General features: G+C 38.0%; 3 protein-coding genes across 3 annotated transcripts; all 3 read left to right on the top strand.

Moving 5' to 3' along the window:
- The first annotated feature begins 8,323 nt into the window (after positions 1 to 8,323).
- LOC139720112 (Rieske domain-containing protein-like) lies at positions 8,324 to 11,686 on the top strand. Its single transcript, XM_071631482.1, has 3 exons — positions 8,324 to 8,471; positions 9,727 to 9,906; positions 11,394 to 11,686. Exons 1-3 carry the CDS (start codon positions 8,324 to 8,326, stop codon positions 11,624 to 11,626), a joined length of 561 nt encoding a protein of 186 aa, XP_071487583.1. The 3' UTR covers positions 11,627 to 11,686.
- Positions 11,687 to 17,160: 5,474 nt separating this feature from the next.
- On the top strand, positions 17,161 to 29,758 carry LOC139720111 (ER membrane protein complex subunit 10-like). The gene is made up of 7 exons (XM_071631481.1): positions 17,161 to 17,295; positions 23,007 to 23,091; positions 24,849 to 24,964; positions 25,588 to 25,692; positions 26,713 to 26,897; positions 27,469 to 27,565; positions 29,388 to 29,758. The coding sequence occupies exons 1-7, from the start codon at positions 17,206 to 17,208 to the stop codon at positions 29,454 to 29,456; spliced, it is 747 nt and encodes a 248-aa protein (XP_071487582.1). The 5' UTR covers positions 17,161 to 17,205; the 3' UTR covers positions 29,457 to 29,758.
- Positions 29,759 to 45,552: 15,794 nt separating this feature from the next.
- LOC139720130 (CD151 antigen-like) lies at positions 45,553 to 60,408 on the top strand. The gene is made up of 7 exons (XM_071631501.1): positions 45,553 to 45,675; positions 46,648 to 46,845; positions 50,788 to 50,862; positions 52,580 to 52,678; positions 54,557 to 54,751; positions 58,825 to 58,908; positions 60,361 to 60,408. Exons 1-7 carry the CDS (start codon positions 45,553 to 45,555, stop codon positions 60,406 to 60,408), a joined length of 822 nt encoding a protein of 273 aa, XP_071487602.1.
- Positions 60,409 to 121,896: the final 61,488 nt, after the last annotated feature.

Here is a 121,896-nt window from a genome sequence, read left to right as displayed (position 1 = left end):
CATGGTCTACTCAGTTTGTAGAGAGAGTGCAACTCGACCTCTGTTTTTAGCTTTTGGCCCCCCGGTTATGACTCGGTCTCGGCGAGCAATATGTGCGCGCGACGCGCGAGCGAGGGTGGAGAGTTTTTCCCCCTGTGGCCTCCGACGGTATAGGGAGCTTTTTCAATTTTTAGCTCCAATGTTGCGATCAGGGCCCTGTTGCATAAAACCCTTACCGCAGGACTTACCGCTCCTTTCTAGCGGTAAGTCTTCAAATTAGCGGTAAATTTTATAATCCTTGATGCTGATTGGCTGTGATGCCAAATTTTGACGGTAGTTACCATTGAAATTCAATGGTAAGTTTTAGGCAACGGGCCCTATGCAGGTGCATACTTAAATGACTATTTTTTTACTTATTTTGAAAGACAAAAGGGAAATATACCTTCATTTGCAACTATCACTTTAATCTTTTGAGCTATGCTCATTATTATAGGCCCAAAGTTGCAGACTTCGCCCTATGCGTCAGAAAAAGAGGTGTCATGCGTGAGATCATGAGATGGCCCCTAAATTCTTGAGTCTCACGCAGAATGCGTGAGACTTGGTAGCTCTAGACCCCGTACAGTGAGCGGGGCTGGGCCGAGCCGCGGCCGAGCCGGGCAAATTTGTCCGTTTACACTGCAGGGCTCGGCCGCGCTTTTAATTCAAACCTTTTAATATTTTTGTCGTAGTGGCGCTCTGCTTGTAGACAAACGCAATTTGGTATAGTCTGGTTTTCATACCCTTTGCCTACTGGATTCCGTGGCGACTACTTACTCTATAGGTATAGTCTCTTTGGTTTACACTGAGAAAAGGCCGGGCTCGGCCGCAGCTCGGCTGCGGCAGAGCCAGATCCCGTTTACAGTGCGGGGCTGGGCCGAGCCCCGCAATGTTGTCCGTTTACTGCCGGGCTCGGCCGCGCTTTTGATTCAAACCTTTCAATATTTTGTCGTAGTGGCGCTCTGCTTGTAATCAAACGCAATTTCGTATTGTCTGGTTTTCAGACCCTTTGCCAACTGATTTCCGTGGCGACGCATTTGCCGAAAGAAAAAAAAAATCCTTTGCAGGACAAAACCACCTTAAACTATACTAGTTTTCGACCTGGGGCGTTGAGGGGGTTAATATCCAGAATAGCGAAACAGTACTGGCAGAGGGTTTGGAAGCCACTAACTAAAATTGGCCGCGCATTTGGCCCAGTTTGCGTTTACACTGAGAAAAGGCCGGGCTCGGCCGCGCCGGCTCGGCTGCGGCCGAGCCAGACCCCGTTTACAGTGCGGGGCTGGGCCGAGCCGCGGCCGAGCCCAGCCTCAATTGCGAGGCCGAGTCCCGCAATTTTGTCCGTTTACTGCCGGGCTCAGCCGCGCTTTTGATTCAAACCTTTCAATATTTTGTCGCAGTGGCGCTCTGCTTGTAATCAAACGCAATTTGGTATTCCTCTGGTTTTCAGACCCTTTACCAACTGAATTCCGTGGCGACGAAGTCGCCGTTCGGGCAAACGCCCGGTTGCCGAAGGGAAAAAAAAAAAATCCTTTGCAGGACAAAACCACCCTAGTTTTCGACGTTGAGGGGGTTAATATCCTGAATAGCGAAATAGTACAGGCAGAGGGTTTGGAAGCCAGACTAAAATTGGCCGCGCATTTGGCCCAGTTTGCGTTTAAACTGAGAAAAGGCCGGGCTCGGCCGCGGCCGAGACCACCTCCACAGCGAGGCCAAATGTGAGGCCAATTTTGGCCCCGCATTTGGCCTTTTGCGCGTTTACACTGAAGCGGGGCTGGGCCGAGCCGCGGCCGAGACGCGGCCGAGCCTCGCACTGTAAACGGGGTCCTAGACCACCTCCAGAGCGTGGCCAAATGCGAGGCCAATTTTGGCCTCGCATTTGGCCTTTTGCGCGTTTACACCAGAGCTACCAAGTCTCGCGCATTCTGCGTGAGACTCAAGCATTTAGGGTCTGTCTCACGATCTCACGCATGGCACCCATTTTTCTCACGCATCTGGTGAAGTCTGCAATTTGGGCCGAAAATAAGGAGCATAGCTCAAAGGATTAAAGTGATAGTTGCAATTGAAGGTATATTTCCCATTTGCCTTTCAAAATTAGTAAAAAATAGTCACTTAAGTATGCACCAGATCGCATCATTAAGAGCTAATAATTTTTAAAAAGCACCCTAGCATGGGAGGGGACACCCCCCCCCCCCCCCCCCCCCCTCGTTCGCGTACGCATGTTCGCGAGCGCCGAGATGCCGAGTCATAAAAATCTCACTCATAAAAGTTTTTTGAACTTGGCATCTCTGTTACACTGAAATGAAGGTGGGCTCGGCCGCGGACCAGCCGCAGCTCAGCCTCGCACTGTAAACGGGGTCAAGGAATGTCTCCAGCGTATTTCAGCATAAGGCTGGATAGAGCTTCATTATAATTGTCATAAAAATGACATATGAGGGCGCCCTACACGCTGCTAATTCAGTGCCGTATATCACTATACGGCACTGTGCTAATCATGGCTGGGTAGTTAACTGCATAAACTAAGCCAATTTTACTTTGCGAAAAGCATCAGGAAACAAACAAAACAACAACGACAACAACAACAAAGCATTTGCAAAGCGTCTGTAGGCCTGTATTATAATTATTGTAATAATAATAAGTATTCATGTAGGTCCTATAACCCCTAAAAGGTACTTACCAGGGTTCCATGACATTTGCTCCTGCGACAATTACTCCCATGATATATCTGCATGCTAAGCCAAACGTAAATTCAACCCATACCCATAACCCTAACCCTAATCCTAATTCTCACATCAAACTGAACCTAAAACCCTATCACAACCCTAACCCTAACCCTAAGTCCTTAGAGAAAATAAGACCGGAGCAATTGTCGCAGGAGCAAATGTCGTGTCACCACTTACCAGACCACTGGACCCACCTCGGAACAACGAGATTTTATTAAAGAATTTGGCAAGCAATAGTAATTAAAGGGGATGGCTATAGTAACTGATCAGTGGGAATCAGTGGGAATGCTGGGGGATGATTGTTCCAATCATTGTGGTATTCATTCAAGAGTACATGTATCTATTGTTGGGGGAAATTTATTTCCTTCAAAATGGTCTCATATTCAAGTTATGTACAGTGTAATGTTTCCAGGTTAGCATGCCTGTACAGTGACGGGGCGATTAAATTGCGCATTACCTGAATATGAGACGGAAGCTAATAATTTTCACACAACAATAGATAATATTATCTATTTTTGTGTGAAAATGAATCCCACAAGGATTTGAATCCCCCGCATTGGGACTGGAATCCCCCCCGCATTCCCACTGATTCCCACTAATCAGTCACTAGCCATCCTCTTTAATTGAAAACAATAAATTGCTCATTAATACATTCAATGCAGAATAATTGAATACTGCCTTCCCCAAGTATAAACTAACGCGACATTCTGATCATGGGTTCTGCAAATTTAATTCGTTGTTTGAAAAATCCATAAATCTCATAGCTACATCGGATAATAATCTTTGCGTTTGGTCGCTTTGAAGTTGAGTAATGGGGGAAAAAGATATCGAAAGGCAGTTTGCCCGTGAACTGTGTTGCGCATCGCCTCCGCTATACGTTTTCAAAAGTGTAAGAGCAGTTTATATTGATTTCTTGTGCCATTTCTGGGTGTCATCAGAAAAAAAGATAACAAAATAAAAAATGGGCCTTCAGGGACTCTATCTGATTTCACTTCAGCAAAAATGTGCTGTTACCCTCGCTCCCACTTCAAGGATTCGAGGCTTGCCTTGCCTAACAACTGATAGGCCATTAGTGAATTCCTGCTCAAGGAACTGAGTATATGAATATAAGAACGACCCAAGTCCATGGAAGACCATTTCGAGTAAAAAACAAAAACAAAACAAAAAAAAAAAACAAAACAAAAAAAAACCCCTTCATATCTTGTTTATTTGTCCAATAATAATCTATTTAACTGTGATGGGAAGGCAACATTGTATATACAAATTAGAACATTATTATGACAATTAACATTTACATTAATTGTGGAGAGGCCATTTTGTGTGGTGAACTTGGGTCGTTCTTTGATCCATATGGACTTGGGTCGTTCTTTGAATCATGTACATGATACATGTATTCTGCTACGGAGATGAGAGAAGGATGAGAGAGGGCGCTATAATATGAATGTATGAATGACCCAAGTCCTTCATTCTTACATTAATATATGATTTAACTCATTCATTTCAGGCACTCCCGGGGGCAATTATAGGATTTATCATTTATACACAAGATAAGTCCATGCATAAGCTACAATTTCCCATGTCAAACTGAATTTGGCCAAAAATTGGACCTGGGTCGATCTTAACATTCAGGTCTTCAACTTGATATTATAAGCCAGTTTAAAGATAGCTCACGTGCACTTTCTTTCTTTTTTCTCAGTATCATAGGCTAATATAGGCACTTACTTTGTTTTCAAAATGGCTTGTCCTACTGAACAATTCATATTCAAAATAAAGAACGAACTTGCCTAATTATAGCCCAGGACTGATGACTACAAAAGTCTTATGGACCATTTCTGTTTAAAATGTATGGATGTTTCTTTCATAAATAAGAGCCTAATAGCGGAGCATTTCATTTTGGTGATTTACCTGCTCCCTCCCACCAGGCAGGAATTCAAAATAGGGCCTATTATAGTTGTTGCTAGGTAGGCATGCTTAGCGACTGGCAAGGTTTCTGGTTGTTGAAGGCCAACTTTACATAAGATCTGAATACAGACACTTTCAAAAATCACCAAAATTTCACCGCATTTGGTCACTTAACTCACCATCTGGCAACACTGGGGTCTTGTATGTGCTTTAATAGTGTCGTACTCATGGAATGTCGATAACTTGTGGGCTGCATGGATAATGATTCGTGGGTATCAAACTCGTGACGCTCGCATGCGCGTCCCAGACACAGTCCGAATCAGCAGAGAGAAGCTCCGGCCATGCAGACTTCACACACAATCCGCCCGGTATACATCGATATGGCCTCAAATTCAATCCAGGGGAAATGACTTAGGCCTATATTCTGTCATTCCTTGCTCTATTTTTTTTTTCATAAAATGCACACTTTTTCCAGCTTTCTTCCTTTCTTTTGTCAGAGATACTTTCATGGGTAATTTTCCAGACACACACACGCATCGGCATATATATACCTACCCCCAAACACGCGTAATTGTTTGTGTTTCATTGTAGGCCCTTTTATATTTTGCCTTTATATACTTATAATATACCGGTACTTTAATATATGTTTTGTACTTTACATTTATTGGTTGGCTCTCAGTCTCACTTCATTTATTCCTATCTTTCTTTCTCCCCCCCCCCCGTTTTTTTTTTTTTGAGGGGGGGGGGGGGGCACATCCTTGTACTAAAGGTTTAGGGCTCGCTGTTTGTTCACCTCCCCCCTGCACTCATGTTGTTGCTCTCTCACTCTTTTCCAATTCTTTTTCAATTCTTAATCCTTCTGTTGTTCCTTATCATGTTTGATGTTGCCTCCCTATTCGTCTTTATCCTTCGCAGTCTGCCCAATCATGATCCTTGGGCTCATCACTGGCCCATCTCTGCTTTTTGTGTGTTCACCGCCTGCTTTAATCCCTCTTCCTAATACCTGTTTGGGTCCCTCCGCCTTTGACTTTTAATCTGCCTTTTCATTTTCATTGTTCTATGTCCCTAACACTCTTCAAACGGTGCTTGTTGTGTGTAGTCCATTATCTGGGATTGCAGCTTTCCCTACATGGTTGTCGTTTTGCCTCTGGCGAAAATTCTGCAAGGGTGGAAAGCTCAGGCTCCCTGTAACAAAGTTGCTGTTTTCTAAACGTGTTGCAGATAAAATCCTTTCTTCTCATCCGTTGATGTCGTTGGCCGTTGAGATACGCCTACGTCACAATATGAAATATAAACGTCAAGCCCCATTTCATTGTGACGTATAAAACGTCACAATGAAATGGCGCTTACTAAACTGTATTACTGCACCGCTCAGATGCGCCTATAATACGTCACAGTGGCTCAGATAAGTACGCCTATACGTCACAGTATGAAATAAGGCGCCATTGTATCGTGACGTAATCCACCATACTACTTATTGTAATACACGTACCTTACAATAATGAATCCTATGGGGTGTTGCAAGAAAGTCGAGTTGCAATTAATTGCAACTTTCTTGCAACAACCCCTTATAGATATCTACCTAATTTCTGCTTAACATTAAAGGACAAGTTCACCTTCATAGACATGTGGGTTGAGTGAATGCAGCAATATATAGTAGAAGACATTAGTGAGAGTTTGAGCAAAAGCGGACAATCCGTTCAAAAGTTATGAATTTTTGAAGTTTCTGCTCAGTCACAGCTAGATGAAAAGACTCCTATAGTTTGTGATGTCACTTGAGGGTATGCCTGCTTTACCTCTGGGTTAGCGTTCATGCTCCCTTATCATAATTATGATAGTCTATAGTACTCATACTTAGGCACTCGTTATAAACTTGATTATGCTCGTTATACTTGTGTACTAGTATGCTATTTTTTAATCAGTTCTTTTTCTTTTACTTTTTCTTTCTATTTTCATTTTCTTCTTCTGCCCTTTTTACCTTGCTATTTTAGCTCTCATATAGTTTTATACTATCAGTTTGTGTCATATCTCCATTGCAATTACTCACATTATTATTTTTCCCCTGGAACCCGCGAGATACGAGCTTATTTGCTTTCGCGGTTCCTTCATATAATTTCACATACTATGTGGGGCTTGTTATAGAGAATTGTCTTTTATGTACATACGCTGACAATTTCTATTCATGACCCATTTTATATTATATTTTGTGTCTTGCTTGCTTCAAGTGTTATTCATTTTTTTTTTTTTTTGGGGGGGGGGGGCTTAGTAAATAACATGACAACATAATATAGATGTCAGGTGAAATATTGTACAAATATAAATGTGTTGGAACTGTTCACTGTGCCTCGAGTGTAAGACCGGGGCAGTTTCAGTAACAAAAAAAAAAAGAAAAGAAAAGAAAAAAAAAAAACCATTTGACCATTCTGACGACTGTCGTCATCAATCTATACAAAGTAATATGCCTAATAGATGGTGAGTAGGCCCTGTAGTCGGCATTTTTTAGATTGTAATGTATAGAAAATTAAAGAGAAAAATAAAGATAAACCACTTCATAGATTTGGATCCAGTTCTAGTTGCAACATATAAGTTCCCTTTTTTTAGCAATTCATTTCCTCAAGCTGTCTGCGTTGTCTTTGGGTTTCATGAGTGCGTTTGCTGCCGTTTTTCTCAAGACATACTTTTATACCAGGTAGGTGGGAAGAGTCTTCCCACCTCCCTGTTTATACCTAGCTCATATACGTTGACTTGAAGAGTACTGCTTAGATTTGAAATATGGATTAAAACGGAATTATCATATACTACAGTGCATGATGAGATGGTTACCCTGTGTAATTTGTTCACTTCAGATGCGAACAAGAGGTGAGACGCTGAAGAAGAAGAAGAAGAAGAAGAAGAAGAAGAAGAAGAAGAAGAAGAAGAAGAAGAAGAAGAAGAAGAAGAAGAAGAAGAAGAAGAAGTAAAATATGTACATGGCTGTGACCGTGCCCGGAGTTTTCAAAGAGGATCACTTCCTGCGTCTCTGATGCGGTTGAATGAGTTCAACAGAATTACTGTATTGTATGTCGTCTACGAGTAGGCGGATCTCTTTAACAGTCAGCAGCTAAATGTTTGTCTGTTGTTATGGAGACAGATCCCCTAATGTCGGATCAACGCCCTTTCGCCTTTGTCCCTCGAGTGTCGCGTGGTGCGTTCAAGTTGCTAAACCTTGAGGACAAAACAAACTTCCCTTTTGCAAGAAGAGGTTAATCCCTTGTGAAATTGAACTTGTAGGATTGGCTGGTACATTTTCTTCATTCAGTCAACCAAGGTCAGCTCTTATAAAAACTCGATTGAAGTATACTTCTAAATATAGTTACCCTTATACCTTCTTGTCGGCATGTCTCAAGTTGACGTCAAGGAATCAATCTTTCATACATTGAAGAAATTTTCGTAACTGCTAGCCAAGGACAACTTGCTTTGCTTAAAAATCAGGACAATTTTTTGCAAGAACTTGCTTTATTGAGAGAAAAATAAACTAAAAGGAACACAGAGAAGAGACCCCTAAAAGATAAGAAAAGAAAAGAAAAGAAACAGGAGGTGAAAAGCGTTCTGTTGCTATTGCAAATTCTTTCCACCAGCCGTTTTGTGTAAATTGTATTTTATCCACCATTGGAATATAATACACAAGATACAGTTGTTTGTACAAAATGCCTGGACAGCTAAGCACGTCGCCACAGGCGCGATTTATTGAGGAACTCATCGACATTGGTACGTGTGTGGACCAAGAAAAACGGCGTTTCATGAGCGAAAGCAACGGAGTTTTGTATTTTCGTGTGGAGACCGTGAAATTCGAAGGTAAGAATGGCGCCTTTTGTCGTGCTACTGTTGCATATTTCACGAATTTTAAGCATTGATTGCACGTTCTCTTGTAAAGTTGTGATTCAGTGACTCTGTAGTAATGCTCAGTCCGACCGCCTTATTCTTGCGTCAGTAACTCGAACGAAGTGCAATTCACAAGTGGGAAATTGGAGCGAGCCGTGGACGCGTGGTGTTTTTCTGCTTTTCGGTCTGCATCTATCTAGATCTACTTCTACAAAAAAATCACAGTCACCCAATGCTAGCGAATAGTAAGGAAACAAGAAGAAAAAGAAATGAATAAAATCTTCATTTAATTTACAGTTTATACACTGTAAAATTATTCGTCTTACTCTTACATAAGTTTACTTTGCCATTCACTATCAGTATCGCTCAGGTCAGAGTCAGTTGCTAGTTGTGTCCTACTCTACAGTGTCTACACTAGTAGTACTAGTAGTAGTAGGACCTGTCACCCTGCGTTCGATGACTAGACTCTAGAACCTCTTCCTAGTTCTTAATTTTAGATTAGTATCTTAAAATAGTAATACATACTTTGTGGAGAACATTCATTCGATTAAAAATCTATAGACTATGGTGAGCTTGCACAGTAAAAATGTCACTTGAATTTGTTGCCGAGAATTCCACGCATGTGATACAAGTCAACAATCTGTAGTGTAGGTGCACCCCTTAAAAAGAATCTGTGGTATTTTCTGCCACAGTGAAGTGAAATTAAGGTGAAAATGAGATTTTTTTCTTTTTTTTTAAGAATGAAGATCCATGATATTTAATCAAAAAGTGCTCAATGAGTAGTACATGTACTATAGTAGGTCCAATCATATATTTTGAATCAACAGTTTCCAGCATCACAAACAAGGACTCCTTTAAAGCAGCAACCCTACAATACATCCAGGAGCAAAGCAACTAGACCCCACACTTCTCTCTCCGCGCAATTTAACACCAGCGCACCCCCTGTCCGGTTGCGGTATGTAAGGGGCGTTGGACAGTACACATGAAGAAGAAGAAGAATGAAAATGTGAATGAACCAACGCAGCAGAATACTGTAAATCAGTGAGAAATCTCAGTGTGAGACAGTGACTACGTTGTACCTCTAAACATCTACAACCTGTATTTACACTTCAGTATTGAATTAAACAGATGTGAAACGTGCAGCTTGATTAAAATGGTCGGCAAATGATATGAATCACGATGTATTGATAATTGTAACCTTTTTCTTCTGTCCGTATCCCTCACTCAGAGCTCTACGATTGGTCCAACCCAGAGCAGAAATGGAAAAGTCATCAGGTTAGCGGACGTCAGCTGAGGCGGTCCAACAGCATGCCGACGGGGAGTTTAGTCAGCCTCAATGAGGACAACATTGCCCTCTTCCGCTATGGGGAGCTGCTCTTTGCCGTGGGGGAGAAATGTCCACATTTAGGTGAGCGCAAGCAGAAAGTGCATTTTATGAGATCAAAATGAGTGATTCTTAGTCACTGCTGATTAGCAGAAAAGAGTATGTGCATTTGTAATACAATGTGTAGTTATGATTACTATAGGTATAGATAATTGCCATCAAGTAGTACTTACTCTTGTGAATTATTAAAGGGATGGTATATTATTGGGTGAGGTGAGAATTCAGCTTTCAGCTTTTGCAAGATACATCTTAGAAACCACTTCATGAAATGTTGAAAAGCATACTATTCTTGGAGGAATTCAAAGTTTATTTGATGAAAATCAATCTTAAAGGCAGCCGATCGCCATCCCTAATGGTACGTAAGCTCCGAACGACCGAAGTTTGTGCATGCAATTGCGCAATGCTACCACTGAGACAAGTGTGTGTGTGTGTGTGTGCGTGTGTGTATGCATCATACACAAACATTGTCACCGCGAGCTGCGGTGATTGGAGGAGAGAGGCCAGAAGACGCTGCGGCGTGTGTGTGTGTGTGTGTTTGTGTGTGTGCGTGTGTGTGTACGCATCATACACAAATATTGTCACCGCGAGCTGTGGTGATTGGAGGAGAGAGGCCAGAAGACGCGTGGCTCTTTCGGCCTCTCTTCATGTGCATGCGCACTGAGAGTGTTCGTCCATTCGGAAGCTCTCGTGGCTCGCTGGGACAGCCATTTTGGGTTAGGAGATAAGCACAGGGAGCTCTCTTGTAGCCTACCGTATTTTCGCTGACCCACTGAGCCAGCGCTATTCTCATTCGGGGGTCACTACATTTGATACAGAATGGGGGAGGCAGCGTGTTGCGTTCGTCTCCGTGCCGCACAAACCACTCGCCACGACTGAGTGTCTTTAAAGTGGCTGAGATATGCAAAAACAAAGTAAATCAAAGTGATCCCAATGTTTACAGGTGGGTCCTCCTTTTATTAGGATTGCTCCATTTTTAATATCTCATCTATCTTAAAACCAGTTTTCATCAAATAAACTTTGAATTTGTCTAGAATTATAATTATGCTCTTTCATATTTCATAAAAAGATTTCTCTTCTCAAAAAAAAAAAAAAAAATCATCGTCAAAAAACATTGGGAACCTCAAGCCCCATCTCAACCAAAGCTGTACCATCCCTTTTAATAAGCCTTTAGGGGAAAGCGTCTGCTAATGGGTGTCAAAGAAACATTCACGACCCTTTGTATATTGCCAAAATTGAAGGATTGCCCGACATTATGTGTACCAATTTGTTTCTTGCCCAATAATCTATCTATCCATCTTTCCATCTTTCCTTCTATTGATGCCTTTCTCTTTTTTCTTCCACTTTCTGTTATCATACCAGGAGGCCCTTTGCATCTTGCCAAAATTGAAGGATTGCCTGACATTATGTGTGCCAATTTTTTTTGCCTAATAATCTCTATCTATCCATCCATCTTTCCATCTTTCCTTCTGTTGATCCCTTCTTCTTTCTTCCATTTTTGTTTATCATGCCAGGAGGCCCTTTGCATCTTGGTGATATTGAGGTATTGCCTGACATGTCCATCTGTGTCAAGTGTCCATGGCATAAGTGGTGCATTGACCTGACCTCCGGTGAGGTCAAACTGCCAGAAGGTCGCAAGGAGAAGAGCAGTACGACCTATCCAACCAAGATTGACGAGGAGGGTCACATATTCGTCGGTTTCAGGAATTTCAGTGGCAAGTACTTTAGTGGTGATGCAGACTTCTGAGCTGTGCTCAGACAGGTGTCTAAGTGCCATGGGAAACAGAGTTTTAATCTCATCTATTTTTTATTCCGTACATATAGTATAAATAGTATTTATTGATCACTTAGGACAGCTCTCAGAAAGTTTTTAGAGATTTTATGAGCTCTTCTAAAAGGTATTTTCAAGATAATGGAAATTTTTATAACAAAACTGGTAAACAGTTGGTTAGTTTTAACTTTATGAGTAAGAATCCGATTTCAGGAGGTCATTGAAATCTTGGAATTTAAGTTATAATTCCCTTTTCTTAACACTTATTCTTTTTTACAGAGGGTGTGCTTACATTCCAGATGCTTGCTTTGCATTTGATCTTATGATGTTTGTTCAAGCTGAAAATTTTTACTTTTTTTTTCCAAAATGAAACAACCTTATATCTGATTTCATGTAAGTCTTGATATGTAGAGACATTTATAGATATACCGGTATTTAGATATTTATATAGTTTTTCCTACTAGATGAAAGCCACCATTATTGCCTAATACATAGAAATATGTACTTTCCATTTTTTAAATGTAGATGGTTGTAGAATATTAACGGTAATTGTATTTCGCTTATGAAATCTATTTTGTTTACGTTAACAAAGAACAAAGAACCAGCTCAAGATTGTGCTGGAAGTAGATTGTATTTAATACTTGCATACCTTCACAGCTGGGTTTTTGCTATCATTACCAGATTAACCTTTATTCATGGTTTACAAATTTACAAACGGTTACAAGAGATCTTTGAGCACAGTTAAAGATTAAAATTTTTGCTTAAATGTAAATTGTGTTTTTCGGTTCCTACTCTGTCCAGGTTGACAACAGTGCAAAATAGAAATTGCCAATATTTTGTCCAACTTTGTCCACATTAATATATAACAAAAGTAATAATACGTAGATAGTCTGTGAACTTACAAAGACATAAAATTAGTCGTACAGGACCGAGCATGAAAAAGTTCCTGAAGAAAGTGACTGCTGGATGTGTTTAATAGACAGAGGGCTGCTCTGCTCCGAGTCTTTGGCTTCTCTGTCGGGGAGATTTTTGTATATGGCAAGTGACCGCTATATGCAGGTAGCCACAAAGGCAGGTTCAACTGTATTACAATATACTTGTAGTATGTATGCAAACCACTGACACGTGAAAGTCCAAATGTGGCCGTCAGAGAAAAGTGTATGCCTACGTGTACACTGTATGTTGCAAGAGAATGCCAAACTTGTTTTATTTATTTTTTTCACTCCTGATGAAACTAATGAAAAGAAAGAAACTACCCTGTACTGTCAATGTGAACAGTTACATACGGCTGAAAAAGATTGAAATGTATGTGAACCTTGTATGTTAAAGGATTGTGTATGCCAAGTGAAAGAATTGATAGGAAAATGCACACTGTCTCATGACTGGGAAAGATTTGACAAATGAGGTTAAGTATCAATGTGAATTGTATCATTTTCCCCCCATGTATCGTTACCATTTTTTTTTCCATTTTTTTTTGGAACTCAAGACAATGTATGTGTGAATATTGCACATAATGCAAGGCTGGTAGGTAATGAGAGTAGCAATGTATGTTTTGCACTTCCCAGTCCTTTGGGATTGTAAAATTAAAGGACACTAAATCGGGAAATAGTGTTATTTTTTACAAATATTTATCACCACACTGTATTTTTTTGTATGATGTAGTGCTGTGGAATGTTGCAAGATGAATTGAAAGAGCTTTTTTTTTTGTAAATAAGATAAAACTATCGTACCAAGTGCCTTATTTTCTAACTGGTGGCTTGATACCTATTTTTGTACATATACTCTATCAAGATGATTGTGCTGTATACTATACATGTATGTTGATGTTTTATGTGTGCTTTGTTTTTGTTTTTATGTGATGTCGGTTTGAGTTACGGTGTTGCTAGCCTCTGGATTTTACAAGAAAAGCTGTTTTTGCGCAACTTAAATGACAATGCGAATAAGACTCTATTCAGATCACATGAAATTTGGTATACATTGTATTGGTGCAGTAGGTGCGACTAGGTTACAGTGTATGTGTGATGGTTCATCATATATTTGCTCTTTCATTCTGCAGCTCAGAAATTTGGCTGTTGTGGAGACCTTGTTATTCTTTGTCTTTTTTTAAGCAGCATTATTAAGCACAAACATATCTCTACTTCGTGAGAAAGGAGTAAACTCCTTTTGCCATCAAACTCTGAAATTTTACTAATATGGTTGATTTCAATATATTTTAGAATTTGGAACCACATCAATGGATACAGACATTGATCAAATCATTTTTCAGGATTAGGGATTTCACTCTGAGTACTGTAGATATTACACATGACACTCGTGCTACAAGAGGCAACATTGTGGCATGTTGCTAATTTTGTGCATGTCGCTAATTTTGTGCATGTCAATTGACCTGTGAAATTGACCATGGCAAAATAATGTTGCAGCGATCTGTTGAGATGTATACATATTGCCCATAACTTTTGACTAGATACCTGTATGAATTCATTCATTTGTGCCTGCACCAAGTTAATACATTCTAGATGAGAAAGAATCTTCTGGCGGACTGTTAGTCCAAGTGAGTCATGGCACTTTTCAATCACAATTTCAGAATGCTTCACTTGTACAGGGTCTGTAGCTTAATCTTAACCCATTGAAGACTAGTCTTGAGTATACTTGGGCAGGTGTCTATAACTGAGAAAAAAAAAATGAAAGGATTTTATACAAGACTTGGTGATAGCCAGAAAACCTTGCCATGTAGGAAAAAAGGCTTGAAAATTTGATTCATTTTAAACTGTAAAGGAAGGTAGTCCATTTGACTGATTTACTTTCTGTCTTTGGATATACACCGTATTGCAACTAAGTGAGAATTTCATTTAATAGCGATTAATGTATTGTGGTACAGTGCTATTTCTTTTTTCAACTAGTCAAGAGAAAATAGGTGTCCAGAGTCCTTTCACTTTGCCATATTATACCATCTTTTAAATGTGACTTTTGACCAAACTTTGGAAATCACAATAAGCACAAAGAAAAAAAATGGAATGAAGAATCAGAGCAAATCGAGCTCCACTGTATTTAAATGTAAAATTTTACTGTTTAATGTACTGTACATGGAGTCACAGTGTGTTGATCAAGTCACTGATTCAAAGTTTGCCAATTTGCTCACAATGTTAGTGTGCCTTCTTTGCTGATTAGTGCAGACATTTGACAGCTATCCTCAATTGTAAATGAATGGAGATTATATAATCCCTGTAATCCCTATGAAGTCAGTCAGCATGGCCTTTTTATAGGACTGAGGTACTGTAAATATGGAAATTTTTGTGGTACATTAAACTTTCATGTATTTTGCGCGCTACTTTGGGCTAGCACAACTTCTACAACCCAGGAAAATATCTTCACAATTGTTTTTTTTCTGCAGATTTTGAATGGGATGACAATTGCACAGTGCAAATTTAAGAACCCGCTAACTAACATGTTTTTGAGCGGCTCAGCACACACACAAGAAAAACAACAAACAATCACCCTCAGGATATTAACATTTACAGTGCATTACTATGCCAGAGATTACTTGCTAATTTTACAGCTACATGTACAACTGTATATTAAATCTGCTTGGATTACTGAATGTTAATTCAATAGAAAAGCTTTGCAAGTTAAGCGAAAGTGCCTTGGCAGACAAAAGGTTAAACAATGTACATTAATTACAAATGTGTGTCTCCCTTTCATTTTTTCCAGACTGTCCGTGTAATACATCATTGTTTTCAGTGAGATGAGTGTACAATCACCTTTGTATATTTATTGATGTAAAAAAAGAGCAAGCAAATGAAAAAAAAAAATGCATATTGAGTAAAAGTGCATAATGCATTCAATAATGTTGAGTCAATGTGTAATACTTGAAAAGTTTCATGTGTGTGCATGCATTGTTGCTGATCATTCAAAAAATATGTCATAACAATAACAGTGCACACTGCTTTTAGTAACCATGTCTTTTTCATCTCTCTCTCTCTCTCTCTCTCTCTATATATATATATATATATACATATGTGATATATATGTATACATATTGAGTAAGTTGTCGTGTTGGTGTGATGATATCAAAGTTAAAACTGAAACTAAGTTCATGTATTCACAAACAGTTTATTTCGCCACAAATTTTTGAGCATATATATATATATATATATATATATATATATATGTGTCTGTGTCTGTGTGTTTGTGTATGTGGGTATGTGTGTTTTGGGAGGGTGTGTGGTTATGTCTGGAGTCCATTATTACAATGTGAATGATTTTATGTGAAAATGTTGAAGTGATTTAACCTGGTGCTACATAGCTTTTTTCCTATTTCTTTTTAAACCACTTTCCTAGTGGGGCAAGCAGATTGTCAAATTATTACAGAACACATGCCAGAACATGAATTTTACTTGCCCAAAAAGGAAGTCCAAAAATATAAGAAGATGATATAGAAAATCACTTGTAAGTCAGGGGCTTAATATAACACCATCATTTGAATATTAAAGCAGCACACCTTGATTCACACACTTAAAACACATTAGAGTAATAAACTTCTTTCAATCAAGCACTGGTGTTGCATTACCTTTGGGCTTCTTCACATAAGTGTTGGAAAGTTGCTGAATTAATGAAATTGAAGTGTCATGCATAGCATCACAGGTTTTTGCTTGCCCAATTCAGGCAAGCATTATTTTGTTATAATTTTTCCAAAACACTTGCCCAACTTTGATTTTCACTTGCCGTGGGTAATAGGCAAGTGCTGATGTATAGCACCTTGAATTAATACGTAACAGTCAAAATGTTACATCATAACCCAGAGCAAAAGAGATGGAGCATATATTTGAAACACATGGATTATTGAAAATGCACAAAGATTAATGGAACACTCAGCGAAAGATTGTGGGAATATGAGACGATTCATTGCAAAATTAAACAATTACGAGTTTGTTACACCTGCCTTCCTCTCTCTCTCTCTTGTTATTGCTGTTTTGCAGCAATTTGTATCGAATGTGATTATGTAGCAGTACTATACCATGATAGTGTGCTTGGAAACTTTAACTTCACAAAACCTCTTTTCTCAGACAGTAGAGCTTAGCTGAGAGTACCGGTACAACCCACACCCAGTAGTCATTACTTAGCTTCTTCATAAAACATAGAGAACATTTACTATAACACTTTATAGGAATTTAGTGCTAATTTGTACTTTTTATTGAGAATTAACTTTCTGAAACTCTCCAGATTGTACATTTTCAAAAATTACCGGTATAACATACAAATGGTACCAGGGCATACATAATTATGAACGCTTGAGGGCGTAAAATTGAAATAGCGCAGTGACACCGGAGCACCGGAGTTTACTGTGCTCATTCAAATATTTATCACGGAAATATTTCGTGCATTCAAGTACACGCGTTCGGCATTGTGCTGGAAAACGTATACAGTATATTTTTCTGTCGCGCTTTCGTTACACGTGATTTCTGTGATGTGCATGCGCTTACAATGCAGGTAGATACTGTACTAGTCTGTGTATTGTTCGTCTGAGACCGGTGTCTTGATACATGTCCTAGATAAAAATGGCATCAATTAAAGGCATGGCGGTGATAATCTACCGACTTTGCCTTGTCGGTCTCACATTCATCTCAATGGCTAGCAGCTCTCGAAAGGTAAGCAAACCTATGGGTGAAATCACTGTGGGCAAAATCGTTCAAATTCGCTTAGATTTCTGTCGAGTGACTGTGAGCGGATTCCATCAGGAGCTGGCCTGTATAGCACGGCTCCTCCAACGCCTGTCGGCTCCCGTCGCCTGCGCTTGCCTAGTCTAGCTTCTGGACTCTTTTTACTCGTAGCCGTGATTGTACGCGACAAGCCGTATGAGGGCGTGACACCCGAGGATTGCGATACCCGAGAAAAAAGAGTCCAGTAAAATACTTTCGCCGGGTCGAGCAGGGTCAAGAGTTCACGCTAAAGTAGTCATGAATATTCATGACTCGCAGTCAATCAGACAGTTTTACTAGTTAATGAGAATACCAGCTGATCACACTCCCGCTGGTAGTGTGTGGTAGTGCTGCCCACCTCCACTACACCATGGAGCTACTAGCTCCATGACTACACTACAGCATTGTCCACCAAAATAGGGGGTTTTGTTCTGAAGTTGAGCCCACTACTTCGACCGCCAGCTCATCATACTGCACTATGTAGGCCTACGTGCTTTCTTTATGCATGATGAGAGACAAGCTGCCCATTCCATGATTTCACGAAGTCATCATATATACAAAGTCTTTACATAAAATCAAGGAAATTCCAAAGACTCTCACAATTATGTAGCTATTTATGTATTAAAGAGAAGTATAGTCTGTGTGTCTTATGAGAGAGAAGTCTTTTCATGAAACGTAGCCTCCATCCAAATAGGGGAGGTGTATTAAGTGTATATACCACGATTTATAATACAATGAAAAAAAAATGTTTCATTGGACATTATACTACCATAGGCTTATTGCAGATTACAGACTTTATTTTAGATTGATTCCTCCGAGAATAACAGAATGACATCGGTAAAAGGGTCAATCCCACTATATCTGCTAAAATATGTGATCTTCATATACATGACTTCTGATCCCGTGTCACAGAAGTCATATTTTTGGTAAAGCTACTCTAGCAAAGATATTAAAAACCAGACCCCCCCCCCCCCTCAAAAAAAATATTATTATTATTATCATTACGAAATATCAAATGTAGGAACCAGATTCAAATAGCCGATCGTGCCCAAATAATTTTTTGTCTTTAAAAGCCTGATTGTAGATAGGAATTAAAAAATTGTCATGGTCAACAAAGGCAAGTGAAATTCATTGGATTGCGCCTGCGGGTAGGATAACGAAGAGGTTCGTGTTTTTGTTATTGTTTTTTTTTATATATATATAGATAGATCGAGTCATATACAGACGGATTTCACTGACGAATTCCATAAGGTATTTTAAGATTCAACGAAACATAATACCCTGCCATGAGATTTCTCCTCAAGGATTATGGCAGCCTTATAGCTCAACTGCAAGGAACTCCTCCCATATCTCACTATAGAACACATTAAAGTAACTTTATTATCTCATTTCCATGGAAAAGTGCAGGTGAGAAACGTATACGTTACGAAAACTCACTCCCTGGTCAACATAACTCGCAGGAGTCATCCAATTATAAACTCAAACGCTCAAGGGAATTCATTCAACAACTTTCATATATAGTCAAACTACTTCATCTAAACGTAAAAGCAACATTATTCCTTTCGTCCTTTTACCAAAACACTTGTGGCTTGCCTTTAAAACAGATTATGCTGATAGTGCAGCTATATATTCGTGGGAAATATGGTGCTGGTTAAAATGGTGCGTTCTTCCACAGGTTCTTTATTCAGAAAGCTATGTCTGTTATTCGGAAGGTTCGCTTATTCGAAAATAAACTATTGCTCACTATTTTTTTTTCTGATAATGAAACAATGTTCATTAGACAAAACTTAAAAGAAGGGTTTGTAGTTATGTACTTGTAATTAATAGCACACTTAACCATCACAACAATACCCATCGTTATTATCACACGGCATGGGCTGATACGTGGCGATAACAATATGCCAATTCTTTCAATTTTATCAACTGAATGGATTTAGAAGTAACAGGAGGGTTACACACATCTATTTCCATAAAAAGGTGTTAGTGCTAACCTATAGCAGTAAAGAAAAACAAAGCAAAAGGAACTAACCTTGATCGAAGGATGATAATACAGCATGACATTGTAATGATGAGAAGCAGAATGCTTCACAGACGCAGGTACACAGTGACTTAAATTGTCTTATGACTTTGAAAGCGAACACTTTTTTAAAGGGTTCTCACCAATGTGAATGCAGGAGGGAATACAGGTCATTCTCATTGATAGTTGATACACACACACAAAAAAAAAAAAACAAAACAAATGGGGGCAAAATTGAATAAGATACGACTATAGCAATTTACCTCCCGCAAAACCATACTGTTGAAAAGACATGCATTTTACTTCTCTTTTTTAATGGGAGTGGACTTTCTCTTGTCTGTGTGGTTGAAGATCACCTATTGGAAATCAATACCCAGAAGTAAATGGTTTAGCAAATATTTACACATCACAGATGATATAACTTTCGAGCCCAGCTATTAGTAAAATTGCATTTATATGCATTGAACATCTGTAGTATAAAAATTGATGATGCGCAGTGTGGGGCACGACATATTGCAATTTGTCTTAACGGTAACGTATACTATTATGTTTCATTGGAAATACCAGATATATTTTCTCCTTTTAATCATGCTGTTAATGAACATCTTTAATCATCGTCCAACAATGAAGGATTAAAAATCTAGGGCAGCTAGATAAACTTTATAGGAGTCCATACCATGTTGTTATCATGTAAATACGTATTGTTCTGAGGGGTGAACCCCGGAGACTGTGGTATCATAAAGTTTAAATGAATAATCAATAAATTTATTTTGCACTTCGATATATTCATAAGCAAGTGTCGATCTATGCCCTTCAGCATGGTGTTGTGGAGTTTGCCTGTTTATCAAGGAGGCTCTCTCGCCTTCTCGATGATTATAGTTTACCTCCTGATGGTTACATGGCATCATCATTATAATGCAAGGTGAATATCAGAATTGAATAATATCCGCTGGGATTGTTAAATGCTGAATAATTCTGGAGTCAGAAATGTCTTATTTCTGTTTACAGTTTGTTTTTCTGGAGGTTCATTTTCAGGGTTTTATTGTAACGATGGTTCGGTAATCCAAAACGAAATAAGGTTCGTTTAAAATACTAAAGGATTGGTCTTCCGAATGTTTGTTTGTATAGCCCCTAAAAGAAAAATTAAGAAAAAAAGTTTGCAATCCCGTAGGTTCGTTAATTTAGAACGATATTGGTTAGTAATTCCGAATGTTTGTTATAAGACAAAGTATGCAATTTTTCCATTTGTGGATTTACGAACCTTGTTTCATTTGTTTGTTTGTTTGTTTGTTTGATGTTTGCTTGTTTGTTTGTTTGTTTTTTTGTTTTTGGGGGGCTATCAAACCTTCAAAATGATAAAGTTTCTCTTATTTTCAGATCAACGAACCTTCGGAAAAACAATGCCTATTCAATTTTTGGATAAATAGCGTGTAGGTTTAATAATTGCCCCGTGAATTCTGCATCAAACATGTGATATCTTTATCTTCTTTTGGTAAATTAGGTCTGAAGAAAATACCAGCTTACTTGTTTTTTTAATCAAAACTGATAAAATACTATTCCTTGTGAAGCTCAACGCGGTAAACCTTTTATGCTCGCGTAATCAAAGCGTGTTTTTGTATTCTAACCTGTTATATTTTATAACACATAAAGCTTTGATGGCTACATATTTCATCAATGAAATCACTTATTACTAGTATATTCATCGTCAGAGCCACACTCAGAAAGATTTGTGGATGTTTTTATTTGAAATTGCGTGGTATTTAGGCCTGTGCTGATAGTATTGTGGTTCATGTGTTGTGAATTATTGTTCTCCAGACATAGAAATTCAATTGTAAACCTACTTTATACGTTTAGACCTATACTTGGCTAAAAAAAAGGGGGATTCCAGAAGTTCAAGGCATCATCTTATAGGATTGTCCCACAAGTACAACATACAGTCGACTGCAGTCGTAGTATACCCAGTCAATTTGCATATAATATCATGAACAATTTGATATTTAGACTCAGTGCCTCGATCTTCAAAGTGTTTATGGATTCACTCGGACACAGTGCAGCCGACTGAAATACCTCTCTCTTACCAAATCCTGCTGCACAAACAAGATCGCAAAATCAAGAACATTTCTAATTATGATACGAACAGTCATGGCTACTGTTGGGCCCTATTTTTTTTTTTTTTTTTGTACAAAGTTGAAAAAAAAAAACATTAGAGAGAAACCACTGGATTCTGTACTAGAGATAAACGATCGTAGATCGCCATTCGTTTTTAGCTCCATGGCCAAATCATGGAGCTACAACTAAACACTTATATTGGGTAAGTTACATAATTATGCAATGCATGCATGCAGTACTCCATCCGCCCATAGTGAGAAGATCTGCAGGGTGTTGGGAAAAAGCAGGGAGGTGAGAGGCCTCCCTGGAGACAGGTACTGAACTGTGTAATACCTATAACAGTCGGTGACTAGTCTAATCCAAATTCAGCAGTAAATTCAGTATCATGTGTTCGTATTAGGCCTACTGTGAAGAAAAAGGTACTGTATCTTTTCTGCAGAAGAATCGAATACTCTGAAACCAATTTGTGACCTATATGAATCTACATGTCATTAATATAGATCACATACGAAATCAGATTTACTTACGAATTTACGAATTCCATTTACTGAGACTGGCTCAACAGACTACTACCATTCTCGGTGGGCGGGACCACAGAACTCTAGAGTTCTGTGGGCGGGACCTGTCAGAGCGAATGATTTATCGCGTTCAGTCAAAATCCGATCGGAAAGTCGTAAAACTGAAACTTTCTTCCCGGACCCTTTTTCGACCACAGTCTCTCGATTATCGCAATCAGAAAATTTGCGCCCTCTCTTGGTCGCACCAAGGAAAAGGGGACGGAGCCCAGACTAGCGCTTGCCTGGCCGGTAGTGATGAGGGCCCGCCCCAGCGCCCGGTGCCCTTTTTACACGATCCCATAATTACCGGTTATTATGCAGTCATTCAGTAAATTAACTATGCTGTCCTGTTGCTTGTGACAGTCAATCCTTGACGAGTTAGATTTGATGTAAATGATTAGATGTATAGATATCTAGATAAATATCTGGTGTATTTAGGACTGTGGTTAATCTTACAATAATCAAGCGATAATCATTGATAATCGTATGACCAAAAAGAGGTTGCTGAAACCAGTGAAGGTAATTATACACAGCCCCATTGGCCATACCACGCCACAAGCAAGAAAGTGCCAAACTGCATGCTGCAAGACTCGAGAGAATGATAGAGTCAAAAAGCTAAAAGGGGCCTGAGATTTCGATCCTGGCAGAATCTTTGTCAGAACAGAGGCAAAATCACAAACATGTACATAGGGAAAGCAGTCATATAATTATAGACTATACACAACAGCACAGTTTGAGGAGGGCTAGGTGTAGAGACACAGAAAAATGAAAACAAAAGGGATGGAAGGCAGGAATGCCGTGAGGGGGGGGGGGGGGGGGGCTTTACAAAAATAAAGCCTAAAAAAAAGGGGGGGTTCCCCTAGACTCGCCAAGCTGCCAAACTGAGAGACTCTCACAAATTGAAGAGGTGCTGTACAATCCAATATTACTCTCACATTGCTGTTGTTTCCATTTGTTCTTGTTTCATTTCCGTGAAGGTTGGGGAGAGTAAACTTCCCTTACATCAGGAGCAAGATGCTTTGTCGACACATTTTCTTGCCATTGAGCATTCCTTTGATCAAGGTAAGAGACACTCCTAAAAATGTGACCACCCAGCTCAAAGCCCCCCAAAGTTGCAGAGTATGAATGATTCTCTGTAATGCAGAAATAATATGTCTGGAAGACTGACTAACCTTTTAAAGTTGACATCTTACCTGGGAGAGTAATCTCATCCCTACCTATGGTCAAAATTTGGTGGTTGGAAACAAAACTGAAATTGAGATATTACTTTATTAGCAGGTTTTGTGAACTATTTTTTTTGGACAGGCGCCATTTAAACTAGGAACTTGAAAATTCATTTTGGCCTACTTTTTGTGGGTTTTGAGCCAGGCGTTCACAATGTTGTGTGAGACATTTTGGAACTTTAAAAGTTGATTGTTACATAAAATATATTGACTTTGTCCATATTCCTACTCCATTATTGATAATTTTAATACATGCATTTTTATTGAGGGTTAAGAGGTCAAAGGTTTTAATCAGCGAAAAAGAAAATATTGATGCATGTACTGTTTGTTGATAATTTCCATGGGAATTTTAGGGTCTTGGTTCGAAATTCAGGGAATAGAGGGCGGGTTGAAATATCAATGAAATATCAATGTTTTATCTGTTTGTACAGTGCTTTCGTCATATTCATATCGATAGCCAATTTCACAAATATATATATATTTATTTTGTACAATGTTGTTTCTGTTTTAATTGTAAAATGAACAATTTCAGCTAATGAGCTGCATGTTCTTTTTTATTGTCAATAAACCTTCATTGAATTTGAAATTTGAATTTGAAAGTCAGAGAAATGTCCTGTTATAAGTAATCATGATGAGCCTATGTAAGCTGTTATTTTCATTCATGAGGGTTTAATTTTTGCAAATTTTGCAAATCACTATCGAACCACAAATTTAACAGCTTGCCAAAATATCTTGAACTGACAGGCATATACAGGTAGTGCCTTTATGATAGTGTCGGTGTCAAAATCGCGAAAATAACATCATTGCAAAAATGTCTGTGACGTCCTCATTCGCAAAAATATCTGTACACGAAAATAACAGCTTATACACTAGTAGGCCTGTCAGTGGAGAGTAAGTCCATGGATATCAATCCCAATACCAATCACACACGTCACTTCATTCTTCAGCCCAGAAGGTAATCACTATCTTAAGCGTTGATTTTTCAGATTGTTTACCTGTCCATGTTTCTCAGATCCTACACGTGTATAGCCAAAGTCACATTAGTTTCCAATTTCTTAATAAATGCATAAACATTTCTTCAAAGATGATGGTGAAACACCTACAATACATGTATGTGTACAATATGTATACGTAATGTCCTTTCACGTGTGCTCCAACAATACAGTGTGTATGTTTTGATTTTTGGTCACTTAGTCTCATTCCGGTTGCCATGTAGTCTAATTCCCAGATGGTCCAACACCAGTGCAGCTCAACCCTTGGTCTGCACAAGGTTAGACCATGGATGTGGGACGAGACAAAGGCAGATTAGGCCAAATGGCAATTCACGTACACTGTATGATTCAGATCTTTATAGTACTCATAATGCACAACACCCATGTACAGCGACCAAGTGCAATATTTAATGAGTGGAATTATGTATTTTTGTTAACATTTGTCATTTAGTTATATTGAACTTTTAATTTCTTATTTGTATGTTTGTATGATATTTGGAGACTGTTACAACGATTTTTATGCCTGGAGCACATGACAGTAAATGACTTGAACTTGAACTTGAACTTGAACTCTGTGATGGTCATTCCTTTGGCATTTCAACAGGGGCAACACCAGAGTTCAGCAGTAGGGGAGTTCTCAGCTTCCGGTCTAATAAACAAGGCTATGGCATGTTTACCCAGCATGCACCACTGACAGCCGGCGAGAAGAGAAAACTAAAGGTGAGGGCCATAACGTGTCTTGCACCGGATTCAAACGTAGTAGAAAGTATAGAGTGTTATTTCAGTAGCAGATTACACTATGTTGGGGTTGGTGCAGTAGGAAATGCCATCATAATGTACAATAGCAAGCTGAAATTAAGTCAGTTCAAACAGTGCTAACACTTGTTGATTTCTTTTCAGCCTGTTAAATTGGCAACTCTGAGTTTTCCTGCTTATCTTTACATAAAAGGATCAGGTTAGATTAATTGAAGCTGCCTCACGGAGATATGTCAACTGCTACTTTTTTGCAGTATTTATGACTGTTTTTGTTGTTGAAACAATGCAGGCTTTGTGAAAAATAGTGTTATTTTACAATTGCCGCATTTCATCATGCCTCTTGCAGGAAAGGTAGATATATTGTTTATCCACCAAATATATCACAGGAAATGTAGTTATGTTTTTCCACAAAAATTACACCTTTTCAGCCCTCTGAATACTGTAGTGCTGCTTTTAATGTTGGGATCCCTGACCGCATTAGATAAAATGTACATATGAAAATTCCCAGTTGACACATAAACATCAACCTTTAGTCTTCTAAGAATTTGTTGTCGATGCTCTCAAACATTTGCTCTCACTATTTTCAGGATTTGGCTCAGCGAGGCGGCATCTACAGGGTTCGAGTGCCTACCCTTCTGGAGGAGAATGCAGAAAGTAGTTCGAAAGAATTTGTTTCAACTTTCACCAAAGCAGTGAGTGTAGAGTTCATGTCATACTGTGCAGGGTATGTAGTGTCATAACGAGTCTACTTTTTTTTCATGAATCAGGACTTCTTGACAATTCTGTGAGTGCCTACATTGGCACTTCGTGGGTACAGCAGTGGACAGAGACAAACCAGGTATTATTTACTCATTTTTGGGAAGCAAACTTTTAATACTGTTGCAATTCTTCATTGAAAATAATAATTGCATAAACTTACTCAGACATTAATGGTACTTGTACTACTAGTAGTATATGCACACACATGATGTTAACACATGAGCGATCATGTTCTTGGGCTATGCTTGTACCGGTACCATACTTGCACTCCTATGTAAACAGCTATAGGTCACTCTGGAACATAGTTAATACTTGTACTATTGCATGTTGTTAATTTTACATTGTTTAATACATCCGACTGAGAAATATAAAACTTCCACAAAACGTATTTTTGCATGTTGTTAAGTTTACAAATACATCTGACTTAGAAAATTAAAAAAAAGACCCCACATAAACCCCCCACAAAAAGTATGCAGTATATTTCCCTTTGTGAGTTTAGCAAAATTTCTTTCAAATTGCAGTTTGAATTGTGCAAAAATGATGCAGCATTATATGTTTCTTTTTTTTTTTGGCTGGGGATTCACAAAGGTGGTTTAAGATTTACAATCCATGATTATAATCTAGTCTTTGACTATCAGAACAGGCATGAACTGAAATGTAACTTGCACTATGCATGTGTCAACATACTTTCATCATTGATTGTCTGTTGGCATGTAGTTATTATTTTTTTTTTTTGCTTGCTTGGCAAGAAATCATCACAATGCAAAATATGCAAAGTATACTCAATAACTCCCTGTCTCAGGTGCACTAGTGGACTGTTATATTGCCTCCGTTTCTGGGTCTTATTCCTCCCCGCCATTAAAAAAACAAAAACAAAACAAAACAAAAACAAAAAATTGCAGATCATGAAAAATTGTTAATTCTGCCATTGTATCCACTACATTTCTGAACAGTGTGCAATACTAGAGTCCCGCCTGTCAGAAGAAATCACCATCAACGTTGACCAATCAGGGAATGTTCTAGGTGTGTCCATCGTCCCCCTGAAGGGGTCATGTGACCATGAGTCCGCGATAGAGTCAGCGTCGTTGGACTACTTCAACACCACCGTCTCGTTGTCCGTCACTGTAGCGGGCCCTGCGTGAGTATTTAATTAAAGGCTGAGTGCAAATCGACCTATGTAGTGTTTGTGTGTGCTATTTTGTGTATGCAACAGTTCAAAGTGGTTGTGTCTTTATTCAGGGTATGCAAGCGTGTGTATGTGTGTGTGTGTGTGTGTGTGTGTGTGTGTGTGTGTGTGTGTGTGTGTGTGTATGTACATGTGATTTTTGTGTACAGGTATGTGAATGATTTGGTATTTGGGTGTGTAGATGTGAGAGAGGTAGAGATAGAGTGAAGGAAATAGAGTGTTACAAATTAAAGAAAAAACATGAGCAATCAATTGTATTAAATTATCAGCATTTATAGTATTTCTGCTTTGGAAGGTCATTCACGGTTTTTAACATTGATATAAGCTTGCTTTGCTTTCTAAAACATAATGCAAAGCAACAAACTTTATTATAAATCGTGTGTGAAGTAAAATACTGTGTGAAGAGTTGAATTTTGCCCAGTGGACAATCTGTCACTTTCATGTATCCAGTATATTGGATTTAATAGAGATCTCAGAGCTCTGCTAAATATTCCATGGTAGCTCTCGCTGTGTTTGATTGCAGGCCGGAGACACAAGTGTACATTCAGAAGATGGAGGAGGAACGACTTCAGAAGGAGAAGGGCAAAGGTCAAGATAACCGTTCCTTTTTCAGCAAATATGTAAGTATTCCCTCCAATGCATCAAAGTGCCACACCATGCTATGTTCTGTGGTCACCCTCCATAGAACTTGCTACTGTACGTACCTGCATCCCTAAAAGCTCTGTTTTAGAATGCATGGCGTTGTAGATGTTTTCTTCCCAAAAAGTTTTTTTTTTTTTTTTTTTCTCCCTGTCTCTCTCGCTATCGCCAGTTAGAAGTCCTATTTCACAAAATATGTTTTGGACATTCCCTACTAGTCTTCTACACATACAGTTAAAGTGTGGTGGATTAAATACAAGTAAATCTGACATCAATTTAACTGAAATCCTTATTGTATTTCATGAAAGTGCTATTTTGTTGCCATTTTTCCTTAGTGCAAGAACAGTTTATTCAAAACAGTGTTCAAGTTTTATGCTTGATACCCTATACTGTTTTGGGTATTGTGACACCCCTGGTGATCGATGACACCATAATTTATGTTTTACAGATGTAATGCCACTTTGGGGTGCAAATTTGGTGTGCCATAACACACCATTTACATTTTATAGCCCATTTCAGGGTGATTGTACATATGGAAGGTACATGTAGCACATTTAATGTACATAGAATTATATACTGCTGGCCCCTGCATGCAACCAGACACAAAGACTGAGCATGCATGTATGACAGTACTGCTAGTCTGTACCTGCTGTACGTAATCATGTGTGGATGATGCTGTTCTGTCAGTGATACAGTGGACTTTAAAGGACAAGTTCACCTTCATAGACATGTGGATCGAGTGAATGCCTCAATATTATTAGGACACATCAGCAAGAGTTTGGGGAAAATCGGACAATCCGTTTAAAAGTTTTCAATTTTTGAAGTTCCTGCTCAGTCACTGCTGGATGAGGAGACTACTACGGCTTGTGATGTCACATGTGTGTAACAATATAAAGAAAGTATAAGGAAAATTCAAGATATTTTCACTTTTCTTGCATAATAAAAGAACACTTGACTTCCCTCTTTCAGAAGGCAAGGGGAATAATATTACCCTTATCATACATCAGTGACGAGTCGAGGAAATGTGCACCTTTTTCAAAAAATAGAATTTTGTGAAATTCTCTTTATATTGTCCTTTTATTGTTGTACGCATATGACATAATACACTCTCGTAGTCTTCTCATCCAGCAGTGACTGTGCAGATACTTTAAAAATTCATTACTTTTGAACGGATTGTCAGATTTTCCCCAAACTTTCACTGACGTGTTCTACAAATATTGCTGCATTCACTCAACCCATATGTACATATTTAAATAAAGGTGGACTTGTCCTTTAATAATTGTATAACGTAGAAGCGATGATCATTGAATGTACGCATATCATGAAAATGAACAAATTGACAAAAGTACCATATGGATTCTGTAAATGCTGTAAATCATTTCATGGCTTTCCTTTACAGGAATCATAGCCATGTTTGGATATTTCATTAGCGTGTGTTTTTAAAACCAAATCAGATAAACAAATCTCTCTGAACCTAGCAGTCCCCTTTCATAATTCCATAGATCGTGAGATGTACTGTAAATTGAGGAATGTTCCCGTGCATTTGAATTTCGCAAATTTCGCGAGAGCCAAGATTCATGAAATTAAAATGCATGTGAAAGTTCTTGTCTACACTATACGCCTTGAATGTTAGAAGGCAACTCACGAAAATTTTTTCACGAAAAAAAAAGGCCGTCGGCTCCAATTCCCCCAAAAATTGTGCCACGAAAATAGCGTGTTTTACAGTATCCCAATTTTTTATCACATTAATGGACATGATTCTTTATTATTCAAGAGCGCCCTCGCTTTTCACTTCTCCCACAGTGGATGTACATCGTGCCCGTGGTTCTCTTCGTCCTCTTGTCCAGCGGAGGAGAGCAGCAGCGAGGCTGAGGCAAGGTCATTGGATGCCGAACCTGTGAGCAATATTCCTGGAGGGAGAGTGAAAGGGTTAAAGGAAGACAAAGTTCTACTTTGGATGCAATCAGTCTCTTTGTGGTGTGCATGTGAGACCTATCACTACATTTCAAAGCACTTTATAGGTGCAAGGCCTTTCTGAGACATCATTCAATATTTTGTTGTCGTTTTGTGGTGTTTTTCTAGTTTGTGTTTATATGTGTGTTTATTTGGTTGTTGTTTTTTTTTTGGGGGGGGGTAGAACAGAAGATGGAAGGTAAAAAATGTAATTTAGTGATTGTGGCACAAATATATAAAAAGAATTGAATGTTTGTATACATACCACTCCATAAGACTTATAGTCTTATCTTCATGTGCCGTTTGTGAGAAATTCAACACAACTTTATGTTGCCCAACACAGGCAGGTGCAAAAGACGTTTACGAAAAGAAGGAAGAATTGACTGTATGGTGTCTCCGTACATATTCATTTATTTCTTATTTCTTACTTTTGTTATAAAGAAATCCCACTTTGTTATGAAGTTATGTCTATTTTTTTTTCAGTGAATTGTTAATATGTGGATGAGATATTCAGTATTTTAATAGTTGTGCTGGGAAGAATGTGTAGTGCATACTGGAGGTGCCACAGGCCTGAATTCAACTTGAGATACTTTGAAGAGTGCATCTTATACTCCGGCTATGACATAGTTCTGTCCTCTTGCCGGACGCTAGATGCAAGGCGTCCATCACAGGACAGAGGAAGGATCCGAGGATACTAAAGTATTAGTGGACAGGCAAAAGTCTGTCCTACCTCTACACTTTATCAACATTTTTAACCCTTTTTTCTGTCGATTATGGAAAATTGGTGTATGCTCATGCTGGTGAGATGCGTATGCGTGGGTTCATGCTGCAGTGCTCCCTTGAACCTTGGGTCCATTTCTTAAAACGAAATCCCTGCAAACAGCACGATCAATATGAATTCATGATATTAGTAGTCCCAGGGAACCTCATTATATCAAGAACTTAGGAATTACCTTGTTATATCAGGTTTCTCACTATATCAGGGTAGACAAACAAAGAAATAATGTATGGACTTGCATTTTACCTTGTTATAAGGAGGTTTTTCTTTTTATCCAACCTCTTTGCAATAAGGTTCCGCTATTTACATGTTTAAGCTGGAGACCTATGTCCCCTCTTCTAGCACCTTTTTTTCATCTCTATTTTTCCTTTGTTTTATTGCTATGACATTAGTCACTTCTCATGATATCAGCATATGACATGAATGTGTATATTTGGAAGAAATGGAATATTTGTGCAAACAGAAAAAAAATCATTATCCATGGGGATAATGCATTCTTCAGTGTAGGATGGTAATGCTCGTATTAGTCACACCACATGCAATACTTCAGGGACTTTTTTTTTTTTTTTTGCCTAGGAATAAATCGCAACGGGGTCTAGCTGCTATTTGTGCTGTCTTGTTTTGTCTTGAGTTATACAGAAATTGGGACATGTGATAGGGGTGCATATTAAAGAGGGTTGGTTTCAGATTTTGATATGTAAACTCATATGTGGTATACAAATGCAAATCAGTGTAGGGTTGGTCCTACATTGAGAAATGTTCAGTTGATGAATTGAATTAACAGACTTAATTGGTAGTTGTGCTTTGGACTTGTAGTCACAGGTAGTCTTGATAATGATAATCTTTAATGAAGAATGTAGCTTTCGGTCATTTCTTTTCAACTTTAGTGTTTTTTGTTTTTATGTTTTTCACTACTGTCAATGAGAAACAGTGTCCAAGGACTTCAAGGGCTTGGAGTTTATTAAGAACTATTGGATTAGGATTTATTAGATTTTGTCTTACCATTTAGGCAACTTCTCAAGTGATTCAATCTTCCTTTTTTTGAGCTGCTTACGCGCTGTGATGTGATTGCATTTCAGTGTGAAGGTGTGACAGGTTTTTTGACAATACCTAAAAGATGAATTGATTCATTATTATTTTTCAGTAGCATCTGAGTGATGCATCTATCTTGAGAACCTATTCCCTCAAGAAAAGAGAGAAAAAGAGAAACACAAAGAAACTGAATGAGAGACAGAGAGGGAGAGAGAGCAAGAAAAAAGGAAGATGTTAATCAAATGAATATTCTGTGGAAACTCAGTGTGTAAAAAATCTGATACAAGAAAATGCTCGATGTAAAAAACTCTTTACATAGATCCCAATGATACAAAATTCTTTGGTTAGAACATTTCACTACTGACTCAAGAAAGTGCATTACATCTACTATAATGATAAAAGATACTGGTCTAAAGGTTTTGCTTTTATATCAAGTTTCTAGTCAGTATTGTATTCTGAAGTCAGAAGGAGTTATATGTCCAAAGATAAAGAAACACATCATTAAATCTTGCTGCATAAAGACAGTAAATCAAAAATAAAGGACAAGAATATGCCATGACAGTGACAGTTAGATATGAGTCTGAAGACATATCAGATGCAAATGGTATTTATGAATAAATCTTTGCAGTAATGACAACCGAAGTATAGTTGTTCATATAATCTCTTTGTTGTGTGTCCTCAAACTTTATAGTTACCATCACTTTTGTGAAGGGATGGCTGTACAATAGGCGCGGATTGACTGGCAAAAAGATCAAGAAGTTTGAGATTGCGAATATTAAGATCTTGAAATTTTGCCAGTGTGACCGCAGACTTCCCGCAAAACTTCTTGCAAAATTTCTCGCAAAAGTTCCCACTCCAACTAGGGATATTTCCCTCACCCACGCTAAACTTCTCGATCTGTTTGTGGGCAGTGTCTCCGAAGCGCGAGGCTATTGTCATATGTACAGACGTGAATTGTTACGTCACAATCACTAGTCATCGGACGGTGCACTCCTTCTTCTTTCTTCCATGCGCGTACCAATGACCCAAACTTCTTGATCCAAGTCTGGCCTGTCAGTGTGACTGCACGACAAAAGATCGCAAAGACTTTGCGGTGTTATACTTCTCAATCTTTTGCTTGTCTGACCACACCTAATCTCAGATTTTTGAACCCTCACCTCTTCAATAGGAATATATGCAAGCCAAGCCAGCATTCCCACTCCTTGCTATACCCATACTACTGGGTCCATTAATGGAGACCTCCGGATGATTTTCAGATTTTTACATTTGAACAATTACTATAAATTACTTATCCTGTGTACAGAGTTTCAGAATTTTTAGTGATTGGGATGAGGAATAATAATGTATTCACAATTTATAACAAATTGCAGTGAACAAGGATGATGACATGGGCAGCCTCACCATAAGAATGCATGAGTTGGGGCTCAAGGAAACAGAACAAAAGAAGAAGGCATGCATATATATTCTACACAGGTGAACTTGCAAATCAAGCAGTATTGTAATGGAATTATACTGCTACATTTCTGAAATATGTTACTCTCTTATGTCATCAACACTATTCAGTGTAATTTGTTTAAGGTTTTTCAGAGCATTTGTTTTTCTGCTCAAGGACCACAATAAATTCCACAAATCTATACATGGAACTGTCAATTTATGTACAGCATGACGTGAAATTTTGAAAATTGTGTGGAATGCCCCAATCAAACCCGTTGAGGACGAGTCTCAAGTGTACTCAAGCAGCTGTCTATGGGAAATGCGTGCTGTAGCAAAATCAAACCGTTCTCAAAGGGTTTGATAGGCTTCTGTAGAATGTTAAGCCCACCGCACACTATACAATCCGACCAGTCGTACGACCTTAAGACCAGAAGTGTGACGTCACCAGCCTAGCCAGTTTCCAGTCGTACGACTGGGCCTTAGCGCCACTTGTAGAGATTTGACATGTTGAATTTCCATGACCGGTCGTAGACTTTCAGCCAGTCAAGATACAGTAAAATGCAAGCGTGCGCAGTACGCACATGTGCTTTGATACTCATTGGTAAAATGTACTGAAGACAGAACAGTCGTAAGCCTACTCGTAAGGTCAGGTCGAATAGTGTGCGTTGGCAGGTCGTACGACTGGGTCTTATTGTCTGAAGGTTGTATAGTCATGAGTTGCATAGTGTGCGGCGGGCTTTAGATTGTCCCGAATCATACACATTTGATCTTTGAGGTATTTTTATGTGTGTGTGTGTGTGTGTTCAGTACTTCCTTGAGGCGTGACTCATCAATCTCAGATAAGAATCAAAGATTTCACACGCACAAAAAAGTAGAAGATGACAAACGAAGAGAAGTTGACAGTGGGGGAGGAAGGAGAAGGGTTTGATGATTGGTACAGAGCTGCCAACTAGTACTGATTTTCAGTAATTTCTACTGAAATTGGACAAGAATACTGAAGGTTACAAGCAAATTACTGATTTTAGAAATCATTGTCTGTGATAAATTCTATAACACTGTTAAGGATTACTGATTTTCACTCAAAAAAGGTGCAAATTACTGATTTTCAGCCATCAAAGTACTGAAAGGCTTTTACAAAAGTTGGCAGCTCTGTTGGTAGAAGAAATAAATTTCAGTAGAAGAGAAAAGAAAGGAAAGAGTTAGAACAAGAAGATAGAACTTGCAATGTAGATAAGAGGAGAAACTCGGAAGAAAAAAAAAAAGGAAAGTGAGGAAGACGGAAAAGAATACAGCAAAGGCAAAAATGAAGAAGTCAAAGATGAGAGTATGAAGAAGGCAAAAAAGGAGGAAGAATAGAAGGAGAAGAAGGAGGATTAGAAGAAGGTTTACATTTTTATACCCCCGCCAAACGAAGTTTGAAGGGGGTATATAGGAATCAGCGGACGGTCGGGCGGTCGGTCCGTTGCAAATCTTGCGTCGCAAACTACTTCCTCAGTTTTCAACCGATTCCCATAAAACTTGGCACAGATGTGTGCCTTGGGTTGTAGATGTGCAAGACATATTTTTTGACAGTACCCAAAAGTACGTTGCCATGGTAACGGCATATTATGGGCAAAAATGGGTACAAATCTTGCGTCGCGAACTCCTCCCACAGTTTTTGATCAATTTTTATGAAATTAGGTACAGATGTTCATCTGAATATGTTAATGTGCAAGGCACATATTTCCGCAGTGGCAAAAAGTGCGTTGCCATGGTAACGGCATGTTATTGGTAAAATATAGGGCAAAATGCTTCATGGCAAAACTGCTTCATCAGTGTTCTTCCAATTCTCATGGAATTCATATTAAATGTTTGTCTAAGGATATAGGTCAGCATGACACATTTCTTGACAGTGACAAAAAGTATGTTGCCATGGTAACAGCTCACATATTATGAGCCAAAATGATGGAAAATTTTGTGTTGCAAACTACTTCCTCAGTTTTTGCCCAATTTCCATGAAACTTGGTACAGATGTGTGCCTTTGGTTGTAGATGTGCAAGACACATTTTTTGACAGTACCCGAAAGTACGTTGCCATGGTAACGGCATATTAATGGCAGAAGATCAAGGAAAGATCTTGCGGATTTAACTACTTCCTCAGTTTTTTGACCAAAGCTTATGAAATGTGGCACACACCTTGATCTTGGTGGGAAGATGTGGAAGACATATTTTTCGGACGTGTCGGAAGCTGCGTTGCCATGGTAACGGCATATAAATGGCAGAAGATCAAGGAAAGATCTTGCGGATTGAACTACTTCCTCTGTATTCGACTGAAGCTCATGAAATGTGGCACACACATTGGTCTTGGTGGGAAGATGTGCAAGACATATTTTTTGGACATGTCGGAAGCTGCGTTGCCATGGTAACGGCATGTTAATGGTGGAAGATCAAATAAAGATCTTGTGGATTGAACTACTTCCTCAGTTTTTGACAAAAGCGTATGAAATGTGGCACACACAATAGTCTTGGTGGGAAGATGTGCAAGACGTATTTTTCGGACGTGTCGGAAGCTGCGTTGCCATGGTAACGGCATTTAAATGGCAGAAGATCAAGGAAAGATCATTCCTTGGGTAAGACTGTCGTCACGGGGCGGGGGTATTAATCACCTTAAGTGATATTTCTAGTTTTGTTTTGTTTCATTCTGTTGTCATCCCCATGCATGGCTACCCAAAATGTCGGGAGAATAACTGCGGCTCGATGACTGACATGAGCGTTAATGCAGTCATTGTCTGCACGTATGTTTTTGCTTGGATGTAAAGATGGCCGCAAGAAACCAGGGGAAAACGCATGTGAGTGTGAATGAATAGGAGACCATTAACAACGGCTGTGCGCATTCTTCGGTGATTTGTGGTTATTGAGGCGGTGCTGAACAGCGAGTCCTGCTGTTCTGCAGCTGTGCCGTTACCATGACAACGAAGTACAGTTCATGTGATGGTTACAATTTCACAGCTAATATACCTTAGATATTTTTATTCTGATGACATGTGTGTTACCGCACTTCTATGAGTGTTGAAAGTGTTGGGGATTAAACTAGGAGGTGTTACAGAAGGAGTGGAAACTCTTGATAATTTATGGAGGAAACATGTTTGAGTTTTAAAGAATTTACATGAGTTGTTGATAATTCCTCTACGCTTTCATCTCATTTGTCTTCATGACGAAATTCAGGGAGAAAAAAAGGAAAAGAAAATGTTTCACGTTTCATCAAATTACAAGCTGTATTTCATTGTAAAATTTTGAATGAAATATTCAGCAATTTGTTGAGAGCAGTTCAGGAAAGAATTCAAAGCTATATTTCCATGATTGTCCTAATGTGGCATCAAAAATGGAATGAAAGTGAAATTGGGTTGTCTTATAAATTTGATTGAAAGACGATGGATAAGTGGAAAGGAGTACCAGTTCGCTGAAAGCTCAAGTTAAGAATTCTATTCATGAACCGCAGCAATGGGGCAAACAGAGTGGGAAAGGTTTTATTATACACTTTGTACTCATACATGAAATAGGGAAGCTACTGAAATCTATGATTTCGTGTTAATAGCACCAAGTAGTGATGTTTGTCAAGAGTTGTGGACTATTTGCCAAGATGGGGTTGGGAGAGGTACATGTATGGGGGGGGGGGGGGGGGGGGATGGCTCCAGCTGGGGAAGTGGGTATTACCAATGGTTAACTGGGTGAAGGGTCAATGCCACCCTCTCCAAAAGAACAAAAAAAAAAACAACAACAACAAAACAAAAACAAAAACAAAAATAAAACAGAAAAAACTCGGAGATTGCATGTATAATTCACAGCTCATATAATGGATATATCCAGGCAATACATAGGTAACTTTTCCCCCCATTATAGGTTTTATTTAAATTCCACTATGGCAACACCACCCCCCCCCCCAAAAAAAAAAAAACAACAACAACAACAAACAAACAAACGAAAAGCAAAAGCAAAACAATATAAAAACAAAAACAAAACAAAATGTGATGGTCTGTGATATTCAGAAACACCCATGGAAAAAAAAAGTTGATATTGCCAGATGAGAAGGGCTATGAAGGTTTGTATTGATGTGTAGAAGGGGAAAGATTAACTGTGAATACAAGATGACTGCTGGTGAATGAGACTTCTTGGTTGCAAACTTAATACTGTAAAAGCGGAATTGTTTGTGGTATTGAAATTTTTCACACATTTCGCGCAACCAGAAACTAGCGTGAAAATAAAAGCGCGCAGATATTTTTGCTTGCCATATTTTCCAGTAGTTGATGTCTTGATTTCACAGAATTAAAAAAGATCACAAAATTCATCTTAAGGCCACCGCACACTACACGATCAGACTGGTCTTAAAGTCTTAAGCCAAGCTGGGTCTTAAGACCAGTCGTACGACCGGACACCGCACACTATACGACCCGACTGTAAAGCGCGCGCAGTGCGCACTGCGTGCGCTTGCATTTTGCTGCATTGTGAATGGCTGAAAGCTCACGACTGGTCGTAGAAATTCAACATGTCAAATCTCTACGACTGGCGCTAAGACCCAGTCGTACGACTAGAAAATGGCAAGACTGTGACGTCACACTTCTAGTCTTAAGGTCTTAAGACCGGTGAATCGGGGCAAAATCGTGTAGTGTGGGCGGGCTTTACCCGGCCGGGGTGAAAAATTAGTAGTGCCAAAAATTTCCACTTTTAGAGTAGTGAACTTTGACAGGTGATGGGTGATTATTAGACTGATTTCCATTACCCATTGTAGACAGGTGCAGGTTAGTATGCAGTGTCTTTATAATGCAATATTTCCTGCTTAAGAAATTTGTGGTGTCTGTATGAAGCAGGTGAATACTAAAGCAAGGGTTTTTTTTATATTTTTTAGATAAAATACCATGACAAAAATGGTTGAGTGAAGCAAATTGACCATTAGTGCTGTCAGGTAGAATTGTCTAAAGTAATGTGGTATTTGATATTTCATTTGTTGATAGCAATAACATAATATGTTCTTAATAATTTGATGAAAAGAGTTAACAACAATATCAATAATGATACAGTACACCCCCCCACACTCACACACACACACAGACGTCAGACATACACTATGCTTATTCCAGATTCTTAGAGATACTCCTTTTAACCCGATGAGGACGGGTCCTGAGTATACTCGGGCTGGTGTCTATGGAAAATGTGTGTTGTAGCAAAATCAGTCCATCCTTAACGGGTTAAGGATGGAAGTGGGTTACGATTTTGACCCCTATCACAGGTTTTTAGAAGGGAAGTCAGCAAAATTAACCCTCCCTACATGACGGAAGGCTACTATGGTGAAGAGAGTCCCCAATTACTTAGGATTCTATTCGGGACCCTTACTTGTGACCCTATTTGGGACCTAATTATATCAAGACTGTTTTGGGAAAGATTTGAAACCTACCCCTACAGCTGACTCTGAGTGGGGGAGGGGGTGGGGCTAGAAATATACAGCACACAAAATCTAAATCTTGCATCACAGATTCTTTGAGTAGGTATATGGCCCTTTCTACACACTACGTGTATATACCTCATATAATCGAATATACATAAAGAATCATAGACAGTGAAGTGTACAACATAATGAAGCAAAATTGTTGTTCCCATTACAAGTATTATACAGAATAGATTCCTTATTATGTTCAAATTTAATGGAATATAATATGGTTCATAATGTACAAAAGTGAAGTTATCAAAATTAAAGTTTGTACAAGTACATATTACAAGTAGCTCATAAGTATCATGGTCCTTTACCTTTAGTGGGAAGCAAAATTTGGCATATGCTACGTTTTATAGATGATCATCAGGAATGTATCAGGGCAGTTACCACCCCTTGGCTAAATACTGGTTAGTGATAAGGTTAGAGCAAAGATTATGGTTAGGGTTAGGTTTAGGGTTAGAGTTTGGGTCAGGGTTAGGATTACGGTAGGTTCAGTATGACGATTAGGGTTAGGGTCAGGGGAAGGGTCTGGGGTAGTAGCTACATCATGTAGCCCAGGGGGTAATTGCCCTAGACCCATCTGGATGGGGTCTAGCTGTTCCCTGCCTAGATGTTCCCTGTCTAGATGTTCACTGCCTCATACTGTATTTATATGCTGACATACAAATGTCATATCCTCTTTCACACTTTGCGGTCAGGCCAATGCAGTGGTCAGAACAGTAATGACGTGTCAGTGCCCTCATAGTGACTCATGTGTTCAGACATGGATCTATTAAAACAAAGGCACTGACAGGTTAACTCATGACTGTGTGTGACAAATGACTCAGCGGGACAAATTGCGTTGTTGTCTTAGAAAGGGTCATTGCGCAGGTGATGAAGTGAAATGAAAGTCATTACCCATTTAGATTTGACTCATTTCTGAGTTAGTGTAAGATGAAGTGTGTTTCTTTTTGTAACATTGTATGATAACTGCAGTGTATATTGATAAAACCCTATAAGGTTGTTTCATTGAATGTACCTGAGCAATGTTGTGTGTAATCATGCTGTCCCTTTTAGTGAGAGCTACATGTACTTGTATACACATTATGTGGTGTGTCTTCATTACTTTTAACCATACAAAAGTCATCATACAAGGAAGAAAAATACATGTAAAGCCAACTTTGACAATATAACCTTTAAGTTTTGTTACTTTTAATTCTTTTTGAAAATGTTTTCCTTATTGCAAAACGGGGCAATTCTAAATTTTCTATTCAAAGCTTAGATTCTAACAAATTCATGTCTGCCCCCAAAAATATGAAGCCCAATAACTAAATGATCCCATAAACAAGCAAGAAATGAAAACATTCCAAACTTGATGAACAGTCTCGATTAAAACAGTTTGTCTCTAGAGCAATCTTCTAAAATCAAGGGAATTATTTCAGTCTCTATTCTTACAGTGGAAGTCAGAAAGTAAGCTTTAAAATATGGCCTACTCCAAAGTTTTGGTGTACCGTACACCATAAATTGTGGTCATTGTTATTTCAGTGTGAAAACATTTTTCAAAATGCTTCTTGGATTATTCTTCCATCACACTCTTTGTAGGAAAATTAAGTGTTAGGATATGCTGGTTTTGTGGTTGTCCTTCATCTGAAAGGCAGAGGCAAATTTAGCTCCCATTTATGCAGGAATTTTAATGTAAAGTGCGATGTAAGAGAGTGAAAAGTGTACTTTAAATAAATGTACATGACTAGTACATACAGTCAAATGCACAACAGGTGTTGAAAGGATTACAGTGGTTGCAGTCATACCATTTCTCTACAGAACTTCAAGGTTCATGATACAAATGTATATTATTCACTTCTTGAGGACAGGTGTCACAAGCATTATCATTTGATAATTTGGAATAACTCTGTGATGAATTTTTGGGAAAAAAAGAGTTACAATGTACTGCACATCTAGTTGAGCCATCATAAAAGCGGGCCCAGGTTGGTGATTAGAGAGACTCCAACATAAGCAGTGGTTGGATAGTGACGTTTGACAACGAGATCTCCTCTGGGTAAAAAGCAGCACGTCAGACATGGCTAGGAGTAGATGGAAAAGGCTGCATGCCCTGACTGGGGCCTTCCTACAACAGAGGAAATGGCTGATCAGAGAGGGACTGCTCACAGTGCTCTGCCTGTGCTAAGTAGGGGGGAAAAGAGGGAAGGAGTGGGGGGGGGGGGGGGGGGGGGGGGGGTGTGAGAAGAAGGGGGAACTCGACAATCAAGAAGAACAGCTTACACCATGAGAAGGCAGTGGCGTATGTGTTGTGCAGCGAAAACAAGGAAGTGCGCATACGCTCTACAGCGGCACAAAAGAACTCTCGGGAATGACTTTGAGAAAAGGACAGTTACACTTGGATTCATATTTGTATCGGAATACATGAACTACTAAAGAAAGGTAAGCATTTTCAATTTGTTTATTCTGGTATGAATAGTTTTCGTAATGTCTTCCTTTTGTCACTTTCTTGCTTGTATCTGTACAGAATTCATGAAGTTGCACTGTTCTATTAATACTTATAAGTGGCACTATAGCAGGAAGTTGCCAGTTGTCCATGCAGTGTTTGTGGTTGTCCCATCTTTGATCTCTGTAAGCCCTGATAGAAAAAAAGTTGAAGTCGTAGATGGAGAATGTAACATCCACAAGTTCAGTGAATTTACTGCATTTATTCACACTTGCCTGCTTGCAGATTTTTATTAGTCTCAATTAGTTTGATTTCAGAAATACGTAAAGGGCAAGTCCACCTGCATATACATAAGGATTGAGAGAATGTGGCAAGTTTAGTAGAACACATCAGTGAAAGTTTGAGGAAAATTGTACAATCCATTCAAAAGTTATGAATTTTTAAAGTTTCTGCACCTGTCACTGCTGGATGAGAAGACTATTACAGTGTATGATGTCACATGCATAGAATGATATAATGAAAATATAAAGGGAATTCCACAAAATTTTATTGTTTGAAAAAAGTGCACTTTCCCTCGACTTGCTACTGACATATGTTAGGGGTCATATTATTCCTCCTGCCTTCTGAAAGAGGTAAGTCAAATGCTGTATTATTGTGTGAGAAAAGTGAAAATATGTTGAATTTTCTTTGTATTTTCTTTATATCGTTCTACGCACGTGACATCACAAGCTATAGTAGTCTTCTCATCCAGTGATGGCGGCACCGAAACTTCAAAAAGTCATAATTTTTGAACGGATTGTTTAATTTTCCTCAAACGTTCGCTGATATGGTCTGCTGATATTGCTTCATTATCTCAATCCTTATGTATGTGAAGGTAGACTTGTCCTTTAATTACCTCTGCTTTGTAAAAATGGCATGCCCTCTTCGTGAACTGCGTGAATGTGAACAGAGGCAGAAGTTACACAACGTTTCTAGCATCAAAGCAAAATGTTGGTTTGTTCCACAAGTTTGTTGTTTCTAAACCATGGAGATATTTTGACATCTTTGCTCTTGTGAGGGTTAACGGTTAACAAATCTCTTCTTCTATATGATAAGGACTAGGGGAAGTTGAAAGATTATAAAATCATCTCTCAAATTATCAAAATGTATTTTTGTCACGAGCACATTTTGAGATATTGTTATGCTTTAGACAGAATAATAACCAAAAAAAAAAAAAGGATGTGTTTGCAAAACTTTGGAGAAGTAAGTTGTTTGAATACTGGAATGTTCGGCGATGAAATCAAAGCAGAACTACATTTGTGGAATTACTCAACAAAAGTATGGAAAGAATAAACAATTGTAGTTATTGAATTAAAGCTCAATGACATTTTCTCATTTCTTTGTCATTCAGATGAAATTCAACAAAATACACTGAGCAAAGCTGAAATGGCAAAGACTCGGAAGGAGTTTAAATGCTATTTTTGTCACAAATTAATCAAGCCTGTTAACATGCCATGAATCATGCCAGTAATACCTAAGTGAATGTACATCCCACAAGTGTTTTTCCTTTTTAGTGCAGCTATAGTATAGATGGTACAGAAGAAAATGTTTTACAATTCTCTTTGGGAATCAGTCTGAAAGGGATTGTAGGCCTTATAGTTTTGCATGTGATGGGGATTCTAGGTTTTATTTCACGATATTCATTTTTTTTGGAACATCTTTTTGACCCACCTTTTATAGGACCACTTTGTTTTACTTTGTGTTTGGATATCTCAGCTATTTCAAAACCAAATTTCATCAAATAAACATTTATTTCCTCTTCAAATAGTATGCTCTGTAACATTTTATACGCATTTAAGTGGTTTAGATATTTTACAAAAAGTTAAAGGGGCATTCCAGATGATTTTCATAATTGTAGTACATACATCAACAGCATATGGATTTGTGGAATTTATTGTGGCCCTTTAGCTGAGAAACAATACTGTAAAAAAATCTTTTAAAAACAAATTACACTGAACAATGTAGAGGACATACTCTCTAAAAAAGATCGAGTGAAAATATTCACTCTTGAAGGAGTGAATAAAAAAAAGAGTGAATTTAGAGTGAAATTGGAGTGAATTTTGAGTGAAAATGTTCATTTTCACTCATTTTGGAGTGACGTCAGGGATCACTCGAAGATTTTGGAGTGATCACTGAGGTCACTCTAAAATGAGTGAAAATGAACATTTTCACTCAAAATTCACTCCAATTTCACTCAAAATTCACTCTTTTTTTTGTATTCACTGCTTCAAGAGTGAATACTTTCACTCGATCTTTTTTACAGAGTAGGAGCCTCACATACAATGTATTTCAGAAATGAAGCAGTGCAATTCCATTACAATACAGCATCTTAACAAGTTCACTTGTGTAGAATCTGTGCTTCTTTTGCTCTGCTTCCTCGAGCTCAAACTCATACATTCTCATGGTGAGGCTGCCATGTCATCATCCTTGTTGATTACAATATAGTATAAATTTTGAAAATATTCATATTCCTCATCCCAATCATTGTAAATTCTGAAACTTTATAACTCATTCATAGTTTTTCAAATGTAAAAGTTTGAAAATCATCAAGGTCTCCTTTAGAATGTGAATCCTGATCTCAACCAATAAATATACCATCCCCTTTAAAAATGCTAACTCATTGAGTCATAGAGACCACGTTCTTGTGGCTTGTCTGTGATTTTTTTCCTTTATGACTTTCATTTTTACATTCTTTTTTTACTTTTCATTGTTAGGTAGAGTAAAAAAAAAAAACTTTTATGACTTTTACTTATAGTGAATGATTCATCAAACCTTTTGTTGTTTGTGTGCAACTATTGTTTGAGCTGCAGAGTTTTCAGAAGTATTTTTGCTGCTACATCAAAACTTTGGACTCTTTAATAATGGACAACAGAAAATCATGGAATGTAAAAACCACTGTTTAACTTTTGGGGCAGTGATTAAGATTTGTGTTTTAAATTATCACATTTAATGTATATGATATATGTAGGCCTATACTTCAGTTGTATCACAAAACACCCTACTGCACAAATATTTCACAATGAAGCTGCAAATGTAAGGAGATATTGATACAATGTGTAATTTTCTCAATAAACCATCTTGGTGATGGTTAATTCTGCAAACGGGTTTTAGTAAAACAATTGTTAACATTTAGTATGCAATGTATTTAACAATAGACCTGCTTAACATAGATGTAAATACTGGTAAGCATTTTTATGTAGGCTGTATTTTCATCCCTAACTCATTGGTTTTAGAACTGTCTTTTAAAGCATTAAAGCTTTTTTCCCACCATATCTTCAAATGCTAATCATTGCTACACAATAAATTGCTATAAATATGATGGCATCTTTCTCTGGACTGAGCATATTAAAATTGAATGTTTCCATGTCAAATATGAGTAAAAGCCATTCCATGTTACTAGGACACCAGGACCTTCAAATTTGAAGTTCAACCAGTGAAGGAAAAGGATTCAGATTTGACTAGGTATAGGTACACCTGGGCCCCGTTTTATCAAAAGATAAAATTGATTTAAAATTTCTTTACCACACAGGCTGCTACAGACTTACAGTTGAAATCAACTATATAATCAATCTTAACTCTTCATAAAACAGCTCGGCCCTGGAACAGCAATCATCACATTGCAACTGATTAACAAATTGCCCTACATCGACGTATTACGTCGATGTAGGGCAATTTGTTAATCAGTTGCAATGAAAACATCTCGACGGAAAACTTCATAAATTTGAATCATCACATTTGCCACAAAATTAAGAATAACTTGAGGACTTCCATATAATCAAAACATGATTCTAAAACATGAGGCACAACCACAGGGAATCATGAAAGTTATGCTCAGTCTAGGGGAAAGCATATTATACTGTCTTATTAAAATTGTACTTTACCAGTGATGGCCAGATGATATCATTGGCAGAATCTTGAGGAGAATTTTTTTCCTTTTTTATGGGAATATCCAAGTAATCTGAAAATCATTGTAAAATGTATGACATGTAATTATGTGTATTTAGACAATCTTTTGGCCACATATGAGTGACGACCAGGGTATTATGAATCAATAGGCCTACGTGTCAGCATGCATTGACATTGCATACATAGTTCCTTTAATATGTACAATTTATGATATGCAAAAGTGAGGAAAAAATACTTTTTAATTTTAAAAGATCTTTACAGAATAGCTGCAGAAGTGCAGTGCTACTGTTGAACATGATATCAGAGTTATTGAGGTCTGTACAGTCGAAGTATGAGATTACCTCAGATTCATGCTGTGTGTTGCATGACAGGGAGACAGTGACAAATTGTGTTGCCACAACAGGCCAGGGATCAACAACCTGTGTTGCCACAACAAGCCAGGGATCAACAACCTGTGTTGCCACAACAAGCCAGGGATAAACAACTTGTGACATCGTCAATGAAACTCTGGCTTTGCTAGTTCCCCTTCAACTAGGAAATCATCCTTCAAAAAGGAACAAGGCTATCTATGTGTACATCATCGAGGGCACTTGTTTCTGATGCGGAGTTTTCTAGTGTGCCAGCTGGATCGTAGAATTTTTGCAAGTTAAGGGAGAGTGTGGAAAACATCAGTTTGGAAGGCTTGCCTATTGATGCAGGCCCACGTCATCTCATCGCAGTCCTCCTTGCGGAATAACCTGGATAATAGACGGTGTTCTGTGTAATTCTTTCTTGTTTTGAAGCTAGGCCGAGAAGGAATTGTTTCATCCTTTGAGGCTTTACCTAGTCAGCCAAAGAAGGCATTTATATAAAGACCACCAAAGACATTCCTTGTGCCCAAACAGGTGTGCCATTTGAATATTTTTGTTTTTTTCTGTGAGGGTTAGAGAAATAGCGCCCTCATGGCTCCGAAGGAGAGACTTGTCATGGAAGAACTCATTGAGGAAGTTCCTGAGCGGAAGGAGCTATCGGACCAGGCGCTCTGCTTCCGCGGGATCATCTACTGCTTCAATGTCTTCTTTGTGGTGAGTTGGATATGGTGGTTTTTTTTGTTGTTTTCTTCCTTCATTTTTTTAAAGCTTGGTATCAATGGTCATTTTGCTTACTCTAGCAGATTGTCTCAGAATTTGTTCAGGATTTCTGTTTTGTCAAATACAGCATTACTTTGAGTGTATAATGCAAATTTTAGAATTTAGGAAGTTAAAAAATGTATTAATGATAAAGTGACGTATTTTTCTGAATACTACCAGTATGTTTTAATTGATATTCCATGATATTAGGACAGCTAATCATACCATACTATGGAGAGAATGAGATTCACACAATTGTAGTCTGTGATTTTATCTGGATACCTTGATACAAAATACATAATCAACCTGAAGTCAGCTGTAAGAGATGTCATAATTTCTTCAAAGTAAATCTTGATAGAGAAATGTTTGTGAAGTATACATACAGTATCTTTAATCTGTGTTTCCCTTTGAAGTGATTGAGCAGAATAAGATTTACAGGTACATGTATGTGGTACAGTTGTATGTGGTTGTGAGAAAACTGTTGTGTCCATACAATCATAAACTGGAAAAAATAGAGAAAAATATCAATGCATGTTTTCATCGGACCTTGTGAAATTATTGTATGTGCTAAATGCCCTTTCTAATAATGGACCCATCGTGGATCCTTGTCTGGTTAATTGAGGCACCTAAGTTGAAGGATTCAAGAAAATATAATTTCATGTATGTAAAGTTGTAGATTAATGGCATTCAATATATCAAAATACTTTCCATACAAAAAGCAATATTTTAACGGCATGTATAATGGAAACTAGATGTGCTAGTAAGCTGGTCTATTAATTGCAATACAAAAAAGTGACTTCTTTATTGTAACGTGGACTTTTAAACCTTAAGACTAACCCTCCCTGTTTTATATTCGGATTAATAATGAACCTTATTGCATTTTTGGATTTTTTTTTTAATGGACTTTTTATCCCTAATATCTTTCAGTTTACAGGTGTAGCTCTGATTGCCATTGGTGTCTGGGTTCAGTACGATCACGTCAACGAACAGATTTCACTCCTCCTTGGCAATGACCTCTTCAAGATGGCGGGAAAGGTCATCACTGGAGGCGGGGTCCTGATCATCATCGTGGCTGTGGTTGGATGCATAGGGGTCCGTCTAGAAAACAGTTGTCTTGTCCTGATTGTGAGTATGCTGCCCTCACACACTTTAACCTTTTATATGCACCACTTGCTTTTAAGAAAAGCATTTTTGTTTTTCAAAGTTAAGTACCCGTAACTTTTCATACTTATAGGGATTGTATAGTTTTGGTTGAGACCTAACTTAGGTTTCTAACATATTTTGGTGAGATAATGAGAAATATCTTATGAAATATGCAAGAGCATGTAAGTCCTAGAGGGTTTATTTGATGAAAATTGGTTTTGAAATGGCTGAAATATCCAAAATAGAGCAGTCCTAGTAAAAGGTGGAGCCCATCTTTTATTAGGATCGCTGTGTTTTACTTCGTTTGTGGATGTCTTAACAATTCCAAAACTGATTTTCGTCTAATAAATTTAGAATTCCTCTTAGAATGATGTGCTCTGTATTATTTCCTAAGTAATTTTGTGGTGTCTCTGAAAGAGTTAAAAGTCCAATAATCCTTATCTCCTCCAAAACAAAACTGTCCCTTTAAAGTACTATGGCATGTTATGCTAGAAATGCAGTGCAGCAATGCTTTAGAGAAAATTATAAGCTCTCCTGTGATGTAAGTGATCATAGATTTTACTCTAAACATTTGTGGCATTATCCTGAAAGATACACACATACATTAGGCCCCCTAGTCCACATCAAATGAAATAAGGTTTATTAATTGGAACATGAAAATAGGGAGGCTTAGTCTTAAGTTTTGAAAGTCTGTAAAATAATATCAATATCAAAATAAAAATCCTATTTCACTTTTGAACTACTTTCAAAGCCCCATTTTCATCTTTGGACTAAACTAACTTTGTTTCATTATCAGACAAGCAAACTTTTAGAATAAACGTTCTGAATAAGAAACCTTCAGAATGTCAAATTGTAACCTATACACAACATCATATGGAACTATGTGATGTGACATGTATACAATGCAGCATTCTATAGTTAACACAACAGCCAAAATAATTTCTTTTCAGTTAATCCAAAATGACCCCATAATTATATCTTGTAATTTATCTACATGTACACTATGTTATCTGTATTTGTATACCCCCCCCAAAAAAAAAAATATATATATACACTGATAGCAGATGTGTTTTCATATCAAATTATTTTACACAAAAGTTGAATATTTATGTAGGCCTACACTTTAATATGGGATACCAAAAGGTATTGGGTTTTTTTACCCCCCTCCCCCCCCCCCCCCAAAAAAAAAAAAAAAAAAAAATGAACAAACACAAAAATACAAAAATAAACACAAAGATACATGTATGGCATTCCCTCAAACAAGCACACTCACAAGCATACACACACTCACACCTGTATGCATAAACACATTTAAACACATCCTTTACAGTGCTACACACTATTAGTATGTGTTTATAAATGAATGCTATCATGTACCTGCACACTTTGCATGTAGTAGCAGCCAGTATGATTCTGTAGTTACATCCTGTTGATAAGAATGCATCATGCACAGTGTACTTTAACGTTCTGCGCAATTTTAGTGGGCCTTCTAATTTCACCTAAACTTCTACGATGCCCAAAATAGAATATTTCCTTGATGCAATCTTAGCCATTTGAGTCATGGGCCTCTTGGTGACGATCACATGCTAATCATCATGTGTCTGGAAGAAAAGTTCACTGGGAAATTTGACAGAGATTTTCCTAGCTGTCAGTAGGCCCTATGTATTGCATAGATGCCAAGTGTTATTTTTTTTCCCATTATTTTGTAATGTTTAGGGGGGTTAAAAAATTACTGGATTCATGGAAAAAATTCAATTTTTCACCACAATGTATTTAAAGTAACTGCACTAGTCATGTCTACTGCAGGGTATGTGAAAGTAATACTATTTTCATCAAAAAAACACATTTTTAGACCCAGAATAAATAATGCAAAGTACCACATTTATAGTCTTGAGTCAAGGCAGTGAAAAGTACATATTACAAAGTCTATTAAGTGAATCCAGCTATGAAATGATTTATATAATTAACAATTTGCCCTGTTTGAAACCCAAAGTTTCTTGTAATCAATGCTTTTTCAAGTGTGCCTATGGTTTCTCTATTACTTTTTAACCTGTTTTATTTTGTTTCCTTTACAAAGTAAAATGGGACTTATCTTCAAATGCACAATTATATTCCTTCCACTCATACGTAGTGTAACATAGCACTCATCCATAGTCCAATTGAAGTCTTCATTTAGATTGTGACCAAATACACTGTTTGTATAGCACATGTATGTGAATCTTTTTTTTTTTTTTGCGATACAGTTGTCAATGATTCTCAAGATAATTCTCTTAAAAAGAGCTTTTTTTATGATTCTTTCCACAAATTGGGTGTTAAAGTTATAATGTAGATTGTGACCTATCATAGCCCCTCCATTATTTGCAAGGCATGCATGGCACTGACGTATGAGTGCATTCAGTGGTAATCTATAGATTATTCACAAGCAAGATGTCATCGCATTGAATGGCATTGGGTACGTGCGATGTGCAAAGTGAATGGACACTTTCCCCGATTCGGCTTTTAGTGCAATTGACGGCAGCACTGACAGCCAATGAGTCAAACCCTCATAGGTTCCCGATGCCTCTCCACACAGGATATGACTTCAGCTTAAACTCTGTCTCTAATTTCACGTCAGTCATTTCTTGGTTCCAAGCCAATAAAGTTCAGCAACTTTTATTTGTCCTTTTTGTTTTCTTTTCTTTTTGTGACATGCTTATCGGGGCATGGGGTATTATACATGTACATGTATATGTACCGTAACTTGAATGTGTATCATACAGTATATCACACCCTGTAAACAAAATCTTAGAGCCTGTGTTTATGTGGCTCTCTTGAACACGTAATCTTTGTAGGCTCCTGGTAGTGACTGACGTAGCAGAGAGAGGAACATACAAGGGTTTTGTGTCCATTATTTGTTCACATGATTTGTGTGATAGAAATGACCCTCGAAACTGACCTTTCAGAACTCCAGTGCATTAACTGTATAGTTCATGCAGGAGTTTTGATTGTGTTTTAGTGCAGCAACATTTTGTAGAAAGCAGAGGAGACATACAACTGTGTAGTTGTGGTGTTGTAATTATTTAAAATGTGTCAAGTATATAGCTATTGAAATGACATTTTGTCTTGAGGGTATGTTCAAGCAAGGACTTCATTTTCCTTTATAACAGATGCACCAATTATTCAAAGCAAATATCACATTTTTGTATGTCTCTATGTATTAGACCTAATTGATTTCTTCCTTTAAAAAAAGATAATAATTGCTATTGCTCATACACTGAATAATGGATGTTCATTTACGTTGATGAATTGCAATTTGTCAGTCAGATGCAGTAAAAGCAACTCAATGCAAGAATCATGAATTAAAAGCATTGCATCTGTTTTTATCTTCGAGATAATGCTGCAATATAGAACAGCCCTTGAGAGAATTTAGTCATTTTGTTTTGATATCATTTTCACCACACTGTACCGTATGTCCCCCAATAACGGGATTGACCCTCCGCAATGATTTCTTTAAAGATAGTGAATCAATCTAAATACAAATTCATCATCAATTCGAAAATCTGATTGTAATTTTTTTGGGGGGGATATACTATCTCTGAGATTTGTTGGTGAATCTCTGTAATATTTGTTCCAATAGAAATATGCCATGTCGCGAGTCTTCATGATACGTAATGTACACTCTAAGAAATATAGGTTCAACTTTGCACCTGTGCCATTGTCACACTAAGAGCACCTTTACAGGTGCAACTTTGCACCTTCCAGACCACTAAGCGCCTTTAACGGTGGAATCTCTGGTCAGAAAGGTGCAAAGTTGCAAAGTTGCATAGTTCAGCCTATAATTCTCAGAATGTATAAAAATTTCAAGAATATCACAACTATAATACATTGTATTTCTTTATCCTTTTTCCCCCTTTTCTTTTTAAATCTCACAACCAAACACCACAGTACTTCTTCCTCCTTCTACTCATTTTTGTGGTGGAGTTCAGTGGTGGCATCCTTGGATTGGCCTTCTTGGCAAGTGTAAGTAACAATGCTTTCAATTTCTTGAGATAAGGGAACCTCATTTTTATCTAAAGATCAAAAAAATTTTACAATGAAAGCAGTGAAATGAAGGGCAACAGCTTGATAAAAACATGAAATGAGATATTGGTAAAGGTATAGACTAGATGATGGTGAATCAAATTCAAATTTCGCAAATACTAAAAACTCACACTTCTCATTGTCATAGCACATTAAATTCAAATTTAATTATTTGCATATTTTTCACAATGAGTTACATTCTAAATACAGGTATAAGTTAAGCACACGTTATAGTGCTTTCTCACAGACAGAAAATGAAATACCTTTATTTGAATATACTGTAAACACACAATTGTCATTATTGGAACTTGGCAATACCTAAATTATGGTTGAGATTGTACAAGCATTTGAATAGAGAAAAATGATGGGACCTACATGAAAGCAAGCTTGTTTAACTATAAACTCCATATAATCAATGGTAGTGGAATCAGGTAAGTGAATAAAATGTTTGTACCGAACTCGATAGCAATACCAAATAGAATAATAATAATAATAATAGACATTTATAGAGCGCCTTTTCCACTGGATGCAAAGCGCTAGGATGCAAAGAAAAAGAAAAGAAAAGATCACAAAATGAGTACATCTGTATTTTTCAGAAAAAACCCAAACATATGTATATATATATATGAAGAGTTTGTTGGCAAAAACCGATAAGTCCATATTTGCCAAATGGAGATATTTGCGATTAAAGGTCAAGAAAAATAAAGAGAATAATAAGAAATTTTTTGCTTCTTTTGACCATAACTTCAAAAATATACCTTTATATGTAGTGACCAATATATCATTTAAAAGGTATTATTTTGTACTTTATGACAGAGATTGTACTTCAAAATCTTAAAAAATGGACTTATCGGTTTTTGCAAACAAACCCTTCATATATATACATGTATATATATATATATATATATATATATATATATATATAAATATACAGTGTATAAATCGTAGATGCAAATAAACAGTTTTGTCAAATGCTACAAGCACATTACCCCAAGTGATTCATGATTTTTATGTCAAGCGACCCTTTTCTTACTATTACCAACCTGCATTATGCATTGCACATTTTGTATTTTCCAATTGTCCTAGTAATCTTCTGAAAAATGATAAGTTTGAATTATGTAGGTCATGGCTGTTATTAATTCTTGTAATGCGCAGTAGAGTATACTATGCTGCATAGTGTTTTTGCAATACAGATGTCCATTGTTCTTATTGTTATTAATCATAATTATCAATATTATTTCTTGCATGTATCATTAGTATTCATATAATCATGATTATCATCATCATTATCATTGCGTATCAAAATATAGGCTTGCGAATCTTTGCTATATGATTGGTTCATGAGTTCAGTAAAATCCAAATACATTGCTCAAGCCTTGTATAGTTTTGTACATATACTGGATGCATGATGGGGAAAAGAATTGAATTTTGTGAATTTCCAAGCCCACTTTATAAAATGAATTATGCACAGGCCTATTTTGTGGATCAGTGAGAATTAGATGCTCTTGTTTAACTTTGGAAACAGTCTAAAACCCACTATAAGTTCCAAAGTTAAACTCACGCATCCAATTCTCACCGATCCAATCTGTCCTGTACATCATGTGTATATTTAAGGGACCATCTGATCAGTATTTGCTCAACGAAATTACTTTTTCAGGCAGAGACAGAGCAGAATTTGACGTGGTCCCTGAGAGATAACTATGGCGCTACAGGTGGAGAGGAATACACAGCAGCCTATGACTTCATCCAGAGAAATGTATGTCACTATCTGCCCATAGAACTGTAAAACCAGAAATTTTTGCTTGCACAAAATTTTTCATGAATTTCGTGAGGAGCCAAGATTTGTAAGATTATGATGCAGACTTTAATTCTTGTGTGCACATGTCTATATGGATTGAATGCCAGTGGCAATTTGCGAAAATTGCATGTGGTGAACAAGGTGGGCGAATTCAATTTGCTTAAAAATTTCATCATGCTGTGAATATATTTCTGATTTTGCAGTAATGTCTGCTTGCTCACCAGTTTCTCTTGTCAAGGAATCAGCTGCATGGAAAAGAAATTTATTTCAAATTTAAAGGTTGTGTACAGTTCTGGTCGAGGTGAAGATTGAGCTTTTAACGTTTTGCGAGATATTCAGAAACCACTCTATGAAATGTCAAAGAGCATGCAGTTCTAAGGGGTATCAAAAGTTTATTCGATGAAAATCGGTTTGGAAATGGCTGAGATATCCAAAAACAATGTGAAACAAAGAGATCCTATTTAAAGTTGTGGCATGTCGCCTTTTATTATTAGCACTTTTTTGGATATCTCGGCCATTTGAAAACCAATTTTCATCAAATAAACGTTGAATCCTTCTTAGAATTACATGCTCTTTCATATTCCATAAGAGGCTTTTCATTATATCACTTAAGAATGTTCAAAACATGAATCCCTACCTCAACCAGTACTGTACAGTCCCTTTAACTTGTTTTCCAGAATCCCTGTTTTGGTATTGCTCTTTTTGTTGGAAAATACACTCTTAAAAGGGCTATGCTTGTAATCTTTTATTGATGCTCATAAGATACCAGGTATTCATATAAGATTGAACCTTGCTCAGAATTGAAGCAAAAGCAATTGAGGAAAAATATAGTTCCGAGAAGAGCTCAAAATTCATTTTCTGTACAGAAGATCAATGGAAACTGCGATGGTCCTATTTGTAATCAGTTAAAAAGTTAACAAACAAACTATGTAGCACACATAAACTCTAAAATGTGCGATACTGTCAACATAATTTTTGGCCAATATTTCACATTTTTATTCTTACCCAGCTGAAACTGTGTTATCACAGCATTATTTAACACATTTTTTTTTTTTTTAAAGCAAACGTGTTCATTCAAGAGCAAAAGTCGTCAGTTTCTTCAGGGCTGTGGAAACTACACGTTGTATGTTCTGCCTTTATAAAGTTTGAGATCAGTCAATTGTCAGAATGTCAATCATATTTGGTGATGTTTGTTAACTCTTTATGTGCCACGTTCGCACGTGTGGCTCAGTCGACGGCGTGCCAACTTCGCATATTCTGCTCAACAAACAAAGCCGCCAAAACCGATCGATAAATCGCTAATCCCGCGGTACAATCAAAGCGTTTCTCGCGCTTTTGTTCCTCTCACATACGGCTTGCATTCTATGTGGTGATTGACTATCAAGTGGTGTTCCCAACTAGATTTGCGTGTACATTCTAAGTTTCTGTCACTACTTTATATGCAAAAGTCATGCCTTTACAGTAATGTAGCAACTGGTTATTCAAAAGAAAAATTGAAAATAGAATTGTTATACATTGTATATAGAAGCGAAGTTTGACATTCCTCTTTAAGTTTGGTCACTATTATGTCCAGCTTAACAGAAATTTGTAGAAGTTATACAAATTGGAAAAACAGAATTCTTTCTCAAAGCATGACTTCCTTCGTGTCTCAGAATAACGTGGCACCCAGGGGATTTTCACCATGGCACATAAGGCATTAATTCATGTACTTTGCTGTTATTATTTTCATTGTAGTACTATTTTCTTATCAAGCATGTGTGTAATCATGTGATAATATGTCAAATTACACGTATGTCTCAAATCTAAGACACGTACAGTATTTCCATCACTCTGTAGTTCCGATGCTGTGGGATTGTGGGTAATGTGACACAGGCTGTGATTGAGTATCGGATGACAGCATTTTGGCTCAACCAGTCCCCCTTGCAACCAAGAAAAGTTGTCCCACCGAGCTGCTGTCGAAAGGGCGTTGACCCCGTCATCTGCCAGATGGAACGTCCTCAGAACCAGTTCAGACTGTACATGCATGATGTGGTGAGTATTGTAGATACACCAGTGTATTGTATGTGATACACCAGTGTCACTACACTACACCATGCACCTCAACACTTCAGGAAATTTACTTTGAAATGCAGATGAGAATATGTGACTATGTTTTTCCAGGAGATAAGGAGATAAGATTGCCATTAAGTTCTCTAATTTAGGCAGACAAGAATGGGATTCCTATCAAAGATCAGCAATAGGATGTATTTAAGATGAGAAAATTAAAAAAAAAAGAAGGGTAAGTTGATTTGATTAGCATGAGACAGTGAGAGAGATTGCAGAGATATTTCCATGTAATCTGTCTGTAAATGTTAGATCTAATACATGTATAATCTCCTTTTCTAATTGTCTTTTTCTTCTCTATGTGTTAGTTGTAGTGCAATGCCCTTTGAGGCATTCAGACTCAACACTCCTCCACACTACACTGCAATACACTATACCATGGTAGAAGCATGGACCCAAGCTGCACTATGTCCTAACAAAATACAATGGATACACTTTATATACTCCACTTCACCATACCACACTTACACTATGTCATGCCACACACAATTCACTACACTACACCACACTACACTGCACTACACTATACTGAGAGAAAGTGTGCACTACACAGTCAGAGCACTGCCAAATCAGCAGTATGTGAATGATACGTCTTTCAACCAGCACAGAACACTGCTTTATCCTAGATCTCACTCTATCATACAATGTAGTACTACATCATATTCAATCTTGACCCTGAGAAACAGAATACCCATAGAAAGAATCAGTTAACACTTGATTTGTTACACCAATTTCAAATTTGATTGAACCAGTTAAAAAGGCAAAGTTTTTAATGATCATTTGGAGAAGAAACTTTTTTTTTTCATGTGTAGCCAGCTTTAAAAGAAAAAATGTGAGAAAAACATTCTTGAGTGTTTAGCTTTAGTTGCAGTAGGAAATAATCTGCATGAAAGAAATTCTTATGATGAAAAGACCTGACATTTTAACCAATTTAGCAGGCATGTCGAGTTCCACTCTTCGCATAAAAATGTAACTCAGCTCCTAGTAACCATGTCTTGATTCATTGGTTAGAATGAGGCCCACTCTAATGAAAAGATCTATATTTGTGTAGAGGTTGAGGATGCATGTGAAAAAAAAAAACCAAGGAAGAAAAAAGAAAAAACCTGATGCAATGACATTACACAAATAGAGCCAGTGTGCCGGGGGAGAGAGATGAATGTTTGAACTACCGGTAAATTGGTATCTAACAGCTGATATGTGTGTACATGTTGCCAAGTCTAGGGAGGTTGACTCACAGCTCTATAATTACTAGCCACAAGATTCTTGTAGTCTACAAACTTCAGACTTTTTGTTTTTGAATTTCAGACCTCTCATTGAGGAAAGCAAAACATTGTTACCAATGTTGCCAATAGTGATGGTCCCTCAGTCTGTAGATAAACAAAATGTGTCTTCATTTTAAGTCACTTGACTGAAATATGGTGATTTCTTGCAATCTTGCCATTTGGTTTTGTGACAGTAAATAGCATTTTTGAGCAAGTCCTACTTGGTAGGTTGCCATTGCACTTTTCTCATTGTAATGTTATTTTCTATAGTTTCTGCATGAAACTTGAAATGAAGCAATGATATCCAAAACAATCTGAATTTTGTTTATAAACATGGCAAACAAACAGACAGAGCATATGTAAGTCATGTATTAGAAATTTGTGGCAGTGATATAAAGCAGTTTATGATCTTGTTTCGTTTCCCCCAATTTTGGGTGATTTATTATACCCCCGCCAAACGAAGTTTGAAGGGGGTATATAGGAATCAGCGGACGGTCGGTCGGGCGGTCGGTCGGGCGGTCGGTCGGGCGGTCGGGCGGTCGGGCGGTCGGTCGGGCGGTCGGTCCGTTGCAAATCTTGCGTCGCGAACTACTTCCTCAGTTTTCAACCGATTCCCATAAAACTTGGCACAGATGTGTGCCTTGGGTTGTAGATGTGCAAGACGTATTTTTTGACAGTACCCAAAAGTACGTTGCCATGGTAACGGCATATTATGGGCAAAAATGGGTACAAATCTTGCGTCGCGAACTACTTCCTCAGTTTTCAACCGATTCCCATAAAACTTGGCACAGATGTGTGCCTTGGGTTGTAGATGTGCAAGACGTATTTTTTGACAGTACCCAAAAGTACGTTGCCATGGTAACAGCATATTATGGGCAAAAATGGGTACAAATCTTGCGTCGCGAACTACTTCCTCAGTTTTCAACCGATTCCCATAAAACTTGGCACAGATGTGTGCATTGGGTTGTAGATGTGCAAGACGTATTTTTTGACAGTACCCAAAAGTACGTTGCCATGGTAACGGCATATTATGGGCAAAAATGGGTACAAATCTTGCGTCGCGAACTCCTCCCACAGTTTTTGATCAATTTTTATGAAATTAGGTCCAGATGTTCATCTGAATATGTTAATGTGCAAGACACATATTTCCGCAGTGGCAAAAAGTGCGTTGCCATGGTAACGGCATGTTATTGGTAAAATATAGGGCAAAATGCTTCATGGCAAAACTGCTTCATCAGTGTTCTTCCAATTCTCATGGAATTCATATTGAATGTTTGTCTTAGGATATAGGTCAGCATGACACATTTCTTGACAGTAACAAAAAGTATGTTGCCATGGTAACAGCTCACATATTATGAGCCAAAATGATGGAAAATTTTGTGTTGCAAACTACTTCCCCAGTTTTTGCCCAATTTCCATGAAACTTGGTACAGACGTGTGCCTTTGGTTGTAGATGTGCAAGACGCATTTTTCGACAGTACCCGAAAGTACGTTGCCATGGTAACGGCATATTAATGGCAGAAGATCAAGGAAAGATCTTGTGGATTTAACTACTTCCTCAGTTTTTTGACCAAAGCTTATCAAATGTTGTTTTGACCAAAGCTTATGAAATGTTGTTTGACGGGGGTATAACCAGTCGCTGTAGCGACATTTCTAGTTTTCCCCATTTCTTTTTATGATTCTCTGTTTTGGGGTCCTAAAAACATTGGGTTTTAACCCTTTGCGTGTTTGTACATTTTGCTGACTGATTATTGTTTGTTGATTTCTCTGACAAGTTGTGCAAGAATAATGAATGAATGAATTTATTCATGTACCTAAAGAAGAAAAAAAATATAAATCATATGTAAACATGATATATATGGGTTAAAACACATCAATCATAGTATATAAACATAGAAAAAATGACATTGTTTAATTGGCAAATGGGAAATTTACAATATAGCACAAGTTAAAGGCATGCTTAAATCTATTTTATGCAATTACTCCAGTAGAACATTCATGTCACAAACAAAGGAGATCCAAAAATTGAATATATTTGCTTTTTTAAAAGTATTTTAACTGTTCTTTGTCTTGATAGATCATATGTACGTCAGATGAACCCACTCTGACTTTACGATGCTATGTCGTAGGCCATTTCAGTCATTGATAATAGCGAGTCATCAATACTATGTGGGGGCGCTGTGGTATAGTGGATAAGACTCCGGACTCCCGATCGGAGGACCCGAGTTCAAATCCTGCCCAGTGCTTACGTCCTTGACAAGATGTCCCTCTCGACCCAGGTGTATAAATGTGTACCTGGCAACGCTAGGGTAATGATAATGGCAAGGCCCTCTGGTAAAGCAGTGGCAACACTGAAGAGGCTACCCTGGATGAATATAAGAGTTTATTATTATCATAATATTCCTTTCCTTTAGCAGTTAAAAAAAACAACAAAGCAAAACAAAAGGAAAAGATCTGTTCAAATAAAGAGAGGTAAGCATGCCAGTAGATGTTCTGTGATTGTTGAACAGCCCAGGGCATTAGTTAATGTTGGCCCACTGAAAGTACATAATGTAGGGCATGCGGGAATGTTGTGACATGTGAACAAAGAAGTCACCGCAGTTTCGCGTGAATCCAAATGAGTGAATATCTTGCAATAGTGGATGCCACACCCAAAATTACTAATTGCACTTGTGGTCACCAAACAGTACAGAAGTTTTGATGTTACGTGTCGTTTATTTTTGTGTCGTTGTCACGCAGGGATGTCTTACAGCAACGGAGGCTCGAGTGACAGAGTATGGTGGGGTTGTCGGTGGAGTCGCAATCTGCATTTCCATTTTGCAAGTGAGTAAATTGTTCAGTTGGGGGGCAATGTTTATATTGTTTGGAAAGTAAGTCTGGAAGGCATCAAAAAAGAAAAAAAGAAGAAGTATTGCTTCATTAATATTGTGAACACAGAATTGAGCGATTTGTGCTTTCATATAGAAAGGTATGCACATACTGAATGTTCTACATGAGATTAATTGTATACACTCATGTAGAAACAGTTGAAATTACACTCATACCAAATAGTAGAGGAATTGTGTTTTTCAAAGAGTTCATCATTGTCAAATGATAGAATGCAGAGTATGGTTACAGTGCAGTCCCCCACTCCTGTGTATGTAAATTTATTGAAGGTTTCCTCTGAAAACCTAGTAACATGCTTTCCATCAACCTGCACACACACAGTGCATTTCAATACTTGGAATCCATTTTACATGCATTAGTGGGTGCAATGTCATACCCCCATTCCACGGAGATATTCTCTCATCGGTCAGTCATTGGAATCTTAGTTTGTCGCTTCCGGCCACTGAAGTGTATTGGATCGCAGTCTGATGAATCTGACTTGTGTTGGTTGACTATCAGGTCAGTGTCAGACATGTCGGGTGGTGATCCGATGAGGATCCCGTGCGACATGTCTGACATCACCTGATACGAGACCAACCAAGTTGGACTTATCAGACTGTGATCTGATACATTTTGATGGGTGGCCGGAAGCAACAATCTTTGCATCCGATGATTGACCACTTGTCGGTGAATACAGTATGTGCATCAAAGCCTACACTCGTTGGTAACCGTCTACTGCAGTTACGATTTTTTTTTTTTTTGGTGTGTGTGTGTGTGCGTGTGTGTGTGTATATAGTACACTTAAATAGATTTCAGGGATAGTGTATGCAGTTTGTTTCAGGGATAGTGTATGCAGTTTGTTTCAGGGATTCTCAATAAGTATACATTGTGTACTGTAAAACATGATATTCACGGCATTAATTTTTTGTGAATTGAGCCGACGGCCATTTTCGCGGCATGAAATTTTTCGCGAACTGCCGCTGGCATTCAATGCATATAGTGTAGACAAGAACTTTCACATGCATTTTAATTTCGCGAATCTTGTCGCTCGCGAACATTCCTCGTTTTACAGTATATCCCAGCTGGGCCAGCCTTCCCACTCCATGGCATCCCCATGCTACTGGGCCTTTGAATCATGTCACAACTTTATACAACAAATAATGCACACATTGTTGAGGTAATCTTTAAAATTATTGCCCTTTGTCAACATAGAAAAACACTAATTATTCCGATGGTCTGAGTAACAGCCATGGTTCTACGTATGCACATGATTTATCTTATTTTTTTTTTAAATCATGGCTATAACTCGGACACCAAATATCACTGTTTATGTTGTATATCAATAAAGGTCAATTTTGTAATCAGTTGCAACAACTTTTTGATATTGTTTGTTTTCTGACTTTGTTTCAGCTCGTTGGAATGGTCTTTGCCTTCCTCTTCTTCAGGCAACTACCTTAGCTCTTCCGAGGACCACTGTCCCTCATTGCTGATACAATCCCACTGGAGTTTCAAGATCTTTGGCCCGAAAGGGTTAGCAGAGGAAAAACACCTGTCTGTCTCTCCTCCAGAAATCTGTGGTCTGAAAAAAAAACAACAACTAAATCGAGACACATTTGTCGTCTAGTAATCAATGGGGGAATGATGGAATATATTGCATTATCTCTGTGTGCAATGTTTGCCAGACGAAATCAACGGCTTTCAAATTGATCGATAGATTGCAATATGCCACAGTATGTTAAAATCAGCATAGCCATAGCTTTGGATATTCATAACATTCACATCGCAACAGAGCAATTTTCTCTACTCGCATTTCTGGCATAAATGCTTTTGTGAAAAGTTATGCATCTTTGAAAAACAGGATTTGTTTTCCCCCAAAGCACTCCTGATACATGGTAGTCTCAGAATGATGTGGCACAGTTGAGATTTTCAATGTGACACACAAAGATTTTATTGATAGCATTGAAGCAATCAAAGTGTATTCTCTTTCTCTTATCACTGAAAAGGTTATGAGCATGTATTTCATAGCAGGTGTCATTCATAAGTTGATGGTTGAATAGTTGTACCCCCCCCCCCCCCCCCACATACACACAAGCACTCCAAACAGCAAACACAATGTAACTGAACTTAATTAAGAGGAAACTCAGTATGATTAGTTCAGATAATAAAATGTGGTACCTGCTTTGACAAAACTCTTTCTCTTGGTATCAAGAAATAAAGAAATTTTCATTTCTTTATTTTTATTCTTTATGTCTTTTTTTTATGCTACTGATATGATCAAACAAAAAAATTTGGATAATGTTTCACAGTTTTCAGTTGCATGGACCTCACTATGTCTTCTTTTCCATTGACTAAGCATCACAAATACAAATTGTTTAAGTAACATGTTAATGTGAATCATGCCATGTTAAAGATTCTGCAATGCAACTTGGAAGGGAACATTGTAAACATTCCACAAATCTTGGATTGCTGGGACATGTATGTAGATTTCTTCTTTTTTTTTAGTGGGGGGGGGGGGGGAGGAGGGTCATATGCTCATTTTATGTGCAGCCATGTTCTAACAAATGTAATATGCCTGGTTTTTTTTTTTTTAATTGGGGAAGAAAAACATATGTTTAATATTTTTTTTGTTATGTATTGCTTTAATAAGACGTCTTTATAAATTGATATTAAAAAAAACATCAAAGGGTGAGTCAGTAGAAGCTATTGTAAATTTAATGCAAAGAAGAAATCAATAATGTGGATTTAGAAATTAGATTTCTTTCAGATATTAATACAACTAGATGAATCACATTTGAAATTGAAGGCCGTGTCACACCTTTCCGCGGGGCAAGCCTTGCGTGCGACTTATGAAGAACAATTTTTACCACCTGGAGGTCCCCGGAATGAGCTGCACATGACAGTACCTAGCATGTATGTCACCCGAGGTCACCCGGAGGTGTGCACGCAAATCTTTTTACCCGCAACCATGTTTAGGCCCTGTCACACCTTCCCGGGCAAGCTATGCGGGCTTGTTGCATGTAGGGATTTTCCAGCATACTGGAAATTTCTGAGGGCGAACAAGGATTTGGGCGAGTCACTGCATGTGTCTTAGGGTGCGTATATAAGATTTTTCTTCTGGCCAGAAACAGTGTTTTGAAACACTGTTTCTGGCCAAACAGTGTTTCTAGCAAGAAAAAAAATCTTATAAACGCTAACCGTGATTTGAAACAGCGTTTTGAAACACTGTTTTGAAACGTACAAAATAGTGCGTTCAAAACAGTGTTTCTGTAGAAACAGTGTTTCAAAAATCTTATAAACGCAACCGCGATCTCAAACACTGTTTAAATGACTTCACAATGCCTTGCGCGCACCCTGTTTGACCTTTTGGAGGAAAAACTGCACAGAGTGAGTTGAGCAATGGCACAGTCTGAGCAAGAGCCCCAACACGCTCGGAGAAAAAAATCTTATAAACGCTCTTCTGACGAAACTGTGATTTGAAACAGTGTTTCAAAACAGTGATTCTAGGCACGCAAAATCTTATAAACGCGGCCTCACTTGCTGGACGCGTTCTACTTAAATTCTACTTGCGGGTATACTATGTGACCTTTGTACCAGTCGCGTGGGGGCTGACAACTCAGTGAAGGAATTCCTCTGAAGGAATGGCAGAAGTCCCATGGAATGTCATTATCTTGGCTGCATACGGGGACTGCGAAGTACCTGCGTGGGAGTTGCCTGCGAAGTGCTGCCGCTAAGAACCTCCTGCTGGCGTTCTGCGTAGACCTCTCCGGACATCCCCGCGACTCACCCAGAAAAAGTTTTGGTCATGCTCAAAACTTGGCTGCGGTTAAATCAGGCTTGCGTGAGCACCTCCGGGCAACTACAGGCGAGATACGCGCTAGGTACTGTCAGGTGCGGACCAACTGCGGAGAGCTCCAGGTAGCAAATTTGTTTCCCCGCAAGTCAAGCAACAAAACTTCCCCAGATACGGTATGACAAGGCCTTGACCATGCTCAAAACTTGTTCCGAGTGAGTCGTGGGGGTACGCGCAGAACACCAGAAGGAGACCCTTACCGGTAGCACCTCGCAGGCAACTCCAACGCAGGTACTTCTCAGTACCCATAAGTCGCTCGTAACAGAAAACGGATCGGTTTCAAAACTCTCACGCAGGTCACACTGAATGCATGCAAGTAGAAGCTAAGTAGCACGCATCTAGTAGGTAAGAAACAAGTGCGAAAATTGCAAACATTCTTGTTCGCCCGCGGAAAATCTTCTACGTGCTGGAAACTACCTCCTCACCACAAGCCCGCGTAGCTTGCCTGGAAAGGTGTGACACGGCCTTAAGCTATGTGAAGTGAGTGTAAACTGTCATAATACTCGTACTCTGGGCACATGTCACCATTCTGTTAGTTTATTCGAAACCCAGTCCATTCCAATGCAAGATAGAAAGATCAACTTCTATAAGAAATAATTTTAAGAAATGGTTATCAACACTCGTTTTTTAATTAACTGATACAATGTACTGCGGTGCCTTAGAACTGCATTTTTCATTTTTAAAATTACAGTTTTGAGTTTGTTTTGTCATATATGCAAAGGGATGGATTCTACCATATGTCCTTGTTCCCCTCTTTTTTTATTGGAAACATATGATATGTGTCAAGAGATGAATGTATTAAAAGATACACTAATTAAATGAGTCTCAAGTTATTGCAAGATACACTAGTTTTAACAATGCTGGAGATATTGTATTGTAAAGCTGTATTAACGATGCTGAAATTTGTTGCCTGTATTAAAACATCCATGGTAAGACACAGAGTGTGTTTTCATTACACAAAAAGATTATGAAGTGTCATGTACATTTTACTGATGGTATGCTGTATTTAAGAGCATTAAGGTTGGCATCATACAGCTTCTTCAGCTGAACATTTAACTGTTCTGTATCTAGGGATTTAAATAGACCAGAATTCACAAGCCTTTAGTCTTGCTTTATGGAAATGTCAATTGGGATATTAGATGCATTGTATGGACAATCAAAGCTGTTCTTTTTTTTTTGTCTGTGTGTAAATACACATACATTTCTTAATGTCCCCTCCTCAAGTTTCCTCAAGACATGAAGGCTGAAACAGACACACCAGCAATATATCTCAAGAAATTTGTAATCACAAAACATTAGATGCAAATTCCAAGTTAACCGTTACAAGCTCCAGAAACTTTTGATACAAAACAGTGTATTTAAAAGTGATACACGGAGGTGTGTGGTATCAAACCTCTTTTATGATGACAGGTGCAGTGATTGCAAAGAATTCTCAAATGGTCAGTCTTCTTTAAATTACATGTAACTGCATTTGTGTTTCTTTAAAAGCGCTCTAACTATAATGTTTTCATTCATCACCAGTTTGAGCATGGTGGCAAATTGATTTTGAATGATATAAACTACACACAAGTACATTATTTGAATAATCATTTTGTAGAATTTTCAGTTGATAATAAGATGACATAAACGTATTCAATATCTTATGCTTGTACACCATTTCAGAGCAAAGTTTAATGTATAACTATTAATTAAAATTGTAACGCACTGTAAAGACTTGTATGTATGTTTTACATGTATTTTGACTGTGCAATAAAGTTTATATTAAGTGCACCTGCACACACAAAAGACTCTTTCTTCAGAGGGCGTTTGCCACAAGAAACAAATTCAGAGTAAGTGTATCTCAATTAACCCTGAGAAACCACCTTTTTTCTTTTTCTCTCCATTTGTGTATACATGTATATTATATATATGTATATATATATATATATATATGTATATATATGTATATATATGAATGAATAAATAAATATATATTATATATATTGTATATGTGTAGATAACTAATAATAAAAAAAAATATATCCAATTTATTGAACTTCGGAAACTTAAGATTGGACGGGACAAAGAACAGAGGAAATAATTATATAATATTGGATGGCCTCGAGGTTAATACAAGGAAATATTGGACGAGCTATGCACAAATATTGGACGAGTCGAAGGCGAGTCCAATATTTTGCTTAGCAAGTCCAATATTTCCTTGTATTAACCGAAATTAGGACATCCAATATTATCATTATTATCCTACAGAGGATTTTAGCAAAGAATATTTTCACTTACCCTTTCTGTCTCTGAGTGCTATTCTATAGTCTCCTACCGTACTTGATCCTGACATGGGGTATGGTACACTCTTCAGAGCGAGTTAATCCACTTCATTCCCAGATAAAACAGAGATCTATGTATTTTGATGTACAATTTTAACTAATTGATATATGAAATTTGTTTGTATAAACACAGAATTTTAGGGAAAAAAACACGATTTTTAGTTAATTCGTGATTGACCAATCACAGACGTTTTTACTTCATATTCCGGGTCATCTCGTATATATCAACCAATCACAGTGCAGTTTATGAAAAACTTTGGGGAATCCCCCTCTTGGCGTCCAATATTTTAAATATTGGTCGCCTCGGCAAAAAATATTGGTCGAGTTCAACAAACTGTCTAAGTGGGTCGGAGGTTATTAGGTGCGTCGACAAAATAACACTTGTATTTGGGCTATAAAAATCCTCTGTATGGATAATAATAAGCTATAACGGTAAAATGGGATAATTTTGATATCTGTAAAAATGTCTTGTATAGTAAAAAGTGCAGTTTTTGCATACACACTCACACACACACACACATTGCATATCAAGACTCAACATCAATCTTTTTCTTGGGATGGGGAGCATAGTGATGAATTATCAATAAAGCAATCATGTGCCTTGGTGCAAGAGACCAGAAGCCTGGTCTGCAGCGCTCTGAAAAAGTGGTATTCGTAGTATTCATGTCTATTGTTCAGGGTCATTGTAAGCACACACTCACATACACATCATGGTTCCTGTGTAAAGTTCATTTTTGTACAGAGGGCTCAAATTTGACCAAAATCTGGAACCTAACTTAATCATGGATTTAATGAAACAGATTCATGCTGTCATATTCAAATCACATCCAACAAAATTGTAGACTATTCAGCTACTACTCATATCAATGACTGTGTGATCTGATACATAGTTTTCGAACCATTCAGAATCTAAAGTGGACTTTGTTTTTTGTAACACCTAGTAACAGTGTATAATGTATACAGTGTATGTATCATATCTGCAACGTATACAATATGTATATGAAAATCACCAAAAATCAAGTCTATAACGAGTTCATGTACAGTAGGCCAACATGACAAATCACACTGGTACACTGCAAAGTGTTAGAAAATGTTGCATGGAGCGAGATGTACTAGACATTCACCACGAAAGAGCATTTTACTTCCATTACTAAAACTCTTTTAAAACAAATTCTTGGCAGTATAACTACGCCAATAGTACACTGCAAAAAGTCCTGTGTTAAATATGAAACACCGAGCTGATGTTAAATTTTCGGTGCTCATTTATGGTGTTAGATTAACACCTCCGGGTGTCATTTCAAAATATAAAATTGTTTTTTGAATAGTTTCTATAGTTACCGCACTTCTTAATTTTGAACTTCAGCAAGACGATCAAGAATTTTCCAATAAAGTGCTTGATTTTTGAAAAAATGTGTAAAAATATTTACACCACAGTAACACCAGTTGGTGTGGTCTCCTATTGAAGCTGGACGGGTATTATACCATTGACATTAACACCAGCAATATCAAAGCAACACCATGCGGTGTTATTGTTGAATTAACACCAGCGCAGTGTCAAAATTATCACCAGATACCTGGATACAGTGTCAAATTAACACCACGAAGTGCCAGGTGAACACTTTTCAACACCATCACAATACATTTAGTACACCTGTGGGTGTGGTCCTCTATTGACACTTGGTCGGCGTTAGATTTAACACCCATGGAGTTAAATCTAACACCGATGTTTTTACAGTGTACATATCGGCTGAGAACCAGAAGGGCGCACTGTAAAAACATCGGTGTTAGATCTAACACCACGGGTGTTAAATCTAACACCGATCAAACTTCAATAAAGGACCACACCCACAGGTGTAAAAAATGCACTGTGATGGTGTTGAAAAGTGTTCACCTGACACTTCGTGGTGTTAATTTGACACTGTACCTGGTGTTATTTTGACACTGTACTGGTGTTAATTCAAAAATGACACCACATGGTGTTGATTTGATATTTGTTGGTGTTAATATCAATGGTTTAACACCCGTCCAGCTTCAATAAGAGACCACACCAGCTGGTGCTACTTTGGTGTAAATTTATTTTCACATTTTTTCAAAAATTGAGTATTTTAATATAAAATTCTTGATCGTCTTGTTTAAATTAAAAATCAACAAGAAGTGCAGTTACTAAGAAACTCTTCAAAACACAGTTTAAAATTTGGAAATGACACCCGTTGGTGTTAATTTAACACCATAAATGAGCACCGAAAATTTAACACCAGCTCGGTGTTCACTATTTAACACCGGACTTTTTGCAGTGCGTTATCACAATTATTTGGGATATTGAATTATTGATATCGCGTTATGGAAATTTATTTCCTCTACATCATGGTATCAATCTTTAATTATTTTTGTTTCTAGAAAATGTTGAAAATCAAAACCACGATTGTGCTATTGTACCAGATATTTATGACAATGCTCATAAATTTACCCACTTTTGATTAAATAAGCTTTTTATTTGATAAAGATGGATTGTTTCTTTTTTATTTATGCTTAAAGGGTGTGTACAGTTCTGGTCGAGGTGAAGATTTAGCTTTTAACGTTTTGTGAGATATTCGGAAACCACTCTATGAGATGTCAAAGAGCATGCAGTTCTAAGGGGTATCAAAAGTTTATTCAATGAAAATAGGTTTTGAAATGGCTGAGATATCCAAAAACAGGGTGAAACAAAGAGATACTAATAAAGTTGGGGCATGCCGCCTTTTATCATTAGCACTTTTTGGATATCTCAGCCATTTGAAAACCAATTTTCATCAAATAAACGTTGAATCCTTCTTAAAATTACATGCTCTTTTATATTTCATTAGGGGCTTTTCATTATCTCACTTTGGAATGTTCAAAACATGAATCCCTACCTCAACCAGTACTGTACAGTCCCTTCAAAGAAATTGTATTTGGTTGAGACCTCATTTCCCTTTTCCAACATATTTAATTCAATTTCTTTCTTTCTCTTTTTTGGTGAGATGATGAAAATTAATTATGAAAGAGCTTGTAATTCCAATAGGAATTCAACGTTTATTTGATGAAAATTGGTTTTTGAAATAGCTGAGATATCCAAAATAGATCCATGGTAATGAAGGGTGGGACTCACCTTTTATTACGAGTCCTTTGTTTTACTTTGTTTTTTAGATATCTCCGCCACTCCAAAACCGATATTCATCAAATAAACTTTGAATTCCTCTTAGAATGGTGCACACACTATGCTCTGTACTATATCATGAGTGTTATCTTGGTATCTCGCAGAAAGTGAAAAGCCCAATCCTCATGTCCTCCAACACTATCTATCCCTTTAAATCTTAGAACGCGATAATGCCCTTCTGCTTTTCAGCTGACGATATTTCAACTCTTCACTCACAACCGGCATATTTCAAAACGCTTGCAAAACTACACACTAAACTTTTTTTACGCTTAATGACGTACCAAATCACGATCAAATTCTAGTGTATACAAAACAGTAGTCATGGGCATGTACACTCGGGGAGATGCAGGAGAGTTGAGCCACCCCCTCAAACTTGGTTAGAGTTAACAGATGCAGCACTTGTGCCCTCTGTTGGTAGTGCTTAACATCACTGTCATTTCAGCACAAGCAAGCAAAGGTGGTACAGTACAACAAAGACACTACTTAGTCACACACACACACAAAAAAAAAAACAGCAGAAAAATGAATTGTGGAGTTTATCTTGAGGAGAGTTTAGCAATGCAGTCTGAGGAGAGTTGTGCCACAGTTTTCATCCACAGACGCATGGGGGTTTAAGTTGCATGATTTCAACTGTAGGTCAAATTTCTATTCAGAGGTTGTAAATTGCAAGGTCTTGCAAGCAAATATCAGCAAATCCCTGATGACATGATTCACTGTGTATTTACCTTATAAGGATATTTGCTTTGCACATACGGATGTAAAAAGTGTCCACAAATTCTTGGTTAAAAATGACTACTTTTCTGCAGCAATGGCACCAGAAAATTGTTTTACTTTAATAACCAGACAGAGTAGATTTTATTTTCTCAAATGTCATGATTTTCCCCTTAATTATCTCTGAATACATTACTTGCCTGTTACAGTAATTTTTATTCATGTGCCATGGCTATCAACTATTCAGAGGTTGATATAAACTCAAGCACTCTGAAAAGGAAAATATCTGTTTGTTATATTACCAAAATCTGACTTACCCTATCATTTCTTTAGTACGTGAATAAGATAATGTTTTTTTTTTAATTTGTAAGATTCAGGTTGCAGTTGTTGTTTTTGCTTAGCTTCATTATGCGAGGGATTATACTATCTAAGACGTGGAAAGGTAATGCGTAAATATAATGAAGTCCAATTATTGCAAAATAAATAAAGCAAAACTTGACTGTAATACGAGTGATTTAATGAGGAATGTTGATAAAGTGCGTGTAATGAGTGAACCTCTTTCGGGATATTCCCATAATTTGATGTAATGTAAAACCATTTTAAGCTAGAATTAATTTCTAGATACTTGTAAGCATAATCCTTTTTTCATTTCATATCTATCTGTTAACATGATGGCTGAACTCTCAAAAAATTGGCCTATGCCTTCTCAAGGTAGCTCAACTCACACTCACACTCTCCTCACACCGCGGGAGTGTTGAACCACTTGACTTTTTATTTTCAATTTTTTTTTTTAAAGTAGGCAACAATTAAGAAAAACATTTCATAAGTACAAGACATTTTTATAGTAGTACTTCAATTAGGTAACAAACATTTGTTAAAATATTTCCAAAAATAGCACAAGTGGCTCGACTCCTGCATTTCCCCTTTATGACTTTATTCAAGCTGTCACAAATTTCGCTGTTGCGCTGCAAAGTGTTAGAAAGTGTCGTTAAGAGCAGAATGTACTTGACATTCACTACGAGAGAGCATTTCACTCCTATTTATACTAAAACTCTTTTAAAACAAATTGCTGGCAATATGTAACAACACCACTAGTACATATTTGTTACCTTTTACTTACAACTGGCATATTTCTAAACGCATGCGAAATTTCAAAAGTTGCACGCACAAAAAAAAAATGACTCCTCTCTAAATTCCTCTAATTAACAAACATTGTTCTAACTCTATACTTCCTGGTCTTTTGTGTGCAATAGACTGACTTAAAATCTTGTCAATAACTATAACTTGTCTATAATTTTGTGGTTTTTTTACGCTAAGTAATTACTGAACAACTATCAACTACTGGTGCATGGCGAGTCATGTGCACTACATCATGTACATGGCCCTATTGTAGCTGTCACAAATATCACTTATTTGTTAAAATATAACAAATATCACTTTTATACTGGAAAGAAAGTGTTGCATTGAACAAAATGTAGTCGACATGCCCCACGAAAAAGCATCTCACTCCTATTACATAAACTCTTTCAAAACGTTGGTAGTATAACTACGCCTCTATAGAACATTAAAAGTATATTAATTTTTAAACCTTCCACTCACATCTGGCATATTTCCAAACGTATGCAAAATTGCACAAGTTGCTGTAATGTTGAAAAAGTGTCTCCTTTCTGATTTTCAGCAATTGTTTTCCTTTTTTTTTCATCGCCGAGGTTAACACTTTGTTGCTGGCTTAAATCAAGGGCGACTGGCACATGTGGGTAACAGCGTGTGTTCCAGGTCGGATGTATGTTTGAGGGTTCAATGACATTTTAATCTGCGACAATTGCTGCGATGAAACCTCTAGGCGCTAAGACAAATAACAGACTCTACCCACAAATATAACGCGAACCCTAATCTAAATCTTCGCATCAAAGTAATCCTTAACCCACATCACAACCCTAACCCTAACCCTAACCCTATTACCCTAACCCTAAATCATTGGAGACGGGAGCAATTGTTGCAGGAGCAAAATAATGTCGTGTCAGCCTGTTGTAGTTTTTGATGTTTCAGGCACATGAATTCATATTCTCTAGTACATAAATTTACAACTTTAGGGCTACATTTCAATGGTGTTGTTTTAAAGCTGCACATGTACGTCTCTCAGATTAAGACATTCTATTGCTTGACAGACAATAACATAACTTAGATTAAAGAAGAAATGAATTCATATGTTGATGTTTATTGATTGATCAATACTAATTTTCTTCTTCTGTCAACCAGAGCTACTAATGCTGAATATTTACTTTCAAGTACACTGTTCCCCCACATTTCTATAAGGCAACACGTCTCACACAAACATCAGAAGCACTTATTGATAATGTATTTCTCAAATGTTCTTACGTTGACTTTTTAGTTGTACATTTTTTAGTGATATATCGGATCATCTCCTTATTTTTCCTGTCAAAGAAAAATACACTTGTTTAACCATGATCACCAAGCTGAATGTCGAATGCGCGGAAACGAAACCAATGTTAACATTAATCAATCAAAAATTCAGTTTAGCGCAGGTGCAATGATAAGATAGATGCTAATCACGAAGATGACACCAAAATGACATATAATTATGAAATTTTCATTCATATTTTCTTAAATTCTTTTGATAAAGTATACACCCCAATTGTTCGAGCAGATGTCCCATACACTTCTATACTTATAAATATGTCATATCATATTTTCACCCATCTGTATTGATAATCTCTTGTTTTCATTACTGTTTTCCTTTTAAACTCCCACAAGAAGTGCATTCTAATGAGATACACTTTATAGAAAACAACTTCAAAATTTATATAATTCTGTATAGATTCTGGTCTCATCAACTGAATAGCATTATCGTATACATTGATATTGATATCGATGAAGAATGACAAACTACATGGCCCCAGCAGAAACATCTAATGCACACACCCACACCCACACACACACACTCACACACACACACAGAACGATGCCTTATATTTTCTGCCCTTTAGCCGTTAGCCCAGTCAAGCCATGTGCTTATGTAGATGGTCGTCTCTAGCCCAATACTTTTAGAATCAAGTATTATGATTTAGACACCCACAAATGTTCTATAATGAATTTAATATAGCACTTAAGAGAATGTACTTTTCTTTTGCTCTCTTTTAATTTTGTTTCATTTCGTTTCTCTTTACGGGAACGTGGTTTCATTTTGTCTTGAAAAGCAGAATAAATGCAGACAATCAAACGCCAGAGAGAAGGTCAATTAATAACATCCGAACTATCTACTGTCTAATAGTCTCATATCAGCAATTTTGGAATAAATGACAGTGAAACCTCATATTTCACATAATCTTATCTATATCGTGGAGATGATAGCGATAGTATACTATACAATTATGTCAAAATAAAGGTATCATTATAATCAATACCATATCATTAAATCACACTGAGTACATTATTATGACCTATTCATAACTTTGAATATGAAACCAATCACATGACTTTATAATTTGTGTCATTCTTTATAAATGGTGGTTTTGCGGTGACTTGACATGGCGACAATGCAGCATTACATAGGATCATCATAAGCGATGGCCATTCTCTTCAATTTAACGACCGAATCACCTCCGAGTTCATCCGGTATTATGGGATGCAGTACGTAAGTCGGATTGTCCGAGGCGTAGTCTCTGGTGACCACCACCCCGTCATCTCGCAGCCAATACACCATGTCGTTGAATATGCTCACATCCCTCAGGTTTCTGTTGCTGGCTCCGCTGTCTATGTCAACTCCGAGTATCTTAGTCTGCCCTGGGCTCCCTGGAGGTAGGTTAGTGTAATAGGGTGTGTCTGTTTCCCTCGAGTCGCAATAGAGCAGTCTGCCAGCTGTGAGACAATTATACAAATTGCGAGAATAGGAATATTCTTTCGTAGGCGTTTGAAGATATAATGGTCACAATGTAAGTAGAGAATGAACGTGGAGATGATTTACGGTATGCTCAGAAGTTATGTGGGTACAAACATTTATCAAAATGTGAATTGTTAAATCACTGTCGTCATTGCAACCTCACAATAAACATTGATTATACTGATGAACATTCTTACATTGGTTATTCCTGTCCCTAACTCACATTTCAGAATTATTATGAAGCAGTAAAGCTGGGTTTTTGTTTCAACTGCAAATGGTAATAAAATACTGACTTTAATTTTCAGGTATGGCTATACTAAGCTTGACTTAAACAATTCATTGTACAGCTTACGCACAATTTGTGTCGATGGACAAGCCGGTGATGTATATGTTACCAGGCTTGATCAGAGGAGCACAGTCAGCTCCGTCTTGAAGGTTGTAACACTTTATTTCTTCGAAGGTTCTTTATCCGAAAATGACAAGACGGTTTAGTACTAGGGCCCTCTAAATTACGAACCTCATTTTGTATTTTGAATGAACAAACCTTTTGGATATTGAACCTCGTTTCATTTTGGGATAAACTAACCTTTAAAATAATGAATCTTCAGATCAACGAACTGCATTCAATCGATTCAATCGATTCAATCATAAGTCATAAAATCAATCGCGATCCAAAACGTATCTATTTTATATAAGTTAAGATTAATGTCAATTGCAACGTTTCACATTGAATTGACCGCAAATCTGTTCAAAGATACGATTGACTTACAAGCAATCCCAGTAATGAAAAAAAAATCGCACAGTAACTTTTAATTAGCGTGGAATTAGCATCAGTGAGCATTCTTGACAAAATGTGACCCTGCATCACACAACCTACATAAAGTCGCTAGACATGACGTTTTAGTTAAGGGCAGATTCCTAAAGAGCAGACTATAAGCTTTAAAAGGATGTATAGCGCAACTGAAATGGACTCTCCTAACCCATCTTAATATGGGAAAGGAAGGACACACTCTGGAAAAATGTGAACTGAGAAAAGAGGCTCTGAAATACAGGGTCTATCCAAGCGCTTAATCTTCACCAAACCCGCTAACTGTGCAATGAATGGGACAGAAGAAGGGATGTTAACCAACAACAATGGAGAGATTATCAGATTAGACTGAATTTATTATGTCATTATTACGCATTATGTCCATGATTAATGCCAACTTTCAAAGCAGTAGCGTTATCCCTTCAAAATTTACTAGACTTAAAAGTGAAGAGTGTGCACACGGTAATAAAGAAATGAAAAGGGGCCTCTGTTATAAAGACATACCTGACCTCACTACAACTAAAAAAAAAGAAAAAAAAAAAGTGGGAGGAAAACTGCTGGAAATGCACTTTCCCATTCTTTTTTGTTGTAGAAGAAGGGTACCTCTTTCAAAAAATTAGCATTATGAAAAATGCCAATATTGGTTTCGATGACCAGATTCACCTTTTTTGAGTCCTAACGTAAAATAAAGGGGTACAACTTTTTGAACGTTCGTTTTGTGATGCGCGATCACAAATAACAAATAGGTTATTGATAAGTAGAGGAGATATGACTCTTTACCATGAAATCGAAATCAATTTTAGTGTCACTAGGAATGTCGGTGTCCAATAAATATGAAGGTATAGAAATAAGATATATTTTTTGAAAGCAGTAGGCCTATAAACTTTAATAATGCAATTTATGTATTTTGAAAGATTGATGAACCCACCTTATATTGAGACTGGACAGGCCTATGTCACCGAATATGCTATCAAAAGAAAAAAAATATAGAACCCAGTACTTTAGACGGTCATTACATATTTCCAACTGACATGTCGTATTTTAAATGATAAAAACTTTGGTTGTATGTAAATACAATATTGAATATCTAGCACTTACTTTGAGCCTGAAATTGTCAAATATACTGCATACGTTCACAACAATAACTGTTATTAGGGCCTACTAGCCGCAACATCTCTTTAATCAATTTGTGTGTGTGTGTGTGTGTGTGTGTGTGTGTGTGTGTGTGTGTGTGTGTGTGTGTGTGTGTGTGGTTTCAATGCCAACGTTGCTGCCTCAAGGATAGCTCTCTCATCACCTACGAAATAATGCAGAGGTTTGCATGAAAACTAGTTTGGTATACGCCTACTGTATACTTCAGCGTTGAAATTGATCACTAGATTATTATATAAGTGGACTATAGGTAGCCATTAACCGGTTATAAAGATAACCTTCTTTTTTTCGTGCAGAGGCAATGAGAGTGAATCCGTGTCAACCGCTATCAAGTGTTAATTACCTGGCAACGGCATGAACACTTTACACAAAGTGACCCAACGTGAATTTTACCCATCGCCAAGATTTCAGGATATTATTCGCTGCAGCTGTGGCGTTATTATAGAACAGAGTACCAGGTTCGAGAGATCAAATCGGTAAGTGAAGTTGTTATATTTTCGCATAAATGCTTTTGGTTTGAATCCAGATTATCTATCAACTAAAAAAAAAAAGAAATGAATGGGGAATATTCCAAATGGCTATAAATGTGTAAAAAAGTCTTTCGGCAGCAAAAATACCAGTTTTGTTTGAAAAAAAAGTTTTTTTATGTCAATGCATTGAATAACGGAGGTTCTTCTCAGAGTACATCTTCGCTCTATTTTGTTTATATCTATAAAGGACAAAAAGTAACATCGCTGGTTTCCTTTTGTGCTGTTATTTCCTTTACTTACGCTATTTAATCTTTTTCAGCGATGCAAACAGGTCTCTTCAAATATTATACAGTGCATTTTTAAGCTTTAAATAGGTTCCGTGTTAATTTAGTTCATTTTGAGCTTTTTTAAAGGATTTCTTACAGCAAGCGTCTATTACACTATAGCTTGTTACATCCGTTTCTCAAAACTGGTTGATGTGCAAATAATACATACAGAGAGAGAAAGAGAGAGAGAGAGAGAGAGGATAGAGAGAGAGAGAGAGAGTTTGTTCACAAAAAGCTATAAGTCCATTTTTTGAAGATTTGGAAGTACGGTCTCTGTCGTAAAGTACTAAATACCTTTTAAATAATATATTTGTCACTACATACAAAGGTACATTTTTGAAGTTATGGTAAAAAGAAGCAAAAATTTTCTTATTATTTTCTTTATTTTCTCGACCTTTAATCGCAAATATCTCCATTTGGCAAATATGGACTTATCGGTTTTTGCTAACAAACTCTTCATATATATATATATATATATATATATGAAGAGTTTGATTGCAAAACGCAATAAATCCTTTTTTCACTGAATTGAGAAAAATAAGATTTTCTATTTCGAATATTTCTTGAAGAATGAAACCCATAATTTTTTTCTTGATTGTTGAGCTTTATGGAAGTATGAAAATCACACATTGAGCTAAAATCTAAGTATGCAAGATTTCTGGGAAAATCAATGAATTTGAACGATTCTTTTAAAATCAAAATGCAATAAATCCGTAATGTTCTTTTATTGCAAAACGCAATAAATCCAAGCTGTCAATTATGCAAGTGTATTTCTTTTTTAATTGACACTTTGGAGTTGTTTAGGGTAGCAGGTATATCAGAAGCCCACAGAAACACTCACATGCAAACACACACATACACACATGGGCACACACGCATGCATAGTGCAGATTGCAGGCATGAAGAAAGACTGAGTTTTCGGAAACATTCATTGCACTCTTTCTCTCCCATGCGCGCGCGCACACACACGAACACACGCACACACACACACAAACACACACACACATACAAACACACGAACAAGCACACACGCACAAGTGCACTCGAAGTTCTTTTGGAGAAGTTTTTTGTGGAGTCTTATTTTAAGAGGTTTTTCTTAGGCAGCTGGTAAATACATTACACACACATTTACAAAGACACGAACATGCAAACCCACACACACACACTCCCACACATACACACGCACACACACACACACACACACACACACACACACACAAACTTGCGTGCAAACAGACGTGAAATCCAAAACAAATAGCAATTCAATGCTCTTGTGTGTGAATAATAGACAAAATTTGGACGGAAGAGATTCCCGACATCCTCTACAAAATTCCTCATTTCTCCTTGACCACTGAAGCAAATCGAATGGGGGCAATGAGTTATAGTTTCATACCCTGAATTTGTATTTAGATTGATTTACTATTTTTAAAGATATCATTGCGGAGGGCCCCGTTGTAATTTTTTTTGGACATACTGTATAACATGATATTTTTTATGATTCAACTTCTGCTCTAATACAGAAAGTTGTCTTTTCGTGAAGTCAAGTAACATTTTTTAACCATAAATTTCAAATTCATCATGGCTCTGTTCTAAAATATTCAATAATGCGTATACATTCGCTGCTTTTGTTGTATAATTGCTAAGTATATGAAACCGAAAAATCGTGGATTGGGCAAAAACTAACATCAAATCTATCCGTGGTCTATGTTGTTGTTGTTTGTTTGTTTGTTTTTGTTTGTTTTGTTTGTTGGGTTTTTTTTTGCATAATATTGTATAGTAACTAGGAACTACGTTTGTCTCTTTCTGCTTTCACCACAACAACGTTTTTATCAACCTCTTTGATAGCCTAAAATTATTATTTCTATAAAAATAAAATCTTTGCTGCCGTGTTTCTTCATATTTTTAGTCCTTCCCCTTCAGTTCTGGCGATTTTCGGCAAAAGAGAGAATCAACATTTTCACGATGACGTCGACGATAGTGAAACTTGTAATCATTGTATCTTTAACAGGTATTATTTTTATATTGTGTGTACTTCTCAATTCTACATCTGCATATGTAAAAATGCATCACAAATCCAACAAAAAATCGCCAGACATAGATTTCTTAGTTAAGGGCCGATCTGAGAGAACAAGCATTGAGCTTTAGAATGACACACAGCTCATTTTAAATGGACTCCCCTAACCTATCTGAACATTGAAAAGACTGCACAGACTGTGATAAAGTGTGAACTGAGGAAAGAGGCTCTGAAGGACAGGGTCTATACCAACGGCGTAAATCCGTACTGACGAGTAGGGGGCATGATCGCCGATAGTCACCATTACCACGATTACAAGCCCATAACCGAACCGGTGCCGAACCGGACCTTGGGGAGGGGGGGGGGGGGGGTGGGGGCTTAGTGCCCCTCCCTCCCCACACACACACACTTCACACGGATCAAATTTTCCACTCTTTTGCATGAAATATAAGGTGGATAAGTCAATAAAGCAATCATCTCAGGGGCATCGTGCCGTTTTAATGATGATAGGTGGGGGAGGGACATGGAGTTGGAATATCTGTGCGAGGGAGCGGAGCGACCGAGCGGGGGGGGGGGGGGGGATGTGTGGGTATGTGTGCGGTAAGAACTTTCTGCATTTTGATGTTGTATACATGGTGCAATTTGAGGCAAGTTTTTGCGCGTTTTGTCGACTTGAAACAGTCCCACTTGTTTAAGGTAGCAATATATTTTGATGTCGATTTTTATTAAACAATTTCGTTCTGAAATGGTATCATATAAATAAACTTCTTGTACTAATTCTTACACTTAATATCATGAACACGACCGAACCGTGTGAGCGGAGCAAGCGAGGGAGGGAGGGGGTTAGGGGGTGTGGGAGGGGTGTTTCCCCTCCCACGGTGAGAACTTTTTGCATTTTGATGTTGTACATGGTGCAATTGTGATGCATGTTTGCGTGTTTTACGACTTGAAACAGTCCCACTTGTTCAAGGTAGCAGAGTATTTTGATGCAGATTACAATGAACAATTTGCCTATAAAATGGTATTATCTAAATAAACTCGTTGTATTAATTTTTATGATGAGTAATTATCATGAACGCTGTCTGCTAAGCAATTCAAACAGAAAATGCAAGCACACAGGGGTGTAGGTAAGGGGCATATTTCCTCCCACACGAAGGTGATTTTGCATTTTCATACCTGATATTCAGCGATCTGGTGCAAACTTTTGGTGCAATACTTCCAGCTCCCCTCCCCTAAACAAATTATTGAAGAAATAAATACGGCTTTTTCAGGGAAGTGTTAAAATCATGGAATTTAGCTCTTATTCCGAGTGTGCAACATCTCTGTGTATGTGCACAGTCTAGTGAGGTAGAGCTTAGGGGGGCTTTTGCGTTATTAGAATTGAAATAGAGCGAGCTGAAGCATACTTTTATTTTTGGTGAAATTCGGAAATTACTAAGTCTATAGAGGGGACCACGCAATGGGAGGGTGGCAAGATACGTCTCCTATATTCGAGGGAGATTTTTTCAGCTTTAGATCTGAAATTCAACAATCTGGTGCACACTTTCATTAGAATATCTGGAAATTTGTCAATCAGAGAATGTGGGAGGGGATAAGCCCTATTCCCCCTACCCACACGAGGGAGATTCTGTATTTTCTGATTGCATTTTTTTCTTCTTCTTTTTTTTCCCCTTCCTAAGTTAATTTCATGTCAGTTGACATTGGTTTCTTTGACTTTGTGTACGTATTTTTTGAGGGTCCCATACCCTACAAGCTTTGCTTTTTAAGTGGGACCCTCCATTTCCATTCTAATCTCTGTATTAGGTATATACCTTAGAAACGAAATTCTGTTGTTACTCGTGACCACTTGTACGTTTTCTTTGAAATTGTTATAAATTTGTTCTGTAAATGTATTGTATATATTTTTTCTGTTTATTCAATGGAAATGGAAATAAAATTGAATTGAATTGAATTGAATTGAATTTAAACGTTTTGGTGCACACATTTTGTGGCATATTTGGAAAACTGTCTATGTTCAAAGTGTAGCCAACGTCTACTTGTATGCATGGGGGCGGGGAGAGAACGGGCGAGCAGGGAGAAGGCGTGGGCGAGTGCTTTCACCACCCTTCCCGTATACGAGGGAACTTTTACCTTTTTAAAGTTGAAATTTACATATCTCGTATACGCATATTATTTGATGGAATATTTGGGAAATTTAAAAAAAAAAGTGATCTGTGATGGGGAAGTGAGCGAGGAAAGGGTTGATTAAAAGGGGATATTCCCCTTGTACATGAAGGAGCTTTCGAGTTTTCGGAATATAAGTGATAAGTCTTGTGGGCTGAAAAATCAGAAAAGTGTACTAAGGCTAGGGAAACAGACACAGAGGGGGAGGGTTTTCCCCTTCCCAAGCACGAGAGATTTTGCATTTTTTAAAATTGAAATTCAGCAATCTGGTGCGCATTTTGGATAGGATATTTGGACAGACGCAAGAAAATTTTCCTCATTTCGGGAATCATTGGGGGACAACCCCCCCCCCCATAATAAAAAATAAAACGTTTTGATGGAAAATTCGGAAAGCTGTCAATCCCCAAATTGTACTAAACTTTTTAATGGGAAACAAAACGGGGAAAGGGTGAATTGAAGGAAGATATCCCCTCCCATCCGCGGTGGATTTTTCTTTTCTTTTTTGTAACTGAAGTGACAGACCTGGTGCACAATTTTGATAAAACATTTGGGAATCTGTCAATCTAAAAAAAGGGGGGGGGAAAGAAAAGGACCGAAAGGGGGAGGGGGTATCCCCCTCCTACGCGAGAGACATTTTTTTTTTCATTTTCAGAATTGAAATTCTGCAATCTGGTGCACACTTTGGGTAAGATATTTGGACAGTTTTCTATCGAAAAACGCAAGAAAATTTTCCTCATTTCGGGAATCATTGGGGATCAAAATGATATGTTTCCCCCTCCCCCTGCCCCCCCCCCCCCCCGTCCTTCAGGATCGATGTCGCAGCATACGAGGGTGATTTTTTTTTTTGCATTTTCAGAATTAAGATGAAAATATTTAGTAAACACATTTATAATGTAATCTGGGAAAATTTCAATCCCAGAAGTGTATAATAATATTTCTTTTTTGGGGGGTGGGGGACCCTCCGTTGATTGAAAGTATCTAGATAATTATCTCCTCCCACCCACGAAACTTTTGCATGTTGTAAACTGAAATAACAGACCTGGTGCACACTTTAAACGACATATTTTTTAAGATCTGTCAATCTAAATGTATTAAGTAGAAAGGATTGAACGGGGAGGGTTTATATGGAAGGGGTTAGGCCTATCCCCCTCTTACGCGAGGGAGATTTTGTATTTTCAGAATTGAAATTCAGCCATCTTTGGGTGAAATATGTAGACAGTTTTCTATCAAAAAAGTAAGAACATTTCCAACTCTCGGGAGTTACACGGAGGAGCAATGATCTGCTTGTCCTCAATACTTTTACGGCGGAACCATCCCTCCCCCCCCCCCCATCAACGCCTCTGCATATGAGGGAGCTTTTGTAATTGAAAGATCTGCCGCACACTCTTTGATGAAATATTAGGAAATACGTCAATCTCAAAAGTGTACAAAGTCTATCGAAAGGGACCCAGCAGCCGGAGCTTTTGCATGTTTATGATTGCAATTCAACGATTCGGTGCATAGTTCTGGCGGTATTTGGACGATTTTCCATAAAGGAAAGTTCGAGATTTGTCCTCATCTCGGGAATTGCTCGGCGGACAAGTGATTTGCCTGCCCTAATATTTCCGTAGGGGCGGGGCAAATGCCCCTTTGCCCCCCCCCCCCCCCGAGATTGATTCGACGCCCCTGGTCATCCCTGGGTATGCCCATTGATGTATCCTGACTGAGTCATTATCGTTTCAGGAATGATTCAAGATATGGAGGGGGGGGGGTCCAATTATGGCGGTATATTTTTTGTTATTGTTTGTTTTCGTACATAATTTGAAGATGGTTCCGAGTTGCTCGCGTCATAGCATGTTTACATGTAGGCCTATACTATTTGACGTTGTCAACATGTGGACCATACCTTATGTCGATATTACTTTCTTCGCGAGCGAGCGAAGCGAGCGAGCGCTTGAGAAAATTATGTATACATTATCCTACAAAATAGCCTACTGTTCAGCTCTGTTGCCTGTCTGAAAGCGGGCGTACGAACGTCATGTCATATGCCAAAATTGATACAATCACATTTCTGCTTCCTCCATTTCCCCCCTCAAATTTCAGGGGGGTGATTGTACAGGCCATCCCCCCTCCTCCATTTCAGGGGGAATACATCCCCCCCCCCCCCTCTGGATTTACGCCCATATTTATACAAACACTAAATCTATTAAATTCCTACTAACTTGGATTGGGCAAAAAGCAAGATGTTAATCACCAAAGCTACAACCATGAAAATGATAATGAGATTATCAGATTAAGCTGAAATTGAGTATAACATTACCACATTTCGTTCATGATATATACCAAGTTTCAAGGCAGTGACATTACCTTTTTAATAGTTATTAGGGTTTATAGCCTTACAATCATGGCGAGTGGTTTTTTTTCGGCACGGAGACGAACGCAACACGCTGCCTCCCCCATTCTGTATCAAATGTCGTGACACCGAATGAGAATAGCGCTGGCTCAATGGGTCAGCGAACAACACTGAGACTCGAAATCTCCTGACCCAAAATGGCTGTCCGAGCCACGAGAGCATCCGAATGGACGCACACTCTCAGTGCGCATGCGCATGAAGAGAGGCCAGAAGAGCCGCGCGTCTTCTGGTCTCTCTCCTCCAATCACCGCAGCTCGCGGTCACAATGTTTGTGTATGATGCGTACACACACACGCACACACACACACACACACTCGTGTCTCAGTGGCAGCATTGTCCCACACGTTTATGGATATAGCACCGAGTCTGGCATTGCGCAATTGCATGCACAAACTTCGGTCGCTCGGGAGTTTACGAAATAACGTACTAGGGTGACGATCGTCCTACTTTAAAGTGAAGTGTGTGTGAAGATTTTTTTTTCTTTTTTGTAAGAAATAAAATGTGTTCTCTAAATGACATACTTAATCACACTGTCCTCTAAAAAAGGCGTTCTCCAAAAACTGATGAAAACACACTTTCCAATTTGTTACATCATCCCAAACGCTACAATAAAGAATGGTGAACAGAGCAATAGCTCTTTCATGAAATTATGACAAATTTTATATTGACATGATTGACCCGTTTTATACAATGAATATGTGTATACATATACATTTATATGTTATGGGATTTCAATCATTAGTTTATCAAAACAAAACAAAGTATAGTATATGACCATGCGTCACAAAACCAACAAAAACTTGCACCATTTGATTTCACGTAAGGTATGATATAAATATGTGCGTGTGTGCGTGTGTTAGGAAACAGTAAAAGCTAATTTTGGTCAAGACTATCTGACAAGGTTTCAATTCATAAAGCATTTTGCAAATACTTGTCACATGATTTGTAAATTGTAAATAAGAAAAGAAAGTCGTTTATCTTGCATGTTCTTGCTATGTTTGATGGTTTTAAGATCATTTGAATTGATTCACTTTACAAACTGCCTATTGAAAGATAGGATATGCATTTTGTGTGATAGGTCTAAAAAAACACCCAATTTTGATAATGCAGGTTTTGTCGGCCAGTTTCATTCTTTTGTCTGTCAAATGAAGTTAAAGTATTTCAATTTTTGTCGAATTTGCTCGGGCATCAGTGCCGGTCATTCAAACTCGTTTTTCTTCGTTCAAATTGTCTAATATTGCAACCCATTTCGAATTTGCGCATTCTAATTCGTTGAATGCACATACATTTTCGAAAATGGCTATTCAACATCGCTTTCCACCTGTCGCCAGCTCTTTCCGAGTATTCAAGTTTGGATATGGGTAAACAAGTTTTTTAATAGGAGCATTATATTTGATTATAGTGCATAACAGTAAAGAAATCAAAATATTATCTTGGGGTATATTGGGGAATGTATGTGTGCATACATTATATCGATTTGTTTATCTATCCATAAATATGGGTATGTATGTCTATGTATAGGATAGATATATAATGTATATTATGTATATGGGCACGCATGTAGGTATACTGGGTGCCTTACCATTACCGTGCGAATTTAACCGCGATATATCTTGTTATTTCATGTCACCTAACCGGGTGCAGTTCGTTATTCCGAAGGTTCGTTATTCCGAAGGTTACTTGATCCGAAACACGCATATTCCCTATCCTAGTGGTTCGTTAATCCGAAAATGAAAAAGGGTTCGTTAATCCGAACATTTGTGGCGTTATTCCGAAGGTTCGTTATTCCGATTTCGTTTTCTGATTAACGAACTTTCGGAATAACGAACCTTATTTCATTTTCGGATCAACGAACCTTTGGAATAACGAATCTTATTTCATTTTCGGAATAACGAACCTTCGGAATAACGAATCTTCGGAATAACGAAACTTCGGATTAACGAACCTTCGGATTAAAAACCTTCGGACTAACGAACCTTCAGAATAACGAGCTGTAACCAGATAACCACATGTAAGAATGCTTTGTATCCGTTTATTACTATTTTCATAGCGCATATTCGGTTATTACTGCGGCAAAGGCAGCTGAACGTGTTAAATTTGATGGCAGACGCATTTGTTATCATTACTGTAAAGTAGTTGTAAAGTAGTTCAAGCGGTACATACATATATACACTATTATTATTATTATTATCATTATTATTATTACTATTATTAATTCGGCTTTCATTCACAAATTTCATAGTACATATTTCGAAATCAGAACATACACTGGAGTGGTAAGGGTGCACCAAGTTGGGCAGCCCGGGTCTGGAACGAGCCAACTAAATGACTTGGGCCCTCAGGCCATCCTCCCCAACCCACCTCGTGCACCCAAAACAGTCAGTTTACAATATAAAAACATACAAATTTCATTAACAGGCATACATTTAAACAAAAACAAAAACAAAACAACCATTTCTTTGTAAGTGTCAATTAAGATATGTTTAACTACCAATCTTTCTTATTCCATTCAAATATCAGAGGCCATTTTCTACATAACAAAACTAAGAAAGAATATTAATAATACATTGCACATATGTCAAAACCTGACTCACTTACAAATACATGCAGTTAATGCACAATGCATAAATTTGAAGTTTCCATATAAACTATATATATTCCCTTACAGCATTTCATTTTGACTTCATCATATTTGGACAATTAACAAAACAGAACCACAAGAGAGAAAGAGAGAGAGAGAGAGAAAGCGAAGAAGATAAAAAAAAACAAACATCATAAATAACTAAATATCTAACTCAACGTACCCAACCCAACGCAACACCCAGGGAGCCAGCTCAACCAGCAATGCATAAATGTGAAGTTTCCATATAAACCATATTTCCTAACAACATTTCATTTTAACTCCATTATATTTGGACAATTAACAAAACAGAACTGCAACAGAGAGAGAAAGAGAGAGAGAGAAAGAGAAGACGATATAGAGAGAAAAACGTCATAAATAGGTTAATATTTAACTCAACGTACCCAACCCAACCCAATACCCAGGGAGCCAGCTCAACCAGCAATGAACATACTGCATGCTTTCTATTGGGGAAAAAAAAAAACAGAGCAAAAAAAAAAAAAAAAAAAATACCATGGCAATGTACCGCTGCGGCGGCTCAACATTGAACAACTGTACACTCTGCTCATTAATAGTCACGTGTGCCATATCTCAAATCAAATGCCCATAACCCGAGTAAGGTATTGGAATAAACAATTTCCATGATTTTCGTTACAGAATGCTATTACCATGGCAACACAATGTTTGACATGAAGAAAAAAATGTGGGAAAAATATGGGAAAAAAGATGAAATATGCACAACTATATAGGGCCTATCATAGCTGTCACTTGTACCAAAATTTAAGTCAAATTGCTCAAAGCTGAGGGAGTTAAATAAATTCACAATAACATTATATGATTTACATTCAAAATATGCTATTAACATGGCAGCACATTTTATAGCAATGATGACAGATCAATTTTGTACAGGTAAATAGTATAATGGTAACATGTGCCATAATTGAAATCATGTATTACTGATAAAAAAATCATAAATATTAACAAGTTTCATTTTTTAATGATTTGTATTCAAGATGTACCATTCAAAATACCCTTGCAAACAGATAAAAAGAATACATACTTTAGATATACAAATATTGTCTAATCAAGGGAAAAGACATGCACTTTCAGTCTTTGCTGCCAGTTTTGAAAGTTCACGAGCACAAAGTCTGTGCGCAAGTCCGTGGGCAGCTGATCCCATAAAATGGGAAAAAGGTGCATGGCTGTCTTCGAAAGTCTTTGTGTGCGAGCTTTCAGGTGCTTGAAACGTACATCATCTGGGCGCCGAGTAACAACTTTGATGGTAGACACGATGTCATCACACGATATGAAACGATACAAGGCTTTTGCAATGAAGCTCAATAGGAGGTATGTGCGGCGGGACTCCAATGTGGACCAGTTCAAGGTACGTAAACGCTCAGGGTAAGGCATTTGTTGTCTACGCTGCTTCAGAATCATTCGGGTTGCACGGCGTTGGACGTACGCCCTCCAGTCGGTCACACAAGTTCCGATTGTAGGGCATCCATGCAGGTAAGCCATACTCCAAGATTGGCAGAACGAGCGATTTGTACAGGGTAAAACTGGCTGATGATGTGAGGCCGGATGACCTGGAATTAATCAAGCCCAGCAATCTATTAGCGCGAGAAATTATATAATTAACATGGCTTTCCCACGACATCCAATGATTGATCACCTCACCAAGATATTTAACTTCAGAGGCAACATCGATTGGAACTCCCTGTATGAAATAGGAAGGTAAGGCAGCATTCCGTTTCCTTGCTCCAGCGATTCGCATGACTTTTGTTTTCTTGATATCGATTTCCATACGGTGCTGGTACACCAGCATGACAGGTCAAGTTGCAGATCCTCGACATCCCTGGCAGTTTGAATTGGTCGATATAACACCGTGTCATCGGCGAAAAGAGGGCAACTTTTGATGAAGCAATGACAGGAAGATCATTAATGAACATGTTGAAAAACAGGGGCCCAATAACACTTCCTTGGGGGACCCGGACGGTACAGGAGACCAGTCAGAGTGGACACCTCTGTACAAAACTCGCAGCTCACGTCCGCAGAGGAAATCTTTTGCCCAGTGCCACAGCTTTCCGGTGATATTGTACTGAGTGGAGAGCTTATGTAAGAGAATATCGTGAGGCATTTTGTCAAAAGCACGGGAAAAATAGAGGAACAGAACATCTACAGGTGAGGCATGTGGGCCCTCCAAAGAGTGAAGCCAGTCGTTCGTCAAGTGCAATAATTGGGTAACACACGAGTTCCCCTTCCTGAATCCGCGTCAGACAGTTGTGATCGGACAGTTCAAAGCGAGATGGTCCTCTATACAGCTCTGGCAACCAATGATTCCATGATCTTACTAGCTTTTGTGGTAAGAGCAACCGGTCGATAGTTGGACGGGTCAGATTTGTTGCCGGCCTTAAACACTGGTATGATATTTGATCGCTTCCAGGATGTTGGAACAGAACCAGTCGAAAGAGAGATGGAGAAAATCCGCTGCAAAATATGAGCTGATACTGAAGCTGTTTCCTTGGGTAGGACTGGCGAGAGCCTATCAGGACCTGGAACTTTTTTTGGCATTGAGAGTGAGAAGTTTCCGGTAGACATCCGCTACAGATATGTCAAGTGATTCCATTGAACTTATTAAGGGGTACTGGTACTTTGAAGGTTCAGCGGGTACATCTTGACCTCCAGTAAAGTATCTTTGAAAAGTCGCGAGATACCCGTTTGCAATATCAGATGGGTTCCTGATCACATGGTCGTCAACTACAAGTGTAATTTTCCCTTCCCCCCAACCTTCCCCCTTTCTCTATCCCTTATTCTATCCAGAGTAGCTGAGTATAGGGTCTCCATACCGTCAAGCCACGGCTTATTTTGGAGACCCTTCTGTGTAAGTTCCCTAAGCTGTTTGTATATGTTTTATTTTGAACTAAAAACAATGTGTTGATATACTGTCTGTCATTAATGACTTGTACAAAATCATATCTGATGTAACGGAATTAAGCAGAAATAAATCAAATCAAATCAAATCAGAGCGTCCATGTTAAGCTTGTGTAATGTTCATTAAAAAGTACATTATTTGTACTGCGTTTAAATGGAAGGTTGAAAATATTTTACTTGTGGATCACACATAATGATGCAAATACATAAAATATGAAGATCTAAATATGTCAAACGAAGTTTGTAAACACAATATGCGACCGTGCATCACAAAACCAACAAAAATTACCACGCCGTGATTTTAGGTGAGGACTCCAATTAGGCGAAATGGGTCAAGCAAGTCAATATTGAGTTTTCCATATTTCCTGAAAAGAGCTCTTCTTCTTCTACATTACTCCTAAATCTGGGATCATAAAATTGACAGGAACGTGTACTTTCACCAGTTTTTCTACAACCCTTTTTTCTGTAAAAAAAAGAAAGAAAAGCAGTGAGATCAGGTACGTCTTTGATGCCCCTTTTCATTTCTTGAAAATCCTTTTCACACTCTTCACTTTCAACTCTCATAATTTCTGACAAAATAAGACTATACTGCTTTAGAAGTTGGCATAAATCACGGGCAGAATGTGTTCATAAATCATGTTAATTTTAGGTTTTAATAATCCGATAATCTCTGCATTGCTGTTGCTCCGGTGGTTAACATCCTGTATGTTTTTTTTTTATTTTTTTATTTTTGGCCCATTCAACGCACAGCGAGCACGGTTTGTTAAATTAAGCGTTTGAATGGACTCTGTTCTTCAGAGAGCCTCTTCAGTTCACACTCTTCTGAAATGTGCGCTTTCTTAGGACACTGTTCATTGAACCACATGTACCGGGAAAATAAGACAAGGACAATACATTCGTACACACATTCAATTACCCACACGCATATACACTGTTGGACGCGAGACAGTACCGAGAGGAGAGAAGACGGTAACAATACAAGTCTACGAAGAACAATAGACAGGAAGGGAAAAGGAGAGAAGAAAGAAGAGAGGTCTGCACACAGAACACGCCAAGTGCTGCGACATCAGGACAGGTGAAAGCTCAAGCATAAATTATAGCAATTTAAATTATCTAAGATTATAAGTAGAAAGTAAATGTTTTCTGAGTTTATATTTAAATGTGACAAATTTGGGGGAATCTTTTAAACTATTATCTAAATTATTCCAAAGTCTGGGTCCAGTATAAAGAAATGTATTTTGGGCATGTGCGGTTCTCATTAACGGAAGATGGAATTCGTCGGATCGTCGCGTGGGATAGTTATGAACATGACTGTTTCGATGGAATAAATCGTGGAATATTTTAGGTAAAAAGGTACTGTTGTAATTAAACATAAACTGACCAAGTTGAAACACATACAAATCATTTACTTTTAATATTTTATGGTCAGAAAACAAAGCATCTGTATGTTCTCGGGTATGTAAATTAAAAACAATTCTAAGCGCTTTCTTTTGCAATAAAAGAAGTTTATCAAGTAACATCTGATATGTATTACCCCAAGCAAGAATCCCGTAGTTTAAATAAGGGAGTATCAAACTAGAATAAAGAGTTAATAATGCAGATGAAGGAAGATAATATTTTAATCTATTCATTACGCCAATGTTACGTGAAATAATTTTACATATGTTATCAATATGATTCCTCCATGAAAGCTTGTTATCAACGCAAACACCAAGAAATTTAAAAGAAGAAACTTCTTCTAAGGGAGTAGTATCAAATGTTATATTGCCTGGGAGGCTATCTAAAGAATTACTAAAAAGCATAACTTTTGTTTTTTGAATATTTAATGACAATTTGTTTGCGTATATCCATTGTATGACCTTTATCAATTCTTCATTGACTGTTCTTATTAAGATATTTGGGTCAGGGTGGGAAAAAAAAAGATTAGAGTCATCCGCGAATAATATGAATGATAGTTTCTCCGAGGATCTATGAAAATCATTAATATAAATAATGAATAACAATGGGCCTAATAAACTCCCTTGTGGAACACCACATGCAATTGTTTTACTTTGAGAGTCAAAGCCGTTGACATGTACAAATTGGGATCTTTCTGATAGGTAACTCGTGAACCACTCCAAGGCCTTTCCACGTATTCCATAATGAGACAGTTTGGCGAGAAGTATTCCGTGGTTAATCGTGTCAAAGGCCTTGGAGAAGTCCAAGAAGATACCTATTGTGTGTGAACGTGTGTCGAGTGCGTGTGTGACTTTGTCGATGAGGGCAAGTAGTGCGTGTGTTGTGCTGTGATTTTCCCTGAATCCAAATTGAAAGTTTGAAAATATGTCGCAGGTTTTAAGAAATCAATTCCGTCGTGGCCAGGACTTTTACCTTCTTTCAAATTGGCAACAATCTTTATTATTTCTTCTTTATATGTTGGGTCAAGAAATATAGTTTTAGAGTTAGGTGTATCTAAAAAATCACTAAAAGATTTACTAGAAAGAGGAATATTTTGAGAAAGATTTTTTCCAATTGAAGAAAAGAAGTCATTAAAAATTTCAGCCATGCCAGTATTTTGTTAGGAGAGTGCATTTGAACTGAGTCATACATCATTTTGATTTGGGTCTGCTATTTAAGTATCTGTCCTTAAAAATCCATGTCACTTTTTGTGACTTTTGTGATGCAGGGTCACATATATCATGATGATCTTAATGACAATGACGATGTAAATTCGTGATAAAAACAGCAATGGGATGGCATGACGAAATGAGAAGTATATGTACATATCATGTTTAACAAAAGAAAACAATCTCTCGAATAAGTAAACCCTGATCATGATGATGATTATGATGTAAGATAAAAAGTAAACGTCACATTCAATGACTATAGCTACACTGTAGGACATAATCAGTTTTGCTTCTCTATATGTATACGTGCATTACGCAATTAAATGCTTAATTGTGAAAATCGCTTGCAATCTTTTAGGTATTTATAGACCCTATCGCAATCATTTCAAATGCACAAACTTGGAAATTAAAGCCCAGACACGAGATTTAATGCTCACATTTGAATTTCAACCTGTGACATCTAATTTGGGTGCCTAAAATCGAATTTGAACATTAAAAGCAATAGACGTGAAATCGTTCGACAGAAGTCCCTGCACCGCTTTAGTCATACGAATTTGAACGCACATAAAATGAAAATATATTTCGAACGAAACTGGCCGGGAAATCCTGTACGCCTTATATTCTACAGCCGTACGTCGATTATCATCAATTTGCTTCGAATGTATTGTAAACTTTGGAAACAAAAGTTCGAAAAGCCACTGTAAGTTTTGCCTTTAATAGGTTTTATCTCGTTACCTATCGTGTAGAGCAATCCCGGGCAGGTGACGTCAAGTATTTCAATGCGGGTACACGGTCATGCCTGGCAATGCTCTGTGATGCCAATGGAGACTTCGAACCAGCAGAGAAACAGATGAATGACTTTTAAAAGCCGTCGCTCACTGGCGTACTGCGAACAGAAAGGATCGCAGGATCTTCCAGGTATTTTCAGCGTTTTATGTATTTTCTCATCATGAAATCATCATACATGGGCTTTGGTGGATCTCCTGTGGGTGATTGGTGCTCGTAACATAAGACTGTACATGAAGTGAAAACCGAGACTTTCCATGTTCCCCGTAGTCAAAAGATAGCCGCTCTACAAGAAAACGAGATTTAAACATAGTACATGGCTCCGCCAATCACAAGTTGTTTAGGTATGAATAAACCTTGAATGCCGTCAGAAGCATGCTTGTGTGTATTATTTATAGCATTTAAAGGTGGTGTTCCTTGAAGGTTTAATCAATATTGTCATGTGGATGTTTACAGACACCGTCTAGGTAAAAGAAGATTTCTGGTAATTTCCGTCTGTTATATCTGCACCGAAATTATAATTTTGTATTGAAAAGACAATTGACCTATTGATATTGGCTCGTGCACACCTTCATGAACATCCAAATTTGGGATATTTGATGAAAATATCAAATGTACATATTTCAATTTAACAGCTCTTACCATTTACACACTCGCGCGCACGCGCACACACAAATGTATGACCTGTAATTTACGTACACTGGTGAAGACAACCGAATGACGAATGCCGTACACTTTGGAATATCATAACATTGCAACAAATTAAGAATAGAGATTACCAGTGGTAAGGTAACAATATGTGAAACTTAATATAAAAGATACAGACTACATGATATGTCATTATTATGTTCGATATGAAAAAAAAAAATGTAGAGGCTATCATGATAGGGCTGATGGGCGTGGATACTTAATTGATAATCTTCTGCATTCCGAATCCTGCCTTTATCATATAACAGAATTCAGAATGATCACCGAATGTGGTACATACTTTACCTAACTACAGGGATCGATACAACTACAGGCACGTTTTTCAAAAATGTCACATGTCACAACATTTCGATGTCATAATGTTTTGGCTGCAAATGCTGTCAGCTGCAGAGACAATTTTTTGATTTTTAAGTCATACCATTGCTTAAGAATGACGTCCTCTTTCATCAGTTTTCCTGAAACAAAAATAAGGTCAAGAGAAACAATTAACTCTATATCACTATATCTCGATTATAAAAGACACTTTCTCTTTCAGGTGTGTCAGATTCTGGAGTTTCTGATCTGGTGATTGTGGCTGGTAAATCTAGATTTCTCGTCATTAAGCCAGACGGATCATTGGTCAAGAGACTTCATTTCGACAATTCACGTGTGTGGGATATCGTAGTGGACCAGACAGAGCGCAAGCTGTACTATACAAATAAGAATGGCCAGATTGTTCGAACTGGCTTATTTGATGACACCTCGACGACAATTTACAGTAAGACAGAATTCAGCTGTTCAAGTATGAATATTGTATTAAAAAAAAAGAAAAAAGAAAAGAGGAAAAAGAAAACACTTATACAGGGTGGCCCAAAAAGAACGGAATACCTAAGATCTTTAACTTCAGCAATATTATTACAAATATGTCATTATTTTGCATACTATTAAAAAGGCCATTCTTTTTCCAATACAATGACACCAAGTTCTTTAATGTTGGTTAATGTGTTATGATTTTAGGACCATTTTTGTCAACCCTTGCCATTTTCAAAATGTGATCATTTTGCACTCTCAGAGATACCGAAACCAGCGACAATTCGGCTTGTCATAGAACCAGGAGCGTCCACAATGCGTGGAATGTGGGGCGGACAATGACAATCACACCGTCCGCCCCACATTCCACACATTGTGAACGCTACTGGTTCACATCACATCACCGATCCATTTTCACCTGCGTGCGACATACGAAGACTGCGAAGCACCTGCGTTACAGCTGCGAAGTACCTGCGTGGGAGTTACCTGCCACATGCTGCCGCTAAGGGCCTCCTACTGGTGTTCTGCGTTTACCTCTGCGGGCAACCCCATGCGACTCACCCGGAACGAGTTTTGAACATGTTCAAGGCCTCGTTACACCGTTGTCTGGGGAAGCCTTGCGGGTTTACTTGCGGGGAAAAATTTTTTCCACCCGGACCTCCCAGCAGTTCGGCCACACCTGACAGTACCTACCGCGTATCTTGTCCGTAGTTGCCCGGGAGGTGCGCACGCGAGCCCGATTTATACCCGCAGACAAGTTTTGAGCATGACCAAAACCTTTACCGGGTGAGTCGCTGGAATTGCCCGCACAGGTCCACTCAAAACGTACGCTAGCAAGAGGCCCTGCGGCAGCACCTCGCAGGCAACTTCCACGCAGGTACCGCAGCTGTAACGCAGGTGCTTCTCAGTCTTCGTATGTCGCTCGCAGGCGAAAATGAATCGGTGTCAAAGCTATCACGCAGGTCACACGGAATACACGCAAGTAGCAGGTAAATAGCACGCCTCTAACAGGTAAGACGCAAGTGTGGGACTTCTGTCGTTCCTTCAGAGGAATTCCTTCCCTGAGTTGTCAGCCACCACGACCCTGGCAAGCAGGTCACACAGAATACCCGCAAGTAGAACTTAAGTAGAAAGCGTTCAGCAATTAAGACACATGCAAAACTCGCCTTAATTCTTGTCCGCCCTCAGAAATTGTTTGGTATGCTGGAAAATCCCCACACACATCAAGCCCGCGTATCTGTGCTCGCAAAGATGTGGCAGGGCATAAACTTGGCTGCGGGTAAAGAGGTCTCGCGTTCGCAATTCCGGGTAACTACGGGTGAGATACGTGCTAGGTACTGTCATGTGCAAGTCTCTTGCGGGGACCTCCAGGTATCAAAAATTGTTCTTCGCAGGTTACACGTAATATAAGGCTTGCCCGGAAAGGTGTGACACGGCCCTAAGTTAGTCTAATAAGAAAAAGTAAAATATTACGAGTTCAACATACAATTTTGATCGAAATCGGATGAAAAATAAGGAAATTTGATTTGATTTGATTAATTCATGAAATGAATATAATGTACATTATTCACAAATAGGCCTATGTACATAGTTTGTACACGAAATATGTTATTATACATTTGTGTGGATCGTCATAAGCTATGAAAAGCTCGATTGGGACGTCCAGTAGTGGGACGTCCAGTAGGGATAACGTACCCGATTATGTAGATAAACATCACTCAAAAAATGTATTATGCACGTTCTTCATTGATAGGGAAATGAGAGAAGGACAGTGAAGTAAAGAAATAAAGAAAGATAGAGAGGAAGAAATAAGAATAAGGGTACTCTACATCATGGTGTTTAAAGGCATACAAGATTGACAATTCTGGTAACATACTCTCTATAAAAAAAAAATCGAGTGAAAATATTCACTCCTAAAAGAGTGAATACAAGAAAGAGTGAATTTAGAGTGAAATTGGAGTGAATTTTGAGTGAAAATGTTTATTTTCACTCATTTTGGAGTGACCTCAGGGATCACTCGAAGATTTTGGAGTGATCCCTGACGTCACTCTAAAACGAGTGAAAATGAACATTTTCACTCGAAATTCACTCCAATTTCACTCTAAATTCACTCTTTTTTGTATTCACTCTTTTAAGAGTGAATATTTTCACTCGAATTTTTTTAGAGAGTAGAAAGACTCCCTGCTATTGTGTTCGTGATGTACGTATGACAAAATAAACTTGTGAATCTGGGGCGGGGGTGCAGGCAAGAACCATGCAAATGGTATTGCTTTAACATATTTACGCAGAAGGGTATTCTTCACTTGTCATCAAAAAGTATGCTTTGATTGGCACCGTCGTACTTCATAAGAAATAGAATTCCCGATGTCAGGACTAGCATGTCGTATGGATTGGTAGGCAAGGGAAGTTTTTGGATTTTCTAGGACCCCATTTACAGTGCGGAGCTGGGCCGCGGCTCGGCCGCGGCCGAGCCCGCCTCATTTCAGTGTATGCGCGCAAAAGGCCAAGTGCGGGGCCAAAATTGGCCGCGCAGTTTGCCACGCTCTGGAGGTGGTCTCGGCCGCGGCCGAGCCCGGCCTTTTCTCAGTGTAAACGAAAACTGAGTCAAATGCGGTACCAAATTTAGTCTGGCTTCCAGACCCTCTGTCCGTACCAGGGGCGGATCCAGGAATTCTGTAAGGGGAGGGGGGGGGGGGGGTGACTAATATTTCTGGTGGTACTTCCGGGTTTCATTTCATATTTTTTCTTTTTACTTATTTTGTTTTTCACGAAAAATAAAGGGGGGGGGGGGGGGCGTGCGCCGGTTCCGCCCCCCTCTCGATCCGCCACTGCGTACTATTTCGCCCTTAACGTAGTATAGTTAAACTAGTATTGTTTAAGATGGTTTTGTCCTGCAAAGGATTTTTCCTTCGGCAAAGGCGGTGACTTCGTCGCCGCCGCGGAGTCCAGTTGGCAAAGGGTCTGGAAACCAGACTATACCAAATTGCGTTTGTTTACAAGCAGAGCGCCACAAAATATTGCAAGGTTTGAATTTAAAGCCCGGGCCGAGCCCGGCAGTGTAAACGGACAATATTGCGGGGCCTGGCCCCGCAATTGAGGCCGGGCTGGGCCGCGGCTCGGCCCAGCCCCGCACCGTGAACGGGTCTAGGTGCACGCTTGTCGAGTTTCTGGTTGAATAACTATGAATAGCCGAATTGAAACAAAACATGTTTAACAGGTTGGTGGGGAGTTTGTTGGAATGGAATCTATACATAAACACAGCATTTTGGAGGTAATGGATGTCGTATATGGAGAGTGTACGCATTTGAAAAAAAAACCAAAACAAAACAATGGGGTTGCATGAGACCTGTAATCCCAGCTCGTGCAAATAAGGGCAGCTTTTCTGATGGAGAAGCAATGAGTTGAGCCTTGTTTTCTGACAAGCCCAAACGATATTGCAGTAAGAAATATTGGCAGAATGATAGAATGATAAATTGTGAACAACGTAGAGCGCGATATGTATGGTCTAAGCTTGTACAATATCCAAACTCCGCGTGCTGGAGAAGTCACAACATTGGCAATGTGCAGATTCCAGTTTAACTTTTCATCTGTAACGCCTAAAAACGTCGTATTTCCTTTCTGTTCAATTTTCATGTCATCAATAATACTATCAAAATGGACGCTCCTGTTAGTTGATCTTTGACATTTGAATTGTATAAAATTTGTCTTTGCTACATTCAATGATAATTTATTGCTTCTGAACCATTCGGAGACTTAAAGTAGTTCTGCATTCATAGTGTCAATGAGACGCTCAAGGTTATGATCAGACAGAAATACATTGGTATCGCCTGTAAATGAAATGAAATGAATTAAGGAGGATGAATTACAAATATCATTTATGATATTGTGAAGTTTCGCTAATTTTTGAGGAAACAGTTCTTGAACGGTCAATATGAATATGCAAATGGCAAAGTGGGTATGTCATACCCTCACAACTTGCCATATCGTTTGTACATACAATTTTGTCATTTTCAGTTTTTCATTCAAACGCAATTATGCCCAAGGCTCAAATCCTGATATATCTACCTGATAACTATTCTGAAGTTATTCATCGAGGAATAATATCATAATTTAGACAGAAACATTGAATCTTCGTCATTTTTATATTTTTTTTTGTACACGATCAATGGAAAATTGTTAGGTTATGACGTGGTCAGCTCCCTCATTTGCATATTCATATCCACTGTACAAGAACTGCTAGGCAGAAATAAGCAAAACTTCTAAATTTCATAACTTCCTTATTTTTCATCCGATTTCAGTCAAATTCTTACTGTCGAACACAGAAGGTTTTACTCTTTTTTATCAGACTAACCTTTTGAACTGGACTTCCTCTTTAAAGATGCATTCAACGATGCTACATGGACACAAAAGTAGCATTACCTGTCCATAAGACTGACACCAAAGAGTCATACAGCCTACGAGTCCTACAGCTCACAAGTCATACAGCCCATGAGTTATACAGCTCACGAGTTATACAGCCCATTAGTTCGACACTAAGATAACAAGGCCCACGAGACAGACATATGCAAAAATCCAGTGTTGTATCTGTCGAACTGTTTGTACCTAGTGTCGAACTCATGGGCTGTATGACTCGTGGATCTGTTTATCAATGTCGAACTCGTGGGCTGTATAACTAGTTGGTGTCGGTCTAATGGGATAACCCCGTCCACAACGAGCACTCTCTTCGCCTCCTTGGATGGGCGCTATAGACAGGTCTGACTGTATATAGAAGAAATTATTTTCAATGAACCGTCCATTCCAACTAGAAGAAAATTAAATTGAAACATACATCGCTTTGGATCACGTATTTTTTGTCTTGATGGAAATGAATAAACTACATTAGAGGCAGAAGGAGAAGAGAGGGAGAGGGAGAGAAAAAAATATGTCACTAGGTGTGACAGACCATTGAGAAATGGTATAGCCCTGCTGTATATCCAACAGCTCTTCACATAATCAGAGATTATGCAGAACTGAGATATAAAACACGTTCAATCTTTAAAAGAGCACTTTAGTTGCCCCCGGTACTTGCATTTTTACTATTATACATGTATTGTATTTTCATGCAAACGACCAGCTTTGCATACACATTACGCATGTCCTCACAAGGCTTACCTATACTGCCCTACTTTGGCAAAAGGAAGCAAGTGACATACCATCCGAATATGAATTATTGATGTTTTCATAATTCACATGATGAGCTCTTCTTCCAGGCCAAATTTCATGCAGAAACACTCATCCTACTGAGAGATATGTTAGATAAGACATCATGATAGTCCATTGACATCAGTGTAAATGACAGACACATTTTGCTCTTTTACGAGAAATGTCACTTTTGTCACTTTCTTCCTTTTGCCAAAGTAGAGCAGTATAGCTTAAAGTATTGGATACATCTGAAATGAAAGTCTGTGCTTTTTTATTCTTTACTTTCTCCCAGGTAACTTTGGAAATGCCAGAGGTCTTGCCTTGTCTGAGAAGAATCAGATCCTATTTGTACGACAGGATGTTCATCATCTGAATATCTGTGGTTACTATGACAACACTGGGAGATTTTACCCGTGTGAGAACTGATACACCGTCCATATTAATGGCAGCAGACGATACAGAAGGGTAAATAGTTTGGGTTGTTTATCAGCAACATAAATTCCTGACTTTCTTTACGGTATGTTGTTTGATCATAATTATCTTCAAGTACAAAGCATTGTGAGTAGAACGTAAAAAAAAAAATCCACTTTGTAATAAAAAACGAAGGGCAGGTTAAAACACATATGTGAGGTACAAAATAAGTGTTATAGCTCATATTACCACAACAAACAATAGCATTATACATCATATATATATATATATATATATATATATATATATATATATCATACACATACTGTCAAATAGCAATCAATCAATCAATCAATCAATCATCAATCAATCAATCAATCAATCAATCAATCAATCAATCAATCAATCAATCAATCAATCAATCAATCAATTTATCAATCAATCAGTCATATCACTGCATTACACCGACAACAGTGATGTACCCATCTTCAGTTGTATCAATACCGTCATTATTGTTTAAGAATTATTCTGCCCTCCGTTGGCAGAAGGAAGCAAGTGACAGCAAGTACAAATGCTACAAATGAATCTAATATGTTTTTGGGTAGGCCCTTCTACATATGAATTTGTGATGAGAAATAATGTCGGTATTCGTGCAAGTCATATGGTGCTGCATTTATGACAATTCGAAAAAAAAATTGTATTCCCACAGAAAATCATAATTATGTAACTTGCTTCCTTTTACCAAAGTATTATAGATTTATAGCAAACATGAAACATCTGGTAAAAGGAAGCAAGTGACCATCATATCATAATGAAAATGAGATTCTTTTTTATTCAATTAAAGAAATATGTTTATATCTACATATTTTAGCGTTCACAGCATGCTTTTATGATGCATAAAGAAGAACACATGATCTTTTAAAGAAAGTTATTATTTTTTTTTGCCATGGCAACACCCGAAGTCGTCATTTAGAAAAAATGATAACAGGTGAATTCCGGTTCAGCATGCCCAAAATAGTGGAAAGACCACAAAAGTCTAAACTCTACAGAAATTATCTTTTATTTTATTCTTTCTTTCCTTTTTAATGAAATACCTTTTCTTTGTATGAAAAATTTTTCTTCATGTTGTTGCCATAGCAACGATAATAATGTGGGATGAACATAGTAAAAAAAGCTGATAATCATTACATTAATTTCTAATGAGTATAGGCCCCCTATGCTGCACAATCTTTTCATATTTTCATGCTTTTCGTGAAAATATCGTTATTTTCTTTTTAAAACAATTGTTATCATGGCAACCGTCATTGCTGTGAGGTAGCCGTGACATTCTGAAATTGTGATATTTGTTCTCATTAAAGAAATATGTTTATATTGATATATTTTGGAAATTGCAGGATGTTTTTATGTTTAATAAAGAATCCATGTTATTTTAAAGAAAATAGTCCGTTGCCATGGCAACGGCTGAAGACCTCATTATAGAAAAATGGCAACAGGTGGATTCGTGTGCAGCACCCGCAAAATTGGGAAAGTAGCACAAAAAATCAAAATCTACAGAGATTTTAAGAACGCCCAAAATATTGTGACAACTCGCCGTCTGCTATAATACATATTATACATGCATTGTCATGATTGTGTCACTGATCCACTGATCTCTGTGTAACTATCAGTGCACTGATCACTGTGGATGTGCATGTAATTGTTGTTCATGTCGATTGGCTGCTGAAGCATTAAGAGGGCCTGAGCAGTATGAGTGGTGGATTGTGATTGGTCAATTTAGATTGCTGTAACTTGCTTCCTTTTGCCACCCGAATATCACAGAAACGGGCCAAAATTATAACTTTTGGATTTTTCAGTTCAATAGAGCATGCCTCAAATATGCCAAATCAATTAAAAAGTGAATATCCATTAAAATGTCACTTGCTTCCTTTTGCCAAAGTAGGGCAGTATTATGAAATCATTATATAAATTATATAGAAGCATTCCGTTCGCTAAAGGCCCCCCCCCTTATGATTATAACAGCGTACGTAATGTTGTGCATAAGGGCATCAAGTTCTTTGATGAAGTAATAACGAAAACTAATAGACCAGTTCGTAGTTCCACTTTGCACATGAGCAGTAAAAGGTCATTTGTGACATCAGGCATTTGGGTTTGTTAATTCACTGAGATAAGCATCTGTGATGTGATGATTATTTATATATCCTTATTGATATAGACTAGATGGTGCTTGCCAGCACGTCCACCTGACAGCAAGCCTGCATGGTATTTGGCAATATCAAAAGAAAATGTTGTTCATGCATTCAATACAAAACAATGAAATGAATGCTTCCTGAAATGTCAATTGGCCATTCTGGTCATCTGGTCTAAACGCAAGTTCATTCTTTGTTTGACTATGAATTCCATAAATTGTTACGTCTGGCAAGCTCAGACGTTATGTCACTTTGAAAACGAGTGAAGTGCCTAGCCAACCAAGAAAAAAAGAAAGGTCATTTGTACCAATGTGTACATGAGGTAATTACGAACTGGCTTATTGCCCTTTCAAAGTTGCTTAGCTAAAAAATCAATTCGACACACAGGCCCAGACTTATGGAAATTTTTACCATCGGATTCTTAGTCCCGTGAAATTCGCTCAAATTGGTTCTTTTAAAGGGGCCCTGAAATCCGAATGCATGTTGATTTGTGTTGATTTATGATACCCTCAACATCACTTTTACGGTGAAACGTATATCTAGAAACATTCCATATATTTTTAACGATTTTTTCTTCTATTTTTCTTCACATTACTTGGGAACGCCCACAAAAAGAATAAAATCCTTCCAAACCAATATTCTTGAAATGACCTCATCTGTCAATCATTGCTGAGGTACTGAAATGTTTAACAAAAGACATTGGAGTGCACCTTCCACTCGACTCAGCATAACTTGCATGTTCCCTCGCCATGTCTTTTGTTAGTCACACATAAATACGCAAGTTATCAGCACAAATCAACATGCATTTGGATTTCAGGGCCCCTTTAAAAGATTCATTAAACATAATGCTTGTTGCCAAATATCAGTGACCTATATTGACATAATTATCCAGAACCTCAATTCTTCTGTTACTTGAAGCACTTTCATTCTATGTTACACTATGCATACTGTCGTAGGCATGGCATGGAATGTTCTCTCTATTTTCATGTACAGATCAATGTAACTGGTCTGTACGTTGCTTCACCCAGCTATTATACTACCTGGCAACAGGGTGAATGTACCTACAATAGTGTTGTATTTGTACAGTGTATTTTTTTTTTGTACAGTGAACGAGGAGTCTTTCAATTTCTTTCTCTCTTGTTCTTTCTCACCATCTTTCATTATCGCTATCCCCTTCTTCTCCTACCTGTGTACGTGACCGTGTATATTTTGTTGTTTGAAATAGTTTGTTTTTGTTGTAGTTAATTTGATAGTTGGTTAAAACTGTTTATTCATTTCTTAGTGCATGAGGCCCCGACAAATGGCCAGTTCGTAATTAGCTCATGTACACCTTGGTAAGAATGACCTTTCTTTTTTCTCAATTGGTTAGGCCTTCACTCGTTTTCAAAGCGGTATAGTGCATGAGCTTGCCCGACATAACAATTTATGGAATTCGTGTTCAAACAAAGTACGAACTTCAGATTAGACCAGGTGACCAGAATAGTCCGTCAGTTGACACTTAAGGAGGCATCTAATTCATTGTTTCGTATACTTGAATGCAATAACAACCTTTTTCTTTTGATATTGCCAAATACCGGGCTTGCTGTCAGGTGGATGTGCTGGCAAACACTACTAATGCCCCAGTCACATAGACATCCCGGATCACCCCGGACCACCCCGGATCTGATCCGGGGAGGGATCCGTGTTGACGCCGGGAGGCCAACACGGCAACTTTTGGAGGTCAAAAACATCCGGCGTCATCTGGGGATTGCCGTGTTGGGAGAGCAATCCGGGAAGGTCCGTGTGGCTGCCGTGTAGATGCCGTGTTGATCCGTGTAGATGCCGTGTTTGTCCGTGTAGACGCCGCGCTCTTCCGGCCTTATCCGTGTAGCTGCCGTGTTGATACCGTGTTTACACGCATCCGTGTTTATATGTGACTGGGGCATTAGATAAAAGATCACATTAATGATCATCACGTCACAGATGCTCATCTCAGTAAATTGATAAACCAAAATTATGTATGTTCGTACAAATGGTCTTTTCTGCTCATGCGCAACGTGGAATTACGAACTGGTCTATTTTCAGCTCGGCTTACCGGGATCCTCCAGTATGGTTCCTTGACTTTTTTCTTTTATTATGTCTCCGTTCTCTGTCACATTAATTTGTTTACTTTTCATGTGCAAAATCAGTCATGAAATATAATGAACCATGTGGTTATTTCTGAAAATTATCATAGTTGATTATTTGTACTATACCGAAACGATAGAATGAAATGAAATGAAAATGTCTCTATGAATGCAGGTACGTTTATTGGTTACACGGACTTGAACTTTATCGCAGAAGTATCAAGAGCCATGTCAACCGAGAAGATTTCTCCATAAATCCCTTAACATCAGCTCACGCTAACGGCCTTCAAATCGGCAGCGCAGGTATAGACTTAAAACAAAGTAATGTAGGCCGTATTTGCTATAACTTTCCATCTGAAAACTCGCAATATTTTGTTCATACTTTCATGTTACAATAAAATGAAAGTAAAGTTATCTAAACATAGTTTAAGTCTGTCGCTTATTTTCATAGGAAACGACTAATAAATGAATATGGTAACGACAATAAGATATTATCGAGGAAAGCAAGCAAACAAACAAATAAACAATAAAGTCTGGTCATTGTAGTTTGTATGGATAGCGAAATTGTTATGTGCAATAGGCTTTATTGATCACTTGAAATATTAGTATGTCTTTTGAGCTGTTGACAATTATTTTTTAAATCATTTTTTTTCTACAGGTTATGTTTACCTTTGGGAGCAGTGATTAAAAAATGTTCAAGATATTATCATTTTGATGTATATTATATAGGTCACTTGTATCACTAAACAGCCTTCCATATAAAATGTCTGCAATAAAACCTAAAATATAAGGAGGTAATTGCCACTATGTTTTTTCATTAAACCATAGCTGTAGATAATTTAGTCTGAAAGCTTTTTGAGCAAAAGTATTGTTCTTAATTTTGTATATTTAACAATACTTAATGTCCATTACAATAGTTGAATTTTTTTGCATTGGTTGTTTCTATCCCTAACTCACATTATAAACTATTTTGAAGCACTGACGCTGGGATTTTTGTCTCATCTGCAAATGGTAAATTATGCCTTTTAATCTCACGGCACTTCTTAAGAAAGAAAAATATATCGTAATTAGTTTTCTGGATCTGAATTAAATAGGAAAATTTGCAGAAGATGTCCATATTATATGCTTACTGTATATGACAAGGATATTCAAGAAAGTCGTTCAAAGTAATAAAATTACAATAGTGTAACCTCTCGTTTAAACTTCACAGGAAAGCATCTTCTCCTCAGTACTTTCTCGGGCATGTGGTTGTACACAGCTCTCCCCAGTTTGACAAGTTCTGATTTCAACCAAACAAAGTTCCAAAGGCTGGAAGAAATGTTCACTCCGAAATTGACTACAGATATTGCCGTATCTCGTGAGGCAATTTACGCAATTGGTTTCTCCGGTGGGAAAGAAATACTCAAGGTGATGCCGAACTACATGGAATCAAACATCTACAACCCTGTGTCCCTTCCAGACGAAGACGAGTGGCAGGCCATTGCCGTTATCAAGGACGCACAGATTTTCTCACGAAAATAAGGAGGAGATTAAAGGCCTGGTATAGTTTTGGTTGATATGGGGATCCTGATTTGTATTTTTCGCGAAATGAATAGACTTTTTTGGGGGGTGGGGGGTGGGGGACTTTGTGTGTATAGCAGCAGCTGCACCCGACAGGAAAGACGATAGTGAAGCCGGCTCTATCAAGGTGAATGGCCGTGACGTTCGCTGCCAGGAGAGCATGTCGAACGCCTTCAATGAGTAAGTCAACCATAGAAAAATGATTTCATAATACATTTATGAGTTATCCCCATCAACGAAGGTCTGGGAAAGACAAAACGGGTATTGGAAATCATGACTCTCCCATATCTGTTGTACTTGTTTACCATGGCAAGGTAATTGAAAAACAAAAGTAGTTCATGACCAAGTTGTAAAGCATCTAACAGACAATGCAATTCTATCGGATTGTAAATCATGTTTCAGAGCTGTGCAGTCCAGAGAAACCGCATAAAGTCTAAGAGAAATCAATAATGAGAAGCTAATTGGTCTAGTTATGATTGATCTTTAAGAACCATTTGACACAGGCTATCATGGTATTTTGGTAGAAAGGCTAGAAATGAGATTTTTAATCAAAATACAATAAAATGGTTGAGGATTTTTTTTTCTTTAAAGATGGACGATTACTATGTGATTAGTGCCGCAAGGATTATTAGATTAGATGAGAGAGGGGGTGTGGGAGGTGGGTGTACCCACTCCCACGTTGAGAACTTTTTGCATTTTGATGTTGTAAATGGTGCAATTTGATGTTTCTTTTTTTGCGCGCGCGCGTTTTATCGACTTGAACACTCATACTTGTTTAGGGTAGTAATATATTTTCATGCCCCTTATCATTGAACAATTTAGCTATAAAATGTTATCATAGATAAACTTCTTGTATTAGTTCTTACAATGAAATATCATGAACGCGACCGAACCCGAGCGAGGGGAGCGAGGGGAACGAGTGGAGGGGGGGGGGGGGAGGGTGTGGGAGGGGGGATGGGGCCTCTCCCACATGAGAACTTTTTGCATTTTGATGTTGCAAATGGTGCAATTTGATATAATGCTTTTGCGTGTTTTATCAACTTGAAACAGTCCTACTTAAGGTTGCAGTATATTAATTAATGTACATTATCATTGAACAAATTTGCCTATAAAATGGTATCATTTTCAGAACTTTGTTGAAACGTTTTCAGAACGTCTATTTGTGGAAGATTTCGACGTATCTAAAACGTTTCAAAATGACGTTATAAAACGTTTTTTAAACGTTTAAAATACCAAAAAAAAAAACTTTCTGAATTTTGTGGGACCTGCAGAAAACCTTTTGAAAGCTAGTTAGAAACGTCAGGAAAACCTTTTAAGAATATTCAAAACATTCTGTCGACGTTCTGCGGACATGCAGCAAAACCTTTAAAAACCGTCTAGAACGTTCAAAAAGCGTTTTAAGAACGTCTAAAAAGTCTTATGATCCGTTCCGGAACAATTAGAGATCTTTCATATCCGTCTAGAACGTCCAGAAAACCTTTTGAAAACGTCTAATGTTTATTTTGTATTGGGTATTTAAGAAATATATATGTGATTATACAGGCACAATCTGGGATTAACGTACCCTAATTCTAATCCTATATAACCTTAATCTTAATCTGTTTCTAATGTCCTACCACCTACACCTATACTACATCTTATGCCCTATTGATGAATCTGTATCACGTTCTTATATACCAGCAAAATGTTGTAATGTATGAAGACATGGTTACTAAAATTAGATCACACACAAATCTTATATTTTCTCATTTGAATATTCATAAGTGGGCACGAATATTCATAATAAAGAAACCAATGACGAACACGTAGCGGACCAAAAAAAAAAAAAAAACCACACAAACAAAAAACGTTTTTCAAACGTTCATCAAAGATGAAGTGATGTTGCAGACCTAATAAAGACGTTTTGTGGACGTTTATAAAGGACGAAAACGTAGCAGACATAATAAAAACGTTTTGTAACGTCCATTGACGTTTTTGAAAGGTTTTCAAAAAAATCCTGTGCTTTGCGGTAAATGCTAAGACCCAACTTTGACGTTTTGTGTACGTTTTAGAAACGTCCCATTTTATACGAGGACGTACGGAACCTCAAAAAGAAGTTTGGGAAACGTTGTGAAAACGTTATGTGTTTGCTGGGGGTTGGAGGGAGGGGATGGGAGGGGAGGGGAGGGGGTAGGGGGTAACTATACACAGCCCTGTCGCTGTACACAAGTGTCGCCGTGCTATAACGCACGGGGACGAGTCTGGTCGAGCTTGGGGGGGGGGGGGGGAATCTCGACGTCGGGGCACACTTTGTGACGGCGTGAGATCCTCGGCGAGGGAGCAAAGCTCCCAAACGGGGGGGGGGGGGGGGGGGAGGGTGTGATTATAATATACATGTATAATATACATATACAGTGCGTATCAAAAGAAAAAACGCAACAAGATTTAATTTCGAATATGTGAAGATTGTGTTAGCTTTACACCAAAGTGAGTAAAAACATCTTAAAGCCACATATTTTCTCTTTCCAATAATGTATTATTTATTCTTACACATTATAATTATGTATATACATATACAGGGTGGCCAAAAAAAAAAACACGGAACGCCTAAGATCTTTAATTTCAGCAATATCGTTGCAAATATGTCATCATGTTGCATACTATTAGAAAGGCCATTCTTTTTCCAATAGAATGACACCAAGCTCTTTAATTTCAGTTATTGCGTTACGATTTTAGGCCCATTTTTGTCAACCCTTGCAATTTTCAAAATGTGATCATTTTGCACTCTCAGAGATACAGAAACCAGTGAGAATTCGGTTTACCGTAGAACCAATAGCGTTCGCAATGTGTGGAATGTGGGGCGGACAGTGTTATTGTCGTCAGGTCGCCTCATTCACAATGTTAAAGGACAATGACAGCCACATTCCACACATTGTGAACGTTACTGCTTCTATGGCAAGCCGATTTCTCGTTGATTTCGGTGTCTCTGAGAGTGCAAAATGATCACATTTTGAAAATTGCAAGGGTTGACAAAAATGGTCCTAAAATCATAACGCATTAACTAAAATTAAAGAGCTTGGTGTGATTCTCTTGGAAAAAGAATGGCCTTTCCAACAGTATGCAAAATAATGACACATTTGCAACGATATTGCTGAAATTAAAGATCTTAGGCGTTCCGTTCTTTGTGGGCCACCCTGTATATATCATATACAATTCGGTGCACTCACTCAAACCTGTCTAAGACGGCTACCCTAGGGAGACAAAAAGTTGGCATTAAAAGAACGATAAGAAACAACCTTAACTTGAGATTGAAATTGATGAAAAATAACGAAAAAGAGAGGAAACAGACTGTGTCCGATGTCAATCTTAAGAGGATGAGATCGCTATTCTTTTTGTTTTGTTTTGTTTGCTTTGAAATCAAACTACTAGTATTTTTTTTAACTGTAGAGGAGCAATATTGCATCTTCCAACAGCATGAAGCTTTAACAGTCTGTCACAGGGAAGAAGGCAAGTAGAAACAGACAGAAACTCTAACCTACCGGATGTACAACTGACCTGGTGATTCTTTAAAAAGAACAACAAAAGGAAAAAAAAAAACTGACAAAGCCTGTCCGTTTAATTGAGTGTCGTTCACATGGAAACGACATGTACTCTTGGGTGCAACTGACACAAGCAGTTTACTCTTTTCCAAGATTTGCATTGCACTCGGTTTGTTTGTCGCCATTACAGTTCAAGCTTGGACTGCTTCAGTTGGTAAGTACAACTAGATACAAGTCCGTACAAATTCACATGGGAGGAAGCAAACTGAAATGAAACTGTGAGATATTGTGAAGATTTGTTTGTTGTTGAGAATATAATAGTATTCGATCTATTAGGACTTGTATACATAATGTTTCTCAGGCGCTCGCTCGCAAGATACGAACTTTCATCATAGTTTAAATGTTAAAAAGAAAGTAAAATACCATGTCAGTTTACCCGATTACAAATCATCTACGAAAAAAACAAACAAAACGAAACAAAATCACAAGAACTATTAACCGTCCCCATGCCCCATTTTCTGAGTCATTTAGCAAATGATGATTCGGTCAAGACTATCTACAGGCATTTAGAGATGATCAGGGGCGTCGATTTTACGGGGACAAAGGGGCACCCCCCCCCCCCCCCCTCCTTCACCTGAAAAGGTTGAGGAAAACGTATAATCCCCCATAATTCCCTAGATGCAGAACAATATTGCAAACGTTTTTTTTTTTAATGGAAAATTGTCAAAATATTCAAAGAGAAGTATATTCACCTTATTGTAAAATTGTTATCATAAAAATGCAAAACGTCCCTCGTTCAAGCCTTTTTCTAAAGACTGTTTTTAATGTTGAGATTGACAAATGTCTACATATGTCATCAAAAAAGTGTGCGCAAGACCTTTCATTCACAAAATGCAAAAAGCATCCTATATTGAAGGATGAATAAATGTTCTTCCTAATTCTTCTCACTATTATCATCATTATTATTATGCCTTAAATTATCTAGATAGACGCAGGATTCCTTTTAGATTGAATGCACCTATATGTGGCATAATCTACCATTTGCAGATAAAACAAAAAACCAGCATTAGTGCTTTTAAATAGTTCTATAATATGAGTTAGGGATAGAAATAACCAATGTAAAAATTTGATTCCGTGTAATCGATGTTAAGTGTTGTTAAATACACAAAATTTGAACAATACATGTAGTTTTTACAAAAATGTTTCCAGACTAACCCGTCTACAGTTACGGTTCTTTGAGAAAAACATAGATATCTCCTTAGATTTTAGGCTTTATTGCGAAAATCTCATACGGTAGGATGTTTTGTGATACAACAGACCTGCCCTTATGCATCAAATGAAATATCTTTTTGAAATCATTTCTCCCAAAGGTAAACTGAACCTTTAAGGAATTTGCATAACCGACGAGACTTCGTCTCCATCTTGAATTGTATGTGGAAACCTATTGCTGAAATGTATTTTGTTAGATATGAATGACGTAAATGAACAAATGATCTCTTCGACAGTAAATTTGAATGACAAAATCTTGAATCGATGGCGTATTCCGTGCTGTAAGTGTGAAATGCATGAAAATGCTTGCTCCGAATGTAAATCTTGATGACAATGATTTAGGATGATTTTGTCTGAGAAACGTGTTTTATGGAATATCATAAAAACTGTTTTGCAAACATGTAGGGAAAATCTCGTAAAAACTCGATTGCTTGGTCGTTTTCTTACTTTTCCCGTTCTTTCAGGTTTATTTCAGTGATCTTCAGTGAAAGAGCCAACGAACATTTGAAGAATGATCATGTTAATGATGGTGAAACTTGTAATCATCATATTCGCAACAGGTACTTTTCTATATCATGTGAACTATCATACATGCTACGTGTACGCTTGAATAGAAGAGGTCATCCCACGAGACCGACACCCACGAGTCATACGGTCCACGAGACCGACATCAATAACAGGTTCATGAGTCATACAGCCCACGAGTACGGCTCAGGGGTATACAGCCCATGAGTTCAACACTACGCACAAAAGGCTCATGAGACCGACACTAAGCAAACACAGCCCACGAGACCGACACTAAGCAATAAAGGCTCACGAGACTGACACTAAGCAAAGAAAGCCCACGAAACCGACACTAAGCAAAGAAGGCCCACGAGACCGACACTAAGCAAAAAAAAAAGGCTCACGAGATCGACATTAAGCAAAGAAAGCCCAAGAGACCGACAGTAGGCAAAGAAGGTTCACGAGACCGACAGGATAAACAGCGCCATCTACATGTCAATTTCCTGTACAGGGTGTTCCATTAACGGAAAAATAACATACTGGCGGGTGCAAGTTCGTCACGCTTTCAAGTAAAAGATGGTAACCATCTACATATGAACGACATCAAATATGTACTTCTATATACTTTGGGGGGGGGGGGCAGGTCTGTCAGGGAGCGACATTGCCATCAATAAGAAAAATAGAATTATTTCATTCTTCATGCCCCCCCCGAAAAAAAACAAAAAAAAACAACAACAACAACAACAAACAAACACATAAATACAAGAAGACACAAAACACAAATGAATAAATAAAAGAGGACAAGAACCGTGTATGGATTAATCTTAGAGCTTTGATAATGCCATCGTGCTACTTTTAATATGCTTTCCCAGTTTTTAGCTAGAAGAAGGACAGGATGTAGCCTACTTTTTACCTCTTCTCTTTCTCGATTCACTAGTTACAGTACTTAGTCTAAATTAGATAGCCTACACTCCTGCTTAGCCGTTTTGGAGTAAAATCTAATTTGTAATATTCTCTGTAACTGTAATTCAATTCAACTGATTAAATATCATGGGGATTCACCGCGATTTGTGGCTTGCGTTATTCTCCTCCAAACAGTACATTTTTCGTGAAATACAATAGCTGTTTTCATGGATGCATCTTGTTTTTTCCGAATCCCCAACGCTACTTTAATAGACGATTACGTTATTTTTCTTTAATTAATACTAAATCAACACCCTCCCAGGTTAATTGTGGAAAGATCTGTTGCACACTTTTACTTAATTTTGTTCATTTTTTTTTCACAAACACACACCCAGGCAAAAACAGTTAAAGATCCTGATCATTTCAGGGGGGTGGGGGGCATCTGATTGGGTTACACCCTGGCAACTCTTCTTATCCATCTCTCATATCTTCTTATGCTATTATCAGGACACCCTATACAATTTATTGGTCTACAGGTGGCGCTGTTCATCCTGTCGGTCTTGTGGGCCTTCTTTGCTTAGTGTCGGTCTCGAGAACCTCTTTTTGCGTAATATCGGTCTCGTGAGCCGTGTATGCGTAGCGTCGGTCTCGTGGGCCTTTTAAGTGTAGTGTCGGTCTCGTGGGCTTTGTTTACTTAGTGTCGGTCTCATGAGCCTTATGTGCGTAGTGTCGGTCTTATGAGCCGTATAACTCCTGGGCTGATTTTACTTGATGTCAAACTCGTGGGCTTTATTTACTCAGTGTCGAACTCGTGGGCTGTATTACTGGTGGGCTGTATGACTCGTGCGCTGTATGACTTGTGAGCTGTATGACTTGTGGGCTGTATGACTCGTGGGTGTCGGTCTCGTGATGTGCACCCGAATGGAAGGCGCTCCATTGTGATGACACATTTACTGAGCTCTTTTGGCTTATCCAGTCATGATATCGACATGAGCAACTGCATGTTATTATCTATAGAAATCATATATATATATATTTATATTTTGGATCAAAAATTTGTCTTCCATTGATTGGTTAACAGAGCTTCACGTGATTATAAGTATTTTGAACTATTTTAGAGTGTTGGTGTGTTTGACACTCCATGAAGTACTATTTGCAAAATGACGTCACTTTTATGACGACATTTTGCAAATAGTATATACTATTTGCAAAATGATGTCACAATCACCCTTCTTTACAATCAAGTGTACGTGGTCCGTCCACGTCCGGTCCCGAATTCTAGTGTTCAGGTTTGCAGCGGCCATACGAGCGCTTGGATACATGCGACGGGCAACTCTGGCGGTGCCACGGCTGCTACGTTTTTCAATTTCCGGTCTCTCGCACTGCTGCGTATTGCAGGCGCTGCGCTGCCGCCGCAGTGCGGCTAAGCCTAACTGCGACCAGCCCCAACACGCAGTGTTTCAGTGTAACTGTGTACACGGAGCGTCCCGGGGTTAGGCTAAGCCTATAATGATTTTCACTTTTTATTCAAATTTTTGATCCAAAATATAAAACAAATATACTTTGCCTAATTTCGAGTGAATAGTACTAGTTTGGAGTCACCTCTGCCCATAGTTTTAACAAGAAACTCTCAAGGCCAAGTATATTTGTATATATATATATATATATATATGTATAAGTGGCCGCAAATTTAGTACACTATAATTTTTGTACCTTATACTTGTTCCATTACCTCAGAGCGTTTTAGACAAACTGTTTTGCCAATTTCTTTCTTGTCACTTCTAAATACCTCTTAAGCGAAATAATCACAGGAAATTTAAAGTTTATGTTCTGAACATCTTACTTCTGCATCTGTGAATCAATTTCATTCAAGACCTTCCTCTCAAGAGTTGTTTAATGTATGCGATGTAGATAAATTGTTGAGGATATTACATTCGAGAACGTTATAAATTATATTTTTGATGAAATATCTTCAAAAAATTTGGTCACAATTTCCAAGGCAAGGAAAAATGTTTCGTTTTACCTGTAATACATGTATCTGTTTGTCCGTTGTAATGACTTTATATATCCTGACGTGTGTAGACGTAGGCTTAGGCATAGTGTATGATCAGGGTTATCTATGAGCTGCAATTGACACTGACGTGACGAACTTAAAGGGGATGGCGAGTAACTGATCAGTGGGAATCAGTGGGAATGGTGGGGGATGATTGTTCCAATCCTTGTGGGATTCATTTAAGAGTACATTATATATCTATTGTTGTGTGAAAACTATTTGCTTCAGAATGGTCTCATGTACAAGTAATATGCAGTTTAATGTTTCCAGGTTAGCATGCCTGTACAGTGACGGGGCGATTAAACTGTACATTACTTGAATAAGAGACCGTTCTGAAGCAAATTATTTTCACACAATATATGTATAATGTACTCTTAAATGAATCCTACAAGAATTGGAACATTCGCCCCCAGCATTCCCACTGATTCCCACTGATCAGTTACTAGTCAACCCCTTTAAGCCTTTGCTTTATCCCGTTACCAATTGTGTAGAACAATCCAGGGCAGTTGACATGAGTATTCTGAGTGAGAGTACGCGATCATGTCAGACAATACTTTGTGATGACGATGGAAGCTTCGAACTCGCTGAGAAGCCGATGCCTGGCTTCATCCGTAACTTCCTGGTGTACTGCGAACAAAGACATTTCCCGAATTTACCTGGTAATTACATCTCTCTCGTGTTTTCTGATTATGAATTTATCGATTATAGGATTGTGTCCTTGTTGTTACTGATGGTGTTCATGGGTGGATAAATATGAGTTTGTAGCGTGAATTTAATTGCCATCACTCTGGATATACGGTATTTGTGGCATCAAAAGATAGTGTTTCTCAGAGGCTTTAAAGAATTTGGCGAGTTTCTTGGTAAAGTGCTAAAGTGAAATGCAAACCAGTGTTTAGTGCATGTTTGTGCATCATAAAAAAGCAAAAATTAAGATAATTTTGTTAAGGGCAGATTCGGAGCTCAAAACAACTGGTTCTTCCTAACCCGTCTAAATAATTTGGAAAAATATACACACTCGAGCAAGGTGTGTACTGAGAGAAGAAAAAGAAAGTCCTTTGAAGATTAGGACCTTTTTTCAATCTTACCAAGTTGAGCGCTGTGAAATAAATGAGACCAAAACAAGCAAAACCCTTGACTAAACACACGAGATTATAGAATTGAGGTGAAATTTTGCACACTCATTAAGCACATTGCTTTCATGACTGATATCAACCATAAATACATTCACATTTTCTATCCAAACGTTATCGTAGTTGAAAATGGGGAATCTTTTTGATTAATAGGGTATCTACTGAGACATACCTGTAATCACCCTAATCTAGATATAGCGTTCTGTATAAACTGATAAAAACACAAATTACCACTCGTTTTATCAACCCAAATTGTGGAATTATAGAAAAAGACTGATTTTCCAGAAAATAATTAACTGCAGCTAGGTTCACCTACTCAACCTGTTTTTGAGTCCTCATACAATTGATACAAAATCAGGGTGTGCGAATTTCTGTTAATTTTGTGATGTCCAACTGCACAGGCACAGAAATGTATTTTAGACTGCCATAAAAACCATCACGAATTTAAATTCGAAATATTGGGCGCGACTTGTCGCAATGAATGTGATGCTTCAATGGTGAGCTGGTCTTCGCACATCATAATTAAATAAAATAATATCCTGAAAATTAATGTACAAAAAAAGTACAAATATGAATCAATGTAGGCCTATACTCGATATGAAATATGATGATTATTATCTCCTTTTCTCTTCATATGTGACAGATTCTGAGATCACTACTCTTTTGATCATGGCTGGTAAGTCTAGCTTTCTTGTGAGTAGGCCCAACGGATCCGTCGTCCGGAAAATCTTCAACGCCACTTCGTATGTTTGGGACATCGTGGTTGATCAGGCAGAGCGCACGCTGTACTGGACAAATGAGTATTTCGAGATTGTTCGAGCTGGCGTTTTCGATAGTGACTTCAAGACTGTTTACCGTAAGGCGGGGTCTATTGTGTTAGGAATATTGCTTGCACGAAATTAAAACAAAAATGTCAACAACAACAACATCAACAACAACAACAATAACAAGGGAAATATGACCAACAACAACAACGACAACATTATTAAAAGTAGTTGCTTCGTTCAGGGCACATGGATTGCTCACCCGAAAAAAAAAATAGTTCCATTCTAATGCATGACGTATAGTCAATAATCAGTCCCATGCTTATCTGAAAAATTACATGTACTGTGTTCCAACAAACCGTGAGAAATAATGAGAAACAATAATGTGCACATATAGAATTAACTATAGATAACTGCCAGTGCATTGGTATCTAATCAATTATTGTACATGTCCATGTTTCTCTTGTTAGCGGCCCTGATTGCTAAAAAACACTTTTAAAAATGGCTAGTTGCAATATTTATGCAACACCAGAGAATCTGCACCATTTCCCTACACCATCATTATGGTGTTCACATGGAAGAAACAACTTCGTGATACGAAATTCTACTAATTTTACACCTGTCTGTGATTCTGATAAAACTTGTTCTGTTTGATCTGAAATACATCTCTGGACGTATATACCTGTATATATGTGTGTGTGTGTGTGTGTGTGTGTGTGTGTGTGTGTGTGTGTGTGTTGTGTAAATGTGTGTGTGTGCATGTGTTACGTTAATTTGTAAGGCTAAAACAAGCTAAAGATATCTCTCAGTGTTTTTTTTTCTTTCTTTCCTTGTGTACCAAGAGATTTTTTTTTCTGAAATGTATTGTCGCTTATGGATGTTTCATTTTCTACAGCCTAAAAAGGAAGAAGCGTTTCAGTTGCATTAGGTTCCATAGGCAGATATTCAATTAGTTGTTGCTAGATGAGGCAAGCTCCGACAAGCTTTAGGGCTCTTTAGGGCAACCGTGGTAAAGAATTAGCATGCATGAAGTCTCAATGTACATACTAGGTGTTTCAAAAAAACATTTCCCACTTTTGATCATTAATAGTTCATAACATATTCATTGAATAAAACTGTCATTGATATGAGTAATAGCTGAATAGTGTACAATTTTGTTGGAGGTGATTTGAATGTGAAAGCATAAATCAGTTTCATTAAATCTAAGATTAATTTTGAAGTAAGGTTTCAGATTTTGGTCAAATTTTAACCCTCTGTACAAAAATTGAGCTTTGCACAGGAACCAATGATGTGTAAGTTGTGTGCTGACAATGGCCCTGAACAATGGACATGCCTGAACCACCTGTTGACTGAGCGTCAGTCTCGCGCTTCCAGACACATGAATGCTTAATCAATAATTCATGTGGATTGCCCTGGGCACTGCTAGTCTGAATTCATGCACGGTAAAGGGTAAAATGCATGCACATGGAAAAAGTAAGCACATGTTTCCATGTGCTTGCAAACACCACATTTCATTCCAGCTGGCAATCATTTTCAAATTTTGCTTCACATATCACTAAATTTGGAATATAAATAAGCATAAATGATTCTTCATTTCAATACAACTGTCTACTAATAGTCTGACAAATTTGTCGCTTTTTCGATAAAAAGAGATCATTTTTGGTAAAGAGTTCAGCGGCATTTTTTATTGGGGCGATTTGTTTCACATTAGATTTATTTAAGGCTCCATATACACAAGTGTATACTCCAAATGATTTCTTTGCCTCCTGTCACCATGTTTACGACAGGACAGAAGGTATTCATTGTAATTTCGTTTTTTCAGAAGTAGAGAGCACTGTCGCGACTCAACGACAGTATCAGCAGGCTTTTGACTTTACACAGATACTGCAAGAGGCTGAATAAAGACTAGTTGTGATAGTGGAATTTCTCATCAATAAATAATGAAGCATTCAAACCCTGGCCATTGTTCAGGACCATTGTCGGGTGCACGTCACGAGACCGACACCAACGAGTCATACAGCCCACGAGTTATACAGCTCACAAGTCATACAGCCCACCAGTTATACAGCCCAAGAGTTCGACACTGAGTAAATAAAGCCCACGAGTTCGACATCAAGTAAAATAAGCCCAGGAGTTATACGGCTCACGAGACCGACACTACGCACAAAAGGCTCATGAGACCGACAGTAAGCAAACAAAGCCCACGAGACCGACACTACACTTCAAAGGTCCACGAGACCGACGCTACGCATACAAGGCTCACGAGACCGACATTACGCAAAAGAGATTCACGAGACCGACACGAAGCAAAGAAGGCCCACGAGACCGACGGGATGAACAGCGCCACTATAGACCAATAAATTGTATAGGGTGTCCTGATAATAGCATAGGAAGATATGAGACATGGAAAAGAAGAGTTGCCATCTCCTGTTACCGAATCAGTTGCCCCCCCCCCCCCCCCCGAAATGATGGGTGCACGTCACGAGACCGACACCCACGAGTCATACAGCCCACAAGTTAAACAGCTCACAAGTCATACAGCCCACGAGTCATACAGCTCACAAGTCATACAGCCCACCAGTTATACAGCCCACGAGTTCGACAATGAGCAAATAAAGCCCACGAGTTCGACATCAAGTAAAATAAGCCCAGGAGTTATACGGCTCACGAGACCGACACTACGCACAAAAGGCTCATGAGACCTACAGTAAGCAAACAAAGCCCACGAGACCGACACTACACTTAAAAGGTCCACGAGACCGACGCTACGCATATACGGCTCGCGAGACCGACGTTACGCAAAAGAGGTTCACGAGACCGACACTAAGCAAAGAAGGCCCACGAGACCGACAGGATGAACAGCGCCACCTATAGACCAATAAATTGTATAGGGTGTCCTGATAATAGCATAGGAAGATATGAGAGATGAAAAGGAAGAGTTGCCATCTCCGGCAGGGTGTTACCCCATCAGTTGCCCCCCCCCCCCCCCCAAATGATCAGGATCTTTAATTGTGTTTGCATGGGTGTGTGTTTGTGAAAACAATTGAACAAAGTACAGTAAAAGTGTACAGATCTTTCTACAATAAACCTGCGAGGGTGTTGATTTAGTATCAATCAAAAATAAAAAATAACGTAATCGTCTATTAAGGTAGCGTTAGGGATTCGGAAAAAAAAACAGATGCGTCCATGAAAACAGCTATTGTATTTCACGATAAAATGTACTATTCGGAGGAGAATAACACAAGCTACAAAATTGAGGTGAATCCCTGCAACTTAAACGTTTTAATCAGTAGAATTACATCATAGTTACAGAGAAAATTACAAATAGATCTTACTGCAAAACGTCAAAGCAGGAGGGTAGAATATCTAAAATAGAATAAGTAACTAGTGAATCGGGAAAGAGAAGAGGTAAAATTTATAACTTGTCCATTTTCTAGCTAAAAACTGGGAAAGCCTATTAAAAATAGCACGATGGCATTATCAATGCTCTAAAATTAATTCATACATCGTTATTGTCCTCTGTTAAATTCATTTGTGTCTTTGTCTCTTTTTTGGGGGGGATGAAGAATACTAATTATTCTATTTTTCTTTGGGGGGGGGGGGGGAGCGAGGGCATGAAGAATACAATTCAATTTTTCTACTTGATAACAAAGTCGCTCCCTTACACACTTGCCCCCCCCCCCCCCCGAAGTATGCAGAAATGCATATTTGATGACGTTCAAAATTATGTAGGTGGTCACCATCTTTCAATTGATAGCGTTACGAAATTACACCCGCCAGTATGTTATTTTTCCGTTCATGGAACACCCTGTACAGGTGATTGACATGTAGATGGCGCTGTTTATCCTGTCGGTCTCGTGGGCCTTCTTTGCCTACTGTCGGTCTCGTGGGCTTTCTTTGCTTAGTGTCGGTCTCGTGAGCCTTTTTAGCTTTAGTAGTGTCGGTCTCGTGGGCCTTTTTGCCTGCTGTCGGTCTCGTGGGCTTTCTTTGTTTAGTGTCGGTCTCATGAGCCTTTAATGCTTAGTGTCGGTCTCGTGGGCTATGTTTGCTTAGTGTCGGTCTCATGAACCTTTTGTGCGTAGTGTCGAACTCATGGGCTGTATGACTCCTGAGCCGTGTAACTCGTGGGCTGTATGACTCATGGACCTATTATTGATGTCGGTCTCGTGGACCGTATGACTCGTGGGTGTCGGTCTCGTGGATGCCCCCGAAATGATCAGGATCTTTAATTGTGTTTGCATGGGTGTTTGTTTGTGAAAAAAAAAAATGAACAAAGTACAGTAAAAGAGTGTAACAGATCTTTCGACAGTAAACCTGCGAGGGTGTTGAACTAGTATTAATAAAAAATAAAAAAATAACGTAATCGTCTATTAAGGTAGCGTAAGGGATTCGGAAAAAAATTAGATGGATCCATGAAAACAGCTATTGTATTTCACGAAAAAATATACTGTTTGGAGGAGAATAACACAAGCCACAAATTGAGGTGAATCCGTGCGATATATAACGTTTTAATCAGTAGCATTACATTATAGTTACAGAGAAAATTACAAATAGATCTTACTGCAAAACTTCCAAGCAGGAGGGTAGAATATCTAAAATAGAATAAGTAACTAGTGAATCGGGAAAGAAAAGAGGTAAAAATTATATCCTGTCCATCTTCTAGCTAAAAACTGGGAAAGCCTATTAAAATAGCACGATGGCATTATCAAAGCTCTAAAATTAATCCATACATCGTTCTTGCCCTCTTTTTAATTCATTTGTGGGTTTTTTTTTTGTCTCTTTTTTTTTAGGGAGGGGGGTGAAGAATACTAATTCTTCTATTTTTTTTTTTGGGGGGGGGCATGAAGAATACAATTCTATTTTTCTACTTGATAACAATGTCGCTCCCTGACACACCTGCCCCCCCCCCCCCCCCCAAGTATGTAGAAATACATGTTTGATGTCGTTCATAATTATGTAGATGGTCACCATCTTTCAATTGATAGCGTGACGAAATTACAACCGCCAGTATGTTATTTTTCCGTTCATGAAACACCCTGTATAGGTGATTGACATGTAGATGGCGCTGTTTATCCTGTCGGTCTCGTGGGCCTTCTTTGCCTACTGTCGGTCTCGTGGGCTTTCTTTGCTTAGTGTCGGTCTCGTGAGCCTTTTTAGCTTAGTGTCGGTCTCGTGGGTCTTTTTTGCCTACTGTCGGTCTCGTGGGCTTTCTTTGCTTAGTGTCGGTCTCATGAGCCTTTATTGCTTAGTGTCGGTCTCGTGGGCTATGTTTGCTTAGTGTCGGTCTCATGAGTCTTTTGTGCGTAGTGTCGAAACTCATGGGCTGTATGACTCCTGAGTCGTATAACTCGTGGGCTGTATGACTCATGGACCTATTATTGATGTCGGTCTCGTGGACCGTATGACTCGTGTGTGTCGGTCTCGTGGGATGCCCCCCCCCCCCCCCATTGTCAGGATGTTAACCACACTCCCATACACACCCATTGACCCCTGTGCAAAGTGAAAGTTTTGTACAGAGGGTTGAAAATAAAGGAAAATCTGGAACCTAACTGTGAAATTAATCATGGATTTCATGAAACTGATTTATGCTTTCATATTTAAACCACCTTCAACAAAATTGTACACTATTCAGCTATCACTCATATCAATGACAGTGTTATCTGATATATAGTTTTTGAATTATTGAGAATCAAAAGTGGGATATGTTTTTTGAAACACATAGTAGCAAAACCAGTCTCTTCATATCATCATCTAGCTATACATTCTCCGTTTTCACTGGCAGGCGAGCGAAGTACTTCCCTTGCCTTGTCTGAGAGGAATCGAATCATGTTTAGCTTCTCTGACGTCGTGATGCGTATCACATCAATACATGTTGTAACCATGACAAAATTGAGAGAGTTTGCCACTGTGGGATCTTACGTGCCGTGCATGGATGCAAATGATAGAGACGGGTAAATCGCTTTTGTTATTTATTTCAATCCAATTCAATTTATTTTCATATTTCTCAATGAAGGAATGAACATCAAAGATAATGAAATGAAGTGAATTACAATATTCGGCTTGGATGCACAGTAAGTTGATTAATAATGTAAACATATAAAACATGGCGGTCAATCTTTGTAGGTTTGGCTGTATGTATACTCAGTGAGTATACTTTTACACTCAGTGAGTGTAAAAAAACAGATGAGGAGCACGGGTGCAACATACATGTAGGACCAAAATAAATAAAACAAAAATGAAAGGCAAGGATATACGGGGGAATGAAAGAATCTTCTCGAATGCAGATAGTGAAAAAACAGACAACCACATTCTGCAGACGTATGAACAGGTGATTTAGCAATGTTGACAATATGGTGTAATAATACGATTTAGATAATGCTGAAAAAAAAAAAACCAACTCGACATGTTAGTCCTCAGAAGAGGCATGGGAAGTCTTACGGGAGAATGTACATGTACTAACATCAAAACAAGAATTATTAGCCAGTAACACTGAGGTGAGTTCAGCAAAGCCAGCTGTTCGCGCGTTTTGAAGTCTTTACAGTAGGAAGAAGAAGACTGATGTGGAGGAATTTAAGAGAGCAAACAGTGAGGGCTCAACTGATTTGAAAGACAACACCCAACACTAGCAGCAAAAGGCACACAAATCAAGATAGAAAGAAATTCCAATTCACTTATGCAATGTACATTATTCAATAATTATTTGGATGATAATTGATATTCATCTATGTTTAATATTGATGTTCATAGTTGATAAATATGACTCTGACGTGCAATAGGATATAATGTCCATCCATGGTGGGTGAATATTTTCGTGTTGACTAAATAAATACCAATAATATGACACTAACATATACAACATAATCAGCAGCTTTGTCAGTCGTGAAAAATGAAAATGGCGTTACAGAAATTACGATATGTTGATAGCTTTTAGTGTATAACGGAACGCGCTCATTTCTAGTCAGAATGTTCGACTTATTGTTGCTTACATCCATTCACAACACTTAACATAACATTTAACATCGTTAATCCAAAATTCAAGTGAACAAATCATTTAATAAGAAAAAAAGAGAAAGAAGAAGAAGAAGTCGAAGAAAATTATTATTTGTTACTCCAAAGTTTCGTTATTGTGAATTTAGTTTGTACGCCTATTTTTCACTACCATACTTTACAACTGTAATTCATTTCTGTTTTTCCTAAGAAAAAAAAAGACTTTTGGAATATAAACCCCCCTTTTTTTGTTTCATTTTCGGATTATTAAGGAACCTCCGTAATAACTACCCTACAGAGCAACAATAATCAGAAGACATGTGCGTTTGATATTTCCCTATGAATGCAGGTACCTTTATTGGTCAGAAGGAGGAGAACTCCGACGCAAAGCTATCTTCGGCCAAAGTAGCTCAGAAGTTATCTACACACAAGACGACGGGCTTACTTTCGGACTTCAAATTGGAATTGGCGGTAGAGTTTTAATAATTAATTATGTGCTTTATCTGGTTGACTTAGGGATTAGCATCATCGTTAGCTCAATGCTTAAAGGGAATGGCTAGTAACCGATCAGTGGGAATCAGTAGGAATGCTGAAGGATGATTGTTTCAATCCTTGTGGGATTCATTTAAGAGTACATTATATATCTATGGTT

This window comes from Diadema antillarum, unplaced genomic scaffold (assembly GCF_040938485.1).
Source record: "Diadema antillarum isolate AM-2024a unplaced genomic scaffold, OU_Dant_1.0 scf00000122, whole genome shotgun sequence".
NCBI classification, from domain to species: Eukaryota; Metazoa; Echinodermata; class Echinoidea; order Diadematoida; family Diadematidae; genus Diadema; species Diadema antillarum.
The sequence above is the reverse complement of the archived record's forward strand: the minus strand, read 5'-3'. Positions and strand labels throughout refer to the sequence as shown.

What these genes read in the sequence shown, in the direction of transcription:
- LOC139720130 (XM_071631501.1), top strand. Translation starts at nt 45,553, where the DNA reads ATGGCTCCGAAGGAGAGACTTGTCATGGAAGAACTCATTGAGGAAGTT. An exon ending in GACTGTACATGCATGATGTG is followed by an intron (nt 54,752 to 58,824) that starts GTGAGTATTGTA and finishes GTTGTCACGCAG; the next exon opens with GGATGTCTTACAGCAACGGA. An exon ending in TCTGCATTTCCATTTTGCAA is followed by an intron (nt 58,909 to 60,360) that starts GTGAGTAAATTG and finishes ACTTTGTTTCAG; the next exon opens with CTCGTTGGAATGGTCTTTGC.
- LOC139720112 (XM_071631482.1), top strand. Translation starts at nt 8,324, where the DNA reads ATGCCTGGACAGCTAAGCACGTCGCCACAGGCGCGATTTATTGAGGAA. An exon ending in GGAGACCGTGAAATTCGAAG is followed by an intron (nt 8,472 to 9,726) that starts GTAAGAATGGCG and finishes TCCCTCACTCAG; the next exon opens with AGCTCTACGATTGGTCCAAC. An exon ending in GGAGAAATGTCCACATTTAG is followed by an intron (nt 9,907 to 11,393) that starts GTGAGCGCAAGC and finishes TTATCATGCCAG; the next exon opens with GAGGCCCTTTGCATCTTGGT.
- LOC139720111 (XM_071631481.1), top strand. Translation starts at nt 17,206, where the DNA reads ATGGCATCAATTAAAGGCATGGCGGTGATAATCTACCGACTTTGCCTT. An exon ending in TTTCAACTTTCACCAAAGCA is followed by an intron (nt 25,693 to 26,712) that starts GTGAGTGTAGAG and finishes ATTTCTGAACAG; the next exon opens with TGTGCAATACTAGAGTCCCG. An exon ending in GTTCCTTTTTCAGCAAATAT is followed by an intron (nt 27,566 to 29,387) that starts GTAAGTATTCCC and finishes CTTCTCCCACAG; the next exon opens with TGGATGTACATCGTGCCCGT.